Source organism: Pungitius pungitius, chromosome 12 (assembly GCF_949316345.1).
Source record: "Pungitius pungitius chromosome 12, fPunPun2.1, whole genome shotgun sequence".
Classification (NCBI taxonomy): Eukaryota; Metazoa; Chordata; class Actinopteri; order Perciformes; family Gasterosteidae; genus Pungitius; species Pungitius pungitius.
Window position 1 is genome coordinate 13,468,446 of NC_084911.1, and position 136,036 is coordinate 13,604,481.

The 136,036-nt window shown below is 43.7% G+C and overlaps 4 protein-coding genes and 1 pseudogene across 8 annotated transcripts; 3 read left to right on the plus strand and 2 right to left on the minus strand.

Moving 5' to 3' along the window:
• Positions 1-1,651, plus strand: part of LOC134133015 (uncharacterized) — a 6,037-nt pseudogene extending 4,386 nt beyond the window's left edge.
• Positions 1,652-21,648: 19,997 nt separating this feature from the next.
• hao1 (hydroxyacid oxidase (glycolate oxidase) 1) lies at positions 21,649-31,303 on the minus strand. 2 transcript variants are annotated; one of them, XM_037475331.1, is made up of 8 exons: positions 31,118-31,303; positions 26,249-26,400; positions 25,820-26,084; positions 25,496-25,668; positions 25,137-25,228; positions 24,268-24,426; positions 23,992-24,061; positions 21,649-21,873 (listed from the first exon to the last, which is right to left on the minus strand). In XM_037475331.1, the coding sequence occupies exons 1-8, from the start codon at positions 31,252-31,254 to the stop codon at positions 21,806-21,808; spliced, it is 1,116 nt and encodes a 371-aa protein (XP_037331228.1). In that variant the 5' UTR covers positions 31,255-31,303; the 3' UTR covers positions 21,649-21,805. The 2 variants fall into 2 exon arrangements, with proteins under 2 accessions (XP_037331228.1, XP_037331229.1); XM_037475332.2 differs by having other exon boundaries at positions 26,249-26,302; positions 31,118-31,265.
• Positions 31,304-31,694: 391 nt separating this feature from the next.
• Positions 31,695-84,638, minus strand: smg1 (SMG1 nonsense mediated mRNA decay associated PI3K related kinase). 4 transcript variants are annotated; one of them, XM_037475322.2, is made up of 64 exons: positions 84,321-84,638; positions 81,459-81,607; positions 80,924-81,076; positions 80,272-80,408; positions 78,429-78,487; positions 77,855-78,065; positions 77,143-77,268; positions 76,988-77,060; positions 76,572-76,669; positions 76,173-76,346; positions 75,235-75,456; positions 74,735-74,836; positions 73,765-74,040; positions 72,605-72,735; positions 69,422-69,580; positions 69,197-69,315; positions 69,024-69,111; positions 68,423-68,524; positions 67,807-67,947; positions 67,092-67,318; positions 65,575-65,774; positions 65,321-65,482; positions 65,027-65,181; positions 64,804-64,937; positions 63,755-64,063; positions 62,807-62,948; positions 62,439-62,589; positions 61,310-61,430; positions 59,584-59,829; positions 58,881-59,032; positions 58,515-58,650; positions 54,503-54,647; positions 54,263-54,401; positions 50,440-50,658; positions 49,849-50,029; positions 49,184-49,345; positions 48,789-49,036; positions 47,928-48,082; positions 46,860-47,082; positions 46,482-46,728; positions 45,939-46,168; positions 45,479-45,724; positions 45,263-45,401; positions 45,014-45,123; positions 44,670-44,891; positions 44,231-44,424; positions 43,519-43,691; positions 43,076-43,355; positions 42,380-42,652; positions 42,070-42,304; positions 41,117-41,328; positions 40,803-40,959; positions 40,324-40,513; positions 39,536-39,816; positions 38,204-38,413; positions 36,964-37,101; positions 36,656-36,808; positions 36,398-36,577; positions 35,776-36,003; positions 35,270-35,481; positions 35,080-35,180; positions 33,949-34,131; positions 33,614-33,720; positions 31,695-32,863 (listed from the first exon to the last, which is right to left on the minus strand). In XM_037475322.2, exons 1-64 carry the CDS (start codon positions 84,395-84,397, stop codon positions 32,786-32,788), a joined length of 10,983 nt encoding a protein of 3,660 aa, XP_037331219.2. In that variant the 5' UTR covers positions 84,398-84,638; the 3' UTR covers positions 31,695-32,785. The 4 variants fall into 4 exon arrangements, with proteins under 4 accessions (XP_037331219.2, XP_037331220.2, XP_037331221.2 ...); XM_037475323.2 differs by having other exon boundaries at positions 76,188-76,346; positions 77,855-78,068; XM_037475324.2 differs by having other exon boundaries at positions 48,789-49,000; positions 77,855-78,068.
• A 21,544-nt stretch (positions 84,639-106,182) lies between these two features.
• Positions 106,183-134,362, plus strand: LOC119219871 (F-box/LRR-repeat protein 16). Its single transcript, XM_037475330.2, has 7 exons — positions 106,183-106,590; positions 117,164-117,878; positions 120,914-121,156; positions 122,355-122,620; positions 124,140-124,224; positions 125,199-125,262; positions 129,713-134,362. The coding sequence occupies exons 2-7, from the start codon at positions 117,171-117,173 to the stop codon at positions 129,859-129,861; spliced, it is 1,515 nt and encodes a 504-aa protein (XP_037331227.1). The 5' UTR covers positions 106,183-106,590; positions 117,164-117,170; the 3' UTR covers positions 129,862-134,362.
• On the plus strand, positions 117,180-125,287 carry LOC134132992 (F-box/LRR-repeat protein 16-like). The gene is made up of 4 exons (XM_062566213.1): positions 117,180-117,878; positions 120,914-121,156; positions 122,355-122,620; positions 125,263-125,287. The coding sequence occupies exons 1-4, from the start codon at positions 117,180-117,182 to the stop codon at positions 125,285-125,287; spliced, it is 1,233 nt and encodes a 410-aa protein (XP_062422197.1).
• Positions 134,363-136,036: the final 1,674 nt, after the last annotated feature.

Genomic DNA, 136,036 nt, shown 5'->3' on the forward strand with positions numbered 1-136,036 from the left:
TTTCCATTGAAGGAACTTTCCCCTCATTTTTGGTAATTTGGCCACCCAATTGGTGTTTTCCATGTCTTTTCTGTAATCCTAAGACTTTGATTGTGTCCTTTTTTGTATGAGGCCTAAATGTTCCACTGGCTCTCTCCAATTTTGGCAGAGCATTTCACATTTTTCTTTCTCGATTTGTGACAATTTCACTGCGGCTTCAGGAAACAAAATCAACAACAAAGTGTCTTTTACAGATCTATTGTCTGTGAGGATAAGTGTTAGGTCATCCATGTACAAGCTAAGTTTTGCCTCTTTTACTCTTGCCCCAGGGATTGGAAGGCCTCTGATATTCTGGGTTTTACTTAAGACATACGCTAGGGGTTTTATTGCAAGGATAAACAATAAGGGGGAAAGTGGACAACCCTGTCGAAAGCCTGATTTGATTAAAAAGGTACTGTATTTGTTTTATTTACAGAGACTGTGCTTGTTATATCGGTATACTGTCGAGACATATACAGAAAGTCTACCCTTGTCCTAAAAAGATTGCCCAAATTGAGTTGGGACAAAATGGCTTTTAGGTACTGGTGACTAACACTATCAAAAGCCTTCTCCAAGTCTAGCCCCAATATGCAGAGAGCGAGGTTACGTTTTTTTGCAAACAAATAGGCGTCTCTGACTAGGGCCAGGTTGTCGTTCATGGAGCTGCCCCACATGTTTGGTCTATTCCGACCAATTGATTAATCACTGGTTGTATTCGGAAAAAGAGGGCCTTTGATAGTATCTTAAGGTCCACTCCCAGCAACGTCAATGGTCTCCAATTCTTCAGGTCCTTCTTATCACAGTTTTTAAAAAGTAGAGAAATGGAGCCTGTTCGTAGAGATGTGGGTAAAAACCCTCTTAAGAAGCTTTCGTTTAACACTTGCGGTAAAGGGGCTTTTAGCTCATCCCAAAAGGTGTTATAGAACTCTTTTGGTAACCCGTCGTGACCTGGGGTTCTATTGCACTGCATGCTATTCATTGCCATAGTTAGCTCCCCAATTGTCAAATCTCTTTTGAGGTGGTCTTTTTCTGAGTTGCTGAGTTTTTTGGACAAGTGGGATAGAAAGTCCCACGAGTTGACTGTTCACATGTGGCTTTTTCTTGGTAACGTTCAGAGTAGAATGAGTTGACTATGCTTAAACGCTAGGGAGGTCGCTAATCTCTATTCCCTTGTGAGCATCCCTCTACTCTTTTTTTTATACAGCATATTCCTTTCTTTCTTTAGTTTTTGTATGTCTTCATTCACCTCATAGCCAGACAATAGCAAGAGGTAGAGCCTGCGTTCTTTTTTGAAAGGCTCGTTTTTTTACAGCTGCTTTTTTCCCTTGGGACATGAAAAAACATTTCGTTTTACATATAATATCCTCCCACCATTCTCCCAAGGAGTCGAACAATAGCTGCAGGGTGAGCCATTACCTAGTTGTCTAATTTTACAGCAGAGGTCGATCTTCTGTCTACTACGTCAAAAATACAGTTAAAATCAGAAAGCACAGACTGAACTATTAATCCGTTAAAGATAAAACACCATTCTTTCAACAGGTTGATGTCTGCAGTCGAAACCCGCTTCCTGACTTTGAAAGGCTGGAAAGCCTTACAGAGGACAAGCTGACTCTTTGCACTGAGCAGAGGAACAAGGTCCTTGAAGCCTGGAATGCCGTGGAGGAGCAAGACAAGCAGCCGCAGCAGTTCAACCAGCTCTACAGAACGCACTGGGGCAACACCCTCTACTACTGCACAAAGAGAGACGATCTGGTTGATGCTGCTGTGATTCAGAGCCCCAATAGCCGTCAGTCCTCCCTCCACCACTCCACCCTGTGATGAAGTACATGCCCACACCCAGCACAGCAGGGACTAAGGTGTTGAAGGGAAGGACGGACATGATGATGCCTCTCTCCTGGCCTTTGCATCATCTCCTGGCCACTGATGCAGTTGCATCAGTGTTTTTTATATTGTATAGTTTAGATCTTTGTGAAAATCCCTGTGCATATTGTAAATAGTTTAGATCTTAAAATCCCTGTGCATATTGTAACTAGAAAATGCATTTCCTGCTGAAAATGCGTTGGAATGCATAAAGCTGAAATTAATTTCCGAAAGTTGCTTAAAGTACAAAGAATGAAACAAGCAGAATGATTCTAAACATTGCTGAAAGAATAGAAATTGAAGCTGAAATACATGTAAAAATTGCTGAAAATACAGAAATGAGAAAAGCTGAAATGAACTTGAAAGAATTGCAAAAAAGCAGAAATGAGAACTTCTATGAATTTGAAAAAATACAGAACTAATAAAAGCTGAAATGAATTTAAACATTTTGTAGTAATATAAGGTGTAGTACTAGTTATAGTTGTAACTGTTCTACTGTACTAGCAGTAGAAGAAGTAAGTACTAGTTTTATTAGTATTTGAAAGCAATTGTAGTGTACCTGTCACACCGTGGTGAAATTGTCTGTTGTATTACTCTGTTGGGCATTTTGTCTTGTCATTTACGGTTTTATTTTGAAATAATAACTCCTCTCATTTCAGGTCACTTGCCCTTCCTCATGTGTCACCAGTTTGATTGTCTTCCTTGATTCCTGATTGTGTCCACCTGTTCCCCATTCCCCTCCATGTGTATTAATAGTCTGCGTCTCCCTTTGTCCTGTGCCAGTGTGTTCGTCATTACCCATGAGTTCTACCTTGTTCTGCCACGCGCCACAGGTTCCTTTTTTGTTATCATCCAGGATCTTCGGTCGGCCCAGTGCCTTCACCTCCACGCAAGTTGTTTTTGGTTTCGCTAAAGTTTTGTATACCTAGGTTAGATGCAACGTTAATCTTTCATAGTTCTTTGTTTTCCTCCGGAAGGAGTGATTTTGTTTTTGGGACGTTGCCTCTGTCTATAGAGTGCATTTGTTATTTTGATAAAATTAAAAGCCTTTTTTGTTTTCCTCCATAAGGAGTGATTTTGTTTTTGAGACGTTGCCTCCGTCAATAGAGTGTGTTTGTTGTTTGGATAAATTTAAAAGCCTTTTTGTTTTCCTCCTAGGGCGGAGTGATTTTTGTTTTTGATAATTTTATAGCCACACTTCTACCTGGTTTATTTTATCAGAAGAAGCGTGACCTAGGATAATTTCATAGCCCGCCTTAGACTCTGTCTGGAGGACCACGGCTGCATAAATAAAGAACCCTGCGCCTGCTTCCTATTTTCCTCCTGGGCGTGACAGTACCTATGGTTGAGGTACAGATAATCATTGAGGCTTTTATTTTGAAATGATGGAATTGGGTGGAAGGGGGGGGGGTTGGGAGAGAGAATGTTTTTCATTCAAACTAAATTAACTTGGTAAATGGACTTGTACAGCGCTATTCTAGTCTTCTGCATTCAGGAACATTTGGAAAGTCATAAATCCAGGTATCGATAGAAAACTGCCACACAAACCTCATAGCTTAATTCATCAGCTATCTTAATGCATTTTATTAAATCCATAGTTGTCCTTTAAGAGCATTCGTATCATCACCGAGATACTGTAAAATAAGCTGATAAATTGACAAAAAGATATGGTCTTGATTAGGTAACGTTTTCCAAAGGCATATGAATTCACTAATGATGTTTTTAGTACCGTATTTGAGACTATAAGGTGCACTGGATTATAAAGCGTATCTTCAATGAATCGCCATTTTAGAACTGTCATTTATTGAGAAAAAAAATGATTTTAATTGCACTTACAGTCGCGAAAATACCGTACATAATTCGTGACTTGTTTTGTTAATCACTATCAACACTATTACCTTGCTATCGCCCCCTGATCAACAACTGAATACGCAAAAAAAGAAGAATGTTATAGTTGTAGTTGTGGTACTAGCAGAAGTAGAAGTAAGTACTAGTTTCACTAGTAATTTAAAGCTATTGTGGTGTACCTATTGTTGAGGTACAGATAATAATTGAGGCTTTTATTTTGAAATAATGGAATTGGGTGGGGGGGGGGGTTTGGGAGACAAAATGTTATTCAAACCAAAAAAAATAGATTTGTACAGCGCTTTTCTAGTTTTCTGACCATTCAAAGCGCTTTAATACTACATGACATCACTCACCCATTCATACACTGATGACAGGACCTACCATACATAGTGGCACCTGCCCATCAGTAACTAACATTCACACACATTCTAGTCACAGCTAGAGGAGGATTACTGGGGTTAAGTGTCTTACCGAAGGACACATCACCATGCATGTTAACCGGGCCTGGGATCAAACCGCCAACCCTCTGATTGGAGGACGGCCGCGCGTGTTTCTTGTCTGAAAATATTTAGATTAACAATGAGAATTTGAAAAGGTATACAAAGTGTTTCCCCTACATTCAATTACAGCCCCAAGAAATTATGTTTATGATGTTTACAATTATCTACTATGGATGAGTATTGTTAGACGTTTTCCTGACACCAGTGCTAAAATGATGGCTGAAAGAGTGCCTGAACCAATAATTTAGCCTCGTTGTGTGTCTAGATGTATCAACGTCATGATTGCAGCAGGGTGGTATTGCACAAAAGTAGAATAAAGAAATCGCTCGTCGCGGCTTAATCGGTTGCACGTTTGCCGAGTCGGGCTGAGAAGGAGGCGCTAAGTCGATGCAGGTGCACATAGCTGGGATAAGTGCACGTCCACGGCTTTTTTAGTAGACCACGCTATGGAGCCAACCCGTCCGCGGATGTAGGATCCTTGGATGCAGCCGTGGGCCCTGATACCTACTTGGATGGTTTCTCTTCCATCAACCTTGATCAACTGACTTCTACAATTTTGAAATCCAACTCTTCCACTTGTCTCCTGGATCCGATTCCAACTAAGCTGCTTAAGGAAGTTTTTCCGTTAATTAGCACATCCCTACTGGATATTATGAATCTGTCTTTGTTGACAGGACATGTACCACAGTCCTTCAAGGTAGCTGTAATTAAACCTCTTCTGAAGAAACCTACCCTAGCTCCAGAGGTGTTGGCTAACTACAGACCCATCTCTAATCTTCCCTTCCTCGCTAAGATCCTGGAGAAATCTGTCGCGAATCAATTATGTGACTTTCTACAAAACAATGCTTTGTTCGAGGATTTCCAGTCAGGATTTCGAATGCATCACAGCACAGAAACGGCACTGGTGAAAATTACAAATGATCTTCTACTTGCATCGGACCAAGGACTTGTATCTTTTCTTGTATTGCTGGACCTCAGTGCTGCATTTGACACCATCGATCACCGTATCCTGCTGCAGAGACTGGAACACTTGATTGGCATCAAAGGAACTGCACTCAGCTGGTTTAAATCTTATTTATCGGATCGATCCCAGTTTGTGTTTGTGAACGGTGAATCATCGAGGACCACAATTGTTGGTCACGGAGTCCCACAAGGTTCTGTGCTTGGACCGATTCTATTTACCCTGTACATGCTTCCTTTGGGCGACGTTATCAGAAAACACCGCATAAACTTCCATTGTTATGCAGACGATACTCAACTGTATCTATCGATCAAGCCAGAAGACACCAACCAACTTGTTAGACTTCAGGACTGTCTTGGAGACATCAAAACTTGGATGACCTGCAACTTCCTGATGTTAAACTCGGAAAAAACGGAAGTTATCATGATAGGCCCAGAGCGCCTTCGAAGTCAGCTGTCACGTGATACAGTCTCTATGGATGGAATTGCTCTGGTATCCAACAGCACCGTCAGAAATCTTGGAGTTCTCTTCGACCAGGATATGTCCTTCAACTCTCATATAAAGAAGACTTCAAGGACTGCCTTTTTTCATCTACGGAATATATCGAAAATCAGGAACTTCCTGTCTCAAAGTGATGCAGAAAAACTAGTTCATGCATTTGTTACTTCTAGACTGGATTACTGTAATTCTTTGTTATCAGGCTGCTCTTGTAAATCGCTTAAACCTCTCCAACTGATTCAGAATGCTGCAGCACGTGTATTAACAAGAACTATGAAATGGGATCATATAACTCCTGTATTAACTTCTCTGCACTGGCTTCCTGTTAAATCAAGAATAGAATTTAAGGTACTTCTCCTCACCTACAAGGCACTTGCTGGTGAGGCACCGTCTTATCTTAAAGAGCTTGTTACACCGTATTGCCCTACAAGGCATCTACGCTCCATAGATGCTGGGCTACTTGTGGTTCCTAGAGTTTTAAAAAGTAGGATGGGGGCCAGAGCCTTCAGTTATCAAGCTCCTCTTTTGTGGAACCAGTTTCCACTTTCAGTCCGGGGGGCAGACTCGGTCAGTTCATTTAAGATAAAGCTTAAAACGTTCCTCTTTGATATTGCTTATAGTTAGGGCTGGCTCAGGTTAGCCTGGACCAGCCCTTAGTTAAGCTGCTCTAGGCTTAGACTGCCGGGGGACTTCTTAGGACACACCGAGCCCCTCTTTCACTCTCACTCTCTCCTCCCACAATCATCCATGTTTTGTTTTATTAATGTACATCACTAATTAAGCTTCTTTCCGGGAGTTTTTTGTGCTTTCTCGCCTAGCAGGTCTCCGTGGATCATAGTTTCGTGCGGACCCCGGTTCTGACTGCTGGCTCATGGCTCTGCTGACACCTGCTGCTGCCATCATCATTACTTTAAATATGACTCATATTACTGTCATCAAAAACATCTTTCTGCTCTCCCTCCCCACAGAAGCCTCTGTGGATGGTGGTTCGATCTGATGGAGGTTGTCCCTGCAGTGGTCCTGCCGTACACCTCTTCTGCTACTTGCAATTACTTGTATCATTTCAGTTAGAGAAATTGAATGTATTGTACATCTTTTACATTGTTGATTCTGTACACATGACATCCATTGCAGTCTGTCCATCCCGGGAGAGGGATCCCTCCTCTGACGTTCTCCCTAAGGTTTCTTCCCTTTTTTCCCCATTGAAGGGTTTTTTCATATTTTGGGGAGTTTTTCCTGTGCCGATGTGAGGGTTTCGGGACAGAGGATGTTGCATGTGTACAGACTGTAAAGCCCTCTGAGGCAAATTTGTAATTTGCGATTTCGGGCTATACAAAATAAAATGAATTCAAAATAAAATGAATATGGATCACAGATTTACTGATGCCGTGCGCAGCACATTTCTCACCTGCTGATCAGCACCTGATCAAATATATGAGGAGGTGAAGCATATAAAGGAATATGGCAGCTGTAATTAAACAGAAAAAGCCTGGCAGACAATCGCGGACCAACTGAATGCGGGAGGAAGGATTTAAAAATATCTACTTACTAGGAAGCTGTACACTCCGTTTTATTGCTGTATCTGTGTTCATGTGCTGAATGCGCTGGTTTTACTGCAAAGTGTCTGAGTAGCAACATGTAAAAAGCACTATAAAATGTAGGATTATTTAGCCTATACTTTGCCTTAAAAGTGAAGGGAATTAATGTTCCTCTGGAAACTTACACTAAAGACTAATTTCAAACCCGTATTCACAATGCAAGAATATGTTTTACAATATGCACAAATCTCTATAAACTGTGTTTAATTCTAAATATCTTTCTAAAATGTGCACAGTACAAACAAGACAGGAGAAGATCCTGGCAACAGGTAAAGATAAAATATAAACATTTTGCATGGTTGGTGAGTGCCTTGAAAGTTTGCAAATGGTGTAGAAATTACTTACAAGATGCTGCTCACGTATTTGATCTAAACTGATTTTAGCAGTTAAAAAAGCTCATTTGTCTGGCAGTGGAGGGGGGGGGTACCAGCACCATGCAGGCTTCACCCCAACTTAGGGAATCTGCCCTTGTTTTAAACCAAAGAAGGCCTGGCAGGGACAACTACTGATACTGATCCACCTGCAGAAACCATGCTCTTCATTTTCCAGTACTGGACATCAAACCCAATCCCCATTTATACGCATATGTGGAAATCCTCTTTGACGTAACACATTCTTCTGTGGCTAGGGAATTAATAAAGATGTGGTGAGAGCTTCGTGCTGGTCCCATCAAAATCGCTCTCATCAGGTTTACAATTGTTCACTCCTCAGTGCGCAGTTTCACCCACCAGCGGACCACCCCCTTAACCCCGGCCCGTCAGTCGGTCCGCCCGCAACGGCTAATACACCCCTGGTATTTCAACGTGCTTATTATCCGACGGACCTTCCTGCGGTCTGCGAAAAAGGTTATTAATAGTATATTAAGTTGACGCTTTGTTGCGTAAAATAAAGACCAAACAAATCAAACTATCTCGTGTCATTTGCGTAAGAAAATAAGACGTGGTGCCTCGTTATCAGTGGCCCTCTGATGGCGTTCCTGTAGTAGCTTCTCTAGCTGCGGCGCACTGATGTCTGCTTCCTTTAGCAAGGCTCATTATTACCGCTCTCCCATTTTAGAAATATCTAACTGACCTGCCTCCACATTACTTACAGTCTGGTCGTCCTGGGTCTCTGTCGTAACTCATGACATGCACGTTTACACATGTACCGTTAGCTAACCACGGTTAAATCTACACTTCCCTGGCAAAGTGGATGATTCCTGAGCTACTGTTTTTATGGCCCCCGAACTTTTCAGTTAAGGTGCGTTCACACAACTACGGTGCGAACTATTTGTGCTGCGAGTATGAGAACATCCTGCTAATATTTTAAGCTACTCTCTTTAAAACCATACAAATTATTTGAAACACATCTTAAATGAACCACATGAGAATATAACAAATTTCCGTGACTTTTCTAGGCCTGGAAATTAGCATTTTAAAATTTCATAACTTTTTCAGGACTGTACGAACCCTGGGTAATTCAAGCAGTCTCCACCTTTGTTCTAATATCCATGAGAGGTGATTTATTTGTTTTGGCAAGTAAACCATCAGCAGTTGCTAATGGATATGACACAGTTCCCAAGGTTTACAGACAAAATCTCTCATTTCAATTTTTTTGCTCTGACGAAGGATCCTCAGCCTGGAAAATAACTTCACGCAAAATCACTTCCTTGCCTGCTGCAGATTCTTTGGGCTTTACCTGATCACTGAATGTATTTGAGTTTGTGATTTTATGGTGGCAAATATGTCAACTAAACTGGATTTTCACAGTATTTAAATACCATTAAAGACCATTATTTAGTAGACTATTATTTAAAAGTGCAGAGAAATGACAGTCAAGGAGGGAGAGAAAGAGAAAGAGAAAAAGAAAAAGGACATGGTCGAGGAGGAGGAGGACGACGACGACGAGATAGAAGAGGTAGAAGAGGAGGATGTGGTGAAAGATGAGGTGGAGGAGGAGTAAGGGCAAGGAAACAAGCAGTCTCGGATGAAATTCGAGCCACTTTAGTGGACCATGTTGTTATCCATAGCATGACCGTGAGTGAGGCTTGGCAACGAGTCCAGCCTAATTTGAGTCGCTTGACCGTTGCCTCCATCATCAGAAACTTCAGGGAGGAAAACGGGTAGGTGTACTTACAGTACGACTGCTCTGTACAGTAACTTTTGAGTGCTGTACTCTGTGCTTTGACATCACATGCACTGTTGTACTATGCTTCTGTAATACTAAATAAATTCATCAAATTTACAGTAATGTGTGCTTCTATTTTTGTAGGATACAGAGACGACCACCTGGTGGTGGGAGGCTAAGGCTTTTGTCAGAAGCGTCTGTTCCGGATGAAACGGGTGTACCGCGTCCCTTTTGAACGAAACTCTGACAGGGTAAAAGACCAACGAGTGGAATATTTTATATATTACTTTCGATATTGTATGAAGTATTGTGCACCATCACAGTATAGCAGTTTATGCTGCCATTTGTGCCCTCTTTAACTGTGCTTCAGGGTAGTGATATACTCCATTGTGTTTTGATGTGTTTTGCAGAGAATCTTTGAGATTGAAGGCTGGCCTGCTCCACCTGAAATTATCTTTGCGAATGAGGCTGGTTCCTCACCAAAAGGAGAAGGGGGAGGAATATCGGGCTATTGTAAATGTCCCTGGTCAGCGTGGAGGGAATGTCACGATGTGCGCAGCCATCAGCCAACGAGGCGTACTCCCACCGCCATGCCAGTCTAGGACACTATAATACTATGCTCCTTCTTGCATTCCTTGACGGTCTAAGAGAGCATATGTTCCAGCAGCACCACAGGGAACCAGCACAACCAGAGCACCCTCACTATATTGTTGTTTGGGATAACGTCAGCTTCCATCGCGCCGCTCTGGTTCGTGACTGGTTTACTAATAACCCAATATTTTGCAACCTCTTTCTGCCTGCATACTCTCCATTTCTTAACCCAATAAGAGTTTTTTTCGGCATGGCGGTGGGAACCGAGAACCTTATTTGCGTGTTCACCTCCTTCACGCCATGGAAGAAGCTTGCCTAGACCTATTAGTAGATGCGTGCCAGGGGTGGATCAGGCATGCAAGAGGATTTTACCCCCGCTGCCTGGCTAGGGCCAATATAGCCTGTGATTGGTAGAAGGACCTTGTATTGGTAAGCTTTATCCCCAAGAGTGAACCTCAGGAACTTCCTGTGTCGAGGGACACCGTAACAAACCAGTCCTCGGACCTGATCGGACCTCGGACCTGATTGGCGGCGGTGAGTCTGTTGCGTCACTTCCTGTCGACAGCGTGTTTGATGTCTTGAACTTTTTCAGAGCTCTAGCGATACCAAGTTGATTCTGTCGTGATATTGTCAGTACAAGCGGCGAATTATCTACGTGAGACGTTGTTAAACGCCTCACCGTCCAGCACTTTGTCGTTTAAACGAATAGTTGCTTAGACGTTGTTTAGCGTTAGCGCTACCTCTTTTAGCATTAGCTTAGCAGCTAACATTGTGATGTCTTCCCTCCCTACCTCCCCTGCTCTCTCTTGCTCGGTGTGTCACATGTTTAGCTATTCCTCTGCCTCCCTTACGGATAATGGTACATGTAAGAAGTGCAGTATATTTGATCGCTTGGAGGCGAGGCTTAGTGAGTTAGAAGCACGGCTCCGCACCATGGAGGTAGCCGCTGTTAACCAGCCATCTCCTATAGTCGGTGCGGACCACATAGACGTATCGTTTGCTCCTGCTAACCGTCCCCCGGCAACCCCCGAGCGGCCGGGAGGCTGGGTGACTGTCCGGAATAAGCATAAGTCTAAGTCGAAGCACACGGTTAACCACCAACCACTTCACGTTTCAAACCGCTTCTCCCCACTCAGCGACACACCCGCTGAGAAGCCAACTCTGGTTATAGGTAGCTCCATTCTGAGGAACGTGAAGTTAGCGAAACCAGGGGCCATAGTCACTTGTATCCCCGGGGCCAGAGCGGGCGACATTGAGTCTTATCTTAAACTGCTGGCTAAGGATAAACGTAAATACAGTAAGATTGTAATACATGTCGGCGGTAATGACTCCCGGTTACGCCACTCGGAAGTCACAAAAGTTAACGTGGAATCGGTGTGTACATACGCTAAAACAATGTCGGACACCGTAGTTTTCTCTGGCCCCCTCCCAAACTTGATCAGTGACGACATGTATAGCCGCATGTCGTCATTCCGCCGCTGGTTGTCGAGGTGGTGCCCAGTAAATAATGTGGGCTTCGTTGATCACTGGAAAACGTTTTGGGGAGTCCCTGGTCTGATTAGGAGGGACGGCATCCATCCAACTTTGGATGGAGCTCAACTCATTTCTAAGAACCTGACCCAGTTTCTTAATGGACTTAATCCATGACCCAGAGTTCAGACCAGGAAGCAGAGTCGCAGTCTTACACACTTCTCTGCGCTTCATTCCGAGCAGTCACTCAGCGTAATTAACTCTATAGAAACTGTTTCTGCCCCACGGACACCGTTATTTAAGTTAAAGGTAAACAACCGAGGAGTTATATTTAATAACTTAATCAAAGTTAAATGTAACAATACAACTGTGCAACAAACTAGGAGAATTAAAGGGGGTCTTTTGAATATTAGATCTCTGTGCTCTAAAGCTGTTTTAGTAAATGAACTAATATCTGACAACCATGTTGATATTTTCTGTCTTACTGAAACATGGCTATCGGATGGGGAGTACCTTAGCTTAAATGAAGCGACTCCTCCAAGTCATGTTAATACTCATATCCCCCGAGGCACAGGCCGAGGGGGTGGAGTGGCAGCTATTTATGACTCCTGCCTTTTAATAAACCTTAAACCTAAACTGGATTATAACTCATTTGAAAGTCTGACTTTCAGTCTTTCACAACCAACCTGGAAAATAATCCAGCCGGTTCTCTTTGTAATAGTGTACAGGGCCCCAGGTCCTTATTCTGAATTTTTATGTGAATTTTCACAGTTCTTAACGAGTTTGGTCCTTAAAACGGACAAGGTAATTATAGTGGGTGACTTTAACATTCATGTGGATGTCGATAACGACAGCCTTGGTACTTCATTTCTCTCTTTGCTGGAATCAATTGGTTTCTGTCAGACTGTAAACAAACCAACTCATTGTTTTAACCACACCCTCGACTTGGTTCTTGTGTATGGTATTGTGATAGAACACTTAACAATCTTTCCACAGAACCCTCTCCTGTCCGACCATTGTCTGATAACCTTTGAATTTCTACTGCCAGAATCTCCTCCTCCTGCCAAGGGTTTCTACAGTCGATGTTTATCGGACACCGCTGTAGCCTCATTTAAAGAAACCATTCCCTCTGCTCTAAGTTCAGTGTCCTGTCTCAAGATATCAGAAGACTCCTGTGAAAACTTCAGTCCGTCACAAATCGACCATCTTGTCGATACTGCCACAGGCTCTTTGAGAATGGCGCTGGACGGTATTGCTCCCCTCAAAAGAAGAATGGCAACAAGAAGGAAGTTCGCGCCTTGGTATAACTCTCAAACCCGGAACCTAAAGCAAACTGTGCGGAAACTTGAGCGGTTATGGCGTTCCACCAAATCAGAAGGATCTAGGCTAACTTGGCAAGACAGCGTTAAAACATATAAGAAGGCTCTCCGTAACGCAAGAGCATCTTATTACTCATCATTAATCGAGAAAAATAAAAACAACTCCAGGTTTCTCTTCAGCACTGTAGCCAGACTGACAGAGAGTCACAGCGCTGTCGAGCCGTGTATTCCTGTGGACCTCAGTAGTAACGACTTTATGAACTTCTTCAATAATAAGATTCTGACTATCAAAGAGAAAATTGATGGTCTACTACCCCCAACCGGAGCCAACCCGTCCGCGGATGTAGGATCCTTGGATGCAGCCGTGGGCCCTGATACCTACTTGGATGGTTTCTCTTCCATCAACCTTGATCAACTGACTTCTACAATTTTGAAATCCAACTCTTCCACTTGTCTCCTGGATCCGATTCCAACTAAGCTGCTTAAGGAAGTTTTTCCGTTAATTAGCACATCCCTACTGGATATTATGAATCTGTCTTTGTTGACAGGACATGTACCACAGTCCTTCAAGGTAGCTGTAATTAAACCTCTTCTGAAGAAACCTACCCTAGCTCCAGAGGTGTTGGCTAACTACAGACCCATCTCTAATCTTCCCTTCCTCGCTAAGATCCTGGAGAAATCTGTCGCGAATCAATTATGTGACTTTCTACAAAACAATGCTTTGTTCGAGGATTTCCAGTCAGGATTTCGAATGCATCACAGCACAGAAACGGCACTGGTGAAAATTACAAATGATCTTCTACTTGCATCGGACCAAGGACTTGTATCTTTTCTTGTATTGCTGGACCTCAGTGCTGCATTTGACACCATCGATCACCGTATCCTGCTGCAGAGACTGGAACACTTGATTGGCATCAAAGGAACTGCACTCAGCTGGTTTAAATCTTATTTATCGGATCGATCCCAGTTTGTGTTTGTGAACGGTGAATCATCGAGGACCACGAATGTTGGTCACGGAGTCCCACAAGGTTCTGTGCTTGGACCGATTCTATTTACCCTTTACATGCTTCCTTTGGGCGACGTTATCAGAAAACACCGCATAAACTTCCATTGTTATGCAGACGATACTCAACTGTATCTATCGATCAAGCCAGAAGACACCAACCAACTTGTTAGACTTCAGGACTGTCTTGGAGACATCAAAACTTGGATGACCTGCAACTTCCTGATGTTAAACTCGGAAAAAACGGAAGTTATCATGATAGGCCCAGAGCGCCTTCGAAGTCAGCTGTCACGTGATACAGTCTCTATGGATGGAATTGCTCTGGTATCCAACAGCACCGTCAGAAATCTTGGAGTTCTCTTCGACCAGGATATGTCCTTCAACTCTCATATAAAGAAGACTTCAAGGACTGCCTTTTTTCATCTACGGAATATATCAAAAATCAGGAACTTCCTGTCTCAAAGTGATGCAGAAAAACTAGTTCATGCATTTGTTACTTCTAGACTGGATTACTGTAATTCTTTGTTATCAGGCTGCTCTTGTAAATCGCTTAAACCTCTCCAACTGATTCAGAATGCTGCAGCACGTGTATTAACAAGAACTAAGAAATGGGATCATATAACTCCTGTATTAACTTCTCTGCACTGGCTTCCTGTTAAATCAAGAATAGAATTTAAGGTACTTCTCCTCACCTACAAGGCACTTGCTGGTGAGGCACCGTCTTATCTTAAAGAGCTTGTTACACCGTATTGTCCTACAAGGCATCTACGCTCCATAGATGCTGGGCTACTTGTGGTTCCTAGAGTTTTAAAAAGTAGGATGGGGGCCAGAGCCTTCAGTTATCAAGCTCCTCTTTTGTGGAACCAGCTTCCACTTTCAGTCCGGGGGGCAGACTCGGTCAGTTCATTTAAGATAAAGCTTAAAACGTTCCTCTTTGATATTGCTTATAGTTAGGGCTGGCTCAGGTTAGCCTGGACCAGCCCTTAGTTAAGCTGCTCTAGGCTTAGACTGCCGGGGGACTTCTTAGGACACACCGAGCCCCTCTCTCACTCTCACTCTCTCCTCCCACAATCATCCATGCTTTATTAATGTACATCACTAATTAAGCTTCTTTCCGGGAGTTTTTTGTGCTTTCTCGCCTAGCAGGTCTCCGTGGATCATAGTTTCGTGCGGACCCCGGTTCTGACTCCTGGCTCATGGCTCTGCTGACACCTGCTGCTGCCATCATCATTACTTTAAATATGATTCATATTACTGTCATCAAAAACCAACATCTTTCTGCTCTCCCTCCCCACAGAAGCCTCTGTGGATGGTGGTTCGATCTGATGGAGGTTGTCCCTGCAGTGGTCCTGCCGTACACCTCTTCTGCTACTTGCAATTACTTGTATCATTTCAGTTAGAGAAATTGAATGTATTGTACATCTTTTACATTGTTGATTCTGTACACATGACATCCATTGCAGTCTGTCCATCCCGGGAGAGGGATCCCTCCTCTGACGTTCTCCCTAAGGTTTCTTCCCTTTTTTCCCCATTGAAGGGTTTTTTCATATTTTGGGGAGTTTTTCCTGTGCCGATGTGAGGGTTTCGGGACAGAGGATGTTGCATGTGTACAGACTGTAAAGCCCTCTGAGGCAAATTTGTAATTTGCGATTTTGGGCTATACAAAATAAAATGAATTGAATTGAATTGAATCTGTGCCGCGATCTGTTTGAGAGTGAGCATCTTGAAGCTCAACTTCGCAACAGCGCGGTTCAAACGGCGGAGATCCAGTATCGGGCGCAAACCCCCATCCTTCTTTGGAACGATGAAGTAGCGGCTGCAATAGCCTGACTCTCTGTCTGGGGGGAGAACTCGTTCTACGGCTCCCTTCCGCAGCAGGGTCTGTACTTCTTGCTCCAGCACCAGAGCCTGCTGGGGGTCTACCACCGTGGGTAGTACGCCCCGAAATCGGTGTCAGGGCCTATTGGACGAAGCCCTCTTCGCGGCGGCCGTCCTCAGACCAGTCCGGCCGTGAGAGAACCTTGTCCGAGCATATCGTGCTGTGGCCCAGCCTCGACGAGGGGGTGCGCGCAGCGCGCTGCTTTCCTGCTGCGCCAGGTGGTGCGAGCTCGGCGGCGGCCGGGGCCGCCCTCGAGCAGCCCGCGGACGTGGCGTCGTCGGGGAAGGAAGGAATCAAGCGCCTCCGCCTGCCACCTCTCCGCGTCGAGTTTATCCGCAATGGCACCTCCGAAGAGGGTCGCCAAGGAAAGAGGGGCATCCAGGAGGAAGGATTTGTCCTTCTCCTTGAGGCTGGAGTGGCTCAGCCAAAGGTGCTGCTCCGTAGCCACCAGGGCTACGGAGCAGCATGGAGCGGCCGACGGACTTTGCCGTCTCCTTCATGGCTCTCAACGCGAGGTCAGCCGTGTGCCTCAGCTCACGAACTGCCTCCGGAGTTAGCTCTTTCCCCTCGGCCACGTCGACCAGCAGCTCTGCCTGATACGCCTGGATAAGCGCCATCGTATGCAGGCAGGAAGCCGCTTGCCCCGCCGCCAAGTAAGCCTTGCCCACCAGAGCCGAGGTAGTCCTCTAGGCTTGGTGGGCCGCACCGGTGTCCTCAGCGACACGGCCGCGGGGGAAACACGGAGGACCTCCAGCAGTTCTTTTGCGGCAGCGGGGGAATGAGTCGCCTTGGCGTCAGCCTCTGCTGCCTCTACGCTCACCACGTCCAGCTCATCGGAGCTGGAGGAACGTGAGAGCGGTGTCTCGTCTGGGGTGGAGGAAGCCGCAGAGCGTGCCTCCGACGCCGGAAATGAGTGCCTGGATCTCGCGGTGAAGGGCCGGGAAAAGGCCTCAGCCGTCCCGGAATCCTCCGCGAGATCCATTTGTGATCCCCATGAAGACATCCGGCACTCTGCCTCAGCACGAGTTGGACCGGAGCCGCGGGGAGCACACCTCATCGAGCCGTCCTCAGTGAAGAGAGCTCGACGGGAGAGGCGACAGAGACAGGTGCTCACAATCTGCACAGCTAGCCCTTGAGGGGGCTAGCTGTGCAGATTCGCCCAGGCAGACAACACACAAGGCGTGTGAGTCATTGCCCGTAATAAAACTGGTGCAAGGGGGACACAATGGACAAACCGCTCAGCCATTACTATGTGGAAAAACTTTGCACGCACTAGATGAAGGCACAGAGATGAATGGTCCTGCCCTTCGGATCCCTTTATAGCGCCCTGGTCCTGGCGTTGCCCGCCTATGACCAGCTCGCCATTGGTTAGATTTCACACGTGCTTCATGACGCGGTCACGCAGAGGCGTTCCCACAGCGTTTTTACGCAGCTTGAGTTCCCTGAGAGGGAACAAAAAACACACACAATGGGCAAAACCCCTCAGTACTCCTGTAAAATGAAAATTTACATTCAAAACAATGTCATTTTGTTTTCAAATGACACACACAAACATCACATGAATAGACATTTATAAAAACCAGTTGAACACTGATGAATGGAAAACACTTGGAATGGAAAACAACTCCATTCATCATAATGACTTAGACCTTTTTTTGTTCAGTGTTACACTTACTACAGACAGTACATACATACGTGTGTTTTAGAATATTGTTTTTATATTCAGAACAGACAAATACATGGTAACAAATATATTTTCCCCATGAAAACAATGCACACAGTGTACATCCATACCAACAAAAAGTTGCACATACAATGGTCTACATACAAAACAACAGAAGAATTTACTGTATAGTTACAGTAAAAAAAAACTGTCTTCTGTTCCGGTCTGTTCCACAGCACCTCATCCACATTACAAGCAATGTTTTCCCTGGCAAAGCAGTGGGGTAAATATAGCTTAGCATGTCCAATCCAGCCATGAAAAGCATCAACTGCTATATCTCCACATGCGTCTTCCATAGCTTAGAGAAGGGGTATATGCGTTTGTGGATTTTGGTCATACACTTTTCATCTCCAGGCAGAAAAGAAATCCTCCATAGCTTCGGTCAACCAAAGTGGCTCGGATCTCAGAGTTTACGGTCCCTGTCCTCCCCCTGTCCTTCTCCTCTTTGTCTCACTCCTCTGGCTCTGGCTCTGTTGTTGGCATCCATTGCTCCAAAACAGAAGAGCTCACTTGTTGTCCTTTTATGCTAAAGCTCTGATTCCTAATTGTAGCACTGTGTGACAGGTGTTTGCCCATGTGACGATACAATGTGCATAGTAGGGCAATTGACTTTAGAATTTTGAATGACCGTGTGTTTCTTGTGAAAACAAGATTTTCTTCATGAGAATGCAGAGAATTGTGTGTAATGTTTTGAAAAAAGTGTGTTTTAGAACTGCAAATTGAGTGTAAAGCAGGAATTGTGCTTGTAGTTTAGCAGAATTGGTTCAGGGGGTTGGTGCATGAGTTACATGTTGTGGTCATTGTGTGTCAAGTACCAGTATTTGTGTGTAAACAATTGAGAACAGCTGAGAGCAGTTCCTTTGATACCAATCAAATGTTCTAGGCTCTGCAGCAGGATAGAATCATTGATTATGTCAAATGCGGCACTGAGGTCGAGCAAGAGCAGTGCTGTTTCTGTGCTATGATGCACTTCTGACTGAATATCCTCCAACAAAGCATTGTTTTGTAGAAAGTCACATAATTGATTTACGACGGATATCTCAAAGATCTTCGAAAGGAAGGGAAGATTAGAGATGGAGCTAGAGTTTCTTAAGAAGAGGTTTAATTACGGCTACCTTGAAGGACTGTGGTACGTATCCTGTCAACAAAGAAACATTAATAATATCCATTAAAGACATGCTAACTAAAGGAAACACTTCCTTAAGCAGCTTAGTCGGAAACAGATCCAAGAGACAGGGAGAAGATCCAGACTTCGAAATTGTAGAGGTCAGTTCATCAAGGTTGATGGAAGAGAAGCCATCCAAGCAGGCATCAGGGCCCACGTTGCTGCGTAATTGTATTTTTATTGTTTGTTCATCAGGTTCGCGTCGTTGCTCCTCAGCCTGGCCCCTGAGCACTTGCTTCGATCTCTCCTCCTCAGCGTTCTGCTCATTGTTTTTAAGGGGGACAAATCAGTCATGATGTCCAGCTGCGCTAATTACCTCCCGGCACCGTTCCTTGAACCACTCCCCCGCTCTCCCCCCTGCAGCTGAGCTAACCACACCCCGACACCACAGGGTCATATTCTCCTGATGTTAAAAGTACAAAGCGGAATGTTGTTCCTGATGTTAGCTGTTCTTTTGGCTATTGTTTTCTCAAAATAACCCTCAACCATTCCAAATTGGAAAGTGGGCTTGCAAATAAGCTGCGACTTTACAAGAACAAGCATCAAAATCAATGGAATTACTTTCAAGATTGGATTTTGAAGTTTTCCTTCGAGAGTCTAATGTCCCATTAGTCTTTTCTTTTTCCAAACAAAGTTAGGGCGCCCAACATGGGGCTCAAACCCACAACCTTGAGATCAAGAGTCTCATGCTGTCATACTATTTTTTCAGAAATTGTGCAATTCTGTTCGGCACTGCAGCATAGTTTCTCTTCACTGTTCATCTTTGTTATCAGCTCTTTTTACATGAATAACAACGATGATAATGTAATCAGGAACCAGGAAAAGTTTATTTCCATCATATGTCAGACATATATGGAATTTGACTTTGCAGTTGGTGCATGACGGAAGACAGTACAATACTGGAGAGGGGTCTGCTACAATCTTTCAAGCCCGCTGCTACAATCTTTCAAGCCCGCTTCAAGGTCCTGGAAGCGAACAAGTCCTGGAGAGACGGCAGATTGCCGCCAATCACCCTCTCTGCAGAGCGGATGACACGCTGCAGCCTGCCCTTGTCCTTTGCTGCATCGTACCACACAGTAATGGAGGAGCAGAGAATGGACTCGATGATGGCCGTGTAGTGCACCATCATCGTCTTTGGCAGGTTGAATTTCTTCAGCTGCCTCAGGAAGAACAACCTCTGCTGAGCCTTTTTGGTGATGGAGCTGATGTTCAGCTCCCACTTGAGGTCCTGGGTGATGATGGAGCCCAGGAAACGGAATCAATACACAGTGGTGATGGGGGAGTCACACAGGGTGAGGGTGGAAGGTGGGGGTGCATACTTACTGAAGTCCACAACCATATCCACTGTCTTCAGAATGGGTTAGGGTTAGGTGCGTTGAGTTCCAGGTTGTTCTGGCTGCACCACGTTACCAGGTGGTCGGACTCCCACCCATAGGCGGACTCATCCCCACCAGAGATTAGTCCAATGAGGGTGGACAGGAAGTCAGTGATCCACTTGCAGGTGGAGTCGGGCACGTGTAGCTGAGAGAGTTTCTCCTGCAGCAGAGACGGGATGATGGTGTTGAAGGCAGAGCTGAAGTCCACAAACAGGATCCTGGCGTAGGTTCCTGGGGAGTCCAGATGCTGTAGGATGAAGTGGAGGGCCATGTTGACAGCATCGTCTACAGACCTGTTGGCTCTGTAGGCGAACTGCAGGGGGTCCAGGAGGGGGTCGGTGAGGGTCTTCAGGTGGGACAGGTCTAGCCGTTCAAAGGACTTCATGACTACAGAGGTCAGGGCGACGGGTCTGTAGTCGTTCAGTCCTGTGATCCTGGGCTTCTTGGGAACAGGTATGATGGTGGAGCCCTTGAAGCAGGCTGGGGTGTGGCATGTCACCAAGGGGGTGTTGAAGATGGCGGTGAACACAGGAGACAGCTGGTCAGTGTAGGGGAAGAATTTGATGAGCAGCATTTGTGTGTGAGTCCCTCAGGACTGTGGTGTGACCTTTCTTGGGAAACCTGTGACCTGTCCGAGTTTAGGATAGCCTCCGGTCTAAACAGAGAAGCCAACAGATGCCTTGACTGATCCATATCCTGTGTGTTATCTGTTTCTGGGTTGATGATTGATTGGGCGCCATCAAGGGGGGTCAGGGGTGTTGACTTACGACCTTTGGGAATTTTCCTCCTAACTCTGTCCTGAGGGTTAAGGGGGGGTGACAGGGGTCCCTCTTTCAGAAACGTATAAAAACTCTCTGTTCCCCTCTCCCCTTTGTCAGATCTTCCTGCTCCTCTGAGGGTGAAGGAACAATCTTTCCCTTTTCAGCTGAATTGGAGTCATTTGACTTCTGTCTGTACTTACGGCTTGTGTTGATGATTTCTGTATTCTTTATCCTATTGCTATATTCTAGTTAGTAATAAATACTTAATCATAGAGCGAGTTCAAGATACTTTTGATTTCTCACAAGGCTTTAGTCCACAAATTTCCACCACAGTCAGCACAATGCTTCAGGGTGTGGGGGGAGACTGAGTACGGACCGGCTGCTTTACAGGGATTTTGTCTTTCAAAGAGCCGGTAAAAGTCTCTGGTGCAAATTGTGCAAATTGTGCAATTCTGTTTGTCACTGCAGCATAGTTTCAATTAACAACTTTGAACAGGTCAAAGTCACTCTGATGAAAATACTAAAGTGAGCAACAACTAATAAATTGGGTTTCAACACTGGAAGGAAATTGTGCTGTTGGAGCAGATTGTTGGTGAATTTCATTGCTTTCGTCTTCCTATTGTAGGCACCTACTTTTATACCAACATTAGAACGTTTTAAGAGCCGTGACCCGTTTTCATATGCCTTGAAGGTATTAGATTAAACTGGTTAGCATCTAGGGTTACTTACAGTTCTCAAAATAGCCCTCAAACCTTCCGATTTTGAAAGTGGGCCTGCAACTAAGCCACCACAGACTTTGCAAAAACAAGCATCAAATAATATGGACTATTACATAGAGATTGGATTTTGAAGTTTTCCTAGAGCAGTTTAATGTCGCATTAGTCTTTTCCTTTTTGAATAAAGTTCTGACACAGAACAATGAGCACAAAAAATTTAAATTGGTACCAAATAATTTACTTACTTGAGACAATGGCCAGTATTTAGCAGATTGGTTTATTAAATAAAAAAATGAATTATATTTGCAGTTATAGCAAATCAACAAAATCTGAATACATATAAAATATTCATATTTTGACAAATGAATGTCCGGTGATCCGTCAAAAATGGATTGTCTTAGCAGATTCTTCTCTTACATCCTGGAGGTGAACTCCATCTTCCTTACAAGGGCCCTGCTCACCTCAGATACAGAACGACAACCTGCACACGTCCACACACACGTACAATGCAAAGAAAACAGAGGAAAATAGTTGATGGATGAGTGTTTACTCTGTGGTGACCTTTGGGGTTTGAAAAGTGAAACCATCACAAAGGTGCCAAAACTGCAGTCCCTCAAATGACCACTTGCAGGCTCCAGAAGTGGGTCAATGCTCATCCACACCTGTTAACATGCCCAACTTACCTGTAGAAACAAATGTTGTAACGTGGTGTAAAATTAAAACCTTTTGCCCTTCTTGTTATCAGTGTTAACCCACTATATTCAATAATGCAGTTAATTATAATTTATCCATCGTTACTTTGCTTACTACTCTATACTATATACCAGAGGTGTGGACTCGAGTCATGTGACTTGGACTCGAGTCAGACTCGAGTCATGAATTTGATGACTTCAGACTCGACAAAACGTACAAAGACTTGCAACTCGACTTGGACTTTAACATCGATGACTCGTGACTTCACTTGGACTCGAGCCTTTCGAGAAGACTTGCTACTTCCCATGAAAACTGGGGGAAAACATTTTCGCACGGCCGCGCCGCTCTGTTTATCTGCATCTGTCAAAAAAATGTGCGCCACCTGTATGCAGAGAGCGCTGCCTGCACGACATCCAATCACTGCAGTCCCACCTGGTTCTGATTCGACAGCATCTAAACAGGCACATTGCAAGACAACCAATGAAGCGCAACAACGCGCCAGTTGGAAAAATGATCCCGAAGATAGTTTCGTTTGGCTATAAAAATCACGAGGTAGTCGACAAAAAACGAGTTGCTATTTGCAAAACATGCGGGTCGAAGATTACAGACGGAGCTCCCACAACGTCCAACTTTGTTCGACACCTGAAGTTGCACAAAGAAAAGTAAGTTTTGAACGAATGCTGAGCACCTTATCAAATGTACCGTAACTCACTAGCATTTTACCGTATCAACGAGACAGCTCGTTCATGCTTACAAAAATCGGGATTTTTGAACCCGTATTCAGACTCCGATGAAAATCCTTTCCAACATTATGTCAACGTCCGTTTTAAAGTACTATAACACAGTCACAGTCGATCCACCATTACCCTTCCCTACGTAGTCTAAGTCTGTGAGGCAGCGCACCATCACCCAGGGTTCCCCGTCCCCACTTTGCTTTAAAGCATATGACTTTGGTTTCTTGAGGGAAGGGCTTTTGAAGCAGTGAAAATATTCTTAATGTTGCATAAACGGAAATGTATTATCATATACCTTAGTGTACAATAGACAATGAATATTAACACAACATTGATATGAGTAAAGAGTCGTTTCAAATAAAACATGTGGTTATAAGGGATTTTCTGTAATAAGAGGACTTGAAATTACTCGAAACTAAAATGGTAAGACTTTGGACTCGACTTGAGACTTGTTGGCTTTGACTTTTGACTCGACTTGGGACTTGCCTCATCTTTGACTCGACTTGACTTGACTCAAGGGCAACGACTTGAGACTTACTTGTGACTTAACAATGACTTTGTCCCACCTCTGCTATATACTACTCATTGTTTTTTACATTCTTTACACATGACATCGATTCCCCCGTCTATCCCGGCAGAGGGACCTTCCTCGGCCATTCTCCCTACGGTTCCTTCCTTTTTTCTCCCCATTGAAAGTTGTTCCTGTGTGATTGTGAGGGTTTGGGAACACAGGATGTCACATGAGGAGTACAGTTTGTGAAACCCTTTCAGGCAAATTTGTAATCCGTAACTTTGGCCTACATAAAATGTTTAGAATTGAATATAATTTTTGCCTCCATAGCTAATTTCTCTGTTCATGACAACTGTAAAGGCATCACGATTTATGGCACAAAATGAATTACGAATGCACCTTACTAATCTAGCAAGCCAGGCCCCGCCAAGACTTTCTCCAGCTCCCCCCTTCTATCTAAATATGGTGACTGTTGGGTGTCAACCCAACAAAACATGATGGTGATGGCCGAAAGGACAAACTGAAAATGGTTTTCATAAAATTAATTTGTTGATGCACAGACGTTACCATCCAACTTCATATACAGTCACTGGTATTTTCCCCAAGCATATGCCCTGTGACTGTGTACACGTGCATAGGTGAGTGTGTGTTTATTTATTACCTGACAGTGCCATAGCCAGTCGCAGCTCGTCGTGTAGAAGTTCCAGAATCTCTATAACTCCTTGTTCCCCCTGGACACACACAAATGACATCTTTTCGCATTGTAACGTCCTACCAACTTTCAAAAGCACAAATAGAATTAGTCATTAAAGCATATTTCCAGAGGTGTTAAGTTTAACCCCTCCAGACGTAAACTATTCAAGGAGTCCACACAGTGATCCTCTCGGCTCTCCTTTTGCTTAGGGCCAATGCCACTTGAGAGATTGTGGCGCTTCACCTGACAGGCGAGGCCCCACAGCACTGGTCGGCCGATGAAGACAGCCTTTGCTCCCAGAGCTAAGGCTTTCAGGACGTCTGTCCCCCGCCGCACTCCTCCATCCATGTAGACATCACAGCGACCCTGCACTGCCTGCACCACCTCCTCCAACACATCTAGCTACAAGGAAACAAAGACACATTTTGCAATTAAAGGTTCCATGTGATATTCTATTGTAGCAGGTGGCACAATGGGGTGGCGCTCTGAATTCAAGGCTGTGGACTTTGCCAGGGAATGCCAGTTTCCTGTTGCATGGCCAGAGTGTTGCTGGACCCACAGCACCCACATTTCTTTGATCGGGTAAATATGTTTCTATGTTGATGTTTCATATATATATCAGTTGCATATTTGAACATGTACTTTGCATGGCAGGTTTGGGATGAGAGGCGCTGATCCAAGCAGAAGGAATGGATGAATGACTGGGTATGGGAGTTCGACACAACAGTCATCATCCCGCTACCTGCTGTCCTTTTTTTGTTTCTGTCCTTGATTTTGTTTTCCGTAGTTAGTCCGTTCCTGGTCTATTGTATGTTGTTCCCTGTATGTAAGAGTGGACTAAATACTTTAATTTTTTTGTTTGTTTGTCATCTGGTCACTTTCCCTACATTCCTCTGTACTTTCTGCAGTGCTCTGGGTAGACGACCTAATCCTTGGTGAACTAAAGGGTGGGTTGGTTTTGCCGTGATTTGCCATGTACACAGGTGTGCAGGGCTGTGCGAGTTAAGCGGGTTTGGCCGCGTGGTGCATGGATCATTCAGGTGTTACTCAGAGCTTGTAATGATGATATTTAATTTAAAAAAAACAATTCACACACACATGCAGACACACACCGTGGCAGGAACTCCATCCAGTTGTCGAGCGCCGTGATTGGACACCAGGATTCCGTCAACGCCATAGTTCACAGCTTGGGTGGCGTCCTCACCTGATGCCACACACAAACAATGCTGACCAATTTCATCTTTAACCAGACAGCACAAAATGTGTTCTGAGATATTTGCAGGTTTGCATAACTAGTAATTGCTTACTGCAAAAACTGACTTAATCACTTTGACTCTGTACTATAACTGGTTTGCGCTCTACAATCAAATGTAAATACATTTTTCCAAATACTATCTGAGATTTTTCATTTTTTGATAATGGCATTATAAAATAATGTTGTAAGCTACAAAGGGTGTGTATGTCAATATACCATTAACCACCCCTTTTACAATCACTGGTAGGTAGGTGTGTTTTTTTATCCATGTGATGTCATCCCAACTGAGAGAGGGGTCTATTGCATTAGCAACATAAACAGCCAAACCACTGTCGTTGACATAGTTTCCCTCAGAGAAAGCCAGGGAGGCAGATGAGAAGTTGGACATGCTGAAGAGCGAGAGAGAGAGAGAGAGTATGAAAGAGAGAAAGAGAGAGAGGGAGAGACACACCACTGTTACCATGGTCCACACATTGTTGTCTCCATTGTGGAAGTGGGAAGTGATTACATTTTCCTCAGCTCTGTTGTGTTGGTTCTTACCTCAGGTGTGGGGGCAGTTTAAAGCGGTTGCGCATGTCATCCCGTCTTCTTCCCAGATATGGCGTATCCACAGTAACAAAGATAGCCTTATAGCCGGCCTCTTCTGCCCGCCGGACCAAGGATAGTGTGAGCTCTCGGTCTTTATAGATGTAAAGCTGCAGCCACATGACACCTCCTTGTGAGGCTTTCATTGCTGACATCACTTCCTCTATTGTGGAGGTGGCCCAGGAGCTCAGCATCATCCCTGTCCCCACTGCTCGGCATGCTGAATAGGTATATAATATTACGACTTATTGGAATGAGCCTCAGACCCATAACTGTATATGTATATACAAACTGTGCTCTATACATATATGTATGTTACTGTTGAGATAGCCGTAACACTATAATTCCAATGTATTTCCACTGCGTGTGTGTGTGTGTGTATACCTCTTGCTGTAGCTGTTTCTCCCTCAGGGTGAGCCATTCTCTGCATTGCTGTGGCTGCAACACAGATAGGCATGCTAAGCCTCTGGCCCAGCAGAGAGACAGAAAGATCTACTGTGGACACATCCCTCAACACCCGTGGGATAAGACGCCACCTGCACGCACACACACATACATTGGTAACACAAGTTCTCTCTTCCTGCTTGACACAGTCAGTTCAGCAGCAATCAATATTCCAACATCCATTAACTGAAATCAAAGTCATTGTAACCAGGTGGATAGTTTGACTACCTTATATATTGCTGAATGATTGTGATGTAAACAGATTTATGATCTAAGGGTTTGTTATCATTCTGGTCTAATGCATTTCTGGTTGTTGATACATTTTACAATATGCTTTTCATTGGTTATTTCGGGATTTGGTTATTATTTTGCAGACTCTCCATTGGGTAAAGGAAAATAATTCCCACTCCTCCTAGAAAAATATCAGTGTGATGGAGTGCTAACTGTTTTTACCAAGTAGTTCAGCGACCAAAGTAAAAACTGGTAAAACTATAAAAGACGCATTGTGTGCGTCGTGAGACTACATCTATGCGACAGGAAAGGGGTGAACTTTACAACGTTTGGCAGTGTCTTGGCTAGGTTTTTGAAGTTCCCTGAATACCTTCTGCTTCTGGATATTGATGTGTAGACTTGACATCATGTCCACGATTACAGCGTACGAGTGGCCCTCGTTAAAATATTGAACGCAATGATGCAGTATGTCTGGTGTTTCCGTCTGGTACGCGTCCTTTAAAAACTCCAAACACCGACCACACGTAAAGCAAAACCGCGTTAAGCGTCATGCCTTTGCCACAAAACGGGCAAAACATCCGTCGGCCGCAGTCCATGTTCGGACGGTCACCATGAACGTCTTTGTCGCCATAAACTCCACAACCAATGACAATTCAAAAACACCGCGCTCAACACTTCCGTACGTGGTACATTCCCTTTCCGTGAAGAATCTGTCATTTGTAAATTTGTTTCGGGATTGGTAAAAGTGTTTAGCGTCTTGTTAATTTGTTTTCTAAAATGTTAATTTGTTTTCTAAAATGTTAATTTGTTTTCCAAAATGTTAATTTGTCTCAAGCTTTGTAAAAGTGTTTCATTCTTTGTAATGTTGCTTTGCACTTCAGGGCCACCGTAGGTTCACTGGCTGAGCAGCCAATGTGTCAGAAGGCCCGACTGACCAACAAGCCCCGACGCCGATTCAACATGTCGAATCGGCCGTAACAAAGCCGACGAGGACTGACTTCAGCCGACGGTGCGGAAAACACACTGAGGAGATTTAGTCGGCCGACGCACAAAAACCGCCCGACGGCCGACTGTCGGCTTGGTGTGTTCTAGGCTTAACTCTTTTGATTCCTTTGAACTGAATTGACTGACTATTGATCAAATCATGAAAGAAAACAAGGCAGGACTTGAATTTAAAGGAAATTGATCAAAGAGGAATCAACTGAAGGAACACTGAGACAATTAAAGGATACCTTTAAAATATCAACAGAATGGTGTTGATAATATGTCAATAAGAGCATAGTCAATGTTGTGCAGGATTTTACTTGAAAAAAGGTTTTCCTGTGTTCATACGGTTCAATATAATCTTTGAAATCAAACCCTCAAGTGGCTCCTTTTCCTTTGTGTGGTAAATTCTTATTTTCTAACCTCTGCCAACGAACCTAGACCTTCGCCCAATAATAATTTGAATATCCTGCGTAATCTACGGGTTACATCATCTACACTCTAACCTCTGATCAGATGTTCCTATTGCACTCAGAGAATTCAGTCTGTACACATATCTGGAGAGGATGACCAAAGGTGATACAACATCATTTGGGATGTGGATGAGAACTCGAGGTGACTAGCACTGTTGTATTTCAATATCTAGCTATCCTATGCAAATATGTGTAATGAATAGGTATTGTATTGCATTGCAGCAATAATGTTCGATGTTGGCGTGGTCTGCTACTTTGTAATGAATTTTCATTCATTCAGTGATTAAGTCTTAAACTGATGAGCCTTAACATTTGCACTATTATGAAGTGGTTATCTGTTGCAAATGACCAGAAACAATAAGCTGCTCACTCTGGCGTGAGATCCAAGAACCCAGCGGCAGTTACAGTGTATCATCAAAGAGGAGAAGATTCTCATTACACTCTGACAGTAATAGATTAATCAAGTCTTCCAAAACGCTGCTAGCTTGACAGCCGTGGGTACTAATCACAGCCATATTCTTGATCTACGTTCATACTGATAGTTCTGTTGGAGTGACTTTTGAGGAAGTTGCCAACTTTCTTGCTAGTCAAGTGTTGGAAAAACTGCAATAATGTAATGTTGTGATAGGAAGGGGGTTTCAGACAAAACAACACAAGATTACATCTCTATCGTTCAATAAGTTGTGTTTATGACATGTCAGCTGACATAAGATGGCCGCTCAGGATTTGATAATCGGAACTAACCGGACAAACACGGCACTAGAAAAGAAACGCGTCGGCCCCCGCCTGGTTGCCGGTTCGTCTGAGACTATGATATGAATATATTCTTCATGTCACAAAAACACACTTCTATTACTTCTAAATCAAGCCAGTCAAGATCACATTGTTTGTTGATGAATGTACGTCCAGAAAAGATATCAAGTGAAAACCATAAGGCAAAGAAAGGTACATATTGTTTTTACACATTGTATAGATTAATGTGTTAATTTAGTCAGCCCTACAAATAAAATACAATTACTTACTAAAAACAGTGGACGTTGGTGGAGAATTAAAAGAAAGTGCGAGTGCGAGTACGAGTTCTGTTCCTATTTATACCAAAGTGGAGGCTGTTCCTTTTAAAAACATTCACAAAACCAGTTTACAATACCTGTTTTATTATCTAGGTTTTTATGAGACAACAGGGATATTATTACATGCATGCTTTGTAATATTATTTGTTTAAGCTGTAATAAAATAAATAATAATAGAAAGGTGGGCTGGTGCTGGCTAGCAATGTGGCAGCCAGACCGACAGCTGTGGCCCGAACCTGGAAGCACTGGGGCTAGCGGGCTAAATTCTCTTCTAAGTTAAGTTGAAAGCTTGCAGGATTGGCGGTCTTTCCCTGGTGAATTCAACCAGAGAGCTGAGAGCTAAAACTGCTAAAAGCTTAAAAAATAAGAAACAGCAACATCAAGGCTGCCATCCACGGTCATCTTAGATTCAAGAACAAGTCCCTTAGCAACCCACCCGACAGACAACCAATTTTCTTTCTCTCAACATGTCTCAGTCTGAATAGGTCTGATTCTGTAATGCCAGATCTGGTCCAGGTTTGGCAGCCATTAATGGGCCAGAACCTGTTTCACTGCTGGTTGCCAATAAATCCAGCTGGCATGTCTCAACTTAGAGTAGGGCCAATTCTATAATGTCAGATTCGGCCCATGTTCGGCAGCCATCAACGAGCCAGAGCTGGAGCCATGTCAACCAGAATAGGCCAGTTTGTATAATGCCAGATATGGCCCAGATTCTGCAGCCATAGACTGGCCAGAACCTGTTTCAGTGCTGGTTGCCCATAAACCCGGCTGCCATGTTCCTACCAGTATAGGCTCAATTATACATTGCCTCATTTGGCCCTGGTTTGGCAGCCATCAACGGGCCGGAGCTTGTTTCAGTGCTGGTTGCCGATAAACCCAGTGGCCATGTCTGAGCCAGAATAAGGCCAGGTCTGTCGGAAGACAGCCGAGCTAGCCGACACTCAGCCGCAATACGGCCGAGTCCGCTGGCTACTTGGGTGGCTACCTTCATTGGGAAAGAAGTGCCTAGACTGGGCTGTGTGTTCTGGTTGGATTCATATTTTGTCTTTTCAGACAGTTTAATACAAGTTGTTGTATACATCATTAATTTGTCACATGTGACATTATTATTTGGATCACTGTAACAATAAAGATATATTAACTGTCTTCATAGTAAATACAATTTAAACAGATGTAAAATGGCGGAGATGAAGTGGGACTTTGGACGCACAGGTGATGAGGGTGAACCAGGCTGAGCAGAACTGCTGTAATCATTAACCTGCTGGAGACGCTTCTTCATGAGTAAAGGGGGTCAGTGCTGTCAGTTAAATGCGTTATTTGCAAACCCATTTTAACTTAACATGTTTTTTTTAGGGGGGGGGGGGGGGGGGGGGGATGACAGTCTGAAAATGTCAACAGGCCTGTCTGTTTCAGTAGCTGCTAAAAGCAAAGCTTACCTTTTGTTGGTAACCTAACGGTTACGGTTCATTGGTTCTGAAATAAGAGACCTGACTGCTTTGTTCACAGAAAAAAAGAAAATATTAAGCCATGGTTTAACTGCACTACGGACTGAGTCCTTGTTTACCTGAAATGTGCACTTTAGAATTTTATTTTGTACCGCTCTGTTTGGCAATGTTGTTTTTTAGTAAAATAAAACATTTGCATAAAGCAAGCTAATTCACTTTTCCATGTTAAGAGCATTAAAATGAAGAAATTATGGAAAAAATAAATAAATGAAGGGACATTTAGAATAGATCCAAATTTGTGATTGTGATTAAATTTATTTTATATATACACACACTTACACACAATACTATATTGATCATCACATGAACATTAATACATTTGGCTAATGCATTAGTAAATGTAATGTTTTTGTTTGTCTATTAAAGCCTTTTTAATATCAGCTACATTTAGTCAAACATTATGGTTTGGTCTGAGGCAGTTGCAAATTTGTTTACAGATCAAGAACATATTGATGAATTCCAGATTTGCTCGTACGAGTTAAAGCACAGATTTGGGCAGTTTGTGAATGGAAACCAACGCAGTACGTGTGTTTCTGTGTGTTGTACCTGTTAAAGGCAGCGACATTGTCCGTCAGCGTGTTTTGCTCATCAGCTCCTGAGCGGTAGTAGTCGTACACAGCTTTAGGAAGAACTTTCTTGGCTTGTTCCTCAAAGTCGGCCACACAAACACGCTGCACCGACATTGTCGTCCAGTCAAGCTCCAAAACTCTGAGGCGACTAACGAACTGTGCTCTCTGACAAAAGTGCAGTAAGAAGAGCAGCTCTAATGATTAACTAGTTTACACAAGGTCGGCATCGTTGTTCTCAGGGGCAGTGTGCTGCTCATGAGCTGGTGCGGACTGGTGGATTTCTCTGTACAGACACAATTGAATTTAAGACAACTGATTTTGATTATTAATAATAGTCTGTTAATTCACAGGAATGACTATAGAATTCTACACTTTCATTAGTTATATTTTTCTAAAAAGCTACGTTGCATTATTTGGCTAAATAAGACCTTATAAAACATTGATTCTACTTGTAACCGAAGCTGTGTTCCTGAAGGATCAAACCAAACCGCATTGTCTGCAAAGAGAAATGTCACAAGTCAGAGTTCTCATTTATAAATCAAACACTCAACCCATTTCAGTTCCATGTTTATTTGTTATCCAACAAAATCCAATAAAAGCTTTAATAATAAACATTTTGCACCAACACCAAAAACTCAATTTCTCCTACTAAAAATGTAAAACTAGAAGCTCAATATTAATAAAATGCAAGCACTAGGGTGCGGGATGGGATTTGTATGAGACAAGCCAAGCTTCAAAAATCTACTACAGTTCTGGCTAAAGGACTGAACGTCGTTATAAAGCTACACAGACTATTGATGCACATAGAAGAAAAATAATCAGATGGGGCTGTTGCTTTTCTTTAAACTCCCATCCCAAACTATTAGAACGTTTCACTGCTATCCACAAAAGCAAGAACCTTCCTGAGAAAACAACTCCACTTAATCTTTTATTCAGATATGTGTAAATGTATTTACGTTTATCAAACAAAGTAGAGTTTGATGTTCATTCATTCCAGGCTTTAGTTGGGGATTCGTGTAGCCTTAAGAATCCGATTGAACCTTTGTTATCATTGTTACCGCCCAACTGTACAACCCTCTGGCCAATCACAAACAACGCCACTGAGGAAAAGATTGGAGATAAACAAGCGTGGCAATGTAGACGACCAATGGAGCCGAGCTTCAGGCCCGGTGATCTCCATCCACTGCACGTCTCTGTGCTCCTCGCTCCCTGCTTCCTCCTGCCCTCAGGCGCAGTTTGGCACAACAGGATGCAGAGATGTTCATGGGTACAATTTGACAGTGAGCTATGCAGGTGAGGGGGGGGAAGGTATTTCTAAGTTGAGGAGGCCTTTTCCTCCTACCCCCCCCTCCTCATTCGGCGCTGCGTTGCCTGGTCAAACCCCAGAAAGGAAGGCAGGGCCACAGGCCCACAAAGCGTTGTGTTGGCCCGATCGCCGGTGGTAGGGGGAGTGTGGTTGCAGCAGTGCTACTGGGTCGCTGCCCCAGTTTGGGTTTCCAGGAGTTTGGGAGGGCGGACTTAGCATCCGCTTCCCATTTCCTCCCCCCAATGTGGACCGGTGCTGCTGTTCCGACACCCCAGACCTGCTGGACTCTGGTGGATCTCCAAGCCTTTGTTGGACCAAAGACATGACGTGGCGTAGCAATCACACCCAGGCAGTCCAGCCCTCATACAACTGGGCCAGGTTGTCCATGTTGGTCGCCTCTTTGATGACAACGTCCACCTGCAACAAAACATTGCAGCTTCACAACAGAAAGAGAAACACCTCGCCAACATTACGGTCACAGCAGAGATACTTCTCTAAATCACAGTCACACGAGATGTCCTGAATAGATCCTAAGGACGACTATTGGCTAAAATAAAGCTGATCAAATGACTGATGTTCTCAGCATGGTAGTGTTGCAGCACAAAATGCCTCTGAATGTCCCTGGTGTTAAATTGTCCGCTGGGATTAAGTGTGTGTTGGATTAAGGATTTATTTAATGCTATGGTTCCTGTGCCTGATGCGATTCACTTTGGAAATTAAATAATTTCATTTCTATAAAAGTAGCTGCTATTCCTAAAAAGTCCACTGGGGGTCGCACTCTGAGTGAGCGCATGTGTGAGCAGGGGATGGACGTAATATCAAAGTGGACAACACGTGGCCCCCTACCTAAAATGAGTTGGACACTCCTGTAGCTAATGGTTAGACTAGTGTCAGCAGTCCTAAAGAGAAACTAACATTTTTATTGTCACAGAATAACACCAATGAACCACATGATTGCTGCTCTGGAATATTGTGTAGACGGTTGGTGGTTGACTTCTTTTGTCCTTGGGGAGCAATCCCATCAAGTTTCTCTTCCCCCCAAAGTTTTGTGTGGGGAATTTTTAATTCTCTAATGGAAAGTTGTGCAGAATGTAAAATTGTACTATGCAATATGTCATGGCGAGCTATATATTGGCTTCAATCTGCCATGAGACGTGTGTGTGTCACCTGCTCTGTGACGCTCATCCTCCTGTTGGGATCGATGTCTCTGCCCTCCAGCTTGGCCTTCACCCTCTTCCACACACTGACTGCGTAGGAGTTCCTCTCCTGAACAGCTGCAACACAGCAAGCGGCAGCGTCAGAGCAGCGCAGCAGGATTGATCACAACAATGCCCCCCATCATTCGCTCATTAGGCTATTCATTCACGTCACCTCCTGTCAGCTGGACCACTGCCTACGATTTTACTGGTCTGGCCCACTTAAGATGTATGTATACCCTTACCTAAAGTGAGTTAGACCTCTGATGCAGTGCATTCTCTATGTTTAGCAGAGGAGACAAATACCTCGTCCTGTCTTGGGGTCCCGTACAGCCCTCTTGGGGCTGGGGTTGGGGTTGGGGCCTTTGCTGTTAATCATCAGAGTGCTGGGTGGGGTGTCTGTGGGGGTCCCCAGGTTGCGTGGCAGAGCTTTGCGTGCATTCTGGGACATTGAGTCCGGCTGGGTCTTTACCCCACTGCATTTGACAGCTGGAGTGAAAAAAACATGACAATATGCAATTCAAAACCACATAAAGATCAAAACAATAAAGCATGCAAATACATATTCTTGAATTCTGATTGTTGGGGGAGAATTGGTTGATTTGTATATTGGAGTCTCTCTCTCAGGAACCGGGGAAACCTGTGACCTAACCTAGTCCACGGTGGGGGCCTGTTTTCACAGCTGGAATCCATTGTGTTCCTTTAAATGATCATTTGTTCTTTCCTTTTGTCTGTCAAAACATGGTTGCCTGGGTCACATGAAGGGAGGGACTTTCCTACTGAAATCCCTTTTTCAGGGGGGGTCTTCTGATTGGACAACACAAATCTCTCTGATGTATATTAAAGCTTCTCCTACACCAAGAAGCTTGGTCAGATCTTCCTGCTGTTGATCCTTTCTGTATTGATGATTTTTCTATATTCTAGTTGGTAATAAAAAAATCACTAAGCGAGTTCAAGATACTTTGGATTTCTCACAAGGGCTTAATCCACAAATTTCCACCACGCTGATCATCCGCCCGAAGCTTGCGCCATGCGTTCTGGCCCAGCAGACCGATGTTACCAGCTCTGCAAATTCTAACATATACGTTGTTGTTGTTCACAATGCAGCATTAGCAATCAAATGTTCTATTGTCCGCAGGAAAATGAGATGCCTTTAATCTTGGCACCCACTTTGTGACAAAGTGTTGGTTCTAGTCCTGTTGCGTTTGCACCCAGAGTGCAACAGTTTGATGTATTTCACTGTAAAATAGAGGCTGTGTGTCTATGCTATTTCTTGATGCATGATTCCGAAGTCAATGAGTAAATAATTGTGAATAGGATTCTTGGCATAATTAAGAAGCCCTGGTTCCTCGTGTAATCTAGCTCCTGTGGTCCTCAGGGGGCACTAACTGGAGACAGGCGCTGTCCTCAGCCGGGGGGGAAGGTGCGGTGTCTTACCTGCAGCAAAGCTCGTTTGTGCAGCGGAAACAGGACTGGCACATTCCCCGTCTCGGTCAGTCACCAGCGGGGAGGCAAAGCCCACCAGGCCGTTATACACGCTGTGGTGAGGCACACACGTGTCATTCATACAGGATCACACAAGGAAATGCAATGTGTGTGTGTGTGTGTGCGCACACACGGCACGTACCTCTGGCTCTGGGAGTGCAGCTCCTTCAGGATATCAGGGATCTCCTCCAGCAGTTCAAACTGCTCCTGGTTGCGAGGCTGCCCGCTGGCCTGGACCACAGTGAATAAGACCAGCTGGATGTTGTCCTGCCAGGCTTTGTACAGCAGCAGGAAGTGACGCACGCTGTCCTCATATGGCACGTCTTCACCATCGGCCAGCGCTGCCTCCTCGTCCTGTATGACACCAACAACAGTGTTGGATGACTGCTGGTCGCAAAGACATCAGACCCCTTAAAACAAGCTGTCCAAGGCTGACATTCACAACACTTTGCTTTTTTTATTTAACATGGATGCAGGTCCTCTTTTGACATAAATACTATGCTTTAGTGGTGCCTCAGAGAGAGGCACTAAAACAGAAGGTGAATACGAGAGATAATTGTTTAACACCAACGCAAAAAAGATATTCTAGTTGACATACAAGCAGGACTCTAATAAAGGTCTCAATACGCGCTGGAGCTGGAATGGTACCTTGGACATGGCTTTGAGTAGGTGCTTGACGTCAGCCAGTTGGCGGTTGTGGTTGGACAGAATGGTCTTGATGGAGTCGACCAGGAGCTGCAAAGTCTCGCCGCAGGACTCTAGCTGCTGCTCCCGCTCCTCTTGAGTCCTCCGTTCAACGCTCAGCTCCTCTTCCAGCTGCCTCTGGGCACAGCTCAGCCAATCAGAGCTGCCTATGGGCAGGTCCAGCACGGGACTCTGCAATGACCAAAAGGAGCTTAAAAGGTACCGTGTGAAGCCAGGCTAGAAGGCAGTTCTTTTAATGTTTCACCTTCCACTGACTGACGCTGCATCCCACCATACAGGACTAAAATCAAGTGAGAATGTGGAAACAGATTATCCAAAGCAATGCACTTTTTGAACCGGACCCGATTGATAGTCTTATTCAATCCAATGGTAATATTCTATTAATGTGCAGTGTGTGTTGAATACATTTTTAAATTATTTTAAATTAATTTAAGTTACATTTTGGAAATATATAAACAGGATGTCAAGAAAAGGAATACACCTCACAGATAAATACAACATGTGAGTACTATATATTTGTGACTGCTGCAGAATGGACCTTAAAGAGCTCAGAGGCTACACCCACCAGTCTGAGCAGCAGTTGGAGTTCCAGTGGGGAAACTGTGCTGCTAAACTGGGCAGCATAGGAACAGGTTTGCTGGCAGCGTTTCAGCAGCTCAAACAGCGCTGCGTCCATGTTGAGGGCCTCAGGGGATCGGGTCCGGAGGCTTTCAAAGTTCAGTATGGTGGAGCACAAGAAGGTGACCTTAAAAAACACAAAAAAGGAACCTAAGAGAGAGTCCAGTCACTTGAGCTTTGGGAATGGCCCCCTGAGCGGTGATACCTGGCTGCTGCGCTGGTTCTCTCGGGCCACCATGGAGCGCCTCTCCCTAATGGTCATCTCAAAGTCCTGCAGGACGGGGGCCAGGGCCGGGTTTGCGCCACCAGCCCACTTTAGGCGCTGCTCAATACTGGCCTCCAGCGACGCCAGTTTCTCCTAAAACCACCAACAATCAGACACTAAAGCTGGAAAGCAGGAAAATTATTTCCTGCCCTAAATAAGAAAAAAATGTTGACGGCCGCATGGCGATGGGTTCAACACCCACATTTTGTGAATAAAAAGACCTGCAATATGGTACATGTGAGCCTGACCTGAATGACCATGATGGATCCCTCATCTTGATTCAGCTTGTACAGCTTCTTCTTCATGTTGCCGAGTATGACTGAGCGAGGAAGAATGCTGACACTTAGCGGCTGATTGTTGGGGCCCAGAACGTCCTCATGCTGCCACTGGAAGGGGACACGCACAAAAGCTGGAGGTTATCCATTCATGCACATAACAAATACAAAGCCTAGGGTTTTAAGTGGAGCTTACAGGCAACAAAGGTGGGATTGTTGAGGCTGTTGGACGTAATAACGAATAACACTACTACGTATAACAGCCTTTAAAATGTCTTCAACTAGTTTCAAATTAAGGTCCTCACTACAACCTGTCATCTATTGCATTTCAAGGAATTAGTATTCTTCTCACCAGTGCTTTGCCTTTTTGGGGGCTTTATCATATCCCAAAAGTTGTTCAATTTGACATGCATGTCTCTATAGTGCCCCCTAGAAATTTGCACCCCAGCAGGCTAGTTGTTTCACCCTGATGACTTTTTCCAACTCCTCCTAAACGCGGAGTCAGGTTCTCTGGATCATTGGTTCAGAAAAGGCTTGTTGATATCTCATTGTTTTGAGAGGATATGGGCCGATGAACTGAAGTGGTGTGGCTTAATGCGTCAACACACACAACTTCCAAATGCCTTGGCCTGCCCCTCAACAAATTTGTGGCATATGTCAATATTGCATCCCTAATTCTTCTAGAATATTTGAAAAATAAGGGGCACTGCAGTTCATTTTTTTAGCCTATATTGTTTTTTTGGAGTTGTAAAAGACCAAACCCATTCCAGAGACTAAACCTGATTCTTTTCAAAATTGGGCAGCGTGATCTTCAGACTGTTGCCGTTTAAAAATGACAAAGCTTGAAAACATTATGGGAGGGGAGATAATTGGCCAAAAAATGGAAGTGTTTGAACTCATAAACCATAAATGATCTAATCTGCTCCACATTTCTCATGTGTCATGACCTCCTTACTCTGTATACATCTTGTTTATTTTAGACCCGGCTCTTCACAAATGAATCCCTCTCAAATGTTGTCAGAAAAGAGCTAAGCCCTTAATAATATTAAAGATAAAGTTGGCAAAGCTTCATCCCCCAGCGTCAATCCACACGGTTAACCTCGACAGAGTAGCGAGGACCATCGCTGCTCGCAGCTTTAATTCAAACTTGATACATGTATGTGTCCATGCTTGAATGCATGAGATGGTATGTGAAACAGTGTGTGTGCCGTACCTGAAACATGGCAATGTGCAGCTGGCTCCTCTGCAAGCTGGCCTTGACGGCCTCCAGTTTGGCATCCAGCCTCCTCAGCAGGTCCACTTTCTTCCAGGCTGTGTCGTAGGACGAGGCCAGCACCGTGGCTCTGTTTAGCAGCAGCTGGGACAGCCGGCCCGACGCCAGGCCCTGCTCCACTGCCTTCCTACAGAGATCCTCCAGAGACACCTTCAGAGCCAGAGCACAGTGGTAAAATTATCAAGGGTCTCAGTACGCGCCAGAGTCAAAGGTCCATCTAACTATTGTCCGTATGAGCTAGATTGCCTCCGTACAGGCATGTCCTCAAATGCAATGGTGTAACCTAATTAGGAAGCCAAAAAGGGATTTTTAAGTTTGTGACATTACAATTAAATAAGTGAATTACTGTTAGATTTATCAAAATGGGGATTATCAACAGTAGCATCATCGTACAGTGTACGGTACCGGATCAACCTATAGCGTTATAAATTCCAAAAACAGGCAGAGAGGCTTCGCTTCTGCAGCAGCACGTGACATAAAAGTAGACTTTAGTCCAGTCTTTATTTCAGTTCAATTTGAATAGGTACAACATATCTGTCCTCGAAACCCTCATGTTGGGGAAGGAAAAACTTTCCAAAAACCCCTTTAAATGGTCCCAAAAAGCTTATTTGAGAGAGGCAATGTAGCTCTGCTGCGCTACGTTAAGATTGTGATACATGGACCTTGGTGAACCAAGTACAGGGATCTGCAATGAAAAAATTATTTATATGCAAAAAATATTTTGTTCTAGTTAAATCTAAATCAATTATTTTTGAATGTATTTATCAAAGCATAATTTGCATTAATCAAAAAGGTGCAGATAATAGTATAAATAAAGAATAGCTGCACTGAAAAAATCATCATGATACCCATCACTGGTTCGGGTCACTATACGTATTGTTAGTTGTAGGGGAATTGTAGCACAGCGTACAAGACATTTAACTTTTTGTTCAAGAAGTAAAGGAAGAGTCACTCTTGAAAATCAGGAAGCTCAACCGGACAACAGGGTTTTTGGAAGCACAAAGACTTGATTAGAGTCTCTGGGTGAAAAATGATTGTTCATTTGTACTTGAAACATAGGACATATCTGGGGATATTAAGTCCCAAATAAGTCTTGCGATTTTAAAATTCTATAGTAATCTCAAAGCGGTCACAAGACACTGTCCAATTAGACGCGCGATTCCTTCTGTGCAAGCAACTTCACGTGGCGAAATTAGTGCAGAGTTCCTCAAATAATGTACTCCACTACCACCATTACCTGGAGATGTGCTATTAAAACACGCTCATTCCTACCTTGCTGTCGGCACCAAAGTCCTTTGCCTCCACCTGTGCGACCACGTCCAGGCCGAGGGCAGACAGGGTGCTGCAGAGGGCCAGACCAATGGCCTGGCCGGACAGACCCATCAGCATCTGCCGAACAAAGTCTGCTGTGAAGCCCTTGATGGGGCGGGTCATCTGTTCCTCACTGACCACTGCAGCAACAGACCCTGTGCCACTGGGCCGCCGGTACAGAGGCTTCCCCAGACCGACTGGTCCATTTGTAGGCAACAGGTCCTCCGCTGGAGAAGTGGTACCTGCACGCACATGTCGGATAGCTGACCAGTGAGGTTCTGACAGTTACATACCACTTATTGCATTGTTGCAGTGGGGTTCCATGATCCTGTTGACCGTCACACACATCTCACAATCAACTAGTTGTACTGAAGATCAGTAGAACGTGGCATCAATTCATGCCCTCGGAAACAACGCTATACTCAATAACGTTATCAAAGCCGTAAGGCAGTACAATTGCTACTAATCTAAAAATTAAAGAGCCCTCAATCCGTAGAAACAGAGTAGCTGATTAGCAAAGCTTCATGTTCCCGCCTAGCAACCACTCTTGTACAGACTCATTTGGTACTACAGATCACATATACTCTTTGGTGAATTTTTACCACAGAAGAAAGATGAAAAGTAACATCCTTTTTAGAAAAATTCAGAGACAAAAGGTATTGTTCAGAGAGCTGACAGGTCATCAGCCAATCAGTGTGAGGGAGGTTTTGTGATTGGTGTGAAGGGACACCAGGTGCTTATTGGCTTACCAGACAGAGTCTGAGCAAAGGAGGCACACAGTCGGAAGAAGTCCCTGATGGTTTGCAGCCTTTTGAGGAAGAATACATCTTCCATGAGCTGCCGCTGACTCGCGCTGTCAAAGAAGTGGAGTTGCGTGGCCCGAGCCTCCCTCAGAACATCCACTTTCCTCCAGGCTGCCGGAACCTCCAGAGAACTCAGCTGAGGACAGTAAGGAGAGGAGCTCTTTAAGTTGCTAACCAAAAGCAGCTTAAATGAAAGCTCGAGGAAAAGTGGATACATGAATCATCCCTCAAGCATTCGCTCGCTGCAACCTGAGACTACAGATTGGGGCTATGACCCACAATCAGCTGTGGGAGAAAAACTGAAAGGCTACCTAGTAATAGATGACAAAAATGGGTTTAAAAATAAATCTAATAACATGCAATAACCAGAGTCAGTGAAGAACATATTAACTGCAGTTTAGCACATGTGAAGGGAAACTTTATACCTTCTCTGTGAGCTGTCCAAACGCTGCTTCGAGCTGGGTGAACATGCCGTCAAAGGCCACAAGCAGCATTTGACCTGCGGACATCTTGGGTGTCTCCTGGCCCCGTCCGTCCATACTGCGAGGCTGGATGAGCTCAGAGTACTGAGCACGCAGCATTCTGAGCACAGGAAGGCAGCCTGGTCATGCATCTTGCATGCTCCCAAAAAAGAGCATTTCAAATCTCACACACACACACGCACACACGCACGCACACACGCACCTGGAAGCAAACGTTTGACCAGTAGAACCGGCACACAGCCACAGGGCCAACTGACCTGGTGATGTGGAGGCAGTGGTTGCGCCCATCGTGGTCCAGGCCTGTGGTGGCCTGCAGACTGTCCACCAAACCCTGAAGACCCAGACCATCAGAGCTCTGCTCCACCAGCTGCTCCAGCTCCACCAACATGGCCTCCAACGTGGGCTCTCCTTTTACCATGCAGCGGAGAGCCTCCGGAAATATGATCTGACGGAAGTTGTTGTTCAGCTCCTGAAGTCAATATGAAGACAAAGCAGAGTCACAAATTGCCCCAGTAGAAGGCCCTGCTGTATTCCAGTCACAGCTGGGAGCCGTCCAGTAAGAATTCAGCTGCACCACCACAGTGTGGTAATGAGGCTTTTCCACTTTGGACTACTCGGTACCTTGACTAAAACACTAGCAAACCGTAGCACTAACAAAAGGTAGCACTTAAATTGTACTTATAATGGCACTTTTCTATAACATGTTTTGAAACTGCTTATTTGATGAAAAATGTACTTTCTTGTTACTTGTTCTTCTGAGTTTATATCTCTATGTGGAAATGCACTTATTGTACGTCGCTTTGGATAAAAGCGTCAGCTAAATGACATGTAATGTAAAAGCTGGCTGCTCTAACCTTTAGGCCCAACACGGACAACATTTGACAAAGCACTAAAAATGCAACTGTAAGAGAACCGTTTCCAACTTTCAGCAGTGAGAAGAGAACAGCACAAACTAACTGAATTATTATAAAGGTATCTTTACATCCCAAGTCTAAAGGTCATCATAGTCATTCTGAAATTGGCAAACTGAAGTGGAACAATTTCCAAGGTAATTTTGTTCAGCTGTCATATCCCTTTGGACTGACATTGAGCGGTTACCATGAACATTTGTTTTATGGATTGATGTTGACATCATTGCTCCTACTGGTTGTCCGTCAGTCTTAATGATAGAACAACAGTTTGTGCTTGATTCACTTCATTGTGCACGTACCTGCAAACAGGTGTACACGGCGCTGACAAGGTAGACTGTTGATGTGATAGCCGAGGGAGCGGGCATGTCCAGGTCATGGGGCAGGAATGGGCAGCGTTGCAGCAGCGTTGCCAGGGCACTAAAGTTCCCAATCATGCAGCAGAGCTCCTCCAGGAACCAAGCCCCATCCCGGGAGATCAGGTCCACCAGCTGCTCTCCAGCACTGGCTGCCGCTCCCTCCATCACAAGGTTCCGTCTGGAAAAAATACCTTTTAGTTCCAACAACGGGAAGGTTTGATACATATCTTATGTGGAAGGATTTGTGTTGAACCTGCTGAGTGAGCAGAGGGCAGAAGTGATGACGGCAGCCAGGCTGAGGGAGCCCGGCTCTCCGTTCTCCCCGAGGAACACGGTGATGCAGTGCTCAATCTCCTGCAGCTGCTCCTCACAGGCAGCGCTAGTTGTGCCCTCAGCCTTCAGTCGCTCCGCCTGGTGAATCACACGGTCGTTGGTATCGGCCACTTGGTGCTGCAAAGTCAGTTCCACATTGGAAAGGAGCTGGCAGGAGGCAACGGGAGGCTGGGGCGCAAACAGCACCTCGTACCTGTGAAGGGAAATTAAAGACTAGGAGTGGGCAGGACAAAGCGCCACCACATCATCTTAATGATAACGAGCTTCTAATAAACAGTGAGCCATGTGGATTTAGTAGTGGGAATAGAAAGTACGCGCTCTGACAACCAGTACTTTAGTCACTGCTTTGCAACAGACTCAAAATGATGCCACAGCTTAAAAAAGCCATCAGTTTATTTGTCACTAAATTTTTTGATTAAAAAAAACAGCCAATTTGACTATTGAGGAAATCTGCAGACTCCCTTGAATGTAGTTACTTCTGCAGAGCAATGAAAGGCTGACTCCAGATTTCAGGGCTAAGTTCCAGATCACCACTACACAATGAGGACCAGAAACGGAATCAGGTATCTCATCGGTTTGAGTGATACCGTTAAGGAAAGCCTCCGCATGCCCTTACTGTCTGTAGATGTGCTGGCAGTGCTCCACAGTCATGTCTCTCAGAAGTTCCTCCAACCAGGTCTTCCACTGGTGGGCGCGGTGCAGCAGCAGGGTAGACCGCGGGTATAGCAGAGCCACCGTGGCATAGCTGTGCAGCTGCTCCAAGCAGCCTCGAAGGGCCCCGCGGCGCTGCTGCAGCAGAGAGCTCACCTCCGCCTCCAGGCTCTCACATTGGCTGATGAGGTGGGCCTGGCCCGCGTTCTGCAGGAAGGCCGTGGCTGGCACATAGCTAGGAGGGCCTGAAAGGGATGGACAGCAAACATGTGTATTCACCATGCTTGTTTAAAGGTAATAAAGGCCTCAAAAAGCAAATACATTCTAGTTATAAATTAACCTATTAATATTCATTGGTATCTACATCATATCAAAAAGCTACTTTATATTCATCCATTCTAATCCTACCAAGATCTATAGGGCTGCTGATGTCCTGCAGCAAGCTGGCCAGCTGGGCGGCCTCCAGGTTGGAAAAAGCCGCCTGGTACTGGGAAATCCACTGGTCCAGGTCCGCTAGCTTGCTCTGTATGGCCTCCTGCACCGTCCGCTGCCGCGACTGCAGCTGGGTGTGTTCGGAGTACCTGGGACAGGGAGGGCTGCTTAAAAACGCATTCAGAGCCATCTGCCTGGCTGCTCACTGCACCAAGAGTAGGGTTGGGTATCGTTTGAATTTGAACAATTCCGATTCAGATTCCTGGTTTCGATTCCGGTTCCCAGCGATTCTCGATTCAGATTCTTTTAAGCGGCAGGGTCAAAAAAGTTAAAGTTTAGCCAGCCTCACTGCTCATTTTAACAGATAGGACAGCTCCGCTCGGGCCACCCGGCACCCGCGCGCACACACTGGTCTGATTCGTCACAAATTCACAACAACCGGGACGCTATCCATGTTCGAACGCGCTGTTATGCCAACACTTCCGGTGGACGCTTCTTCGTTGGTGTTCAGCGGTTTCTATTTCCGGTCGGCGCCAGCGGACTGAGAATCGAAACTAGGAATCGAATTTCAAACTTTTGAACGATACCGGGTAAATCGCAAAGCTAGTCCCGATTCCAATCGATTCTCGATACCCAACCCTAACCAAGAGTCCTAAAATCTGAACATTCATATTGTGCCGACTCAGACCTTTGCTCGAGGGTGAGGATCATATGGTCTGGATGGTTCTCTGCTTCCTCCAGGAAGGCCATCTCTTCTTGCAGTTTGGCCTGTAGCTTCTCCCCCTGGCAGAGCAGCTCCTGCAGGACCAAGTACTCTTCCACAGCCTCCTCTACTGGCGGCAGCACTGCCAGCATCTCGTCACGATTCTTAAACCAGTTCACCTGCAAGATTCCAAATTCAAAACCAAACGTGCATCTTCTACAATGCAATGACCCTTCTCTACCCCCGGTTCCCCGTTTCTGGTAAACTAAATTGTTTGGGCTGATGATGCAGGGATGACGGACTATATAGAAATAGCCATTATCCTTGCCGGGTTGCTGTGTAAATGTAATGCCATTAAATATTAAAAAGACACAAGACATGACGCAACTGAACAGTGGCTAGTATTCTGCATTCCTGACTTCACCTTGATCTCGGCAACCCTGGAGGAGAACAGAGAACGTGTGATGTCCCTCTCCATCTCCCTCTTGCTCTGCTTGTTGTCAGCCTGCTGGCCTCCTCCTCCCCCATACACTGCACCAGCAAAGCCCACTTCCCCCCCGGCAGTCCAGTCCACCAGGGGATCATAGACGAAGGCCTCCAGAAGAGTGAGCAGGGTCTCTCTCCCGCGACGCATCATCTGAACCACCTGAAACGACAAATCAGACTTTAGCGGAGCAACAAATATATGCCGACAAGGTGTCGACACTCCATGCCTTAACAATCAAGTACAGGAAGGATCTACAACTTTCAGGGCGACATGACAGAGACCTGTTCACAGGACAGCCTGAAGATGCCCTCCACTCCAGTGACTCCAAGAGCTGTCTCAATGTTGTGGGTCATCCTGAATGGGACCTTCTCCGGAACCCGCAAACTCTTACCTAGTGATGGAAACATTAACATCCATATCACCTTAAATGGTGACTTTCTATACTGCATAATGTTCATTTAGTAAAGAATGAAAAAAACCTGCATCATCTTATAAGCTCTCCAGTAATGATTAAACCCATGGAAACTTACCTTTTTCAAAGCATACGTTGTAGTCAATGTGCACCACTTCTCCAGTGGTCATGTCAATCAACACGTTGTCAAGGTGGCGGTCACCAAGGCCGATGATATACCCCACCATTGACATAACAGCGGTGGATCTGGCATAGGACTGCAGAACAAAAGAAAAGGAATAAAAACCCAACAGAACACAGAGGGCGTAAATGTTTGATCACATGCTTCAGTTACCTGAGTGACCCTCCACCACTCGCTGGGTGTGGGGCAGGAACACCACAGCTCTCTGGCCAGCAGGTTGGAGGGCGTGGTCTCCATCAACTCTTTCAGCACCTCCTTCATGACGTTCAGAGGCCAGTCTCGTCGAGTCACATCTAGGCTGAGCCCCACTGCCTTCAGGGCTGGCCCGATGCGGCTGTAGTACAGCTCACTGGGACGGGGTACTGGAGGCACTGGCTGCTGCTGCAATAAGTCTTGGGCCTGATGAGGAGAACAAAAACAAATATACATTTAGAACATTTCCTGCTGGGACTTCGATGAACAAACTGAGGCGGTTAACCTGGTTGAGTTTACGCTGCTAATCTCATCAAGTAAAGAGTTTGGTAATCTGTCAGATTTAGCCGTCAAAACAAAAATACAAAAGGATCAAGGAGAAGTAATATGCCGCCTTTACAAATCTACGATGTGTCTTTACCTTTTGAGCTAGCAGCACAGCCTCCCTCTGCTGCCACCGCTTGTAGAGGCCGAAGAGTGGAGTGGCTCCGTCCACCCACTGGATGAGTCCCGACCGGGTCCCGAGGGGGGTGACCGAGTAGTGGCGAGCATGGAAGTGCGGCTGCTCTTGCTGGTTGATCTTGGTGAACATGGTGTTGACAATTGACAGGAACTGCATGATACGCTCGTCTAAATGCAGGTCCTCCAGACCTGAAAAAGACAAGTTGGGAATTACTACGAGCATCACGACTGGGACACAATACAAATTCAATTATTCCAGTTCAAAATTTGAATTTTTTTCCCCCCTTTATAAAAAAAATGGCAACTTGAAAACTTCATTGTAATTGTTGGACAGTGGTTCTGTCATGTGGTAACTTGGAATTCATTTGGAAAGCAGTCATATTTGCCACTGTGTCAACTGATTCAAGAGGGACTCGTGTGTCGCTTCAAGATGCCTCCAAATACAGTCAGACAGCAAAACAAAGTACATCGGTAGTTCTTCGTCCACATCACCATCTCCCACCTTTGAAAAGGTAGGGGTAGTTGCGTCCGTCTGAGCCCAGGAAGAAGAGCTTCTTGGGCTTAGTCTTGGTGGGAAGGATAGTTATAGTGTTGCCCACGCTCTGTATGGTGACAGCGTCCGATGCAGACACCTCGCCCGGCAGGGCCATCTCTGTTGTGGTCATGGACATCAGTCGAGGACTGATCTCATCCAGATGGAGCAGATAGCTGGCCCTCTTCTGAGCACGCTGCTGAAGGCTCAACATGATCTGACACACAAAACAAAGGTTGAGTCAGGCTTTATTACAGATGCAATGAACAATTATCGAGCACACATGCACGCAAATGGATGTGAAACCCAGAGAAGATCACGCTTAGTACAGCTCAGGCGCCAACACACCTGTTTGAAGGGAAGCCAGCTGCTGGCCGGGTTGGCAGGGTTGGAGGGGTTCTTCAAGCGCTCCAGGGCAGAGGTGATTGAGTCCCCGTAGGTCTGCTGGAACCACGTCTCATGGGGCGTCTCTGCTGGAGCCGCTGTGATGCTGCAGACGTGATCCAGCGCGAAAACCACGGGGCGCATCAGAGCAGAGTGCTTCTCGCGCATAATGGCAGTCTTTTCGTCTCTGCAACACAAAGAGTGACTACAGCTTCAAGTACATCATACAGCTTAAACATCTGGTTTCTGTACGCTTGGTCACAACCTCCCGTGCAAACTTGGCAATCAGATCATATATTGATCATTAAAGGGATGATGGAAAATTGAATACTAAAGTGATTTTAACCAAAAAGTACCATCTACTTCTAAGTAAGTAAGTACCACCATCCAATGCAGCTGATGGTGCAGAAAGAGCTCACACTGCCGATCTCATCCAGTAAGGTGTCTGGTAATTGCAGTCTTGGATTTAGATGTCACAACAAAAATACAAAAGATCGCAGAGAAGTAATGTGAGAAGTAAAGTTTGCTTTGTGTGTGATTTGTGTGGCTATGGCTTCACAAATTCAATCCACCATATGGTAAAGTGTATTTTTCATTTAAAAAACATGTACACACGGATCAAGCGCCACTGTGTCGACTGAAGGAACCATCCCACTAGGTCAATAGACATTTTCAAACCTCAATGTGAATACAGAGGTGTGATTTGCCAAGTCTGACTGCTAGGTACAGGTCTTTCTTACCACTTGTGCATGTTGCTGAACCAGAACCATTCTATATGTATAGGTACATGGCAGCAATTTCCCATCCTAATTCAGTCACGCCCTATGTATTCATAGTCCTGAAGTAGTTTTATAAAGAGCACCTAAAAAGTTCCTTTCTACTGTCAAGTCTTTACACAGGAGTGACTCAAATAAAAAAGGGTCAGGCTGCTAGGTGGTAAATGTTATCCAATATATTTGACCATGGCATTAGATGACCCAGATACACAGCAGCCTTCTGGTTTCTCCACTTGGGCTCTGGTGGGAGTCTCACCTGCGCAGCGTGTTGTTGTTCTGGACTCTCTTCACCTCGTCCTCCAGCTGTTGGATCCTTCGCAGGACGTGCATGTGTTGCTGCTGCAACACGCCCAGCCACAGCTCGTCCCACAGCAAGGTCACTCTGCGCAGCTCCCCCACCAGCTGCTGGACCTGGTCAGCACGAAGGAGCAGTTAGCACCTTGGCTTTAGACGTTCTCGACGTAGCTCAGAACAGTGTACTTTGATTCAAAAGTTTCATCCGAGATAAGAAAACAGACAGGGCTGCTCATATTGACACATCGCACAATTTATGAAAAATGAGTGATTTTCCCTTGCATACATATGAAGGTCACCAAAATTTAGTCGATTGCGCTGTCCTCTTGTCTGCTTTGATTGATGAATACGGAGGCGGGCCTTAGGCAGCGCGGCCGCACACGCAGAGCGAACACCGACGGAGGAAGGGAATGTGTATGTCCACTTTGTTTAAAAACAGTGCCAACCAAATCAGGCAACACAACTAAGCCAAAATCTCACCTAAAACAACAACCATCCGAACTATTCGGTTCCTCCGAACTGAGTCTCATCCCCGGCTGCCGCTATCCGCTCGACAAACGTTCTTTGTAAGAGAGTACTTGTATTACTATGCTATTATACTGTCATTATGTTATCAGTGGCATAAAATGGTCTGAAAATTGCAAATGTTGGTGCAATAATTGCACAACACAAATTTGATATGGAGACAGTGAAACATCTCGATATGGGAACGTTCCTCACACTATGGCATGATGGGTACGTTTGTGGCCAGGCTACTCCCGGACCCAATAGAACACTGCCTGGTGACAATGTGTGGAGACGCTGGTGGTACTCTGGCCACTACCTGAAGCACCATGGTCGGGTTGGCAAAGGACAGCTTCTCCACGATCTTGCTGTAACAGTCCTGCATCATGGCTTGGTCTTGACTGGAGCAGAAGGTTGCCAGCTCTTCTGGGGCCCCTCCTGGCTCGCCACTCTCTTGCTGCTGCTCCGCCACTTCCTCTTCCTCCTCCTCCAGCTGCTGCTCCCCACCAAGGCCCTTTCCCTGCATGCTGCCTAAGAAGGTGGGCAGAGCTGACCGAAGTTTACTCCCTGTCAACACAATTCAGATCCAGAGCATTTAACTTGGCAATAAACTTACTGAATAATAATCATCCTTTAAATGCCTTTTCCCATTTTCTTTCGACCAGTGGCAATCTAATGAATGAGACACGTTCTACACATTGCCTTAAAGAATACCTGCATTCTGAGTTTCCCCTCCCAAGGAGAGCGAGCCCACAATGGCCGGGTAGAGGATGAGGTGAGGGGAGTCCTGGGCCACTCGACACAGCAGGCTGCATATGCTCTGTCGGATGTAGGCTTCTGGGTGGTTGAGACGGGAAAAGAGCTGCGGTATGATACCTGAGGAGGAGGACAGCAGGGTTCATATGGGCAGCCAATAAAGATGCACTTCTTCCCTCAACTGTAACACTATACTCAAAACTCATCCTTGTAACATTGACTATTAAATAGATCTTATTTTCATCGTCTTCAAACAAATCTCAAAATAACACACACACACACACACACACACACACACACACACACACACACACACACACACACACACACACACACACACACACACACACACACACACACACACACACACACACACACACACACACACACACACACACACACACACACACTTGAGGATCTGGTCTATACATTTGGCCCTCAAACTGCACTGACGCGTGGCACTTAATGTAAACAGCAATATCAGAGCATCCCCCCAGTCACCGAGAGGATCCCAGGTCCACTCACACATATACAGGTAGTGAAGACAGCAAAAAAGCTTTCCAGTTAGGACGCTGTACTTTTAATGCTTGAAAAGCATCCCATTGTTCTGTAGTGTGACATACCCCTCCAGGGTGCAGTGGGGGTGGAGGCTAAGCCCAGCTCAAGCCCCTCCCTCAGTTCACCAGCATGTTTCACCAGCAAACGGAGGAGTCGCAGGGTTGCCATGACAATCACATCATCGTTGCTCTGCTTGCTGTTGTGATAGGACAGCAGGAGTTTAGGGTCATCCTCATCTATGGGCACCTAAAACACAGAGCAGACTTTTAGAATAAAGGCGGCCCTCAGTCCTTCACGGACAGGTCTGTAAAGAGGAATCACAGAACAATCCGCAGGGTTACACTCCGTCTGTCAATACAACTCATTTCATCGGATCAAGGCTGCATCAACCGTGAGTTTCACGGCCACGCATGGCTAGCAGTGCGATTACATCAAGGCTGGCATCGAACCTCCACAGGCGTTAAGACAGTTAGTGGGAACAACACAGCGAATCAAAACCCCGCCCAAATAATGGCTGGCAAAGGGAAAGCAGGAACGGAGCCCAGTTGAGACTGAAAGAGTATAGGTGAATCCACTATCGCACAGTTACTCGCTTTGACCACAACATCTGTGCCCCCATTGTCCCATTGAAAAGACCAGCAAAACCATGGCCTCACCTGTCCAGCATTGAGCTTTAGGAAGGTAAAATAGGCCTGGCAGGAGACCCGGTAGAGGCCAAAGATTCGGTCCACCACCCGTCTCCAAACCTTGATCAGACCATCTGTGACAGGCTGGCCCGCCTCCCCCAGCCAAGGGCACGAGCCTGTGAGCTGCCGCCAGATCACGTCCACCATGTCGTCCTCGTCGTCTTCCTGCTGCAGAGCCAGGTCCTCATCCTGGAGAGGATCAGCACAGTGTCACAAGTGCATGTTCAGGCTTTGTATTTACTCAAGACTTCAGGGACAATCTTCATTTGACTCACTACTTAAGTGATGAGCCTTTTTATTAGGGCCTGAGCCGACTGAAAGTCAGGCGAAAGCCCTATTGATATTGCAAGAATTCTTCTTCTTATTATTTCACCACTTCGATCGCACTTTTGGGGACTTCATCATGTTCAAAAACTCTTGAATTTTTGCAAGCGCTTCAGAAATGCGCAAAATTTAGATATTCTTCAGGTCCCGCAATTAGGAGAAAAAAAAGTACTCTCTAGCGCCCCCGTAAGTGCTCCCTATGTTAAAATTTTTTCCCACTTTTACCGATTGACCTGGAACCTTTTCACACAGGTGCTCTTGGATGCGCTCTACAAAGAAGTCAATCATGGTATGCAAATGCGCCTACCGTTTTATGTCCGCCATTTTGAATTTTGTGAAAAACACGAACTCCTCCCAGACGCTTGGTCCAATTTTTACGAAATCTTGATCATTGGCTCAATGCCATCAAAAGTTATTGAAAGAATGTTGATATCTCATTTTTCAATAGTTATGGACCAATGAAGTTTGTAGGGGTGTGTCCTGAAAATTGAAAGGCCTATAACTTTTTTTTTTCTAACGTCAATTCTCACCAAATCTTTAGGACATGTTCACATCCCCAAATTTTCTCAGAATATTTGACATTAGGGGGCACTATAGTGATTCTATATATTTTTTTGCATTTTCCTTCAATTTTTGCATTTACAAACGAACGAACTCCTCCGAGTTTAAATCCGATCCATTTCAAAATTTGGCAAGTTGATCCTGACAACTGTATGGTCAAAAATCAAGAGTTTTCATAAAACCGGGGCGTGATCGTGCATCCAGTTTGGACAATATTGGACAAAATGTAAAATGTTATAACTCCAAGGAACATTGATATTTCTGGCTAGAAATGTTTATTCATAATGCTTGTGTAGGCCTATAAGTAATGCCATGCAGTGATTTTCGAAAAAAGTATAGCGCCACCTATTGACTTAGGTCAATGTAAATTTCTACAGTTGGATGTCCCTCTCCTCGCCCTTTAATCTGATCCACTTCAAATCTGGGAATATAAGCCGTAAGACTGTGATGATAGGTTACAGTGAATATTGGGAGTTTTGGACCAACTTTGTTGCCGTGACGACGCCATCTTCGCATGAAAGTTCAAGCACATCTCCTGAGCCTCAGCACACTCCAAAACTCTTGAAAACCTCTGAGTGTCCTGCGTGATGACCTTTACAGACCTGATGTGGAGTTTTGGATCAAAAGCAAAAAATTGCCTCCATAGCGCCCCCTGGAAGTTTTCGACGAAGCAGCGCCAGCACCCTGTTTGACCTACAAGTATGCTAATTTTTTAAGAAATGTATTACAGGGAGACTTAAAAAAGTCTCTGAGGACTATGCTCTAAAACAAACAGGAAGTCAGTTATAATTTTTTTAGTGTGAATATTCCGTTTATTTTTGCAGGAGAGTGACCAATCCCATTTTAGTGACCTTTTGACTCTGCAATCCTATCAGAGAATATAGCTCTCCTGCTAAGCTGTTGGCCCCCGATGCTGGAGGCGTAAGTTTGAGTCCCTACGCAAGCATACTTTTTTTTGTTGTTCCTCCTCTTTTTAATCGCGTGTCCGGCTGATCTAAAGAACAAAGGGATTCAGTATACTCTCCTTGCTGAGGTTATTGACTTAAATTTGTACACTTTGGAGCAGGGGTGTCACACTCATTTCAGTTTAGAGCCAGCTACGGCTGCTGGGCACATACGAACGGCACCAACAGCTGACTGGGGGAGGGAGACGCGGGGGAGCTGGCGGTAGGCACTCTGCTGGCGGACGGGGCAGCGGAGTGCGGGGTAAACACCGACCAGCATGAATGAAGGGGGATTCAAAGGGTTTACAGTAAGGGTCCAGATGAGTAGATCAGTATAGTTGGATCAATAACACGTCAATGCACCAGCTGCTGTTGATCGCGAGTTCAACATATCAAACCATGACAAATAACACGGACAGTTCAATATAATTACATCTATGGATTTAAATACACGTATTCTGACACATACGGGCCACAGTCGCGCTCGTAGTCTTGCGTGAGTTTATGCTGTTATCGCGAGAGTTCGCCAGCTCTAACGTAATGTATTTCTGTTCAAAATAACCTCTATTCAGGTTTTGCACTTTGTACATCGCCCCAACTTATTTAATTAGACTCCTGATGTGACTTGAAATTGTGTTTATTGAATAATGCTGCAAAATATAGTCCCCACAGATCGCATTCTCTGCCCTGACGGAATGGAGACGATCCAACCTCTTTTAGTGTAATTTCGATTGCGCAATCATTTGTGAGACCGTGGCGTAGTGTGTATCTCTATGCCGTTAGTGGTTTAGATCCATGGTTCAAATCCTCAGTTTTTTTCTTCTTCTCGTTTTAACCCTGTGTCCAGCTGATATAAGAAACAAAGTTGCTTTTTAGATACTAAATATGCTCCATTCTTTACTGCACTTGGCTCCCATAATAAAGTTAAAGACTTAGTCACTTCTTATGATTTTAATGCTTCCACATTTGAATTTTGCTTGGTATTTCATCTAACCTGCCCCAGCACATGTTGTGATTAATTCTTTCTCACGGTGTCAAGTGTGTACCTTTTTTTTTTGCTCATTGCAACCCTTCTCTGCAAGGAGGGCTAACAATGCATGGTGCTATTCATTGGGTAAATAGCTTGTCATGCCACATATGAAAAACCTCATGGAGAGCAATCTTGCCTTGACTGAATGGGAGCGATCCAAATATTTTAGTGACGTTTTGATCATTGATTCACAACAAGTTCTGTGTTGTAGAGGTTGGCTTGATGCTTTGGAATCTGTAGACCTGGGTTTGTTATCAACCTGAATTGACAATCCATTGACAACATTGCTGGAATCTCCTCTGCCTTAAGATTGCAATATTACTTTTAGCTGAAAGTACATGGCTTAACTGATTCAATTTGAATTTACCAATATATTAAGCCCTGGAGGAGAAGCGAATCTTACTAAATGTATTCATTAATTCATTAAGCAAAGCTCTCTTCAGGAAGACAGCCACATGGTCATCCAGTGTGTGTAGTCAAAAGGTTAATCTTCTTCTTGATGGAGCAAAAGTGGTGTGATTAGCTGTCATCCTTTGCCTTGACTGAACGAAGGTAATCCTACATTTCATTGACTTTTTGCAGGTCTTTTGCACCTCGGCAATAGCCTAGTGTTGGTGGATTCCGTTTATGAAACCACAGACTCAGGTTTGAATACCAGCCCCAAGAGTGAATTATTTAGTCTCTTTAGTCTCTTTTTGAGCCGCGTGTCCGGCTGACCGCTGCCCCTCCGACATGCAAGGGGAGGCGAAGGCCCATTCATCGCTGCTCGCAGCTTTAATTTGTTTAGTTATCCGATTGTGTGTACTAATTCATTGTTGAAACTTTACCAGCACCACCATCCATCCACCCTTTAAGCAAAAACACATCACACTCCATATGCACACACTCACAACATAGTCTTGTAGAGTATAGCTATCTGTTCGCAGCAAAATACCTGTATGCCAGTAGGTCGACACATGGCCTGTCCCAGAATGCTGAAGATGGTGTCCTTGTCTTCTTCACTGGTGGTGGCTGGTAGCAGCTCTTCTATCTCCTTTTTTTCCCCAGAAAGAAGAGGCAACCCCTCCCCTTGGCTGAGAAAAAAAAAAGATGTACACAGTTTCTTAGGTTGATGAACTGACAACACCACAACATTGTGAAGCATGAACTGCATTAAATCCCAGCTCTTACACACCTGGCATTATCCACCACCTTCCTGCCCCAGCGGTAGGCCCAGCTGGCCAGCGCTGCCCAGGACTTAGCCATCTCTGGAGCCAGGCTGGTGGACATCTGGTAAAGTTGGCCCAACACAAAGTCCGGCTCCCCAACTCCAACACTCACTGCACAGGGTAGGAGCAAAGAACCCTCCATCACTTAAAGACAGGTGCATACATTTGAGCACACAAACAGAAAATTCACATTATTAACTAGCCTTCTTTTACAAAAATGCTTATAGCCTCTGATGAGTGTCTGGATTTTTGGACCATTCTTTCTCACATCTTCAGTTCAATAAGATTCTTCAAGTCATTCCAGGAATTTTCAATTATATTCATGTGTGGGCACTGGGATTGCCATTCCAGAACATTGCAGTTGTTCTTGCTCTGCATAAATGCCCAAGTTGACTTGGATCAATGTTTCGGGCCATTGTCCTGTAGGAAAACAGACAACTCCGCCGGAACTTCAGCTTTGTTACAGATTTGCCTCATCAAAGCAGTTTTTGCCAAATCAATCTCCCGTACAGCTGTTCTTTGTGCAATTGGTTGAGCAATGCAGAGTCAGAAGCCATATAATTCCACACGTTACACTGAGGAATTGGTCTTTGTGTGATACATTAACAGTATGAAAAAGGTCAAGTAAAATAAGAAATATAAAAGTAAAATATAAGCAGCATACAAGTAGGGTACATTTATGTCCCCTACCATGGTGATAGAAACCACTGTGCAAAATGTTTCAGGGATGAAGTATTTGGGTCAATGGGGCACTCCGACTTGGGTGATGAGACCAACTGCAGACAGGAAGAAAACGTGGCGCAAGGGCATGGTCCTAAAAGGCTGCAGCCTCCTTCCAGAGAGAAGGGGCTCAAAGAGGGGCGAGAGAGGTGAGCTACAATCCTTCCTGCCCGCCTCAGTGTCCTGGAGGCAAACAAGTCCTGGAGGGACGGCAGAGTGGAGGACATGCTGCTGCCTGCTCTTGTCCTTGGCTGCAGCGTACCACACAGTGATGGAGGAGCAGAGGATGGACTCCATGATGGCAGTGTAGAAGTGTACCATCATTGTCAATTGCAAGTTGAATTTCTTCAGCTGCCTCAGGAAGAACATCCTCTGCTGGGCCTTCTTGGTGATGGAGCTGATGTTCAGCTCCCAACCCAGGTCTCACACAGGTTGTCATAGGCCCCTATTGTGCTGGGAAGGGGGGACTGGTGGGTGTGACGGCTGTGGATGAGTTCAGGACCGCAGTAGGAATCGTTCAGCTCGTCCAGGCGGAGGTTGTTCATGAAGTGGGGGGCTTTGGGCTTGTAGTTGGGAATCCTTCTGAGGCCTTTCCAGACTGAGAAATAATGGTCTGTATTTGGAGAGTTCTGAGGAGTCCGTGTCGGTACGATCCAGTTTCTGGTTGCCGAGCGTCCGCTGCACGTTGGCATGCAGAGGAATGTAAACACCGACCAGCATGAATGAAAGGGGATTCAAAGGGTTTACAGTAAGGGTCCAGATGAGTAGATCAGTATAGTTGGATCAATAACACGTCAATGCACCAGCTGCTGTTGATGAAAAAACCGTCCTCCGCTCTGAGCAGCTAGAAGTGTCCGGTATCGAAGCCACGTCTCCGTGAAGCACAAAACGGAAGATGAAAAAGGTGTTTAATTTTAGTCTCATTTAATAGCCATATTAGACTAAAATGTAATTAGTTTTTGTCAACAAAAACTAGACTAAAACTAAGGATTAAAATTACTAAATGTGACTGAAACTAACATTCATTTTCATCTAAAGACAAAGACTAGAATAAAAAATAGCTGCCAAAATTAACACTGCTTCAATTTCCTAGAAAGAGGAAAGCACTGAAACCTTGAGGATAACCTTTTGGTAGCCTTCCCCTGAAACCATTTTTTGTTTTCAGATCATCTGAAAGTTTTTTTGATGGCCCCATGTTGCCACTGCTTCGAGGGGAATCAAAAGAGAAGCCAAACTTGCCATTGGCTTCCTTAAATACCCTGTCTAATGATTGGATGCACCTTCCTATGGAAATGAAGGTGTAATGAGCTAATGAGGCAAACTATGTATGGCAATAAATCAGCACTGAGTAGTATTCAAATAAAATTATTAGGGTTCCCAGACAATCGCATTAGATTTAAATTCCACACAACTAAATACTGCTCCACTAAATATCTTTGTCTGGAAAACACCCCAGCACTCGGGGTCAACTAGAAAATGAATATACTATTCTGTGTTATTATATTGTTTTGGACACCCAGAGGGGTGACTTAACTTTTGCACACGACTAATTCTCCAGAGCTTTCGGATTTATTCACATTTCACTGGAACTCAAGTCAACCTGCGTTCGCTTAACTTAGAGACATAGATCAAAGAAGTTGCACATGTAGGCATTCCGAGTGTCAAGATCCCACAACTTTAGCAAAAAGGTAATGTTTAGTTTGGCAGCTTAGAAGAAAACCGTAGGTTCTATTCACTTTAGTGAGGGCATCCCACCACACAGAAGCCTTTAAGTGTTCATGACCCGTTGTTAAGCCCCGACCCCTGCAGCTCCTCCAACAATCTATAAGAGCTCCTCTAGAGCCCCCTCCGTCACCGAGTGCACCCGCTGAAGTAGAAATGTATATACACTCACCGGCCACTTTATTAGGTACACCTGTCCAACTGCTCGTTAACACTTAATTTCTAAGCAGCCAATCACATGGCGGCAACTCAGTGCATTTAGGCATGTAGACATTGTCAAGACAATCTCCTGCAGTTCAAACCGAGCATCAGTATGGGGAAGAAAGGTGATTTGAGTGACTTTGAACGTGGCATGATTGTTGGTGCCAGAAGGGCTGGTCTGAGTATTTCAGAAACTGCTAATCTACTGGGATTTTCACGCACAACCATCTCTAGGGTTTACAGAGAATGGTCCGAAAAAGAAAAAACATCCAGTGAGCGGCAGTTCTGTGGGCGGAAATGCCTTGTTGATGCCAGAGGTCAGAGGAGAATGGCCAGACTGGTTCGAGCTGATAGAAGGGCAACAGTGACTCAAATAACCACCCGTTACAACCAAGATGGGCATAAGAGCATCTCTGAACGCACAGTACGTCGAACTTTGAGGCAGATGGGCTACAGCAGCAGAAGACCACACCGGGTGCCACTCCTTTCAGCTAAGAACAGGAAACTGAGGCTACAATTTGCACAAGCTCATCGAAATTGGACAATAGAAGATTGGAAAAACGTTGCCTGGTCTGATGAGTCTCGATTTCTGCTGCGACATTCGGATGGTAGGGTCAGAATTTGGCGTCTACAACATGAAAGCATGGATCCATCCTGCCTTGTATCAACGATTCAGGCTGGTGGTGGTGGTGTCATGGTGTGGGGAATATTTTCTTGGCACTCTTTGGGCCCCTTGGTACCAATTGAGCATCGTTGCAACGCCACAGCCTACCTGAGTATTGTTGCTGACCATGTCCATCCCTTTATGACCACAATGTACCCAACTTCTGATGGCTACTTTCAGCAGGATAAAGCGCCATGTCATAAAGCTGGAATCATCTCAGACTGGTTTCTTGAACATGACAATGAGTTCGCTGTACTCAAATGGCCTCCACAATCACCAGATCTCAATCCAATAGAGCATCTTTGGGATGTGGTGGAACGGGAGATTTGCATCATGGATGTGCAGCCGACAAATCTGCGGCAACTGTGTGATGCCATCATGTCAATATGGACCAAACTCCCTGAGGAATGCTTCCAGCACCTTGTTGAATCTATGCCACGAAGAATTGAGGCAGTTCTGAAGGCAAAAGGGGGTCCAACCCGTTACTAGCATGGGGTACCTAATAAAGTGGCCGGTGAGTGTATTTCAGAGCAGAAAATAAGTAAACAAGTATATTTGTATACTTCGAAGCAAAACAATGGTTTAAAGGGAAGGCTTCTCTTTTCTCTTCCTTTGATAAGTATGTCAGGGCAGCCAATATTTGTAGCATCTCTGTGGACTGCAAATGTCACCTGAGGTCTCTGCGATAATGTAGGGAATCCCCTGGTCCTCAAGGGGGAGCTCAAGCAGAGCAGCAATATTCCGGCTCAGAAGCGAAAGGCTGCCCACAGCATTGGACGAATTCCCAGCTCCAGACCTCTTTACCACCTGAAGCAAAAAACGTAATTGCAAGTTGAAACTAAAAGCATTGGCTTTTCTTGTATACTTGTATGCTGCTTATATTTTTCCAAACCTTTCTGTGCATCTCAAAGCTAAAAATGACCGCTGCTCACACATAAATGGGACAACATGCTTGGATGCATAAAGAACTCCATTTCGAAAATGCAAATGTCAGGCTTCTATCATGACGGTAGCGCGGTGTTGAAATGTGAGCATGCCTGTTTAAGCTGAGGCGTCATGTCCTTCCAGTCGGCCAGCAGCCATTTGCTCAGTGTCAGCAACGAGCGGCAGGCGGCCCCTTCGTTCTTCCCCAGCTGGCAGTAGGACAGGGCTGCCCCGCTCAGCATCTCCATGGCCGCTATCGACTGGCCTGAGGACAGAGACAACATTACAACACACTAGAGACGTTTGGTAATATACGTGTTGGGAGGGATCCAAGTTGTGTGATTATTGTGTAAACTGGTGACCTATAAAAACCAGTGACACATTGGGCTAAAAAGGTCACCAGTTGAACCAAAGCACCAATTGCTTCTACACCTCTGGACGAGCACACAAGAACAGGAAGGTGGTGCTGGTAAAATTAAAATAAAACAATAATTACGCTGAATGCTTTTCAAGTAGCTTTTAAAGAATAAACAAGCCAAAATAGTTTCCTTACTGTTAGATTCAACGTTCAATTCATCATAGATTTTTTGTTCTGATATGTGATGTTTGAATACGATTTATCAATCAAAAGTCTTTAAACAAACCTTCAGATAAAAACCGTCAATGCACACCATAAAGCTGACAGCCAACCAGAAAAATGTGGCAAATCTGAGAGCCTTGTAGCGCCTAAGATCTGTTTTCTCCAGCAGGGACAGTTAATAGCTTCCCACCACTTTCAGTTGCTACAGTGGACCTTCAAAGACTACTGTTGATCACCTGCAGTTCTCAGGACTTTGGCTTTTTCGATCTGCAGCTCCGGTCCCCACTTCTCTCCCAGAGTGCCCTCCAAGGTGAGATGCCTGAAGGCCTGGTTAAGCTCATCCTGCTGATCCTCTTCCTGTGTACTGTCACTACATTGGCTGAGCAGACGGGATGCCAGGGCGATGTTGCCTTTTTTCCGAGCAAACTTGACAGCGGTCAGACAAAGCTCCATTAGGTGGCCATCTATGGTGGAAGAGAAACCTGGAAAAGAATGGACATGGCACAATGTTAGAGCCTGAAGGAGACAAAAACAGGGATTTTTGTCACTTTAGATATCTGCCCTATGCAAACATTTCCCATTGCTTTCTATTGGTGAACAAGCAGTGGGCATGCATTCTGAAGAGGTTTGAGTACATTTAATGGTTTTGTCAAAGCAGAGACAACAGGTCAGAGCTGGAAACTTGAAAACCAGCCAGCGGGTTAAACCTTCGCCGCAACAGCAACGGAGAGAGTTGAGACAGGTAGAGGACAGGTGGGGGTGTCACACCACCATTTTAGGAGACGTAGATGGAATCACATCCACCATGCTAACATCCATTCAATGCAGTGTTAGAAAAGGGGGGCGCCCTCCACTCCCGCCGTGAAAAAGTTTGCAATTTAAAAAATAGAGCGCAACTACCATACTACCCCGTTGCCCTACTAATAAACCCCACCCTCCCCCGGTCGACTGAACTGTTTGAAGTTGTAAACATCCACCATGCTAACATCTATTCAATGGAGTCTCCTAGTTAGGCTAAACCTTTTCTTTACGAGTTTCAAGCTGCCTTTAGACAACTAATACATCCCATACAGAAAATGTGTCTGAATGCTGAAAACATTACAAAGGCGTGAACTTTTCAACTAGAACTTGTATGACAGTATTAAGCAGGTGTGAATTTTAATAAGATGTTAGACAGGGAATTGTGAGCCAGTTACACTAAGGAGCATCTAAGGCAAAAATTAAATAAATAAATAAAAAAAATCAACATTTTATCCATAATACAACTTTCCTCAATTTCTAATTGTTTAAACAGACTATAGTGGTTGAAAGGATTTTTGAAAAAAATAAACTCAAAGGCCAGAGCAACCCAAATGCCAATGCACCTGGTCTAGTCACTTATGGTGCGTTTCCACCGAGCGGTACGGTACGGGTCGGGTCGGTACCCTTTTATTTGTGTCTCCACTGAGAAAAGTACCAAAAATCCGCACCGTACCGTACCACTTTTTGGGTACCCTTCCGTTGGGGTACCTGGCACAGTTGTTTGGTACTAAAGAGTGGAGCTAGACTCACTGCAGAACGTTGATTGGTTGAAAGAGTGTCGTCATTTGCGCGTGCCGCAAGGGGAAGGACAACACACGAAGCGCCATTTTTAAACTACAACACCGTCGCAACAATGTCGCCGCGCAGCATTTACTTTAACAGCCACATATCGAGAAGCAAGAACATGATCGGCTGCATGTCCTCCATTGTTGTTTGCGGTTAGCTTTCCAGTTTTCGCGCGATCGAATGACGTCAATCTAATTTCCGTCCAATACCACGCCTATCAAGTGACGTTACCACTACTTTCTGGAATACACCACGCCTATCAAGTAAGGGTACTGTTGGCGGTGGAAAAGCTCGCCAAATCATGGTTACCCGACCCGTACCGACCAGACTGTACCGTAACCGGTACTGCTCGGTGGAAATGCGCCATTAGTTTACCTTTGAGTTTTTGGAGGAGCTGCCTCTGGAACATTGTATATCTGAGGGCCTGAAGGAAGGGCTGCACATCCTGTTGCTTACAGGAGCTCAGAGCCTCACTGCACAATGGAATCACGTAGTCCTGCAACAAATATACACAAAGAGGAAGAAAATACTGTCAGTACTGTCAGAAAGTACTGAAAATACTGTAATCCAAGAATAGCCTACATACACTACACTAGAATAATAGTTTACTGTAAATACATTATGCATTCACACTGTGCGGCTTTGAGGCTCAATTGTGACATTAACTTCTTGAGATTTAGTGTGATATTTAGTTTGAACCTGAACACCCTGTTGTGATAGTCAGTAGATGAACTGCTCTAGAGTATGTCGGCAGTTACCATGGCGATGTAACCTGGTACCCGGAGTCACCGTTAAGAATTGAAAACAGCGCTAAAGTTACCCTTCTGACTACGAAGTAGGAATTGAGGATGGTGAGGCAACTGGTTTTACTCTTGGTTATCCATAACAGTGGTTCAGTTAGAGCCCCCTGGGTAAACCAACTGAAGCCTTCAGTCCAAACCGTAGGTCCTGATGCCATTGGCTGTAGAATACAACTTCCTGAAGCGGTTTCGATGTGATGAACGTGCAGAGGAGGAAAGTGAAACTCGCTCCACAACTATGCGTTTGTGCTTTGGAACCCTTTGGAAGGGTTTTTTCATATTTTGGGGAGTTTTTCCTGTGCCGATGTGAGGGTTTCGGGACAGAGGATGTGGCATGTGTACAGACTGTAAAGCCCTCTGAGGCAAATTTTTAATTTGCGATTTTGGGCTATACAAAATAAAATGGAACATAACCGCTATTAAAACCCCACCATTTTTTTTAACTTTTCTTTTCCACAGCACTTTCAGCATCTACTGCTCGCTCTTTCAACTCGCTGAGGCACTCTCTCCGGCTTTTTAAAAATCATTTTGGAAGCAAAGTAACTTTACCTATAATGTTATCAAAGAGAAATGCTCTCTCCCCTTGTTTAATCAAGGAGGCGCTACAGTTATAGCAACAGCACGGTTTGTATTTTTTTGTGGTCTTGCAAATCCCACCCCTACCCCTGTGGTGTGCACCAAATGTGCAGTCAGGGAGCACATACTTCCTGTCCCGTGAGGGTGTTCTCCAGGGTGGCAGTGCAGTGGAGCTGCAGGGTGGGCAGGGTGGGAAGGGCATCAGACAGGGTGAGAGTAGACAGGCGAAGAGGACCCAGGCAGATGCGTCCAGTCTGCTTCAGGCAGCGTACCAACGTGCTGTAACGTCACATCACATGTTTATCTAAGAGGCCGTAGAACCCTGTAATCTTAAACAAAGTGCACTTCAATGCTTTCAGAGGGGAATGCCAAGTTTTAAATAGATGTTACCAAACAATGGCACATTTGGGCTTCATGAGGGTAACCTGAAACCTGGTGCGTTGGGGAACAGTACTCCTCAGGAACAATGACTCTCAGGATGCACAAGGACACTTACTCTGGATTGGCCGTGGTCTTGTGCTCCTGCTGCTCATTGACTTTAGTCATGGCGCTGACAGCGCTGCGGAGGAGCTGCACCTCGATTGCTCTCTGCAGCTCAGAGGGATCTGGACTCATGGAGGGCAGAAGCCTTTTCAGATCTGAAGAAACAGTATTCACACACAGACACCTTTAAAAGGCTGACAGGAAATGTTTTTAAAAGACTTCTGAAAAGACTCAACTGGACTGTAGACTAGTTTGTGCGAGTGCTTTTATTAAACAGAGTACATTGTCTTGGTCAACAAAAGACCATTATTTAGTATTTAAATGAAGAAAATGCACAAGAGGTATACACTATTAAAGTTATCAAATTTAATTAACTAAAATGTTAAGTGCACAATAACTTTCATAACTAGATTCTCATAAAAGGCTAGGAAAGAAGGTCCAATGGCTTTAAATTAATTTAAACTTGATTTGAGCAGGAAAAGGGTTGGGCCCTCCATCATGCTGGTAGAGCACACCACATTTTTTCACTGACAAAGGACAAACCCAGAAACATTGAGGCAGACCGGCATGTTTCTGGGCAGAGTATGTGCATTTATTCTAGTTGTTAACAAGTCATATTGTGATAATATATAGCCTGGATACTCGACCCCCCCCCCTCCTTCACCTTAGCCTCGGGGAACAGAGTGTTGCTTTAGCATTTGTTCATCTCCCTCTGGTTGTGATTACATTTAAACAGTTTGCTCCCCCTAGCGTTTGGTAGTCTGCATTACACCAATGTTGTTGTTATCTGTTGTCTTTTATTATCAATAATTCTATTGATGTCAATTAACGAAATACGATCCCCTGCCGTTCCCAACATGAGGGGGGCATCAGCTCAGAGCCCTGCTGCTGCTGCTATGCCAAGGGAACCTTGGTTCGGTTTAATTAGATGGTTTGCTTCTGGGACCCGATATCCACTTACCCAGTTTGTCCTTGCTGCTGGAGAGCGAGCAGTCTTCTCCGGGCAGAAGCTCCAGCTGAGCCCCACACTCTGCCAGTTCTCCCTCCTCAAAGCGGCTCAGGGCCTGGATGTAGTTGAAGTCCGTCCTCAGGTTGATGCTGACCGGACTGCTGGAGTTCTGTTTGAGGGCGAGGACTGCGGCCTGCCACTCCTTCACAGAGCTCCAGTCGCACAGGGCAACGTAGCACTGGCAGGCTTTGTTGGCCAGGAAGTTGATGACTTCGGGAGAGCACTCAGCAGACTTCAGCAGCACAGTCTTCTTGCTGTCGCCTTTTCAGAGGAACCACACACACACACACTTAACTTAAACTCTGTGGCTTACTTCTCAACAAGCTATGAATACGCCTATTTAGGAAAGACCTGCAGTATGTGTATTTCACCAAAGTATTCTACCTAGGGAGAGGTGGCCAAAGCACTAGGTGTATTTTAGGCCTCTGCTAAATTGCATTTACACCCTAATGCTGCAAACCTAACCTACCAAAAGCAAAGCAAATCTTTGCAACCTGTTAACCGCACGACTACTGCTAGTTAATTCGTGTTCCGCTTCATTCATGCTTGAAAGAGGGTGAGACTTCTCTGGACTCTGTAAAGCCAGTTATCATTTCCACTATCCACCATGGAAATAAACCACTGTTAATTTGTTGTGGAAATTATACATGTCGGAACAGCACACAGCTTTGTGAATTTCACCTCCTCCATGAAGTACGTCTGGGTGACCGCTGCTTCCAACGCTACTTCAGGCTGACCAGCAGCCGGTTTGATGACCCGTTAGTTATCCCTAATAATGATCTGATCTGGTATCAGACTATTAAACAGTTGAGCATATTCTAATAACACATAAGTAGGATCCCAGAAGTAGAGCTTATTGATCAAATTGTAATATCCCAGTAACAAATCCTAATAAATGCGTGCCTTCTTAACAGTCATGTTTGCCTCTGGTGTGTTTCTGGGGTGAAGACATAATGACTAAAGTGTAGTTGGTGGTACTCAAAGTGGACACTTCCGGTTACCGTTGCTGGTGTGATTGGGGCTGCTGGCGTTGCTGGAGAGTTTGAGTAGACAGCATTCAGAGCTTTTGATGCTGCAGTCCATCCCAGTGACCGCAGACAGCTGATCTTGATATTCCAGAGCCGCCTTTTCAAATCTAGAAAAAAAATGCACCATTACTATTAAGTAGAGGACAACCAAAGACATGCAGGTTCTTTATTGAGCACTTGGCTTAGCGCTTCTTACCGTCCTTCAGCCTGCAGGGCGACTCCCGCCAGCCAGCTGGGACTTCGACCAGTGGTTATGAGGCCCCATGCTGCCAGGCCCTGGATGGCCTCAGGACAGCGCAGCTCACACAGAGCCTCCACCAGCAACGTCAGAGGAACCTCCAGCTCGGGACCCTGATGAGAAAAACACGCCTGTAGCTTCAACTAATAACATGTTGACATTATACTCCGGTAGTACATTCTGTGCAATGTCACAACTCCGTAAATTCTCCTCCTCCTCCTCTGATGAGGTGAGAAGCCGCTCTAGACGCACCTGGGTACCACAGTTCTTTATCTCTGTGAGCAGGTCAAAGCCGTGGCGGATGGTGACTGCAGGCTGGCCGGACAGAAGACCCACTCTCATGAGCGCCAGGCGGATCCTCGTCAGCCAGTCCTGGCATGTCTGCCGGTTGGTGTAGAAGAATGTCCTGATGCCCTGTGACACAGAGGAGGAGGACCTCATCAAATCATTTAGGCACTGGCTGCCACGATGAGCGCACTTATCAGCTGGAAGCTCTGGATGCACACCTTGGGTGGGGCAGTAAGCGCGTTGGCGCAGCCCTCGTACGCATTGTACATGAGCTTCTCCAGGTTCTCCACGTACTGAAGCAGCAGAGCCAGGCGTAGCTGATTGGAGTGGTGACAATCCCCGTCTCCTCCAGCACCAGCCCACGCTCCCACATCCTGCTCCGGGTTCACACTGTGAGCCGCCAGGCTCCGGATGATACCTGAAACACAGGGACACAGATGGAACAGGGTTGTGCTTCGGCTCCAACCGGGGGCCGGCGTTGGATGCCAGTCAACAAATGATATCAGCCATACATCTACTCCATCAAAAAAAAAAAGGCCAGGGAGATAATGTAACGTCAAACACAATCCTAAACCATCATAATGTGGATCAAAGAAGAAGACTTGAATAGGTGGGGATCTTTATCCGTTTCCTGGTTGAGCAGGATCAGGATATTCAAAATGAATATACTGCCTAGGCTACTGTACCCTCCATAGATATAATACCAAACACACAATTCATCTGGCAGGGCAAAAGGGGTTTGAATGAAAACAGGCAAACTACAGAAAAGCAAGCCACAAAGCGGGCTGGGAGTCCATAACATAAAGCTCTACTACTGGGCAGCACAAACGCACTACACATATGAATGGTGAATCCAGAGGCTACAAACGCATGGATCAACTGATTGTGGTTTACTCACTTTAAAGAATTGTCCCGTCGTACATTACAAAAAGGCAAAGCTGGAGGTTCAATTACTTTATTGTACGGAACAGGCTCCCATATGGACAACGCCAGACTTCCTCCCATCATGTCTGTGGCAGGAGAACGCTGTGCACCAACTTGTCAAACCCAGAAGGAGGAGCAATGGAATTGTCTGCGGGCTGCTGGTACTTATGTGAAGAAGATGTGGTTTCCCTGGTGGGGCTTTAACCCCCTCAATGTATTCTGGCAGTGGAAGGAGTAGGAACAACGCTAAACTGATGAAATACTATTGTTTATAGCACGGAAGTCTAGTCTCTAGATTCTGGATTTCTAAAGATACCCGTTGAATGGACAATTGGCATCAGGAAGTTCTTCCTCTTGACCCACACCCTCCATGACAATGTCAACACACTCATGACTCATGGACTCTTGAAGCTATGCAAACAGTTCTTAGACTGGGTCTAAGGGTGGGCCCCTCCAGGCTGGCCTTTACCCTGCCAGATTAAAAAAACACTTGTACTGATACTGACTCAACCTGATGATGTAATCGAGATCGTACTGGTGCTGTGCGAATGAGATATATGCTGCGGTTGTTCTTTTCTTTTGTCTTGTATACTTTGTTGCTGCTTTTCTATTTCCTCCACCTTGCCCTTGTGATCTTGTCTTCTCTTGCGTTGTATTCTTAAGTTCTAGAGTGCTGTCTTGTTAAGTTGTAAATATGTACTAAAAAGATGACAGTATCATCAGCTTGTGGTGCTCTGCACAAGCCACACCACTCACTCGAGAGCCTGTTAACGAACTACAATATGCATTTCTGTCGCCATATTACGTTTACCTTCAATGGTCTGGAAGGTGTCTTGGGCTCGGCCTAGAGGTGTTCGCAGTTTGGAAAGCACGGTGAACTGCGCCGCCTCCCACACGGCCCACTGCCACAGCACCGCCTCGGTCTTCAGCAGCACCCGCGGCACAGCACCGGCCCTGCTGCCGTCCACCCCCCCTCGGCCGTCCCTCTTCTCCAGCCGCTGGCAGCTGTAATACAGCCGCTCCAGCCAGGGGTCCTTGCTGCGGACCAACGACAGGAGAGGGTTTAGATGTGTATTCAGCATTAATCTCTACTGAATAGATTTGAAGTCAACTGTACTATTGAAATAAAGAAAGCTGCACATCTCTCTATTTAAATGAACATTGTTGAAACTGATCGGTTTGACCAGTTTCAAATAAAAATACATTCAGATGTAACCATAATGCCGTTCTAAGAAGAATCACTACAAAGATATTAGAAGACAAGCTAATATTTTAATCCTGCCATAATACATGATGGTACTTGACATATCCTGTCAAACTGCTTTAAACTGTTAATGACACATTAGAAGTACAAGGAAGGACCAATCATTGTTAGGTAGGAAAATGCCATTTCTTTGCATTTTCCTATGCAAAGAAATGGCTTTATTTTCAGCCTGCTTTCCAAAGTGACATGACTACTGAACAAAGGTGGTAGCTCTCCATCTGCAGGTCTGATGAGGAAGTGAGTGGAATGTATGCAGTCATACCCTCCACGGTGCACAACTCCATACAAGATGAAGCTGATGAGGTCGCTGAAATCCTGGGGGTGGAAGGTGCTGCTTGGTGCGCGGCTCATGTGGTGGCGGATGGCCAGTGACATCTCCCGCATCTCAGGGTGGCTGTGGTTACTGTGGAGAAAAATCACACACATCATTAATAAGGCAAACTCAACTGTATGGAAATCCATTCACATCATTTGAATGATCTCCAACAGGAGCCTGTCTAATGTCACGTAGATTGCAACAGCTAGATATTTGTTTGTGCTCATTCGTGACTGCATGGCCATGGACCTGTCGTAGCTGTAATTCACACTAACTGAAAAACAAATGTATCGTTTGTTTTATAAAGGTCTCAGCGGCTTCAGTTTAAATTGGGTTTCTGTATCCATACTATAACTGCGCTGGATTAGCTGGGATCGACTCCAGCCCCCCAAAGACCTTCTAAGGATAAGCGCTACAGAAGATAACTTATACTATGGGCATACTATACCCACACAAACATACATGGTGGGAGTTTGCCATGCTGCTAGCTACAGCTTTCAATTCCCTTTATAGCATTCACACCTCTGAATAGAATACACACAGGAAATCAATCAGAACCCACCTTAAAGTCACATCGAGGGGGATTGTCCTGAGCAGCTTGCCATAGGCCTGCCTCACCCTCACTGCCGAGTGGACCAGCTGGACTCTGGCGACATCCACACACCTGATGGGAGAGTATGGAGCAGTGAGAGTCCTGCCTACATGTGTGCTAGTGTGTGTCTTTGGGCGGGAGCCCCCTCAATATAATGCTCAGAGTGCCTGTTCTAATGGAACTGGTTTTGTTATAAAAACTAGATAAAAAGGTTAATGTTTTGGAAGTGGCAAGGTTTTTCATTTGATTCCATTCATGTAGTAGTATATTAAGCTGGTTTAAATTGTGTTGTACATACTCAAACTGTATTTTTGATTGCAGAAAAAACAGCAAACCATGAGAGGCTTCTTGATGGGCAATGCGGAGATTGCAGAGAGCACTTTTTTTGCAGTGTGCATTTGGTTAGTTCTGTTTTTGTTGTTGGTTGGAACCCAATACTTTAGATTTTCATCAAAAAAGATACATAATTATTAGTTGTAGCCCTAGATAGTACTGTTAAAAAGCACCTCATTTACGTATTAAATAATAGTGTCCAATACACTACTTTTCGCTTAACCCTTAATAGGCTCACCTCTGTAACAGCTCTGTGGACAGGGACGAAGAGAGAACCTGTAAGCTGTGGCAGGTCTGAAGGCAGATGCTCTGGTCTTCGTTAAGACCTGAGAAGGACATTGAACAACAATTATTGAAAATAAATGACAAGGATAACTAATGGAGAACCACTGCTGGCCATTTGGGGCTCACCATTGGCCAGCAGACCCCTGCAGAACTTGTTGAAAGAGGGAAGGGAGAAGAGCGGGCTGTAGGCGTCGGACTTCTTCATCAGCACAGAGATTTCCTGAGCCCAGGTCAGCAGCAGCCTTCTGATCAACCAACACAACACGTGTCAGCGCAATTGATGTGCACTGAAGAAACTGTCCTGAGTTAAGTGTGAGGTGGATTGTGGTGTAAATTGGCACAATAACGAACCTGGCCTCGGGGTAGAGGTGCTCCTTGGCCAGCAGACCTCCCAGAAGACTCAGCAGTGTGCTGAAGTGCTTCTTTGTTGCCGTGGTTACAGTGCTGATGACAGCGCCATCGAAAAGGGAGGGAGAAGATGACAGGCTGGAGGAGATGAAGTGATCGTGCCTGTAAAATGAACAGAAGAGACACAAGGCCAGTTAAGAGGAGGTGGAGCCACAGAGCAGCAAAGACAACAGCTTCAACGACAAGAATAATAATTCAGAGCACAGAAAGTAGATTTTAATATCCACTCACTCATATTTTCACTGGTGTACAATCACCTGAACCAGCCGTGCTTTTGTTTGAATGAAAACATTCAAAAACATTTCATATTTACTTAATTAAGATTAATTAATTACACAAAAAATAACACATTAAACATTTTTTACGCATTTTTACACTTATTTCTTGCACCGCGGAACGTTTCTCACTGGATGAGTTTCGGCGGACCGATTATACTGGAGCACCAACTAGCGTTCATGACTTCAGACAACAACAAACCAGTGAACATGAACAAAGAAGCTGACGAGACCGTGTCGGGTGGCCCCGTGAATGGGAAATTTTATTATAAAAACAAACGGATGGAAGCGTCGATAAGTGCATGGTTGTGTGCAAGCTATGCAACAAGGAATTCGCATCGAGCCTCAAGTATCACCTCAACGCAAAACAATTAGCAGCTAGCGTGGACTTTAGCCCGACTCCGAGTACAAGGACCCACACCCAACCCACACTGCACCAGATGACTGGTTTAAGGACCAGGGTAACTAAGTCCACGTCTGAAAAATTAACCAATGTTCTGAATGTACTTGAAAGTATTGGTCTACTTAAAAAAACTGTTTACAGAAGGTTACCTATAGGCTACCTGAATTTCTGAAAGTACTATATTTCTAAATATGCTATTGCTACACTGGAATTAGTTGAACAAAAATAAAAATCCATGTGAAAAAAATGACTTCACTGTTCTCGGGTCAAATATTTGTATGTATAATATATGCGATTAATTTCGATTAATTAATTACAAAGCCTCTAATTAATTAGATTAATATTTTTAATCGAGTCCCGGCCCTAATATTTACATAAGCAGCAGGTGGTGTTCTCTCTCGCCATCACAAAGGTAATTAAATGCTCTCTGTAAAGGTGGTTTGATTTGTACCTTCTGGGATACTTTAAAAACATGAATTCCAATTAGGGCTGGGCGATATATCGGTATAAACGAATCGATCGATATATTTTTTAATGGGATATGGAATTAGACAATTTCGCATACATCGATATATTTCAATTTGCGCTCTGAAAGCAAGCTGCTGACCCGGAGCTCTCTGCACTGCTTCTCGCCCTCGCCCCGCCCATCCTCGTTCACGCGCAAAGGGGGGAGGGGCAGGGACACATACATCAACAAACATGGAGGAAGCAACAACGTCTGCGCAGCGTACAGAGGAGGAATTGGTTCGTTAAAAAAAAGCAGTGGCTCAGTAATTTGGAGATGGTTCGGATTTAAAGTATCCGATGAGCAACAAAACAACGTTATATGTAGGGAGTGCCATAAACAGGTTACAGTAGCGTTGCCAAACGTCCCGTTTTACCCGGGACATCCCGAATTATGGGCAATTTTGATTTGTCCCAGCCGGCACAGCTCCAGTCCCGATTTCCAATCACAGCCTGCTAAGTCAATGACGCGCGAAAAACTCCCGGTTGTTGTGACGTATCTGTTAAAATGAGCAGTGAGGCTGGCGCTGCGCTGCTCATTGTGCGCAAAATGCTCCTGAAAACGATTGACCCGAGATATGAGCTTCCCAGTCGCAACTACTTTGCAAGAGAATCACTGCCAAAAATGTATACTGAAGTCAGGCAGAGCCTTGCTGACCGGCTCGCTAATGTGACCCATTTTGCATTGACCAGCGATATGTGGTCGAGCGGGAGGTGTGAGCCCTACATGAGCGTGACAGTTCACTTCATTCAAGACTGGGAGATGAAAACAAGATATTTTTTATTTATATGTGCACCTTATGGAGCTTTGTTTTCAAAAAATACTCCTGTTATACACTATTTATGTTTACATATTATTTGAACGGCTGAACATTTGTTTATTGTTTAATGTAATTTATTATTTATTCATTTTTATTTATTTGATTTTGCAACTCCTTACTGAAATAGCTGGTATCAATTAAACGACTGATGACATGTCATATTTGGCTTTGACATTTGCGTTCAGGTTTTCTTCCCTTTTAATGTGGAGAAAATATCGGGATATATACCGTATATCGATATCCAGCCAAAATATACCGGGATATGACTTTTGGTCTATATCGCCCAGCCCTAATTCCAATGTAGATACCTTAAATTAAATAAAGATACCACTGGAATACTTGTTTTGTACTTTTGTATGCTAACAATTAGCCAACGTATTGGTCTCAGTCCATTTTCATAATTTCAAGAAAAATGAAAAAAATTGTGCTTTTGAGAGATCCTTCGAGGAGAAACTGATCTGTTTATAAGTGGGGCAAACTGTACGGAACTGCACTGGATGTGCGGGCCGCAAGTTCGGAATCTATGGTTTAAATACACGTATTCTGCCACATACTGTGGGAAATGCGAACACGTTTACTCTGCGTCTCATTGAACTAACTTATGTTTGACACATGTGGTCTAAACAGTTTTTTTAAAAGCTGAGCCTGGCACGCTGCCCGCTCTACATAAAACGCATAAGCGCTACATTCCTTACTTTAGGCTGCGTTGCCACCCAATATTCTCTTGTCCGTCTTTGCTCAAAACACCAACTTGCCCCGTCTGTCACCCCTGTTTTATGTAGAAGTCCCGATGGCAATGTTAGAATGTCACAAACGTGACAGTTACTCTTTCAATATGGCAGTCCAAAGCCTCTTGCTAAAGGTCTACAGGCCAGAGCACTGATGAGCTTAGTACTTGCGCTACACCTCAGACACATTTATGTTAATCATACATTAAACTGTTTGGTACGAATTTTTGGTACAATGTTGTCAAAGATATCTGTGTGGAGGGTTAGCCTGAAATTACATCGAATGATACAAAAACAAAAGCAATGTCGACGTTCCAAAAGTTACTGCTTGGCCTGGTGCTTACTTCGTACAGGTTTAGAATGAGGCGGATGCAGTTGAGAAGCGCGGACGTTACCTGGTGCAGTGTGAGTAAAGCGTGTAGATTACAGCATACTGGACAGCCGGGTAGTGCACCGCCAACTCAGAGTGGACCAGCATCAGATTGTGACTGAGCAGAGTGAAGACCGTGGGAGACAACGCCCACATCTGAAAACACACGAGGACCTGAAGAAACAGCTCATCTTTTAACACACAACCCGAATCTAAGAAAAAGTGGCTCATTAGGGAAGCATATGCACTACACTGCAAACCACCACTCGGGTTTGATTGTGGCTTATATGCAGGACATATAAGGTGAAAGAAGCCAGTTAGACTGCAAGAAAATCCCCATTTCCAGTTATTTTCTGTCAAAATAACTACACTATAAGTAATAATTGGTTAGATTTGTGCCTGCAGCGCTCATATGGGATTTGAGTTTTAACATGTGTCCTCTTAAATAGCTGTTTGCTGTTCCTCCCATGAGGCTTTGTTCAAATGATGTAAACATAGAGCACAATTCTGCTGCCGTTATTTTAACATGGTCACAGAGGTCACAGCTGACATTCTTATACCAACATCTTTGTGCACTCACAGAAGCTTCTGTGGATGGTGGTTCTATCTGATGGCGGTTGCCCCTGCAGTGGTCCTGCCGTATACTTGTTCTGCTACTTGCAATTATTTGTATCATTTCTGTTAGAGGAATTGAATGTATTGTACATCCCTTACATTGTTCATTCTGTACACATGACATCCATTGCAGTCTGTCCAGGGAGGGACCCCTCCTCAGACGTTCTCCCCAAGGTTTCTTTTTCTAATTTTTTAGGGAGTTTCTCCTGTGTCGATGTGAGGGTTTCGGGACAGAGGATGTCGCATGTGTACACACTGTAAAGCCCTCTGAGGCAAAGTTGTAATTTGCGATTTTGGGCTATACAAAATAAAATGAATTATACTGTGTGACGGCACCAACACAGCCCTATCTGTGAGTGTATAAGCAGGCAGACTTCTCCATAGCAAGAATACAGCCATGATGGCAGTGTGCTGTAGATCAAGGGCCTGTGATGGGCAATGTGAAATTACTCCAAACCACCCAGCTCACTGCAGGTTCAGCCTTTACAACTATGTGCTCATTGTACTAGTACTACCTGTGCCGGGTCACTGAAGGAGGACTTTGAGCGCTACTGGGAGAACAGAACTCACCCCAATCAGAGAGTTCTTGGTGTTGCCGATGGTGGTGAGAGTGCTGAGGTTGAAGATGATGGTGAACTGGGCCTTCTCCGGTGGTAGGGTGAGGGATGCAAAAGCAATGTGCTGGATGCTGGTGCAGGGGGCCCGACCGCCGGCTTCCAGGGAGACCGTCAGACTGGACAGGGCACATGCCATCTCACCCAAAACCAATTTATAAGCTGCCTCCAGGGTAGGAATGTTCTTCAGGCTCAGAAGAGCCTGGTACACGCCGTGAACAGCCGACATCACCTGTGAGTCCATGGACACAAACGCACACACGCACACGAAACAAAAAGGTTGGTGGTGACAAAGTCACAATACTTTTTTTTCCCAGATACAGACAACGTACAGCGTTAAAGTGTCATGATGACATCATCCATGAACCCAGACCGCTCGGTCACTGTGGGGGCAGCGGTGGTTCTTGTCACAGATACGGACCACGACGACTATTTTACGCGTCAGTGAGTGAGTGTGCTTCCTTGGTTTAGCTCAGCTGTCTCAGTTTCGCTAACTATTAGCAGGCTAAAGACGAGGAACTCCAGAGACCGATGTGTGTGGAGATGAAGACCCGTTTAACAGATCGGGACTGGTTGGCCACCAGAGATGTTCATGCAGAGCTGTCTGCTCAGTTTTCTGGTGACGGGAGCCAGCGTTTGGAGACACGCGCACTTCAACCGTTACACCATTGTAAATGTGTTAAATATCCTTATAAATGCTTTGCTTCTTGTGAAAAGACAAATCCTTTCATGTAATGATTTTTCATGTGTCATTTATATCAGCTCACACAAACCATTTGTTCACCTCTGTTAAATTTTAGAACCCATTGTGACCCGCAAAAGGTTTGCCCCCCCGCTATAGACCTACAGGATACTAAATCAAAAATAGCTGCCAAAATTAACAGTATACTGTAGACATTTAGCTTTACAAAAGATATATAAGTCACCTCTTTGTCTCTATGGAAGCGCAGCTTCAGCAGCTGGGAATCGGGTGCCAACAATTTTTCGACAAAGGACGGAGGCAGCTTCATGTTGATCTGGTCCACAATCTGAAAGCAAACGACAACATCAAATGACGGGGAGGAAACGTCACAGGAAAAGGTCTGCAAAGAGTCTCTTAACGATACGGCTTTGCAGGAATTCTTATTATGTTGTTGATAGATCGTTTACAGGAACCATGAAAGTGTTTAACTACCTTGGCGTTGCTCTTAATGTGTGACTGATGAATTTCAAAAATTGTTTTCCTTCATTTCCATTCTTTAAGAAATAAAAGAAATCGATTTCCCAATACTGTCTAAACCTAACAAATAGAGTATCATCAGAAATGTAGCTTTACATGGAAGGGAGAGCAGTGCATTCAAATCAATGAATAATTGTGATCCAAGACTGATACAAATACTCCAGATCATTATTTTGGCCATGATCAAACTCTAATTAGCAGCAGTACCAGAGTGACGAGGCTGAGCACTGCCAGATTGTAGTCCGGGCCACAAGCTCGGCAGCAGTCCAGCTGGTCCAATCCGTAGGCTAGGACAGCCTCCATCAGCGCACCACAGGGCTCCACACTGGCCAGCAGGACACCTACACACTCATTCCCCGCTGTGAGGACTAGCTCAGAGAACTGGACCTGCTTGGCCGTGGTCACACATGCCAGAACCCGGTTCAAGACCTGAAACAAAGAACAAAGGGAGGGGGTAGGGGGCGGATTAAGACACTTCAAAAGCACCGGTATGACTTTCAGTCCCCTGACGGGACGTTCTTCACTTCATTGGGACGTCTAAATGGCAGGAAGCAAGAGATTATCTGCACCTGAAAAATCAGTCTGTACGCAAATTAACAAATACATTTATGCAAAATGAATAACTGGTTTACTTTCAGGATCTGATACAAAGCAGTGGACAACGGGTTGTTACATTGTTATTACTCCATCTCTGCTGCGTGGTGTATGTCAACGAACAGAGCGAACTAAAATGGGCACAGCAGGGAAAACTTGCCCTGGCCGATATTCACTGAAATTTGGTGAATGTGAATCTTATGATTCTTGGTTGTGTGAGTCGAACAACATGACTGTATGATAAACCCTGAGCTAATGGAAAAAGACTAAGCTTTTTTGTAACTACACACAGTGTGAAATATCAGGGCCGATATCAATGATCAGCAAATCACTCCATGGGTCACTCCCATCGGCTGCAGTCTGATATGATGTTACATCGTTTAACGACACGTGTCACTCGCTACCCAATCCGTGGCTACATATTAGATGCTGCAGTGACTTGCATTTCATTTCTTGATTTAAGTTCAACCAGTAACACTGCTTTGCTCATTTCTTAGTTATTATTTTGACACTAAGAGCCACAACAAGGTCGCCCTTGCTGTGGCTCTTACATCGGTGACGTAGACCTCAGTGATGGGCGGTCCTCTGACGGGGCTGAATCGCTCTCCGATGCTGCGGACCACCGTGCTGAAGACCCTCAGCAGAGCTGCCAGCTTAGGCAGGGACACTGAGGGAGGGGGGATGTCTTCATCCAGCACGTCGCCTGCCATCCCGTGGTTCAGATCCTAAACAGAGAACAGGACTAGTCTAGGAAGGTTCTACCCACAGAAACGGCTCAGCAGAGTCGCCTTTTTCACACAGTCTTACAGAATTGACATAAGCAAGAAGAAATATCTTTTCCAGCTTCTTTAAAACCAATCAAACTATTATATCCATTTGATCATTTGTTGTACATCAAATACACCTAAAACCCGCCATGACAGTTGATTATTACTGTGGATTAAGTTCACCTCTGCGTACGCCTCCATATCCTCTAAGAACTGCCCCAGGAGGGTGGTGGAGAAGGTGAGGTCTGCCACCCAGAATTGCTCCAGACTCTGCAACCAGCCTGAATACAGAGGCACAACAGATTGGCAGAAAGAAAAGCACAGAAGAGCAGCGGCAGGATGCATTCAGGTACAGTGCTGCCACGTTGTTAATTTGTGTTTTGGCTTTGCAAACAGCCCAGCTCACAGGAGAAAAAACGTTTTATTTACATATCTATGAAGATGTCTTTGTTTCCCCAGGGAACACATAAAACAAATTACAAAACCAATTGTTATTTTGAATTCTACAATTACGTCCCTGCTTTATGACTAGCATATGGGGCCACTAAGCTGGAAATCAGAGATCACTTTGAAAAGTGTCACAAAGAAGAGCCGCTGACCTGAAACCTGTTGAGTGAGTGCCTGCTTCTGTGTGTGGTCGATGTGCCAGCCCACCAAGATGTCCACCGTGTCCTGTGGAAGAGCAGAGAACCCCTTTGTCTGCTGCTCATGTGTGCCTCGCACTGATAACACCAGTCGCTGCCTCAACACTTACCCTGAAGTTGGTGCTGAAGACGTGCGGGTAGCAGCGGGCCACCTGAAGAATGCACTTGACACTTTGACAAAGCAGCTCTGGTGTGTCCACGTTCTCCAGGATAGATTGCAGGTTGCTCATCACCAGCTGAAAACGCAGCATGTACATGACCCATCTCTATGAAGAGCGGTGCACAGGATCTATAGGCACTACAACGCGCCCTCCACATACAACCATAGATCATCAACAAGACAGCAAGCAGACTGATTGCAACAATCAAGAGGTATCCAGCACCCTGGTAACTTCCAATAAAGGAAGTTTGATAGTTGAGCTCTCTAGTTGAACTAGATTTAAGTTTCACTTTGTGAACTTGGCCCGCATTGACAGATAAGAGATTCTATGAGAGCGGTCACTGGTTTTTCACACAGTGCTAATTTACAAATTCCTTGAGTGCAGGTGGCGAAGATGTGCAGTGAGGTGGGAAACAACGACTGATCATGCTTAGTCACCATGGGACTGTTGTTGGTCTGTGTACAGTATAGGAACAAATCATGAGTGAAATAAGGTGTGTCTCCTGTATTGATTTTGCACACAAACTTAATGAGAACTAAAGTAGCAGTTTTACAACAGTTACAACTATTGAACATTACTGAGCCTGTGCATTTCCATAACGTTAGTACATGTGGACCACACCCAGACGTGCACTGAAGCGCTGAGCTGTGCGCATGGCTACCTGCATGACGTGGGAGAAAGCCTTTCTCTCTCCGGCGGCCTCCAGAGCGCACTGTGCTGCCACCAGGTACAACAGCTTGACCTCGTCACGGCTGCTCGAGGTGAACTTGAGGAAGAGCCACTTGAAGATGCGCTCGGCCTCGTAGCCGAGCACCGTGCAGAGGAGACCCAGACACGCGGCGGCCTCCTGGCGCAGCTCCCACAGCAGCTTACTGCTGCACACGCCACCGGGGAGGAGACAGAAGGTCAGAGGCAGCAGAGCAGAGAGCAGCCAGAGTCAGATGGTCATTCTTAGAAGCAGTGTTTGTAAATGGATTATCAAGCAGAAGCAACAATCAACATCAAGCATGCTCAATACAAATGACCTAGGCAGGTACTATTTAAATATTAAAAGTATAACATTTTCTTATAACAAGGTGATTGCTTGATCTTTAGACTTCCGCAAGCAGTATTTACACTTTTGAAAAGATTATCGTGTATCATAAATGGGGTTTTGCCACAGAGCTTACTGTGCAAAAAAATTGGAACCAGTGACTGGCCTGCAACAATAATTCATTCCCAATAAACCTGCTTACCTCTCATTCAAAATGTCGTTGAGGGTGCTAAGGATGGTGTCCAGCTGTTTGACCAGGGTCTGTGCAGAGTCAAGCACAACGTGAAAGGTTAACTTTATTGTCATTGTACAAACAGTCCCTTTTTTATTGGATTGGGAATCCTACGTCAAACAAATAAGACCAAAGTAAAAACAATGAATAACGCTCTGATATGAATACATCCGGCTTTGAGTCCTTGGTCATGCATTCAGGAGATATGTTAACCATCAGACAAGTGATTGTTATCTATTGAGATTATTTGCATTAGAAACCCAGTTTGTGGTAATAAATTACTGCTTATATTTAAATAGTTGTTTGTTTGGCAGAGATGTCATCATCAGTGGGTGTAATAGTGGTTCTGAGCTATTTGACAAGACTTGACTACATGATGCTAGCAGATTGTGGGATAGAGTGCTTAAATGTAGCTCACATCTGTTTCCTAGAAGTACATGGTAATACCACACATCAAGGTCCTGTATTCAATTCCTTGTTTTAAGTGCAGAGAGAATCCAATGCTTTATCAGAGCAATGTACTTAAATATACTCATGGTGGAGCTTTCACTTCAGAATATTTTAGTTATCACAGATTTAGCGAGTGTAATCTGCGAAAACGCCTCACTGTAGGAGCCAACTCTTTCCTACACAGTAGAGCTGCAACTAACGATTGTTTTAATAATCCATTCATCTGTCGATTATTTGTTCGATTAATCGATGAATGGGATAAAAAAAATTAAAAATTTAAAAACATTAATTTCCAACCCTTTATTGAAAAATAGAACTGACTGTGCACTTTCTAAATATGTTTTGCACAAACAGATTGCTCCTTGAACATCCCTAAGAAAGCAAATAAAATGGACTAACACAAAAAACACACACATTGCATGATGTATACTTTACAGCTGCCAAATTAAATATATTAGGCACAAACAATATTTAGATTAGATTTTTCCAACATGTTTCCGTTTAAGGTGCTGAATCATCGCCGCGGTGCTCCCGTGCCAGGCCATGTCGCTTTTGCAGACATGTCAACCCTCCCGAATTTCAAAGGCCCACCCGAAAATCTCCCGGACCGACCTTTCTCCCGATTTCCACCCGGACAGCAATATTGCTACACCATCAGTCAATGGGCGCGCCGTTTCAGACCGAACAATAATAAAGGTTACACCTTAAAGTCAAGCGCAGCAATTAGAACGTAAAAAGATGAGACTGGCTCTGCTAAGAAGACCCCCCCCCCCCCCCCCCCCGTTGCCCGCTAGCACCGGCACCCCCCATTTCAGTGTGAAATATCCCCATACCTGGGAGGATTAAGGTCGCATTGGTTTCTCTTCCTCCGCATGTTTCTGAACAGTATTACGGGTCTCTCCGATGGTCTTTCCTCTACCTCAGCGCTGCTCTTTTTTATTTGTTTTTCTTATCAATGCTCTGCTGGGCGGAGCTTTTTTTCTTCTCTGTTCTGCTGCGCGAGCGCTCAACTTTTTTTTTTCTCAGCTCTGCGCGGCGCGCGCAACTTTCTTTTAATACTCAAACATAGTAGTCGCGCGACACATCGAATCGATAATGAAATTCGTTGCCAACGCTTTAAATAATCGATTTAATCGATTCGTTGTTGCAGCCCTACTACACAGTATAAAAGTTTGGAGTAGATAGATGTCATTTTATTAGTTCTATTGAGGCACAGTGAGTTTGAATAGTAGCAATCATTTCCTCCACCACAGTGTATTTTACTGGTACTTCTCAGGTGTATTACTGAAAACTAGCCGATGTTTGGTCCCGCTCTGAGAAGTGTGTCTGTAACGAGGTGGAAGAGGTTGAGAACGCCACTGACCGCTTTGCTCTCGCCGTGGCTGATCAAGTCCTTCAGCTGCTTGAGGGTGGCCAGCCTGCGGTCACGATCGTCCTCCCTGGAGACCCGGCGCAGGAGGTTGGCCAGCCGAGACTCCTCTGAGTGAGCCATCCCTCTGTCTGCAACAGCAGCAGCACACGTCAGTCACACACGGCATGCTGCCGGCCCAAACTAACTTTAACAACAGTATTTTTATTTAGTTACATTCAAGCACTACTTTCTTCACAACACAAATTGAACTATTTGTACTAGTCACATTTCCCCTGCTCTCCGTGCATGGCTGCATTATTCCCATTTATTATTTGATTTAATTTTTTAATGTAATGAAAATGCATCTTACAATAAGTTGTTTTTGAATAAATAATATTGAACTTTCTTTAAATCAGATGAATCTATTGATGTAATTGTCATTAGTTGCAGACACAGACTTGTTATGATTGCACTCTTACTCCTTCAATGTCAGCTTGTATTCGCAGTCTATTACAGTTGAAGTGACAAAAACAAGACAATAGTCTGTAAAAACGTCAACGTCAATCCAGTCATCTTCGCCAGCTAAAGCCTACCAACATACCCAAGTCCACATAAAGCTATTGTTGTTCACATCTCACAATAGTGGACGTTTCAGATAGCTTACCCTGCAGTTTCCTCATATCCTTTGAAGCTAAAGCACGGTTTCCATGCTGAGAAGGAGTCAAATCCGTTGTCACATCGTTGGTCCTCAACTCTTGCCCCATCGACTTCCAACCAAATGTAGTATCACTGACACCTTGACCAGCTTCATATCCGTCTGAGGGAGAAAAGCATGCTACATTAAATAAATGTACTTCATCTAAAACATACAACTTGGCAAAGCAAGTATTTTTCCAATACATTTCGCTACAATTATGGTTGGTTGAATACCATACGATTAGATAAGCCTAACGAATCCCCAGATTGGAAAATCATTTGCCACCAAAAACACTTCATAGGTTTTACCAGGAAGTTATTACTTTATCCAGTGGATTCCAGGTAACGAAAACCCTAAAAATGTTATATTCTCGTATCTCAGTGCTTTACAACGGAGTTAAAAACAAGACACCCACAGAGGATCTTTTGAAGACCAGCAGACGCATCGTCGTAATACTTCCAGATATCACAGCAAACATGTTGGCTAAGAAATGCAGCCTCACCCTCTTCCTGGTGTGCATCTGCCGGCACGTAGGCATCGCAGGGCTCCGCTGGCTGCTCGGGGTAGCTGGAGGGCAACGCGTCATACGCCGCTGCTGAACCAAGCGCTCTAGAGTTCACTCCGTCCGGGCTGGATAACACACTGTTGACTCTGACACACATGGAAACACAAAAAACGTATGAACATCAACGGGGTCTTTGAGATCTAGATCAATTATAGATTTCTGATTCTCCATTTAATCTAAAATCAATGCAATCTGATATCAGTCAACGCAACCAAAGAAAAAACGAGTGGTAATGTAAGCAGCTTTTCAATAAGAAACATGTTTACTGCGATAATTTGAGCTTGTTCCAGTTTCCTGCCAATGAGGAAGTAATCAAGTGAAAGGCTACTTTACTGACCACCACTAAGGGCAGTATATTCACATAGAATGGTCGCAAATACAGAGAAAAGGTGGTTGGCAGTTGGGAGTGATGCCAGTACTCCCATCATACTTTGTGAGCGGCCTGACTGCTGTACAGGTCATCGCTGTTGGAGGACAACACTGTTGCTTTGTCAATACTTGTTGTTTTAAGGCATGTTGCATACTGTACCTGCTCTCCCCAAGCATTGTAAAGGGGTGATGTACAAACGTTATCACCTTTTGTTTGTGTGAAAACCAGAAGGGGTCATGTGCTCAGCTGTGAGCAGCCGTGACGGAGTGGCAGTGCACCTGTTCTCCTCGGCTCATTCTGCTGCACCAAAATGCATTATGGGAGGCTAGCTATGGCTGCTTGGCATTCAGTAGCTTTATTTTACATTTTAAGCGAATTATGTGACAAAATACACTATAAAAGCATTAATTTAATGTCATTATAGGGAACTTGTATTCAGATAAAACTTTATGCAGAGGTTTGACCTGAGGGTGACACGATGCCATTGACATTTCAAAGTTAAGGCTAAAAAAAGCAGTGCAAAGAACGGACAAACGTTACTATGGAGTAAAATATCAAACTAGGATCTAAATTCTGTAGACAGAAAACCTCCCCCGACGAACATGCTATGAAACCAGATGAATGGATGAGGAAATCAGCAGCATGTGTGGCTCTGTAAGAGGGGGGAGACGGAGAGAAATTGGGGTAAAGAAAATAGCCAGTTCGCAGGTTAGGCAATCAAATCAGTTGCCGTGGTAGCAGGCAATTCTCTTATGTTCCTGATCTTTCTGAAAGTAAAAGGCCTCAGTAATCCTAACAATCTATCAATTCAACCTACCCACTAAAGTCCTACTCACGTCGGAGCGCCAAACGCCGTTATGTTTTGGTACTAAATAGCATCCGTAGGCACAGACCGCTATAGACTTCTACAGGAACTGAGTCTGGATGACTGCTGCTTCGATGCCAGCCGTTAGCCAATTGGCTTGAATCGGGAACCGTACTTCAACACCTGCACATCATACTTCTGTCGGGGGAACTGTCCCAAGGCAAGACACCGCCTGCTTAAGCTTATTGAGCAAACTTCCTGCAACGTTACTGAATATTGGTGGGTAGCAGTGGGGCGACAAACAATACTATTACCCTACACTGTAATGTGCTATATTACGTCCGTTTTTCCCGATTCGGCAACTGTCTGCAGGACGCCAGTGACGACGGGAGGCGTGTGAACGCTGATTGGCCATCGCAACGGCACACAATTTTGTGGTGGAAGTAGAACATTTTAAGTTTGGTGCGTTTGACCGGCGCCATGCTAAAGCAGATTTGCGTCGCTCCAGTCTCATCGTGTCTTTGCATAGACTTTGGCGCGAACAACTCACGTCACGTTTGGTGTAAACATAGAATTAAGTTCAAGGAATCGGAGTTGTTCTCTAAACCCACTTTCCGCTTGTATTAAGTCAAACAATACAGCAGTCATAAGCTATCTTTTACTGCAACCAGGTACCCCAGCAGACAAGCAGTTTGTGACACCATAGTCACATTAAAACGTTATGTGCACTCAAAATAATTGGTATGAGTAGGTTCAGCTTTCCTGTTTAAAGACAGGACCGCTAGGTGTGGTTAGGATAGAGGGACAGAAGCCCCTTAACCTTTGTAGTGTGCGTGTTACCACAGAAATATGCAATATGTGGACCTTAAGTGGATCTGTGGGCAAGGGCAATCACACGACTGGGGCTCTGGACCAGTTAGCTCACTAAATAGAGCCTTCACGATTACACCCGAGGTCACTAAACATGAGGTGAGGCAACACATGTGATGCTACCTCAAAAATAATGGCTCAAAATGCACGGTGTCGATTTCAGCGGTCGTTCGTTAATCGGTATGTAGCTCAAAAAGTTGCCAGGTTAGCAGTCACGCGTGTATTATGGACACGCTTTTTTCATAACTAATAACGTTAAACGCGGATGTTCATACCGTTGAATTCTCCCGGCTAAGTGGAAATGGAGTGATATAGCATCATGGTGATGCTAAGTAACGTTAGCTAAAGAAATGCAGCTCGTTAGCAGCTTCAGTCCCCCGTGGATCATTTCAATCACTCACGTGAGCCATCATTGTGGCTCGAAGATGCCTTAAGGGGTTTGTTCGCTGTCAATTCAAGCTCAGAGTTAGCGGGAGGCTGGAACGTTGAGCTGATCGATGCTCCTCAAACCAAACGAGCTAACGTTAGCTCAGCAGTCAGCAGCATTGTGGCTTAACGTCAGTAACGTTACACATCGCGAGACAGGCGACCGATAGATGACGATTTAGAAGAAATTATTGCAATTGTGAGAACGCAAACAACACAGTTAGGAGACAGATTATCTCTTCCCCATAAAGTAAGGGAGAAACACAACACAGGCCCAAAGAGTCCCCGAGTTCATTGTAAAGAGCTCCCTCCCGAGTAGAGCACCAACCTGGGTTGCCAGTCATTCCAGTGTGGCTGCAGTTTGTTGGCGCCGCTGAGCCGAGACCCCGAGGCTTTACGGCTCATTACCCTTTAGAGAGCTGCATGACACGCTGGCCGCGGTAACCGTGTCTCTGCTCGGGCTTACTTTCCAATAATGTTTGTCAAGTGTCTCAAATCTTAGGTTAGCAACTCGTTGTTAAGGCTAGCTAATGGTTGTGTTGCTTCTTCTTCTTGGACTATTTACGGCGGTTGGCGTCACTTTACTGCCATCTTCTGGAGTCTACCTTTACGCGGCCTTTTTCTGCTCTTCTACTTTGATGTTTATTGGTGGTTGGCAAACAGCGAAATGGCGCAATACCGCCACCAGCCGGGGCGGTGGGTGCTGACATTCCTATAGTTCTTACTTAGCCGTCTATGGCGCGTCACAAACAGCCACACACACCTACGGGCAATTTAAATTTACCAATTAGCCTCCCCGCCTCCAAAGCACCTCCTTGCAGTGATGCAACGGTGCTATCCACAACTACACTGTGCCTCCCCCTTTAAAGTGACTGACCTAATTCAACAGAGGTACAGCTATTTGGTACGGTGGCCCTGAAGCGCAAAGCAACATTACAAAGAATGAAACACTTTTACAAAGCTCGAGACAAATTAACATTTTGGAAAACAAATAATTAACATTTTAGAAAACACATTAACATTGTTGAAAATACATTTACATTGTTGAAAACAAATTAACATTTTATAAAACAAATTAACATCTTAATATCAGCGCTTCTTCATCCAACACGTCGTTCAGAAGTGGACATCATGGTGCAGGAGGAAACACATGTGAACGGACTTTATAAATCGCCCTCATCACAATTTAGTCAGTTTACAATTGTTTACTCCCCACTGCGCAGTTTCGCCCACCAGCGCCCCCCCTAACCCCGTCCCGTCGGTCGGTCCGCCTGGAACGACTATACCCACCCGGTGGTATTTCGACGTGATTATAATCCGTCGGACCTTCTTACGGTCCGCGAAATATTGTGAAAACGGTCCGTGGGGTAAAAGTTTCGGACCACCGAGCTAAACATCTGCAAAAGTAGAGTTTAAAACCAAACTGGTGAGAGCAATAGTGACAAGTGATGCATGTTAATAAAAATAAAGCAGAACACATTCAGAAAACAACGGAATAACTGTTAAACCCGTTTGTTTCGGGTCAAAGCGGCAGCTGATTTCACACATGAGGCTGCAGGATTAATCTTAGCCTGGCTCTTAGCCTGGTCTGGAGCAGGCTAGCTTCAAAGAATAAATCGCCGTGGTTACTTGGCCGGATTTAATTCAACCTGCTTTCGTGCAACCAAGTCGGAGCTAAATTCCTCCAAGATTCCTCCAACCTGGATAGCACGACTTAATCCCTTATCCGAGTTTCGTGCAATAGCCCTCTGCTCTCAGGTGATCTCCATGTCATTATTTGTGACACTGCTGCCACCAAATTACGGTGGCCCTGAAGTGCAAAGCAACATTACAAAGAATGAAACACTTTTACAAAGCTCGAGACAAATTAACATTTTGGAAAACAAATAATTAACATTGTTGAAAATACATTTACATTGTTGAAAACAAATTAACATTTTATAAAACAAATTAACATTTTATAAAACAAATTAACATTTTATAAAACAAATTAACATTTATAAAACAAATTAACATTTATAAAACAAATTTACATCTTAGAAAACAAATTTACATCTTAGAAAACACATTTACATTTTCGAAAACTAATTAACAAGACAACACTTTTACCAATCCCGAAACAACTTAACAAAGGATAGATTCTTCACGGAAAGGGAATGTACCAAATACCGGAAGTGACGGAAGTGTTGAGCGCGGTGTTTTCATTGGTTGCGGAGTTTATGGCGACAAAGACGTTCATTGGAGGGACGTTTTGCCCGTTTTGTGGCAAACACATGAACAGCTTAATGCGGTTTTGCGTTACGTGTGGTCGGTGTTTGGAGTTTTTAAAGGACGCGGACCAGACGGAAACACCAGACATACTGCATCATTGCGTTTAATATTTTAACATGGGTCACTCGTACGCTGTAACCGTGGACATGATGTCAAGTCTACACGGTGTAAATATGCTTGAGGACTCTTAAAAGTAAACTGAACGAAGCCGGGTTGTACTGCAGAAAGGATTATTCCTCGCCAAACGCCGGTGTTACGTGCCTACTGGTTTTTGAACCTACTGGTTGGGCTACGCGTGCGTGTTTGTTTTGCCCCGACAGCGGCACATGTTTTCTGCCCTACTGGTTTTTGAACCTACTGGTTTGGCTACGCGTGCGTGTTTGTTTTGCCCCGACAGCGGCACATGTTTTCTTTCTCGGTCACCTGATGTGATAAGCAAACCAATTCTCCCTTCATACTGATGTTGCTATTTAAAGTGATTGCTTAATCCCTGGTGTATTTTAGCATTTCACGTCTGTAAAGCCGTTTTTAACCATGTGGATGTAATGTGTAAATAACTAACAAGCATCGCGAAAAAACACCGATAAATATTGTGACGGGGGCGAAGAAACACACTTGTGTCACAATATGTATGAAATGTTTCACGCTACGCCACCAAAAAACAAGTTGTCTTGGTTCCACCTGAACCAAAAGGTTTCCAAGCCACTTACGGTGTACAATTTTGTCATCAAATAAAGAAAAATTGGAGTGAAGATTCATGTTCGGGTGGCTGACCGCTTAGCGCAGACGTCTCAATATGTCTTATCATTTTGCTCTCCGGGGTTCGAATCCAGATTGTAGCGATCTTTCATTAAACATATTTATTTCTAAATTACTTTCTTAAGTGTCTGTGATGCCACTGTATGACAGTCCGGACAGAATATCACCCTGAACCAAAAGGTTTTCTTGCCACTGACGATGTGCAATTGTATGATAAGTATTGAAATCAGATGGGACACTTGGAAGCTCGGTTGGCTGATGACGTAGCGCCGCCGTATTGTAATGTGTTGCTCTTTTGCTCGACTGGGTTCGAATCCAGGTTGTGGCGATCTTTTAATAAATGTATGTTATTTTATGTTTTATCTACCGAGGCAGACAACATGTGCCGCTGTCGGGGCAAAACAAACACGCACGCGTAGCCAAACCAGTAGGTTCAAAAACCAGTAGGCACGTAACACCGGCGTTTGGCGAGGAATAATTCTTTCTGCAGTACAACCCGGCTTCGTTCAGTTTACTTTTAAGAGTCCTCAAGCATATTTACACCGTGTAGACTTGACATCATGTCCACGGTTACAGCGTACGAGTGACCCATGTTAAAATATTAAACGCAATGATGCAGTATGTCTGGTGTTTCCGTCTGGTCCGCGTCCTTTAAAAACTCCAAACACCGACCACACGTAACGCAAAACCGCATTAAGCTGTTCATGTGTTTGCCACAAAACGGGCAAAACGTCCCTCCAATGAACGTCTTTGTCGCCATAAACTCCGCAACCAATGAAAACACCGCGCTCAACACTTCCGTCACTTCCGGTATTTGGTACATTCCCTTTCCGTGAAGAATCTATCCTTTGTTAAGTTGTTTCGGGATTGGTAAAAGTGTTGTCTTGTTAATTAGTTTTCGAAAATGTAAATGTGTTTTCTAAGATGTAAATTTGTTTTCTAAGATGTAAATTTGTTTTATAAATGTTAATTTGTTTTATAAATGTTAATTTGTTTTATAAAATGTTAATTTGTTTTATAAAATGTTAATTTGTTTTCAACAATGTAAATGTATTTTCAACAATGTCAATGTGTTTTCTAAAATGTTAATTATTTGTTTTCCAAAATGTTAATTTGTCTCGAGCTTTGTAAAAGTGTTTCATTCTTTGTAATGTTGCTTTGCACTTCAGGGCCACCGTAATTTGGTGGCAGCAGTGTCACAAATAATGACATGGAGATCACCTGAGAGCAGAGGGCTATTGCACGAAACTCGGATAAGGGATTAAGTCGTGCTATCCAGGTTGGAGGAATCTTGGAGGAATTTAGCTCCGACTTGGTTGCACGAAAGCAGGTTGAATTAAATCCGGCCAAGTAACCACGGCGATTTATTCTTTGAAGCTAGCCTGCTCCAGACCAGGCTAAGAGCCAGGCTAAGATTAATCCTGCAGCCTCATGTGTGAAATCAGCTGCCGCTTTGACCCGAAACAAACGGGTTTAACAGTTATTCCGTTGTTTTCTGAATGTGTTCTGCTTTATTTTTATTAACATGCATCACTTGTCACTATTGCTCTCACCAGTTTGGTTTTAAACTCTACTTTTGCAGATGTTTAGTTCGGTGGTCCGAAACTTTTACCCTACGGACCGTTTTCACAATATTTCGCGGACCGTAAGAAGGTCCGACGGATTATAATCACGTCGAAATACCACCGGGTGGGTATAGTCGTTCCAGGCGGACCGACCGACGGGACGGGGTTAGGGGGGGCGCTGGTGGGCGAAACTGCGCAGTGGGGAGTAAACAATTGTAAACTGACTAAATTGTGATGAGGGCAATTTATAAAGTCCGTTCACATGTGTTTCCTCCTGCACCATGATGTCCACTTCTGAACGACGTGTTGGATGAAGAAGCGCTGATATTAAGACGTGCTTTCAGACGTGAGAGGCGGTTCCGGGACAGATCAGACCCTTTAGCTGTTCCCCACGAGTACCTGCATGAGAGGTATAGATTTTCTAGAGATGGAATCCGTTATTTGTGCAGACGGCTGGGTCCGAAGCCTGCTCTCACTATCCCACAGATGGTCTGTGTGGCACTGCGCTTTTTTGCAAACGGCATGTTTTTTATGTCGTGGGAGATGCCGAAACTGTATATAAAGGCACTATTTGCTGTACCATCTGAAGTGTGTTTGGACCTGAAGTCCTTGGCGCACATCTTCATTACCTTCCCTGGCCACAGAAGAATGTGTTACACCAAGAGGATTTCCACAGTCCGTACACATGCAACATCCTCTGTTAAGGCACTTACCAGCCTGGTTTTATATTTTATCTTGACTTGTTGCCAGGATCTTTGCTGTCCAGTCATGTTTATTCTGTATGAACATTAATTGTAGAAAAATATTTAGAATTGGACACAGCATAGAGATTTGTGTGGATAAGGTTTAAAATTAGGCTTCGTTTTTTGGATACATTTCCAGAGGTTTAATTCCCTCTGCTCAGTTTTGAAATAATCATGTAAAAGCAATTAATCCAGAGTGTACAACTTTCCTAGTAAGGAGATATTTTTAAATCCTTCCGCCCTTCCGCATTCAGTAGGTCTGCGATTGTCTGCTTTTTCTCTTTGTTTAGTTACAGCTGCCGTCTTCCCTTTTTTGCGTATGATATGCTTCACTTCCTCATACATTTCATTATAAATTGCTGCGTATTCTCCATTTCTGCATCAGTAAATCTGTGATCGATATTGTGGTCTGCTTAAGAAAGCCGTGGATGTGCACTTATCCCAGATATGTGCACCTGGATCGACCTAGCGCCTCCTTCTCAGCAAACGTGCAACCGATTAAGCCGCAACGAGCAGGTCACACTAAGTCAAGCAGAGCTTTATCACTTAGCCCCGATTTCTTTATTCTACTTTTGTGCAATACCCCCCAGTTGTGTCAAGTGGTTGTAGAATAAAAACACCTGTGTCTGGGGGCTCCAGTCTCTAAGGATCTATAACAGGATGTTGGATTTCTGGTCTAATTCATCATTCAAGGTAAAAGTTGGAGATGCTGGGTCAGAAGAATTCGCTGTTGTAAATGGACTAGAACATTCAAACTAAAGATGAGCTGCAGGAGATAAAGTACAAGAAATGCATGGAGGCCATAGTTAGAAGTAGAGCTAGATATATGATCGAGGGAGAGAAGTTTAAGATTTAAGATAAAGCTTAAAACGTTCCTCTTTGATATTGCTTATAGTTAGGGCTGGCTCAGGTTAGCCTGGACCAGCCCTTAGTTAAGCTGCTCTAGGCTTAGACTGCCGGGGGACTTCTTAGGACACACCGAGCCCTTCTCTCACGCTCACACTCTCACCTTCCACAATCATCCATGTTTTATTAATGTACATCACTAATTAAGCTTCTTTCCGGGAGTTTTTTGTGCTTTCTCGCCTAGCAGGTCTCTGTGGATCATAGTTTTGTGCGGACCCCGGTTCTGACTCCTGGCATGGCTCTGCTGACACCTGCTGCTGCCATCATCATTACTTTAAATATGATTCATATTACTGTCATCATAAACCATCATCTTTCTGCCCTCCCTCCCCACAGAAGCCTCTGTGGATGGTGGTTCGACCGGATGGTGGTTGTCCCTGCAGTGGTCCTGCCGTACACCTGCTCTGCTACTTGCATCATTTCTGTTAGAGAAATTGAATGTATTGAACATCTTTTACATTGTTGATTCTGTACACATGACATGCATTGCAGTCTGTCCATCCCGGGAGAGGGATCCCTTCTCTTACTTTCTCCCTAAGGTTTCTTCCCTTTTTTTCCCCCATTGAAGGGTTTTTCATATTTTGGGGAGTTTTTCCTGTGCCAATGTGAGGGTTTCGGGACAGAGGATGTTGCATGTGTACAGACTGTAAAGCCCTCTGAGGCAAATTTGTAATTTGCGATTTTGGGCTATACAAAATAAAATGAAGTGTTACAGGATTCTTTCTTGGGTTGGAAAATGTTAACTTATAGATATAAGAAACGGAAGCCGAATATAGTTTAATAATATTTATTACAAATGGGTCTAATCCGACCCCACATACACAGACACATTGCAGGCTCCGAGCGCCCCGAGTTACCCTGCGAAACACACCGCGGTCAAACCCGCTTAACACGGCACAGCACACCTGTGTATAAGGCCAACCACGGCACACACTGCAAACACCCCCCCTTAAGTTCACACCATAGGTCAGGGTTTGCCCGGAGCACTGCAGGAAGTGTACCTTGGAATGTGGGGGAAGTGATCAGAAAACAAACAAACAAACTTAAAGTGGTTAGTCCGCTCTTACATGTAAAACACGCAAAAAATACAATGGACCAGGAGCGGACTAACCGCTGAAAACAAAAAACAAAACTAACAAAAGGACAGCAGGTAGCGGGATAATAATTGAAACACAAGGATACACAATTACCAACAACGAACTTTAATTCATACTTTAATTTAATTAAAAAACCCAACATACCTGCTGCATCAAACTCATACCCATTCATTCCCTCTTTGCCCGGATCGGTGCCTCTCCTCCCGATCCTGTCATGCAAACTCCATTAAAATCTACCACCCGTACATATGAAAGAATAAACAAATATATTTACAAATCAAGAGAGAATGGAGCTTTCTCACCACTACTGGGGGCCCAACCATACCCTGGCCACCCAACAGGAAACTGGCACTTCATGGCGAAGTGCCACTTCCCCTTTTATAGGTGCACCGCCTTGACCCCACAGCGCCACCCCATGGTGCCACCTGCTACAAAAAGACAAAACAAAATTAATTCGGACGAAGCGTCGCAAGTCAGTGGTCGTTAACCTTGTGAATCAAAGCCAGGAATGTCACTTTGCAAACTTTATCTTTGACATTATCATGGTCTTAGGCCTTTTATGTCAACATATAACCAGGACCTTCTGATGTATCAGTTGAAAATTGAAGAGAAAGAGTACACATCACCAGGGTGCACTGAAAAAAATGTTGAGTGATATTTACTTGAGAAAACATAGGAAAGTTTTTGCACTTAAAAATTGTAAGTAAATTCTACAAGTAAACTTTACTTGCAGATCCCAAGTTTGTTTTACTAGCAAACCTCAGGTAATTTACTGTTGTTTATTAATATGGTTATTGAGTTTTACTCTCACATTCTTTGTAAGTTTTACTTAAACTCTGAGTGCTTCAAACTGAAAAATCTCACCTAAAACCAATGGCGTTTCAAGTTAATTTTTAAATAACTTTTATCTATGGACTATATTTAAGTAACATTTACACAACATTATACATAATTCTTCTGCAGTGTAAATTTGCTAAATTTGTTCTTAATGTTTTTGTTTATTGAAACAATGGCTTCAAAAAAAATGAGGCAACTGTTTAATTAAAAAACCCATTTATTTTCAAGTGAAAAAATATTTTTTTTAATCAAACAATTTCCAACGCCGCACACAAACTTAACTAGTAACTTCCAGCAAACCCATACGTGTTCCAAACTCCCAGAGGAGCACGAATGTTCGACAACACTTCAATCTTATCGGCATCGGGGTGAGTAGATGATGACAGAAATGTCATCTTAGAGTGGCTAAAATGGGTTTGAGGTAGCTTGGTAAAAGGCACAAGGAAACATTCAGGAACTGTTTGCATATAGAATATATAGCCTATCTTTTGGATAGGCTTTTTAACCTTGAACTCTCAACAAAAACATTTGACATGCTTCAGAAACCTTCAGTGCATCTTAAAATACATGCTTATTATTGGTTTAACCTTAAAACGTTTGATCTTAAATAACAAAAAAGTGTAAAGTGTTTTGCGCTGAGGTTCTAAACGTCTGTGCAGAATATCTTGAAACTAAAAAGTGCAATATTTCGCCCGTTTCATTTTCACACTCACAGCTGTTGGAAAATGGCCCAATGACCCACCAGTTACCAACGTGAAAATGTGATCTAATGTTTTTTTTGTCCCCCAAAACATAGCCACATGTTTAATACAGTGCAACAAGTTAAAATAAAAATTACATCATTAAAACGAGAGAAAAATAAGAAAATAGACAGACATTTTTCTTTTAGCGCCCTCTTTGAAAGGACAACTCATGGGTCAAACGTGTGCACTCAAGCTATAAGTTTGTTTCGCAGAGACAGGATTTTCGGGGACAGCTTAAGGACATCGAGCTCTAGAAGAAGCTTTTGAAAAACTTCAAAAGTGTACTTCGTTTTTGGGGGATAACTCAGGTTCATGGCATATATGATGCCCATGAGCAGGAGACAGGCCTTTGCAACACTTCCACATTTGTCAAGTACCTATGTCCCTTCAATAACAATCGACACATCAGTTTTGGATGCACCGTCATCTTCTTCACTTGTGTGGAAGACACAGATCCTCAGGACTTGCTAAGCCTGGTCCTCTTGAGCTTCCTCTCTGCTGATATCCTGTAAAATGAATTCAAGCAGAATTCAGTGTCTTGTGAAAATTCAGTTTGAAATACATTTTTCTGATTCTGAAAATATTCTTGTTCCACAGTACCGATAACAGCTTAAGTTTGCACTCGCTTTTACACCAACCTGTAGAAAATCAGGCCTTATGGACATTATGCACAACTCTAGTGAGTCCTGAACTTTGGTAACACTGAATAATACAGATGTGCATGTAAAATAAAAAGTAGCAAACCACAAAGTGAGCCAAAAATAATTTCTTAATAAGTATTGGGACTTTTTATCATTATTATTTCCATGGGGATTGGAGGAAATGGGCTCCCATATATATTACGTTTCTGCTTGTTAAAAAATATATATATATATATATATATATATATATATGAACCATTTTTGAAAATCAAATTTGGACAATATTTGGGGAAAAAATAATTTGTTCAAAGGGACCGAAAAAGGCTCCATTTAAAAAAAATTGTTTTGATGGTTCAAGCAAGTTGTATTTAAAGGGGAAGTGAATAAGCATTCAATATAATGTACTCAAGTGAACTTTGTGATCTGAAAATGTTTCAATTTACCTTGTAGTCCTTGAGTTCCCCTGAAGACTCCCCCAGGAATTCCATCAGGGCGCGAATAGTAGCCTCCCGTCTCGCTTCAACGTGTCGCTGTTTTAACAGACAGAAGATACTATTTGAATTCACTAATCTATACATGTTGTCAATAGAAGCAACATCAAAATTCATACAAAGCTTTTATATCCTGGATCTACATTGGTTGGTCTTCTGTGGTCATTACTCTGAACTGCTGTAGGTTAAAGGAACACAGCGACTTATTGGGACTTTTATTATTATTATTATTCCCGGTAACCCCCGGAGTTAGAACAATCCATACATACCTTTCTCATCTCTGTGCGTGCTGTAACGCTGTCTGACGGCTCCAGCATTAACTTAGCCTAGCACAGATGCTTTAAAGTTTGAGAGAGTGAGTACTGAATTGGATGATATTTCATTGTTTCATATCTAGCTAGTCTCAGCTCAGACTTCAGACTTCTTGAGGTATCGACCGTTTCTTCTTCCGTTTTGGTTCTTTCGCGCCACTGGTATCTCTTCTGTCGCTTATTTCGGGGTGCAGCGCATATGGCTCAGTGGCGCGTTGGGGGGTTTTGAAAAAGGAAAGAACGGGTCGGCCGGATTACTTTTTGTTTGAGAAATCGGATGTGTGGCGTGAGTGCAAACAGGCAAAAACGGGTGTCACACAGCGAAAGCGTGAGAGTTGGCAGCTCTGTTATTAATCATAGTCAGTCCCGGTTTACACAGACTGTTACGGCTGCCGACGGCAACCTCAGGTGAACCGGGAGTCTGCCTGCAACCTCCCACGACGCCGAGGGAAGACCGAGGCAGGACCCACCTGGAAGACTCCCAGCCAACCAGACGAGGGCATTGGAGTGCGCGCCAGGCTTAAAAGGCCAAACGAGTTGCAGCTGGGGGCGGCTACCAGATCCTGGGGAATGACTGTGAGAGCGAGGAAGAGGGCCAGGGCAAGGCACCACTGACTCTGCACCTCACAGACTTGTGTCAGCCACATTAGGAGTAGGGGTGCCGTTGGAGATGTATCTTTATGTTTTGGTTAATGTAAGTAAGGATTTTTGTTACTTGTTGGTTTTGCTATAGTCTTCCTTCTGAAGGCCTCCTTTTGTTCTATTTGGTTTTTGATTTACACGGCACCCCCGGCCCTTTCCCTCAGTTCGTGCGCCTTTGTGTTGTTTCTTGTCTCCAAGAATAAATATTCTTTTTTATCACCCAACGAAAACCTGGGTTTATGTCTGCGTCCGTCTCCCCCTAGCGACTGGACGTAACACAGACACACATACGTCTTACTGCAAATGCAAAATAAAAGATGTTAGCTGGTTAGCTAGCAACACGTGTCACACTGGCCACATTATCTAAATAAAGAAAAACAGTCAACTTTTAAATTAAAAAGGAGGTGCTCGACCGTTTGGGAGCTATACTGTACGTTTCATAACAAAATAAACCACTCGTTTTGTATACAATTAAGATAATTAATGATAACGATGGTGGAGCTCATAACTTGTTCACTTACCAAGGGGACAGCAAGGTCTGACTGCTGTACACCCGGGGCGCACGACCCAAGTCCACAAGTAAGTTGCGTTTAGTGACCATGGTAAAATTAAGCTACAGTGATACGTGATGTGTGATAATGGCAAGTGGGATCATATTATATTTTAACTCGGTTACATATGCAGGAAAAACCCTGAATTACTTACCTTCAAGATAATTTAGGTGCTCCTGCCTCCATTAAACCTGACCGTCGTCTTCTTCTTCTTGTGTTTTGGCGGAAAACGGAGCGTCCTGTATGCGCATCACAAGGCGCATGCGCGGATTCCAAATACCAATACTATTTAAACTTACTTGGCATTTCTAAGTTGTGCAATGACTATGAAAATGACTATGAAACCTTTAAATATTACTTGAAAATACATAATAAAACATACTCATCCCACACAGTTTATTTATTACTTGAATGACATATATAGTTTTCCTTGAATAATTCCAGTTCTCACTGATACTTACAATTAGAAAATGAAATAAATAATAAATAATTATGACAGTTAACCTAATAAATATTACTACACCACAAAATCATTTTTCTCAGTGTGGATCTTATGGATAACCAGGACATTCTGATGTTCCATCCCAAAATAAAAGCCTCTCAAAATACCATATATGAGCCAATTTCCTTCAGAATCCATCACCAGACTACATTTTGTAATTTTCAGATTAGATATAAAAGTAAACAGTCAATACTTTCATGACCATACCACTTGAGGTTGATAGTACCCATTCCCAAGGGGTCTCTTATGGATAACCAGGACATTCTGATGTTCCATCCCAAAATAAATGCCTCTCAAAATGCCATACATGACCCAACTTCCTTCGAAATCTTTTATATGGTGTTTTTTTTAAACTGCTCCCTACTCACAAAGTTTAATATTTCTTCCGGCAAAATGCAACTTTTAGAGCCCAAGGTCTCAAGAGCACACTGCGTGGATTTGAAAAGAATCAGGTTTAATCCCTGGGAGGAGTTTGGTCTTTTACAACTCTAAGAAATCATCAAAAAAAAAATCAAAATATGCCTAAAAGGCACATCTTTAATGATTAAATGCAGCGCAAAACAATGACTTATCAGCACCATTCTGATATATGGCGCATTTGCATACCATGATTGACTTTTTTTGTAGAGCACGCCGAAGAGGCCCTGTGTGCCAACTTTCAAGTTGATCGGACATCGGGGGCGGAAACTGGCCTAGTGTGGTCTTTTAAATTTCTATAGGGCGCTATAGATACTTCTCTTTATACCCAAACGTGAGACCCAAAAATTATCAAATTTTTTAACAGTCCGGATATCCATGCAAAATTTAAAAACGTTTTGGATATGATAAAGGCCCCAAGAAGGCCCGCGGTTTGTGAGAATAATAATAATAATTCCTTTAAATACAATAGGTTCCTCTACGACCAGTCATAGCGAGGACCCTAATAATGATACATTTTATTTATATAGCTCTTTTCAAAATACTGTGGCGGGGTGGAAGGAACACACTACACTTTACAACCGTAGTGTCAATTAGGGGAGGTCCAGCAATCCTGAATGGAAATCCTTGAACAAAGCATTGTTTTGTAGAAAGTCACATTATTGATTTGTGACAGATTTATCAAGGATCTTAGCGAGGAAGGGAAGATTAGAGATAGGTCTGTAGTTAGCCAACACCTCTGGAGCTAGAGTAGGTTTCTTAAGAAGAGGTTTAATTACTACCTTGAAGAACTGTGGTAGCCTACATGTCCTGTCAACAAAGACAGATTCATAATATCCAGTAAAAATGTGCGAATTAAAGGAAAAACTTCTTTAAGCAGCTTAGTCACAATTGGATTCAAGAGACATATAGATTCAGACTTCAAAATTGTAAGTCAGTTGATCAAGGTTGATGGAAGAGAAGCCATCCAAGTAAGCATCCGCAGGACCGCCCCGTCACGTGTCCCCCCTACCTGTCAATGTCTCCGGTGAGGAAGAATAATGTCCGTCGGTCGGCGCCCCGCTCCCGCCGACCGAGATAATCTGTACCGGTTACACAAGTCTTTGTATCCTGTTATCTTCGTGGTTGTCTGGCCCCGAAGCACTTATCGGCGGGTCCGGATCTCCGCTGGCTCCGATCCGCCGAACTTTTGCCGGCCGGTAAGCAGGCTCGTAGGATCCCGGCACTTCCTGGTCCTCCGGCTCCCGACTCGTCCTCGTTGTCATCGGGTCCTCACACGTCGCGGTCACACGTCGCGGTCGCAGCACTTCCTGCAACCATTTACGGATATGCTGCCGGTAGAATGAAACCGGAAGACCTAGAGCTATCAACTTTCTGGAGACTAACCATTTAGAAATCAATCAGTAATAAACCATAGTGTCAGTCTTAAATTTATCGCGTATAGCGCTTTATTTGCAGTGTCCTCCTCGCCGTTCTCCTCATCCTGGGCTACTTGCGAGAGGTTCTCCTCCCCCCGCTGCCTGGAGCTGCGCCAGCGCATCCCTACCAGCGGCGCATGGCTGTCCCGCTTTCAAGCAATGGATGAGATCATCTTCACTCCCGTCATCTTTCAGTGTCAGTCCACAAACTTTGACGGACTTTTGGATCATGTCCTTGTCCAGCTTCTCCCAGGCAGCGACTACCCAGTTCACGAGCAGGTGGCGGGCAGGGGCTCTCATGTTACTTTTACATTTAAACATTTTTTTTTACCCCCGGCCTGTATTTGGGGCCCGGCCTTTATTTGTCTGTATCGACCGCGCCCCCGGCTACTATCTGAAGCCCGGCCACTAATTGAATCCCGGTCTATATTTGAGGATTTGCGGTACATTTGTATTTGCACCAAACAAACAATCTACCAAATGAATAACACTGTCTGCATCCCGTCCACTGGAGGGACCAGGGCCAGAATATTCACTCAAAATCTCTCCTAGAAAACCTCTATCCTTCCTCTCTTCTTTCACTGACTGTTTATCGCTCCCTCTGCTGCCTAATAATACCTCTGTTCAGCTCAACATAGGGGCCTTTGATAGCACCGGCCACTCCAGGCTACAATGCGTCAGCCATGACGTCAATGCATCCAAACATATAGGGCTGTGTGTAGAAGAGAACCTTGCTGTGGGTGGGTTAGCTGGGCCTGCTGCACCCATGACTTTTAGCTTTGCTTGGTTTCAGAGTACAGTGAATGGAAATGAAAAAAAACCAAAGCTTTGAATGCTGGAAAGCTGAGGAGAGGGTGCACTGTTAAAAAAAGTCGGTCAAATGACAAAAAACTAAGAATTAATGTAAAACCTCAATTTAAATAAAGAGCAAAAACCATACATTTACGGAAACTTTCATTAAAAGGTTTTTCCTGTATTATTAAAATTGATAATGCTTTTATCCGATGCACGTTACAATAAGCAGCGATCAGTTGTCTTGATCAGAAACACGATACAGGACACGTAACAGCTGGGGATCAAATTGCCAACCCTACAGGTAGCAGAGGACCCTCTACTCACTGTGGACTTAAAATGTATCATGCTTGCTTCATAGTATCTACCTGGCAATGCATTATTTTCCTGACTATTTACTTTCGTCACATTCATTGGCATGTGTGTGCTTTTACTCACTGTGACAACACTAATTGGGTGAGGCCACAGGCAACATACCTGTAATGACATGTAATACATCAACATCAAAAGCAGTGCAGTATGGTAAACTGAGATGCAGGATTACAGTTTGAATATAAAAGAACACATTGGTATGAAACTTAAAAGGATTTACCTTAAAGTTACAAAAACATATATTTTTTGTTATTACTATAAATTATTAGTATGGTCATAAACTTTTTTAATAACGTGCTAGATATTTATTTACTGATGATTATTGTTATTTTACATTTATTTGTATGTCATTTAAGCGGTAAGGATACTGTATAACTAATACAGTAGTTTTTACAGAATTTCTTTTTTTTCCTTAATAACAATACTTTTAAGATTAAAATTAAAACAAAAACTACTGTTATTAATTATCAATAAACCTACATATAAATATGTTAATGTAAACATAGTATAGTCAATCACATGACAACCTCAGAATCGTTGGTCATGCTCTGAATCATTCATCTTTTGGTTGCTGCCAGATGTCCCACAAAAGTCTGAGCCAACCGAGATTGTGGTGAATCTGCGTAATGTGGTCTCATTTGCCAGGGTATGAGACTCAATGACAGGCATTGAGAATAACTGTACAGAGATCGCTGTCTGGTCTCGATGAGGATCGCCGGTGGACATGATCCTCTCCTGGGTTGTTCGCTAAGGTATATTACAAGGTATTTGGAAGATGAACCTTCTGCACCTTCATTTTTTATTCATGCAAAGGAGCAGTATATAAACATAGATCCGAGGAAACTAGACAAAACTGTCATGGTGTGGTAGCGGAAACAGGACTCAAGCGTAGACTTGCAAACAAAAAGTACTTTAATTGAAGTTCAATACAAAAATCTAAAATGTCTAGTGGTAAAAACGCAGACAAGGACCAGAACCAGGAACTCAAAGACATCGGAAAGACATTGGATGGACAACAGACAAACATGGTTTAAATACACTGGGAAGGTGCAGGTGGAAACAATCAAGGACACGGCAGACAATCATAGGGGATGACAGGGTAGAAATTGAAGTTAACCCAGGTACAACGAGAGGCAGGAAATGGCAGTCGGACGCCCAGAGAATCTCCGGTGGTCGGCCAGGACAACGTCCAGGAACTAGGCGCGAAGATTCTGGCAATGGGAGATGGGCTGCTGGGTTCTGGCAGGAACTGGCGGAGTCGAGGAAAATCGTTGGGGTGCAGGAACTGCCGCAGTTGAGGAGCCTGGACGGGCATCGGGCGAATTGACATGAATCGCGTCTAGCATGAATGACGCAAGTCAATGGAGAGGGGGGTGGCTTATCACCCTGAAAACAGTTCAACTTTCCGCCATGTTTTTTCCTCCGCATCAACCATGCAAGACAAAATGACTCTGTACCTGTTGTGGAAGACCTACTCATGTTGAACAACCGAACACTGTTGTGTTTTGGTAGGAAATAGCATCCGTAGGCGCAAACACCTCCGTGAATTTCACCAACTTCTACAGGAATTGCGTCTGGACAACTGCCGCTTCCATGAGGGTTACGTTAGCGAATTTGATAACCAATTTGATAACATTGTCCTTCAATCAGAGAATCGGCTGTTCAATCCCCTGCTCCGCTAGTGCCCATGTCGATGTGTCCTTGGGCTAGACACAGGGTTCGAAATGAGGGGGGTCTATAAGTCATTAGGGACCCCCTATAAGAATTTATTTTTAGATTTTGGGGGGTCCCCGACAAATATTTTTAACATTAAAAATGATTGTGAAGTTTTATATTTCTAACAATAATTAATTTATTTCCTAGCGCGATTGGGCAGCAATCAGGGCAGTTAATAGCATCACAGATTGTTGTTGTGGTCTATGGCGCAGACACGTAGGTTATTGTTGAACGAAGCCTCACAAAGAGTGAAATCCCTAATGAAAATGCTGTAAGTGCTTCGATAATGTTTATATCTCCATAATAATTGCTTATTCTAGTAAAATATTTGGAGTTGGTGTTCCTATATCAAAAGTTGCATTAACTAACTTATAATCATTCTAATCATGATGATTAGAAGAGTGCCTTTGTCAACGTTTCTTGCTGTATGTGTATGAAGCCAAACAACCTGCCAGCTAACAGCAGCACATTCACAAACATATTGCTGAAAATCTACAAAACGCATCACAAATCTATTGCAGCGTTCACGACTGTAAAAGTGAGCACTACATCACAACCACGTATGAAAACATGTATTCAAGAAAATATATATTTTTTAAAAGATCGGAACGATCGGGATTCGAACCCCGTGGGCCAAAACATTCTAAAGCCAATGAGCCCACTGCTCTACGCAGTGAGCTATGGAGATTTACATGCTTACCTTTGCGGTACAGGTGATTTAACGGTCGTTATCTACCGGACCGAATAGCAACTCTGATTTCGCTGCCTTATTTAGATGCCAGGAACAGTCTTTATAGACATCATTATTATTCAATCAAGTGGCTAGTTGTTTTACAAATTCCATAACATAAGGGATGAGAAACGCCAGTTGTATTTGATAAAAACCCTTTGAAGGTGCATGGTGGTGCCATAATGAGTACACCTGGTGGATTTAGGTAACTTAGTTAACTTCCTTGCTCAAGGAAAGAATAACCTGTTATCCACTTTGTCATGTCAGGGATTTATATAAGGTGCTGTAACTTTGTTGCTCCAGAATTAGAGGGTTACCTGTTTGATTATAGCCAATCCACTTCTCCAGACACCCCTACAATACGGGGACTAGCCTATACCATGAAAAACATCCCAAGACCATTATCCCACTTTCAAAATATGTCAATATAATATTGCCTGCAGTATATAGTGTAGCAAGGTAGTCTTCAGTATTTTTGTAGTCAGGGGACCCCCCAAGAGTCCTAAGTTATTTCGAACCCTGGCTAGACACCAAAAATGATTCCCACAGCTGTGACTGTGGTGTGTGAATGTTAATTCCTTATGGGCAGGTGGAACTGTGTCTGGTAGCTACTGTTACCTATCCACCTGGCCGACACCCACAAGAATAATGATAAAAGCCACCTCAATACATCCCCCTGAGTAGGTTCTAGATGAAACCCTTTGGAATGTGAAAAGTTTATTTCTTGGTAAATCCCTCTAAATGGAAAATTAGTGGATTCCAAACAGAGAGATCAGAGAGAGATCTGGATGGAACCACTAACCCCCATTGTGGGACTTATAAAGGAATATCTTATCTTATCTAAACCACCAGGTTTCTGCATAATCCCTGGCTTTACGCAATAACAATTATGCAGAGTCATCAAATTATAAAAATCCACAAGAATTTCTATTGTGCTTGTGACCTGTGCTGTAACATGACACATACACATGTAAAAAAAGCACATTGCATCGATCATGATGTGATGAAGAAAATTATCAAAAGACAATACTTTTTAACACGTTTGCATCTTTGCTCTCTATAGGTTCTATACGTGAATTCCCTAAATACAGATCGTCTTTTTATTATAAGCATTTCCTAGAAAATAAAAATAATAGACAGCTGAAATATTCTGGAAAAAACGTACAGTAAGTGTAGTTCAAACTGTGTTTTTTGTTGATTGCAACAATTGTATTATCCTCTCCGTGAAATATCTCATTACTTAATATGCTATGTCTGACATTACACACAATGTCTTACAATACACACACACACACACTCAGGTTCCTTCCTCGGCAACCACACAGTTACTAAGAGACTGATTGCAAGGAGGCTGTGTTTCTATGGTAACGCTAGTGGCTGAGTCATCTTCACCGCAGTGCTTGCTCTCACTAGTGAACATGTGTTTATCTGCTGTTTGTGTATTGCTGTTCATTCACTTGGTTTGGTAAATTGTTTGAATCCTTAAACCGAAGTAATGACACGTGTCTTCAAAATGTCTGTCAAACATTGAGGTCAGGTAATATCATAAAAACCTAATTGAGGCAAGGAATGGTTATTAATATAGCACATTTCAGCACAAAGGCAATCTCTTTACATAAAGCATCATACATTCTTGGTCATTATCGTACTCGGATGACTTTAACTGATTGGAGTCAGCAAAAGTTGCTTTTGACTTTTTTTAAATGTGTCTGTTAGTAAGCAAAGATTGCTAATTAGCAAATTTATTCATATAATATAAATTGACTCTGTTGTAATTATTTTGTACTGGTACACCGGGTGTTGGGTGTTTGCGTGTTTAAAACCATGTGAGGAAAAATTTTGATTTTGGGTTGTACAAATGAATTATATTGAACTGCTGCCGACTCCAGGCATGTCGGACAAGGTTTAATCACAGGAGCTTGCACAGGCACACTGATCGCACAGTGGGCATCCCAAAGAAAATGCCTGTAAAGTAACTTTATGTAAGATATGATACACATTTTCAGATGAGATATGTTCTTCCAGGCAAAGTGTAAGGGTGCCCATTGTGTTTTTGTGAAAGAGGTGTCTCTTCATGAGAATGTAGGATATTAAAATCTGTAGATCTACTTCCTTTTGGTTTACGTAATCAATAAAGAAATATATGATGTGTAACACTAGTGTACAACGGAATTTCTGAAGGAGTTATGTAATCAATAAAGAAATGAGATCGATGTAATGCCAAATGTATAACCGTAATCTTGAAACAAACCAAATGACTGACAATGCATAAATATTATTAAATGAAATGTAATTAGCTAATGCATGAATGATAACACGTAATATAACTGCATTGACCAAGGGACATTCAAAATTCTCATTACATTGAACTCAACATTCAGTGTAATAAGTCACCACCCCGTTTTACCTATGGAAAACTTCAAATACCTAGTCACCCTGAACACACCTGATGACGTCGTGTGCCCAGAGGCGTGGACACTGCCTTCCGCACCACCTTTAACCCAATCACCACTGAAGAACTTTGTAACCAATAGGATAGCTAGCTCACCTTTTTTGATTGTCTATAAATGTACGTGTTTGTCCCCTTGATTCGTTGGTGGAACCGGTAGACAGTTAACTTCGATGTAGTCAAAGAACTCGCTGTGGCCTGTGGATCGGAGAAGCCGCGAATCCTCGATCGAGATGTTATCTTTTTACCGCAACGCTTATTTTTTATTAAATTCTTTAGATTTGACTTTTTGGATCCAAGACATCTTTTGATTGTCTGGAGTTTCTTCATTTTGAACACAACAAGAAACAGATTATTATTATTACTACCATTAGAGGTGACTGTGTAAACATGGCGCTGTCCCCGTAATGTTAACGAAATCACACACACACATCTAAACAAACACACAAGTGGGTAACATTTAGGCTTGTTGACGGTAGAGGCTGCAAAGGAGTTGAAGCCCCCTCCCCCACTCTTCGTTACAGGGAGTGTTCCTCTTTCTCGACTAGGAAATCCCTGCATTATTAATACTATAGTGTGTGCACTATGGTGGCTAAATTATGGATTTTTAGGAGCTTTGCACTTGAAATTATTATGCCTGCATTTGTTCAGACACATAATGTGTGCAAATTGTTTCTGTGTCTACATGAATTCACGAAAATGTGTTTGTGTGTGTGTGTGTCTGTTTGCGTGCTTTGTACATTATTGTTCAATGCTCTCCGTGTTGTGCTTGCATGCATGTTATCCACGGATGCTTTGTGTGTGTATCTCTTTGTGCCTTAGGGGTGGGAGGCTGAACAGGAGGGTAGGATTCTATAAATAGACAGCTCTCCAGCTCCTGTGGACTCAGAGAGAGAAAGAGACAAACAGACAGAAATGGAGAAAGAGGTAGTCAGAGGAGGCTGTGCTATACTTGCCTGGAAGGTACAGAACAAACAGGAGGAGAAGCAGTGAGCGTTGCCGTCACTTCCTTATTAAAGTGATGCCCATAACGAGCAGCCCCAGGAGACATCTATTACATTGATTCCTAAAACCGGCCTTTAAAATGAATCTTGTAATTACTTGTGACCTCACACCATATGCAGGGTTATTTGTTGTTAGTTGTTTGATGAAGAGTGATTTAGAGTTCAAATTATGGTTTACAGTTAATTTAGTCTTAAAATCAGGGAAATTGCATTTCTTATTAAAGACCAGGCTGGTATAATAAATCTTCTTCGGTCCTACTTTGTAATTAAGGCCTTCTGCGGGCATTGGGGAAGGGGGATGACCTCTTCAAAAATTGCCTGATGTCCATGGCTAATTAATTCATTCATTCCAAACAGGTGGGCAGGCTAATCCATGTGTTTACATACTTCCCGGATCTTGATTGGTGGAGCCGCCGCAGCCAAAAGGCACTAATAATAATAATAATAAATGTAATTTATATTGCACTTTACATTTTAAAAAATCTCAAAGTTCTACATAGCAATAAGCATTCACAATGCTAACTTTATGCTACAATGTAACCTTGAACCTTTTCACAATGCTAACTTTATGCTACAATGTAACCTTGAACATTTTCACGATGCTAAATTTATGCTACAATGTAACCTTGAACATTTTCACAATGCTAACTTTATGGTACAATGTAACCTTGAACCTTTATACAACGCTAACTTTATGTTGCAGTGTAACCTACAACCTTTACACAACATCTACACATAAAAAATGAGGAAAATCATTAAACAACTTTGACCGTGCTTGAACACTAACCTTAATGATGTAAACACAGAGTACACCACAAAGACTTGGCAATAATCAGAGGAGCTGAATACATATATTTGTATATTTATATGTGCTACAAGGAAGCGGATAAACGGAGGTAGCCAACATGAGAAACACCAACTTATTTTGCAGTGCGTCTCCTCACTTTAATTATTATTATAATATAATAATGTTTGTTCATTCTTAGCGAGACATTGTATTTAGCATGATAATGTTTCGGGTTGTAATTGGGATTTCTTCAAAATCAGATAATTGTAGCATTTTCAATAGCGTTTTCAATATATTTTGTAAATCCATGTATTAGATTATGTTATATTTCATTTGTATTTAGAAATCAACCCAGTTACACATACTGAGCAGGTTGAGAAGTAGCTATGAGCGTGTCTGCTGGGCTGCAGAACAATCCCAGGTTACATAAGAAGAGAGCGATGCTCCAGCTTCCCCATCCTATCTCTTTAAATGAGGCAGAGCTGCTCCGCTCTGCGTGCGTGTGCGCGCGCGTATATGAGGGTGTGCGTGAGTGTGTGTAGGAAGGAGACATTACGAGAAAAGAGAGGGCCACTCTGTTGTGGAGAACGACGAGGCGATCAGAAACACAACGCGGAGGACATTTATTTGGGATCGGCTAGGTTTAGCGGAGAAGGCACCGCTTCCGTCCCCGGGGAACTCATTTTGGACCTGGATGCTCTTCATGTGTCTACGCCTCCCTGTTGGATCTAACGAGCTGCGGCGCTGCCTTCTATTAAGTGTTTATTTGTGACGTCGGGAGAAACGCGATCGAGAAGCAGCAATAACATGGTGCTCTTTATGGATTAACGCCCGAGTGCATTTTCATCCGAGAGGTAAGGGATGCTGGGAGGAAAAAAGGGCCGGATGGGTGCAGCGGATGTGTGTGTAGCATGTGATGGATGACGGCAGCAGCAGCAGCATCCTCACTGCGGTCTCATCGGCTCGGACGAGCCGGGGGAGGGTCCAGGGATCGGGGCTTGGAACGTGGGTGTTCCGGCTCTTTGTGTGCACACCGCGTTTCCTTCGGGGAGACTGTAGCTGATCAGCCGCATCGAGCTGCGTGTTATTAGCAAACATGATGACGTCAGCGTTTGTCAATGACGCAACATCTGTCGTTCACCTTTCAGCAGGAGAGTATTGTTTTCTGCCAGGTGTTGTCGGTGCGTTGCTAGTTAACAATCTGGACTTAGCATAGGCAGCAATATCCTCTTTTCCCTTCAGATGCTTTAAGACTGATTGCATCATGGTAGAGATTCGTTGGCATTCCTCATAGATTTCATGTGGATTTGAACAGTGTTTGGCTGAAGTTAGTATTGACTGGCCCACGGGTGTTGTATTACTTTAACACGGTCACTTGTGAAACCAAAGCTGCAAGCTATCAAACGTGTCAACCTCTACATCAAGATGCTTGTGTTTGAAGCAGACATTCATTTCATTGCAGTCAAAACTGCTGTTCATGATCTATTTCATGGTGTTTTGACAACCAGTGTTTTTTCAATAAAATACATAACATTTCTGAGCAAATTTCTGCCCTCTGGTCTCCTGTCCTCTTGCACTCTGTACCCCAGGGGTGTTCAACTAAAATGTAAAGAGGTTTCTAGAAGCAAATGTTCGGAAGATCAACTATTTAGATTGATTTAATAGAGGGAAAGAGTTGTATCAACATCTGCATTTAATCAATGCACGACTGATGAATCAGAGAAATTCAGAGTGATTCAAAAACTCTTTGACAATATTTATTGTCACGTAAAATAGAATTGAACATATATGTATGACAGAAAATAAATGTTTTCTCAATAACTAAATAAAAGTAATGATGCAATTCAAAATAAGTATTAACAGAAACAAGTCTGTCCATTCTGCATTTAATGCTCTACTTTCGCTTTCCACTTTTCTCTCTTTTGAGAGAGAAAGACCGCCATTTGGTCCTTATTTTTCTCACCCGTCTCTTTCAGGGACAAGCTGTCAAAATGGCCAAAGATTTAGCCCAAGGATGCAAAAGGGTTAAGAACATTCTTTGACTTCATAAGTGCCTGTCTGCAAGGTACACTGAGTGTGAAAGATCTATAAATATTACGTGACTGTAAAGAAAACCTAAAGCTAATACAAAAGGGTCCTGACTGTTTTGCCTCCAGTTGGAATCGTCAAGTTACAATAGCCTACATGGAAGGAAAAGAGTTCATACTGTAGAAGAAAAAATGAAATAAATTGAAAAAATAAATTGACGACCAGGTTCATAAATTAACTATAGATAAAATGCATTTAGTGTACAACAAAACACAACCATGATTGTGGGGATATGTATTCGATAAAGTAATGGGAATGTTGTAGAACCACTGTAATTTTGAAACTGTAATCAATAGAATAATATCAATGTACAGTTATGATTGTATTCAATGTAATGTGATCTACCGAAATGCATTCATGTTATACTTGATAGCGCCACAACTGATAGACTGAGAGGCCTTCAAAAGCCAAGCTACATTGAACTCACCAGGAGACCATTCCCAGGGGGCGTGGTCACAGACTTTCACACCTTTACTGATCGGTATAAATACTTGTAGGCAGCCATTGTTCTCGAGTTCGCTGGTTGTAAACAGCAGACATGGTCTAGGGATGGTCGTGAGACTGTCCTGTGGCCTGTTGGTTGCAGAGACCAGCGGCTCCTCAGCTGAGATGTCCTTTTTAGCACAACACCCTTTCATTTATTTAATACTTTTGATTTTAACTGTTCACCCCAAGATGTCTCCCGTCCGTCTGGTGTTTCTTCATTATTTGAACACAACAATACCAAGATTTTACCAACTTTTTTTCTTTAGAAGCAGAGATAGCATGCAACCCAGTCACTTCCCCTTATGCTCTTCACTCATCCAACTCATCTTATGACAAAGGCTACTTAAAGGAAATGAAGGAAAACAAGCCCAATGTTTTCAGCACTGGCTTGAACAGTGACATATCAACAGCAAACAATGGAAAATTTAAGGTTCCCTGGTATCAGGTGCAAAGATGACAAGCATCAAATTCCCAAGACTTCAAAGAACGGTATCTTGAGGATCGACAAGCATACATGAAGGATAGCACGCTGTGTTATGAATGTATGAAACCAGTCACACTTCCAAGGAATGTCATCATCGCCATATTTGTGTTGTATGTAAGGGGAGACACCCTACCTGTCCCCACGATGAGAATTGCAGAATACGTGATGATAGCTCTCGCAAGCTCTGGACGCCATTTGCCGTGAACCATCATGCGTTGTAGAGGCCTGAAAGACAGAAGGAGAACAGAAGTAAGAGAAGGAGCTGATCCGTGTACAAATGTAAATCCTGTGCATGTTTTAATGTGTCGTTCTATATAAAGTAATCCGTTCCAATGGAGAGGAGGCTCAGCCAGAGACGGAGTTTGTAGCGGCCCCAACTTTCCAGTGGGATGAAATCCAGAAGAGATGGGACGCATGCGGCTAATGCTAGGAGGTGAATGATCTCCATTGAGGGAAGATGGAGGGAAGAAGGTTAGGTGGCCCAAAGGGAATGAATTTGGCTTTTCGTACATCGTGTGGCAAGGAGGAAGCTGACCGCTAAAACTCCATAATGGTAAATCACGGTCAGAAGTTTTAGCGGTCAGAAGGTAGGAACCTTCCGACCGTGATTTACCATTATGGAGTTTTAGCGGTCAGCTTCCTCCTTGCCACACGATGTACGAAAAGCCAAATTCATTCCCTAGGTAGGGGTGTCGTAAGGTAGGGGTGTTGTTTGCGGTGGTATGGAGGTCAGACGAAGTAATCAATTGTCTTTTTGTTAATATTGTTTACTATAAAAATTATGGACTAATACATTTAATAGATGGATAGACGAAGAACAAGAGAGGTCCCTCTGATCATATAGGAGGTGATGGACCCCACTTTCACATCATCCAACCTACAGCATCAGCAGTGAAAATTCAATGAAGTAAGTTTACGTTACCTAAACACACAATGGAGGGAGCAGAATAGGAGAGCAGAATCCGCTTTATTCACCATATACGTATACATTTTGCAATTTGACTATGTTTACATGTGCTTTCCATTACAAAAGCATTACTACATACGAAGATTAAACAAAATTAATTCAGGGAACATCTATAAGAATACAAACAACAAAAAAGAAAACCGAAATATTGAACAACTATACAATATATCTATAAAAAATATTTATAAAGTTGTATATGTATTCATTAGGGCTGTCCATGGAAAAAGAAAAAAAAACACAATTAATCTCACATTTTGAAATTCCTTAATCGTGATTAAAAGTTTGTTTTTCGAATTAACGAGTAATATCTTTAGAAAACGTGCATTTTAGTCACTATTGTTTGTTGTATTAAAAAAAAATAATTAAACCACACACATCTGATCATCTCCAAGGTAGAATGCCACCGGTCATTGTCACCAAATCTTCAGCTCTTTGCCCTTTTGTATGAAAACATATGCAACTGATGAAGTCAAAGATGAAAAAAGTAGCTCATTGCATATAACTGCAGGGGTATAACGTTCTGCCGACTTCACCTGTCACGTGTGTTTGCGCGTCTATGTTGCTTAGTAAGAAATGTATGGTGGCAGTGAGGGCGAAACGACACGTGCACGATACAACGTTAGCAGGAAACTTGGTTTCGTTCTCAAGGTGTGCTGTGTGGACTGGTTGAAATGCTTGTGAGCCCTCCAATGAGTTCATTATTTTAGAAGTGATTTGTGAAGACTACTGTAAGCGTCTCATCCAACCAGGGAAACTTCGTCTTTTTCTCCAAGCCACATCTTTCACTTGAACTGGCAGCACTTGACTCGCTGAAGAGCCTGTAGATGTTGAGATGGAAGTGGACTAGCATCTAGCAACATGTTCCGGGCACTATCAGTGGTCCGTTTGCCACTCACTCCCCTTCTGTTTGACACGTGGAGCAATTCCTCTATACAGTTCTTCTGTGCAATGCAAAAAGCTCTCCATCCTCGACTACCGTCTCGCTCTCTCCATCTAATGACTGCAACAAATTGCATTTTCACACCGGAAGTAAACAAAGTTGCCTTAACTGCGTTAATATATTTTTTATTTAATCCCGGCCATAATAATCACATTGATTAACGCGTTAATTTTGACACCCTAGTACTTATGTTTCACAATTTGATGGGCTGCATCCTTTTAGACCTGGGCTGGGTCCTCCAAGAACCTCATGGCTGAACCAATTGGTCCATGCAATGGAACGGTCTGACCTCCGGCTCGCATCATCAGCTTTACTCCTGCTGCGACCTTAAAAGCCTAAAAACACAACATAAACGTTCTAACTAAGAGCAGTTTGTTCTCACGTATTTAAAACACAACCCAAAATGCCCCATATCTCTGCCATCTAGATCAACCTATTGGGCACCCCTCTTGTAGAGTTTTCAAGTTATTCCCCAGGTAAATTCAACCAGAGAGCTTAAAAACTGTTAAAAGCTTAATAAATACAAGACCACAACATTGATGCTGCCATCCACGGTTATCTTAAATCCAAGAACAGTGCATAATGTACTCACAAATATACAAAACTCTGCTATGTCCCTTAGCAACCTGACCGACAACTCATTTTCTTTCTGTTTTCAGCGGGTTGCCAATAAATCCGGCTGCTATGACCAGAATAGGCCAGATTCTATAATGCCAGATTTGGCCCAGGTTTGGTAGCCATTAATGGGCCAGAACCAGAACAGCCGAGTTGCAGCCAAAGTGACGTACGCGGTCAACGCATGCGTCCGAAAAGGACGCATCCCACCGAATTGGGCCTGCGGAAAGATAAACATAAAGCTTACTGTCAGATGAGAAGCCCATGACTGTAAACCCACTGCAGAGCAGCTGAACTAAATTGTTTGCTGCAAATTGGAATATCTCATAACAATGAGCAGTGTCCTTCAGTGGCCCTGACCACAACAGGGTGGTGAGTGGAGCACACACGCTGAACCTACTGACCGAACAGATGGTCTCTAATCACATTTAGTGTTCAGATCAGTACTTCAGGCTGGCCTCTCATTTGTCAGAGAGAATATTGATTGAATATTGATTTGATAAATCATATTTACTGTATTTCATTCTTGCTAGTATAATGTTAGCTCGTGATTAGCTGCCTGGTTAAGCCAAAGGGCCTCATATACTGAGTTGACTAAAAGCATATCTCCACAGCAGTTGCCAAGTCAAATCCAAGGTATATCTTATTGACTGGCGCATGAACAACGTTTCCATTGCATAAGAAATGGGACGGCAATAAATGTAAGCCTCAGGGTAGGCAGGGAAACGTTTAAGAATTCTAAAAAGAACTTCATCTTTGTTGCAAAATGCATAATAATTGATCATGATAATTGAAAAATAATTGGAATACATTACTGATGATGCAATTATAGACAATTACAAGTGAATTAAATACTTTTTCACCTCCAACTTCTTGGCTTTTAAGTGGGGCTGGGAAAGTTAACGCGTAGTAATCCAATAACCCTGACAGATTTCATCATGCGTTGACATCTGTTTGAAATATTTTTTTTTAGCTTTGGGACAGGCTTAACACTGTTGCACACATTAATCACGGAAATGGAGATACTGGATGTACTGTTCTTTTAAATGGACATTTGCATTCAAAATCTCTACCAGACGGCGTAGTCGATAAAAGCAAAGCTATTTGTAACCAGTAAGATAACCGGAAGTATCTGATCACCAGAGTACTACCCTCCTGAAGTACCACGAGGCTGAAGTACCACGAGACTCTACCAGTTAACGATGTTATACAGCATTGATGCAGCCCACTAGTTGCTCTCACTAAGACATGCAGACTTCACACAGCAGTCTGAAGTACAACATCTGCACCCTGTGAAAGGTGCTTTTCTCCTGATGGTCATAGTGTTCAGAAGAAGAGAGGTTCTTCATCATCTGAAAACATGAATGACAAGAATGACCATGTGTGCCTTAGCAACTGCCTTGGTGCTGAGGGGTAAAAAAAATGTAAAGTCAGGTGAATGGATACAAAAAGTGGACATTTGAAGTTAATTTTATGCTTGTGTAACTGCTCAACCTGCCTCACTGAAAGTGTCCCCCCCCAACAGGATATAACAAAAAGCAGTGCCTATTATCCTCAATTGTCTGTGTTGGTAATGTTTATTCTTCATAATGCGTTGTTTCAGTCTAAAATACCAAAGTCTCCTTGCAGAGTTCCGTCTTACAGACCCAGTTTGGGATGCACTGTATTTGGTGTGTTATTACACAGTACTTGTGTATATTCCAGTGGTGGGACAAAGTCATTGTTATGCAAGTCACAAGTAAGTCTCAAGTCGTTGCCCTCGAGTCCCGAGTCAAGTTAAAATTCAAAGCCAACAAGTCTCAAGTCGAGTCCAAAGTCTTACCATTTTAGTTTCTAGTCATTTCAAGTCCTCTTATTATAGTGGGGACGGGGAACCCTGGGTGATCGTGCGCTGCCTCACAGACCTAGACTACGTAGGGAAGGGAAGGGTGATGGTGGATCGACTGTGACTGTGTTATAGTACTTTAAAACGGACGTTGACATAATGTTGGCGAGGATTTCTATCGGAGTCTGAATACGGGTTCAAAAATCCCGATTTTTGTAAGCATGAATGAGCTGTCTCGTTGATACGGTAAAATGCTAGTGAGTTACGGTACATTTGATAAGGTGCTCAGTATTCGTTCAAAACTTACCTTTCTTTGTGCAACTTCAGGTGTCGAAGTTGGACGTTGTGGCAGCTCCGTCTGTAATCTTCGACCCGCATGTTTTGCATATAGCAACTCGTTTTTTGTCGACTACCTCGTAATTTTTATAGCCAAACGAAACTATCTTCGGTATCATTTTTCCAACTGGCGCGTTGTTGCGCTTCATTGGTTGTCTTGCAATGTGCCTGTTTAGATGCTGTCGAATCAGAACCAGGTGGGACTGCAGTGATTGGATGTCGTGCAGGCAGCGCTCTCTGCATACAGGTGGTGCACATTTTTTTGACAGATGCAGATAAACAGAGCGGCGCGGCCGTGTGAAAATGTTTTCCCCTAGTTTTCATGGGAAGTAGCAAGTCTTCTCGAGTCAAAAGGCTCGAGTCCAAGTGAAGTCACGAGTCATCGATGTTAAAGTCCAAGTCGAGTTGCAAGTCTTTGTACGTTTTGTCGAGTCAAGTCTGAAGTCATCAAATTCATGACTCGAGTCTGACTCGAGTCCAAGTCACATGACTCGAGTCCACACCTCTGGTATATCCTACCCTACTTTCTATAATTGAAACCACCAGGGAACTGCAGCAGTTGGTTATTTACAAGACACTAATTATTATTAAATATTCTTTGCTGAAAATATTTGTATTCATGCAATTAAGGAATTATGTTTTTAACATGTGCTAGAATGTTCAGAACATATAGAGAGTAATGTTCAGTAAATGAAGGGAACATTTGAAAAACAAATACTTTCAGTGAAATAAATTTCAACAAGGCAATCAGTTTTGAATATCCTTCGATGTCAAATGCGGGCTCATTAGAATAAACCAGAGGTGTGGACTCGAGTCATGTGACTTGGACTCGAGTCAGACTCGAGTCATGAATTTGATGACTTGAGACTCGACTCGACAAAACGTACAAAGACTTGCAACTCGACTTGGACTTGAACACCGATGACTCGTGACTTGACTTGGACTCGAGCCTTTTGACTCGAGAAGACTTGCTACTTCCCATGAAAACTGGGGGAAACATTTTCACACCACCGCGCCGCTCTGTTTATCTGCATCTGTCAAAAAAATGTGCGCCACCTGTATGCAGAGAGCGCGCGCTGCCTGCACGACATCCAATCACTGCAGTCCATTTGACCGTATCAACGAGACAGCTCGTTCATGGTTACAAAAATCGGGATTTTTGAACCCAGATTCAGACTCCGATGGAAATCCTCGCCAACATTATGTCAACGTCCGTTTTAAAGTAGTGTAATGAGCTGAGTTAAAGTTATTAGTTAATCAGTTATGCAGATGTTGCATGTGTTCACGTTATGCGCTGTTACCAGCTGTAGTTACGCGAGACAACCCGAGTTTTGGGGGGCCGTGTATGCGGAAGTGTTCGTTCGGCGTGGTGACGGCCAACAGTGACCGAAGTTGAGTTGTTTTATATGAATAAATGCAGCGGAGTTGCAAGCCAGTCATCGCCTCCTTATTTACGCTGCAGCATTAGGGTGAGCGTTACAGTACTATAACACAGTCACAGTCCATCCACCATTACCCTTCCCTTCGTAGTCTAGGTCTGTGAGGCAGCGCACCATCACCCAGGGTTCCCCGTCCCCACTATAATAAAATGACTCGAAATGACTCGAAATTAAAATGGTACGACTTGTGACTCGACTTGAGACTTGTTGGCTGTGACTTGTGACTCGACTTGGGACTTGCTTCGTCTTTGACTCGACTTGACTCGGGACTCGAGGGCAATGACTTGAGACTTGCTTGTGACTTGCCTAACAGTGACTTGATCCCACCTCTGGAATAAACTGCCCACAGCTTTACTACTAACTTTGTAATGGTACACCATATTTTCCTCTCAGGCCATTCCGAACAGACTGAGCTCATTCAGGATGGAGGCTTAAAGAGACAGGCGGACAAGCCCCGAAAAGGAGCACTGTTAAAATAAGCTAATGTGAGGGGTCTTTACCCCTGGACCTCCAAAGACTAGTTTACGATGCTGAAGTGTGAGGCGACTTGCATCCAGGTGATATTAGTAGAGTTCAGTGGAGATAGGGGTTCATGGTGAGGAGGCGCCGGCCTAGTTATTGTTGCTGCCGTTGGATTACAGGCAGCATCCCTTCGATAGAGACACCACAGACTCAAACTGAGCAACGGTAATTTTTGATGTTGCTGTAGCAGTGTGCTCGATTTTTTAAAATTTGACATCCGAGTGAATATTCTGCTCCTTGATGGGTCAGCCTGACATTGCTCTGGAACATATGTACTCTTTAGTAAGCGTTTGCAGTTGGCCTCTGTATTGTATTATGTAATCGATGAACCTTGCTGATGTTACAGCAAAGGCAGAGGCACTTTCCCTCTGCCAAGGGATAGACAACAAGTAATTCAATGTGATCGAATGTAAAATCCCGATTGAAAAGTGCTATTGTACATATAGACAATATGTACCTGTATGTGTAAGTGGACGTAGCAGTTGTTTATTCTGCAGCTGCTTTTATCAGTAGCGTGGGCCAGAGGATGCTGTTGTGTGTGAAGCCCTGGAGTCAGCAAGTTACATAATTGTGTGCTTTGAGCCTGTGAGCTGGTTCAGTGGGATCACAGAGAACACACTCCGTGAGGCCATGGCCCACAGCATTCATTTGCACCTTGATGTGTTTTCACTTGGACTCTAGGCCCAGGGCTGTTGAATGCAAACAGAAAAAGACGAGTCTAAATTTGGGAAAATTTGGACAAATCTGCATTAACATTAAAAGAAGTTGGCTCCATTTTTTTGGACGTTCACAGAAATATAAAACAAAAGCTAGGGAGAAAGACAACAAATAAGGGAAAGAATAAACAGGAACACAGGATTAACAAATAGATGTTGATATGTAGTTTTTTTTTTGCATATCAAATAATTAATAAACATCTAATATGAATGTCAACTGTTCTGTATGTTGTACGAACATGTCATTTACTGTACATATCAAGAGCAAATGCATAGATAAACTGTAAAATGATGATAGATACATAAGCAGAAGAAATGTTGGAGTTTCATTGACAGTGTATTATAACGTTTTGTTGGGAGTGACGGCATGCAGAGGAAAAGTGTTCAAACGTGTGTGTTATGATGTTCTGAGGTACCCCCAAAGGAGAGAAGCTGAACTGGGGGGTGTGCAGGGTGCAAAAGTCTGCAGTGACGTGTCCAGGTGTACCAATCCTGGATTGAGGAAGCTACAATTATGTTCGTTGGGTGACAGGGACAGATGTGTAGCTGCTCCTCTAGCTGGAGATTTCCTGGAGACCTCTTCATATTGACTCTCTATGTGGAAATGCACTTATTGTACGTCGCTTTGGATAAAAGCGTCAGCTAAATGACATGTAATGTAATGTAATGACTATATCTTGCTCTACAGCTCTTTGGCTGTAAACTTGCTACTCTGTCCTCCTTAGTATGTGTGCTCCTGGCCTGGTTTACTTTTAGTATTTGGCTTCTGGCAAAAATCATTATTATTATTTACAGATTCCTTTCTGCACACAAAGATAATCTCTCAGTTGACATTTCAAGTGATTTCATGAAACATTATACAATTGTGCGGTTCACTACTCCATTAATACAAAGCTAAATGTTACTCCTATCACAGTCCCAAAGCATATATTGTTTTCACACCCCTGCATGTTTTAAGTCTCAAGTTTTCAGTATTTTACAGCACACATTTACACTTTTTTCTTTCCAGGTTCCCAATGTTGAACATGACAACCCCCAGCGAGCTGAAGTCTCCCTGCGTGACTCGCAACGGTATGGTGAAGTTGCCCCCCAGCCAGCCTAACGGTCTAGGCAGCGCAAGTATCACCAAGGGGACACCAGCTGCCAAGAACCGTCTGTGCCAGTCCTCCTCAGTACCCTCCATCCTGCCTCCTCCACCGACCACCCTTCCCTATCACCACCACCATCACCTGGACGCCTCTGGCTTGCCCAACTCAGCAGCCTCTCTTTTGGCCTCTGACATGGAGCCTGGAAATCTTCTTGTGGGCTTGAAATCGTCCCTTCGTCAGCTTCCCCCCCTCAGTCTCCCCAAGCCCATCCTGTTGGAACGTCAGCTTGTTCTAGATGAGAAACTGCTCAACAGGTTGCTATGGTACTTCACTCCATCTGAAAAATGTGTGCTGGCGCAGGTATGCAAGACATGGCGCAAAGTGCTGTACCAGCCCAAGTTCTGGGAGGGAGTGACACCTATCTTGCATGCCAAGGAGCTATATAACCTTCTGCCCAATGGGGAGAAGGAGTTTGTCAGTCTGCAGGCCTTTGCTTTGCGTGGATTCCAGTCCTTCTGCCTAGTGGGTGTGTCTGACCTGGACATTTGTGAGTTCATCGACAACTACCCACTGTCCAAGAAAGGTGTTCGTTCAGTCAGTCTCAAGAGGTCTACCATCACAGATGCTGGTTTGGAGGTGAGTCAGGATGTGTGTGTGCCTGATTCAAGCGGGTTCTAATTTATACATATCAGCTAGTTCATGAATAGCCGGAAGATTAAAGCATTCCAGCTCTCCCTTACAGCCTCAGCAATAATTGTGATGACAGTGTGGCACATTTGGCACAGGTCAGCAACAAATGTGAGCAGCCATGAATGTGGTTATTTTTGGAAAGAAACACATCATCTGTGATCCTCCGTGTTGGCCTATTGCTGTGAAATGTTTCCAAAGTTTCCATTTCCCAGCCAGTGCTTTCGCGTTCTAATTGCCGCGCTGACTGAAAACATGGACGGACGAGCCGAAAAAAAAAACGACACTCCGCTGCATTAGAAAAAGTCCCTTCAAAATAAAATCACAGGATGATTTTTTTTTTTTCCCATGCAAAGGCGACCCACCAGTTGAGAAACACTGACCTAGATTGTTATTGGTATACGTAGCGTTTCATAGAGTTGCCCTGTTGGGCACCCCAGACTTGGAGTATATGGAGTTACCTTGTTATAGTTGTCTAGAGTAACATTGGGTAACCTAAAGCAGCGGTGTTAAACTCCTTTCAGGTTTGGGCCAGATACTGCCCAGTTTGACCGAACGCGACGCGGGCTACTGGTACGGCTGAGTTTTGATTAATGTTGTCTATGAACTGCAATAAAAAACGTAAGGCGAAATGACAGGAGTCAGTTTTTGGTTCTGTCTTACTGTATAACTGAATATGAGACCAGCATGTACCGGCTGTTCTGGTTATTATGAAATATAGTTTGACACAGCAGTAGCAAAACACGTGAGTACACTAAAATTCTGTGACTCTCAAGATCTGTGATATTATGCTGTGATTTTCCTTAGGAGCAAAAGAAGCATGAGGTGCCTTTATGAGTTGTTTTTCAAATGGCTCTTCAAACCTGCCAAGCTCGGCGGCTATTCTCGGATGAGTGGAGGGTTGAGTTGTTGCTATGGAGAAAGCTGGAATTCTTAAATGCATGATCTTTGTAGACTTTGCTGTTAAAGGCTTATGATTTGAGCATTACCATTTTGTTGGACCTTATACATGATATTTCTTTTTACAAAAGTAAAAGAAGTAAAACACAGCTCTCTTTGTGGTACAGAACGTATAGAGCTTGTTTAAAAAATTTGATGTTCAGAATTTCACGACGCCACCTATCTTCTAAACTGTTGGCTGCCAATTGAGACAACAGGCCTTTCTAGTAAGAATAAGAAAACCCTTCTCTCTCACAACATTCTGTGTTACCTTAACACAAACAAGAGGCATTCATGTTGCATCATATCAAGATAATACAAACCGACATTGTACACATAGAAGGAATTGAAGTTGTGAGCTGATATGTTAAGTGTTTGTCGTTCAGTTTATCATGCTGCACAAGTGTTCGCGTGAATCGGGGGGTCGCAACAAGGGGGCATGGTGGGCCGACAGGGGGGGGGGGTCGCAGCTTCATCACCAACCAAAAAAATGAAAAATTAAAAAAGTCTCTTATTATAATATGAAGTTCTTCTTGTTTCTCAGGATTCATATAATGTAGCCTTTCATGAGGAACAGTGTTTGAAATGAAAAAATATTCCTCAAACTGGTTACTGCATGAATGACAAAAGTATTAAGAATGACTAGTACTTTTTAAGCAATAAGTTACGAGAGGCAGTACAGTATCGTCAATGTTACAGTTCAAGCCGTTGACCTGTAACATTGACGCTTCAATGGTGGGCTGGCCATAGGGTATGGAACAGATGGCACTAACTGGCGGGTCACGGTCCGGACAAAAAGCAAAAAAAAAGACTGATTCAAACGTGACAGCGCACTTTTCGACTCGTCTTTACGGTAGTGGTTTGAAGCACAGACCAATTGAGTTTAACCATCCCACGTGATACTATTCGACCAATCGAGTGTCCCAAAAGAAGTTGGTTGTGGTGGCCTACGAGAGCTTCTTGTGAAGCAAGAGTCTAATGGAGAGAATCACAGTCCGCTGAGTCGATGTTAGCCCGTTTGTACTGTTAGAGAGCTGGGGGCCGCAATGGCCTGGGCTCTAAAGGTAGTCGGGTTCAAAAACCAGGACTTTACTTCAAGCAGGGTTTTGGGACACGGGTAATCAGACAAGGCAGGTAGATGAATCCGAATTAGCAAGCAAAGAGTCACGGGTACCGGGTCAAAACACGGGACAGCACTGGGGTAAATCACTGGACAGAACAAATAGTAGACACAGACACCATATACAGGGCCACGAGACACAGGTGTAAACAATGAGGGCAGGGCTTGCAACCACTCAGCACACAGGAAGGGAGGTGTCTGAAACGAGATGCAAGGTGAGGGTTAGAAACAGACAGTGACCACAAAAACTACCAAGAAGGTCCGGGCAATACAGTATATAGGACAATGTTTTAATCAATGACCAGTATAAGTAACTCGGATGATATTTATACTAATACAGGTCACTGTATGATAGACAATGTTTTTAATGAATGACTAGTTGTATTCTGAGTTATTATATCCTGGATGATGTGAATTACTACTACTAGTATAGGTATGAACTATGAAGTATCAATGAATGACTTGTATGTTTCACCTCTATTGTTACGGCACATAGATAGCAGAAGGCTGACTCATCAGATGAGAGCTAGAAATCATTTTTGTGAATACAGCTGTAAGAAAAAAATGTTTACAGTCTAGATGCTAACTTAAATAATATGATGTTAGTAGACCATGAAACAATCCGGTCCATTTGCCTGCTTTTAGTGCTTGATATGACATTTGACATGTGTTTTTTACAGATCATCTGTCTTTCGTACTTCTGCTTGAATTTTGTGGAAGTTTAAGCAAAAATAACAAAAAGTTACCAACTTGAGTTTCAAGCTGGGTTCCTGTGTTTTATTGGAAATTACTGTCAAAGATTTACAATGCTGCACAAGTGCAACCTTTCATTAATCTGATCCTGTTTTTATCTCTGTAATTATCTCTCTGAAACCACATCCAGCAGCTACGTCAGTAAGTCGGACTGGTTTCCTTGATGTTGCAGGTCATGTTGGAGCAAATGCAGGGCCTGATGCACCTTGAGCTGTCAGGCTGCAACGACTTCACAGAGGCGGGCCTGTGGTCCAGTCTGAATGCCCGGCTAACTTCCCTCAGTGTCAGTGACTGCATCAACGTTGCGGATGACGCCATTGCTGCTATCTCACAACTCCTGCCTAACCTATCAGAGTTGAGTCTGCAGGCCTACCACGTCACAGATACGGCCATGGCCTACTTCACAGCCAAACAGGTAAAGTGACAAGATATGACAGTGTGTTTTTGGAGAGCAGGTCCCGGCCTGGTCACTCGTGCCATTTATAGTGCATTCCAACTCCATCAGAAATGTGAAGCAGCAGACTGATATTCACAATGGTTCATGTTAGTAATGATTGTTGGTGTGAATGGCAGTCATCCCTGTGATAGCCTGATGATCTGTGCAAGTTGAAATCTGCCTTAGCTCAATGTCAGCTGGGATGGGTTCCAGCACCCTGCAACCCTGAACAAGATAACCGGTTACGGATAATGAAACTAATATTGACATCTGATTGGAGGACCGGTGAGACAGGTTGTCAATCCGCTCAAAAGTCAGCCTACAGGTTCTTTTCCTCAAACTCCGGGCAATTTAGCATACTTTTCTTTAGGATTTTTAAAATCGTCAATGATCACGGCTGAAACAGAGAAAATACCACCCGGAACGTATTTCATCTCCCAAAAAATGGAGTTTATCTCAGGCTAAGACATACCCAGGATCATTTCGACTGCGCTGAAAGCGGACCACTGTACATCTTCTCCAGGCTACATCGCACCGGCTCCTGAAAACGACCCTATCCGTCCCCGTTTATTATGAGGTGTGGAGTGAGTGGATGCGTGTAGAGTAAAAAGGTTTTCTCATGTTGAACTCAGGGGCTCCCCGGAGTCCTCCGCTTGTCCCCCTCAGCTAAGGATTTAGGTTCTCTACGAAGAAACCTTTCAGGAAACTTCATCGGCTCAGAGCAAATTCCGATTTATTAACTTCCAATCGAAAATGAGGTTATATTTCAGTTTCTAGATAAAAAAGGTAACAGTACAAAGTCTTACAAAATGGGTAGAAGTTTAAGATCCCAGAAAAAGTACAAAGTCTGTCTCGACCTCGTATCCACCTCCAAACACTCCAACAAACACAAATGTTTTTTTCTCGGGCTGATCTTTTATAGTCCTGCGTGACATAAAAAGTGCTAAGATTCAGGATTTTTTTTTTCGGATGGGGAAAAATCCCACCTGTCAGCCTGCAGTTGGCTTGCAGTTTACCAAAGAAAACAGTGACACAAAACAGTGACACAAGTGTAGCATATTCATATATTACGAGCTAGAGGTCGAAGTGAGCCATGCCAAAGTAGATTTTCTTTTTACTTTACTTAAATGCTTTTACTGGCATAATCAAATAAACTAAAATGACTTTCCACCCCCAGGGCTACACCACACACACTCTGCGGCTCCACTCCTGTTGGGAAATCACCAATCACGGCGTGGTCAACATGGTGCACAGCCTTCCTAACCTGACTGCCCTCAGCCTCTCTGGCTGCTCCAAGATCACGGACGACGGTGTGGAGCTGGTTGCTGAGAATCTGCGTAAGCTGCGCAGTCTTGACTTGTCCTGGTGCCCTCGGATCACAGACATGGCCCTGGAGTACATTGCCTGTGACCTTCATAAACTGGAAGAACTGGTGTTGGACAGGTCAGTATGTTTGTAGTCCTTTGATTTCATCCCTGCTAAATGCCTGTGACAAAGCCTGATATGTGCAGAGTTGGCCATAGTAGCCCATATAATATACTCAACTGTACTCATATTGAAGTAACTAAATCTTCTAGATGCGCAGGGATAAGACCTTCACTGTCTGATTTTAAATCTAAAGTATGGTAATAACACGACACATACAGTAAAGTATGGAAACACTTGGTGTTTCACACATTATGGGAAAGGTAGAGCAGACAGCATTACCAATGCTGATTGCTTGTACAGGTACCATTTTGCAGTACTACCATCACATGAGTGTGGTCAAGCCATTACAAGCCGTCGGTTCTTCCTTTTTTCTGCATATAAAAAGGTTTATTTGGGAGGAGTATTTCCTATGCCATTAAAAAGGTTGCAGGACAGAAGATGTCGCAAGAAGATGTGTACAAATATAACCACCATCGGATGTAACCACCATCACTTGCAATGACCATCAGAAATTGTAGAAGTCAGTTGATGAAGGTTAATGAGAGAGAAGCCATCCAAGTAGGTACCAGGGCCCAGAGCTGCATCCAAGGTTCCTACACCTGAGGACAGATTGTCATTGGTTGAAGGAAGGAGACCAAAAATGTTCTCTAATACTTAGAATGAAGTCATTACTTCTGAGGTCTAAAGGCTGAACAGAGCCGTGACTCTCTGTCAGTCTGGCTACAGGGCTGAAGAGAAACCTGCTGTTATTTTTTGTTTCCTCTATTAATTGTGAGTAATTAGCTGACCTTGCACTAGCAGAGAGCCTGCTTATTTGCTGACAACAATAAGCGTCACTGCTTTTTTGAGGAGGAGTACATTAAATATTGAACTGCAAGTAATGCGTTTTTGATACTTTTATCGTTTTGCATTAAATCAGACTGAGATTTTTGCTGAAATGGATTGGATGGCCCTACTTAGAAAATTCCCACAATCTGCCCATGGTGGCAAAGGCTTTTAAAGTATGCTGATCGGGTCGACATGACAACAATTTGATGCATTGGTAGATGTTCATCTGTTATAAGATAAATCGTTTTTCAATAGAAGTCTCTTGAAAGATGGCTTAAATGTTCTATGTATGGCATTCGGAGCATCAAAATCCAGCAAACAAATATTATCTCTGAAGAGATATAGATGAGTAACGATGACCTGAGCAGAGTCTGTTTTTATCAGAGCCTGTAAAGTGGCGTGGTTACCTAGCCAGGCCAGCCATGCATGTCCTGCAACGCATTTTGGTGCAAAAGAGCGTGCACAGCAGCACAGGGCCGCTGCTGTCTGCACTGTTGAAGTTATTTGCAGTTTTAGCATTGCAAGCACCTTTAGCAAGGTTAGCAAAATTAGCACACTGACCGACTAGCCCCCTTCAGGATTTGCGATGTTGGGAGCTAAAGTATTGATTTACATCAAACATGGTCAGAAAACAAGAACCTGGGTGATGTCTTCTGGATTCAAAAGGTAATGGTTACTCAGGTGTTTTGTTTGTGTCTATATTTAGGTGTGTGCGGATCACAGATACTGGGTTGGGCTACTTGTCCACCATGTCATCATTAAGAAGCCTCTATCTGCGCTGGTGCTGTCAGGTAACACAAATGACACACATAAACCCACACCCACACGAGAGAGAAATCCCTGCATTTTCTTGTACATTTAAATAAATAGATGTTCCAGATTGTGAATGTATACGACCAGTTTCTGAGAAAATATTACAATATAATAATAGGATATCATTTATTTATTTACTGCTATACCAGGGCTGCCCACACGTTTTCATCTCGCAAGCTACTTTTTAATCGACCAAGTTGTTGCGATTTACCCCCCACAAAAAATGGTTGGCACTTCAAACACAGCCGTCAAATGACGGAGAGTTGAGAGCACAGCAAAGTGCACGAGGACAGCAGGAAGAGTCGCTAGCTCAACTTGTTCCACCACCAGGACGACCACATGTGTGGGGTTGTGTTTAAAAAAATATATAATTAAACAACAGTGTCTGAAATACAGGCTTTCTAAAGTGATTACTTATTAGAGTTAGACAATTCTTTTTAGTTTTCTGCTTAAATGTAGGGCCTCCCATTTGAGTCCAACCACTGCCCCATTTACCTTTCAGTTTATGAACTATAATAAACAGCCTGTGGAGGGTTGGTAATATGGCCGCAGCTGAAGTTTCTGCCAACTAATGGTGACAAAAAGTAGGCTCTCCAAACAATGATGAGGCAAACGATGGTGGTATTGTTGTTTATAGCTTCGGCCTTGTTTTCAAAGTTTGATTACACCGATGATGGTGAATCAGAAGGCATTAGATGCAAAAAAACATGAGAACTGATATCCCCATAACACAGAGAGTTGTAGAGTGGCCGACAGGGGGGAGGCGCCTCAGAAGAGAAACCCATGAGTGCAGACAGTGTGGGATCCATGGTAACGCAGCGCTGACAGCTAGACGGAGTAGCTTGGGGGGGGGGGGGGTCGTTGCTCTTGTACCTGTCACAAAGATTATGGTTTCTCATATTGTGCTTGTGTGTGTGTGTGTGTGTGTGTGTGTGTGTGTGTGCACGCGCAGGTACAAGACTTTGGCCTCCAGCATTTGTTTGGAATGAGGAGTCTTCGTCTACTGTCTCTTGCAGGTATGAGTTTGAGCTCCAACAGTGATCTCTACTATCAGAATCTGAGCTGTATTTTATACGCATTGATATCGATTTTTCAAACGAGCTACATGCATCAGAGAAGGAGTTAATAAGCAGGAACGTATTTGTTTCAAACACAATCTACACACATTAAAGATTATTTTTTGTTTGTCGAGTGAATTGAAGCTAAATTTCATAGCATAATTAGGACAATTCTTCCGGTATTTCCATAAATATAGCTCAACCCGAGTACACAATCTAAAACATGACCGAGGTCAGGTAACACACGATCGAACGTAAGCACATTACTTACGACCACTTTACCTACGTTACGCCATCTAAACTCCGGCACCGAGATGCCATCGCAATTCCCCCTTCAAACAACAACGTTCTCTACCGGAAGGACCACTACAAATTACTCTGAAGTTTCCAAGATTCCATAAGATCTGAAAATTTCAACGGCGTCTCCGTGATCCAGATGCTGCTTTCCTCACCAGAAAAGCCACCGAGTGGAGTAAACCAACTTCCCCTGGGCTCACGACATCCCCCAAAATCCAACCTTCAACATCTCCACCCGGACCGCTGTAACCCCGCAAGAAGCACTAAAGGAAGAAAGAATCTTATCAACAGATTGGACACAAAAGCTAAACTCATGACTTCCTTAATGTCCAACCGCAGTGTCAACCGTCAGGTAAACACCGGTGTAATTGTCCATGACGTCATTGCGCAAAAAACTACGTCGATACGTCACCAATCAGGTTAAAGATACAGTACATACAAATCACCCAATAGAAGCAGCTCATACCACCGAATTGCGTGGCTTAGTGATTAAATACTCCCAGGCCTTTTAGAAGTCTCGCTTCTCGCTTCCCGCCCATGCCCTGTTTCGCCATGATTTAAAAAAAAAAAACAATATTCTTCCTTGCCTTCGTTGCAGTTAAACCCTGGGGAAATACCGCCCCCAGCACTTCCTATAGTGCTTTGCAACACCGAATGGAAATCACCGCTACCACCCACGCTATTTGGAGCTACCAGCACTGGGATGCCAGCTCACAGCAACAATCCTCAACCTCCCCAGCCAGCTTAGTAGGAGCGCCCAGCATCGAGAAGCTGGGGCGCCTCCTTGCAATTTCTCAACTACCACAGCAGCCAGCTTTAGCCGGGGCTCACAGCACCGGGATGCCAGCAGCCCCACCACCTTCTTCCTGCCACCGAGATGCCAGAGGTTACGTCTCCCAGTCGCACAACTGATGGCTACAAGTTGGAGCAACCAGCACCGGGAATGTTCATTTTCAATATTTACATAATAAAAATTGTACAACATCACACAAAGGCAACCTAACAATGCCAAGGATGCAACACAGTCAAGAAAATGCAACGCCGTCAAGAATGTAACGCAACAAGGCATCAACATAACGCTCATGGCACCGGAATACTGGCGTACATCTTGTGCAGCTCCTCATCGATGGACTTTCCACCCGGGACACGTCACTCAACCGTGCACGCTTTTCAAACAGAATCAGTCAACCAGTTCCTCGCCAAGTAATGGAAAGGAGACTTCTTGATCGGCCCATCCACACAAACCCCGTTCCTGCATTACCGCATAAACCCCATTGGCATAGCAACTAGGAAATACTTGGGAAAAGAAATGTATCAACATAGATCTCTCCGCACCCCACTACAGCACCATACCAAGCATAAACAGGTTGATTCCTAGTGAAGATATCTCCGAACTTGGAGTTGCTCTCTCAGCAGAAAACACAACAGGACCATCTACATCCACTGAATTCCTCAGAATCACACTCATCACGGGGTCATTCGAGGCATCTCTGCCAACCGAAAAAACTGCATCATGCCTTCTAATCTCAAACTTCCTCCTTGCCACACGCTGTGCCAAATGTCACGCTCTTTATCTCCTCGGCCACCTAAACCTTGCCCTACGTATTGTCCCTCATCATTCAGCTTTCACCTCGTAGCATTAGCCGCATTCGTCCCATCCCTCCTAGATTTCACCCCTCTGGACACGAAATACATGCGTATACGGATGCCGCGTATTGTGTTTTTTTGGGGGTTCCTACAAAGGGAGATGGTTCGCAGAGAAATGGCCTCCTGAGCTCGCAAGAGACTGCCTAACAACCTCCTCAACAAAAATGTACCCCCATATTCCGCACTGATGTTCAAACCCATAAACCCATTCTACCACTGACAGCGAGCTCACAAAACTCCATACTCGACAGCCTATCAGCATCCACCCTCTCGTCTTACTGGACAGCTTGGAAGAGCTTCCACAACTTCCACAACCGATACCAAGTAACCTTCCCTTCATTCGACCTAGTGACCATGACACGCTTCGTCACCTTTGCCCATTCCGAGATGGCCATCAAAACGCCTACTATCGACGGGCATAAACTTCTTCTGCAAACTCTTAACCTGGAAACCATGTGCAATCCACAGTTATCTTCAATCCTCAAAGGCCTATCAAAGCATGGCCTTCGTCGCCACCCCCTCACCTTTGACCTACTGTTCACCTGTATCATCACCATCTGTCCCAGATACAGCTACCGGCAGTGTTGGGAAAGTTCATTTTCTACATGAACTAGTTCAAAGTTTAGTTCACAATTTTTTTTCCATACGTTGCTGTTAGCTATTATTTTTCAAAATTATTGCCACAGCCCAGAACCACAGACAGCAATTATTCTATCAGTTTTAACACGCATCAGATTTAATCTTCATATCCTATTTTGAATCCTTATCCAACCAGGGTTTACATTAGCATTGAGGGGACAGCATTTCCCCATTGTTGCTTTAATGCTATGTCGCTGTCCATTCACTCCACACTAGCAGCAGCTGCAGCGTTCACCCCTACAGTACATTCTCAAACACATGCTGCTTGAATGGTCTTTTTTAAATAAGGAATTATTAAAAGAAAAACAGGACAGTAATCATTAAGGTGCAAATGTTTGCAAAGAAAGGTCAGATTCTTCCCATCCTCACCAACCTTGTCAGTAACTTCATAATAACTCATTTAAATTATTATATGCAGCCTCTTTGCTACACGCAGCTGTCGCCTCCATGCATTTCTTTTTTTTTTGATGACGCAAGCGGCGGTGCGACACTGGTGGCTGGTGTTGCCAGATTGGGTGTTTTTTCCGCTACTTATAAATGCGCGTTTACGGTGTGTTTTCTATAGAAATCTGGCACCCCATTGAACGATGTTAACCTGAAAGAACGTGCCGTTCATACACCAGCATGAACGAGTTCACGGTAACGTTCATCGGGCAGTAATACAGTACGTTCAGTTCGCGTTCGCCCCAAATATGAACGAGTTCATGAAGTATCGTTCAATGAACGCGTTCAGACACAACACTGGCTACCAGCACCTCTCCTTAACTTTGGAAGCCATGTTCTCCTTGTTTTTTTTTCGGATTCCTCAGTTTACCACCTCAACCCTCACTTTCAACGCACTTCGCCATGCCTGATATCCGATTTATCTCCTCTTTAACATTCTACTTAAAGCAAATGAAAACCAACCAATCAGGCCAACCGCCCTCTGTCTTTACTTCAAGATACAGTCATCCCTGAGTCCATTCGAAACCCTTTCTACGTACTTCAGCTTCGACCATCCCAAAGCCATCACCAACAGACCCACTCTTCATCTCAGAATCTGGCGAAGCAGCCACCAGATTTGCTACCACAGCTTCCCGTATGGGCATCCCAGAAGACCTCATCCAATCATGGGCTCGGATCTGAAGGATCTTCATGCTGCTCAATCACACCTCACGTAATGGGAATCTTTTAGGGGTTCACCGTGCCATGGGCGCACTGCGGATCCTCCGACCTGGCTCCCCACAACCCAATCCGACCCACCAGACTAAATCAATCAATCACACATTCTCTCATGTTAAACGCCTTCAGTGAAGGGCATGCTCTTTGCTAGTGAAACATAATAATCTGCTGCTTTTGTAGGAAGGAATATTTCATAAAAAGCAACAGAGCAAATGCTTACTATAAATTATTTTTTTCCTTGCTCCTTGTTAGAACACTGCATATTTTTAGGATTGTAATATTTTATAAGACACAATACATGGTGATTTTACTTTACGTTTTTTTCTATTTTCATTTCATCGACCAAAGGTGATGCAAGGCCTCAATGCCAGACATTTGGGATATTTGGCTTTCTGAATATATCTTCTTTTAGTGTAAAGAAAACCACCACCAAGTATACATACTGTATATTGGTTTATTTTAGAAATGCCTCATTTGCACATTTAAATAGCATTTCAAAAAAGGATTTATAGTTAATCATTTTAGCCTATTCCATGGCAGATTTGCACCTGACATTTAATTGAATTAGATAATTATTGGAGGGTAATTAGCAAAACCGTCATAATGACAATAAAATTGTGAGTTGCACTTTAACTACAAGTTGTCCCTCCTGCTGTGCCCCCAGGTTGCCCCCTGCTGACCACCACCAGTCTGTCAGGCCTCATCCAGCTGCAGGAGTTGGAGGAACTGGAGCTCACCAATTGCCCCGGAGCCACCGCCGAGCTCTTCAAATATTACACCCAGCACTTGCCCCACTGCATGGTCATCGAATAAGATCCCCACCCCGTCCCAATGAGCGCCCGACCACCCACCATGCATTTACCTTCCTCTTCCTTCCTCTTCCTCACTCTTTTCTCAAATGATGGGCCGGGGAGCGACCAACTGTCCCACATTGTTCCTCATTACCTGCCCTCTTCTTTGCCTGTCTTCCGCCTCCACCCCTTTGAGCAGACTGACCCGTAGGCGGACAGAGAGGCAGGAAGAGCAGATGATGGCACATGCCAGACCCACAGGATGATGGCATTGCATTTGAGCTTCATTCAAGAAGATGCCGGTGTGAAGAGCTTGGTGTGACGTCTTGTCTGACAGCAAGTCTCTTTGACAACCAACTAAAGAGTTTTTGTTTACAGAGGAGGGCTTCTCAAAAGACTTTGAAGATTATTTTTTTTGCTGAATGGATACTGAAGGGAGTGACACATCCAGATGGAGCATGGAGGAATCAGCAAAAGTTTGAGCTAAAACGGTGGAACTGACACATGAGCTCATACACTGCAAACGCACACACACACACACACGCACACACACACACACACACACACACACACACACACACACACACACACACACACACACACACACACACACACACACACACACACACACAGTAAATGTTGAAACAAATGTAAGTCCTCACAACCTTGAGGACATACATTTACCATTTACATCTCTCTGTAATATAACTGCTGATATTTCTTTCTTAGAAGGTGTTAAACGTTTAGTTTTCTCTTGTTAAGAGAGGTACCTTAATGCCAGCCGGAGAAACTGGAATCGGAGAGGTGCGTTCCAGGAAGTGGATGACAGGGATAGAACCTCTCTCCCTTTCTGTGTGTAAAGTGTGCGCCATGGACTCGCAGCTTACAGCCTTTTAGGGATACCACTACCATTTTCCATTTCCGTGTCAATACAAAAAAGGAGAAGATTTCGAATTATCATTTTCCAATTTTGTTTGGTGTCAAAGTTGATTGGCTCATTACGTTTCCCCCTCACCTCTTTGCATTTCTGTATACATACTATTTCATCTACATACAAGATGTAGTTAACTGTGAATGTTGTGTTTTCAAAGGGGAAATGTGTGGCAAAGGCTGATGAAAGAAGACTTCTGTTCTTCTTCGGCCTTCGGACTTCGGAAAACAGAAGGCTTTTTACACAAAAAACAAGGCAAATTTGGGCTTCAAAGTGACAGCGATGCTATTTCTGCAATTAATAACTTGAGTTAGCATGGGGCATGTTGGTCCAAATTACAATAACCCTTTCTTCCTCTTCTCTTGTGAATCCCGATAGAGAGACACAATAATCAGTCATGGTTCTTAGGCTGCTAATGCATTGTGTGACCCCTTGGCTAACATCACATTCATTCTCCCATAAAAAGGGATTCAGTATTTCATAGAGCCATTCTTTTAGACTCCACCTTAGGGATGGGACAGCAATGAACTTGATTGTTATATTGTTGCCGTAGGAATTTCAGACATGTTCCTACGAACCCAGAGTCACAGACATTGATGAATGACCTTTCTTAGCTTTGGGTTTTTACCTAGCTTGGCTTAATTAGTTTGTGTGAGAGGGATCTTGTGACAGCTCGATGGAGCCTTTTCCCCCTGCACAAAAACACACAACATCTGGCTTTTTTCTTCAAAGGAAACGGTTACCTTTGGGAGTCAGACAATGATGGAAACATGACAGAAAGTTCGCTCATTTTCACCCCTTTTCCAGTGCTTTTTTTTTTTAAACCCATTGAAATGAACAGGAATTTAGGCAATTATTTGAATCTCTTAACATACAATACATTTTCTCTCCAGACACCAGACTCCAGACTAGTCAGATCATTTTTCTCATTAATTATACAGAGACACTTCAAACTCGACCAAAAATCATACACAGCTTAGCACAAACGAGGTCAGTCCTCTCTCCCTGTGTGCCTCATCCAGAGCCACAGCAACGAGTCTACCTTGTGCCGTCATTTTTATTTCATTTTATCTGTCTATACATCAGTATGGGGCACTGGTATATGTTGGTAGATGCTGGAGACAACTCCATAAAAACGTACACTGTTAAAACAACCAAAGATTTGTGTATATTATCCTGAGCTTGAGGTATGTAGAGATGGACCCAAATCTCAACAAATATTTGACCATCAGGTTAATTGCTTCAGCCTTTAATTTTATTAGCAATAATGTCACTGGATCCATAAAACTAACTGCAAAGAGACATTCTCAATCAGCTGTGGTTCCATTGACACATTTTAAAGCACATTCTGTAGAAAAGCTGTTAGAAAATTGATACATTTGATAAAACTTCCACATTCACTAGGTGCTTTTTCTGACTCAAAGGGATATGAAAATACATTTTGAGGCCATAGAAAGATGGCCATCACCAGCTGACATGAAAAGAACCTAAACATATTTTGACTATAAATGGCCAAGCCCACTTTGGTTTTGGTTCTGGTTCACAACCTCCTTCTAGAACCTCAGCACTGACATTTACCTGTTTGCTCCAAGTTCATTTGCTAATTTGTTTGCAACATTTTAAAAATGTTTTAAAGTCAAAGACACTTGGATGAAACAAACCAGGTTTGTCAAATGATTTGGAACACAATGTGAAGGTGAAAGCTACAATTCCATACAAAACTCTTGTTGTGATGAATGGTTATTTTCTTATATCCATAGACTGACCTAAGCTACAGTAAGTTTAGGACCCAATATGCCTTTGTACTGATGAACTGACATAAAAAGGCATCATGAAGGTGTATGACTCTGGGTACGAAGGTGAAATAGTAACGCTTCCCAAAAAAAAGTATTTATGTGATCTGGAAATAAGGAGAAACAATAACCATGAAGCCAGTACTGGGGTCTTTCCAGTGATCATCTTATATTGAACTATATAAGTTATCCCAACAGTGAGCCAGCTGACTGCCAGCTGAAGCCAGTATTATGTCGGCCAATAGCATCTGCAGCGGCGCATCACATGTGGCTGCTCTCCGATCGCTGAGGCCATGCATGTTTTTAATTGGTCTGTGTTGTGTTTCCAGATGGCTCATTTTAGAGGTCCCTCAGAGTTTCTCCATTGTACATAAGTATATTTATTTATTTATTTCAATCCATTTGTGTCTTCTTCATGTAGTTTATTTATTTAAGAGACATTCTTCAAAGCCTTTTGTTTTATGAAAATTCAAATATGGGCCTGAATTAGTGTATGCATTGATTGATGGTTTAGTTTTTTTTTCTCATTATTATTTTCTGGCGTTTCAAACCCCAAAATGAAATGATGTACTGATTTCACATGTAACATTTGTCATTAGATACCAGTGAGCAGGAACATAACATATTTTCTTCTGTGCTTGTGAGTTTCAACTGTGGTATCCATCATAAAGAATAAGAGGGCAAACAGTGGTAACAAGTTCTGGTCACTGTCATTGTGCTCAATGTGCAAATACACATTATAGTATACATTAAAGCATTGGAAGTGTGAGATAGACCTCTGGTAGTGCTAAGCACTGTCTACTAACAAGACAAAGGCAAATATCTCAGAGGATGAGGCACCTCGGAAGCTCGTTTCTGACAAAATTACTGAACAGAAAATCTATCAAGCATCTAATGTGAAACCGTTTTGAGCATTTGATCAGTAGTTCTGCCCTTGCTGGGAGAGCGTGAGACCTTTTTACAACACGGCCCAAACTATGGAGCTCTAGCCCACCGTCTACGCTAGCTGTGGACTCCTTATACGCACAGTGTCTTATCAAAATGTTCTCCATGGACATTGTTTCAGCTCCAAAGTAAGTTTGCTTAGTTTTTGGGGTTAGTTTTGCAATATAACGTTTAGACTCAGGAACAAAAGTACATTGTTCAGGAAAAGTATGTATTTGGATTTTCTTTTGTTACGTAACTGACTTTGTCGACTTGCTTTGAGCTAGTGACCCTACCAACCTAACAAAGACCTTCTCACTGATTAAACAGAACAGACCTGGGTTTCATTTTTTTAGTTTGGCTAAATCTTCAATATCATTGATCTGTTACATTGGCTGAAATTCCACTAAGTTCTAATTAGACGGAAAAAATACAACAGTTCATCAACAAATTGAGTTAAATAAACAACAGTTTACCTAATCACAAGTTACAGTGCCAGATCCACAAACCCCATTTTTGTCATTCTCAGTATCACTAGTATTGCTAATTGGTCCGAGCCACCCTTTCAGTTTAAAAGATGACGATTGAGCTGTGACTGCACACAATTTGGTCACTGATCTTATTCAGTATTTTTGTTTTTAATGAGCTTCCAAAAGATTTAAAAGATCTAATATAGAGAACTCTGACATTCATTTTTCAGCTACTAATGACTATCAGCAAACCCTTTTATGAATGATCTAAGGTAAATCATTCCGTTCCCTTCTACTACTCTCTACAGCCTTTGGTCAACATCTGTCACCATTTTGTTACAATCCTTGTACAGCACAACGTCAAGCAGTAAAATAAATCCTGACAGTTTACTGATGATGTTGAAATTGGCTTAATTTGTGCATTCTTTCAGTTGCTTTTTCATTTAACCAAGCTGTGCCTGATCTCACTTTAAATTAAGTAATCGTTGTACTCATGACCAGTGCAATTTAGGCTTTGGTGACTGCAGATATTCCAGAGCAGGAAATAAAAAACACTAAATCAAACCAAAATGTTTGTTGACAAGGCGTGTCAGAGCCAGATGGTTTGGATGTCTCGTAACAATGGAAGTGAACTCATGGTGTGTCAAGCTGTGGTGTTCACAATGCTAGTATTTTCATTATCAGAAGAAAATGTTGTGAAAGAAAATAGATATGGAATTAGTTTTCCTGTAGCTCTTCAGCAAAATAAATGACACGTTGTAAAGACCAGGGTGGACTAGACAACAGATTCTGCAAATAGACCAAAACATGGTTATACTATCTCTAACAAAACTCCTGTTGTGTCATCCAGGTCTCATCTATCCAGCAGATGTTATTCACAATCACATGCATCTTTGCTAAAACCTCTTGTCTCATCATTGTGCTGCTGAACTATGTGAGTCTGATGTGTTTTAAATTGTCACTTCAATTGAACAAGAACATTTTTATCATTTCTTCACCATGAGGCTTGAGAGAGAATTCAAGGTAACACAAGGTAAGGCATTGATATTAAAGGGCCATTTTGTATCAGTGATAAACGTATGATCATCAATGCATATCTGTATAACCTACGGTATATCCACAGCAATAACATGCTACATTCAGACAAATGCTGCAATAATGTACACACGTGAGGTTTGTAATGAACTTGTAATACCGTCTATTCAGGGTGGTCTTAGTAATTCTACTGCAGTATAGTACTTCATGATATGGAGTCCTGGAATCTGCTGTTCATGTAACAAACATGCTTGCCCTGTGGCACGCCAATAGCGGTAAAGGGAACCTCTGACCTGGTGTTGCCTTTGTTTGGGATCTCCCTGTGAGCAGATTTTCCAAAAGGTGTTAGTTTCAAGTCCAGTTCACCATCCTCAGCTCTCTGCATCCCACAGGCCTTCATCAGATGAGCTTGAGAGACGTGCACAATCAATGATAAACCTTTATCTTGTAGTGGCACTGGAGTTCTCAGCCTACCTACCTACCTGTGGGGTGGTCCGCCGTGAGCAGCATCCAGATAAATCTCCCTTTGGAGTTCCGACATACTGGTGGTAGTGGTGGCTGAAGAATCTCATAGAATAATGAGTTATTAAAGCAGATGGACCTGATTAAGAGATGTGGAGATGGAGCACTTTCTAGATCTTAGTGAGGACTCAAGCTGCAGCATTCTGATTGACTGACTCTACAGAGACCTGTGAACACACAGTTACAATAGTCCTGTCAACAGAAGATGAATTCATGAACAAGTTTGTCCAAATCCTGTTGAGACTTAAATCCTCGAATCCTTGATGTATCCTTTTTGAGGTCTGAATGCATAAACCTAGATAAGGAGCAATGAAATTCTGAGTAACCATACGTGAGTAGAGCTGAGGAGAAGCATGTGATCAGCTGTAGGTTCCCGGGAATCAGAATCACCAACCACCTGACCTGGTCCTCACACATCTCCATCCCGAAGAAGTTTTTGTTAAGCCTCCTTACTGCAAATATTATAAACTGACATTGACGGGTTCTACAGGGGGTGATTAGAACCGTTCACAACATCATTGC

Bases quoted from the DNA above. Each gene is read 5' to 3' on its own strand.
- LOC134132992 (XM_062566213.1), top strand. From the start codon at position 117,180: ATGACAACCCCCAGCGAGCTGAAGTCTCCCTGCGTGACTCGCAACGGT. The intron at 117,879-120,913 runs GTGAGTCAGGAT...TTGATGTTGCAG, and splicing joins TCACAGATGCTGGTTTGGAG to GTCATGTTGGAGCAAATGCA. The intron at 122,621-125,262 runs GTCAGTATGTTT...TGTCTCTTGCAG, and splicing joins GAAGAACTGGTGTTGGACAG to GTATGAGTTTGAGCTCCAAC.
- hao1 (XM_037475331.1), bottom strand. From the start codon at position 31,254: ATGTCGGTGCAGCGTGTTTGTGTGGCCGACTTTGAGGAACAAGCCAAG. The intron at 26,401-31,117 runs GTACAACACACA...GTGTGCGTGCAG, and splicing joins AATGTCGCTGCCTTTAACAG to GTGGCGTCTTATCCCACGGG. The intron at 25,229-25,495 runs GTATATTGACAT...GTGTGGCATCAG, and splicing joins TGTAAAAGGGGTGGTTAATG to GTGAGGACGCCACCCAAGCT.
- smg1 (XM_037475321.2), bottom strand. From the start codon at position 84,397: ATGAGCCGTAAAGCCTCGGGGTCTCGGCTCAGCGGCGCCAACAAACTG. The intron at 67,948-68,422 runs GTGGGTTCTGAT...TTTTCTCCACAG, and splicing joins CCCCTCGATGTGACTTTAAG to TAACCACAGCCACCCTGAGA. The intron at 38,414-39,535 runs GTAGGAATGAGC...CTGGCTCTGAAG, and splicing joins ACTTTGGTGCCGACAGCAAG to GTGTCTCTGGAGGATCTCTG.
- LOC119219871 (XM_037475330.2), top strand. From the start codon at position 117,171: ATGTTGAACATGACAACCCCCAGCGAGCTGAAGTCTCCCTGCGTGACT. The intron at 117,879-120,913 runs GTGAGTCAGGAT...TTGATGTTGCAG, and splicing joins TCACAGATGCTGGTTTGGAG to GTCATGTTGGAGCAAATGCA. The intron at 122,621-124,139 runs GTCAGTATGTTT...GTCTATATTTAG, and splicing joins GAAGAACTGGTGTTGGACAG to GTGTGTGCGGATCACAGATA.